The sequence below is a fragment of the Enoplosus armatus genome, chromosome 8, assembly GCF_043641665.1.
Source record: "Enoplosus armatus isolate fEnoArm2 chromosome 8, fEnoArm2.hap1, whole genome shotgun sequence".
Classification (NCBI taxonomy): Eukaryota; Metazoa; Chordata; class Actinopteri; order Centrarchiformes; family Enoplosidae; genus Enoplosus; species Enoplosus armatus.
In genome coordinates this window covers 8,738,924-8,853,642 of record NC_092187.1, presented here as the reverse complement: position 1 = coordinate 8,853,642, position 114,719 = coordinate 8,738,924, and the positions used below count along the sequence as shown (strand labels likewise).

The 114,719-nt window shown below is 41.1% G+C and overlaps 8 protein-coding genes and 1 pseudogene across 8 annotated transcripts; 4 read left to right on the top strand and 5 right to left on the bottom strand.

Moving 5' to 3' along the window:
* The first annotated feature begins 3,943 nt into the window (after positions 1 to 3,943).
* On the top strand, positions 3,944 to 4,658 carry LOC139289032 (transcription factor HES-5-like). Its single transcript, XM_070910530.1, is given in 4 exon segments — positions 3,944 to 3,970; positions 3,972 to 4,028; positions 4,031 to 4,108; positions 4,218 to 4,658. Coding segments are annotated over 4 exon segments (603 nt in total).
* A 4,616-nt stretch (positions 4,659 to 9,274) lies between these two features.
* On the top strand, positions 9,275 to 9,964 carry her12 (hairy-related 12). Its single transcript, XM_070910938.1, is given in 3 exon segments — positions 9,275 to 9,326; positions 9,329 to 9,441; positions 9,557 to 9,964. Coding segments are annotated over 3 exon segments (573 nt in total).
* Positions 9,965 to 12,046: 2,082 nt separating this feature from the next.
* LOC139288493 (transcription factor HES-7.1-A-like) lies at positions 12,047 to 12,654 on the bottom strand (annotated as a pseudogene).
* Positions 12,655 to 15,343: 2,689 nt separating this feature from the next.
* tas1r1 (taste receptor, type 1, member 1) lies at positions 15,344 to 19,268 on the bottom strand. The gene is made up of 6 exons (XM_070910118.1): positions 19,078 to 19,268; positions 18,631 to 18,949; positions 17,767 to 18,525; positions 17,462 to 17,680; positions 17,055 to 17,175; positions 15,344 to 16,269 (listed from the first exon to the last, which is right to left on the bottom strand). The coding sequence occupies exons 1-6, from the start codon at positions 19,266 to 19,268 to the stop codon at positions 15,344 to 15,346; spliced, it is 2,535 nt and encodes an 844-aa protein (XP_070766219.1).
* Positions 19,269 to 22,416: 3,148 nt separating this feature from the next.
* Positions 22,417 to 29,388, top strand: rprd1b (regulation of nuclear pre-mRNA domain containing 1B). The gene is made up of 7 exons (XM_070910119.1): positions 22,417 to 22,585; positions 23,263 to 23,392; positions 23,954 to 24,087; positions 24,745 to 24,863; positions 25,046 to 25,172; positions 25,793 to 25,968; positions 26,941 to 29,388. The coding sequence occupies exons 1-7, from the start codon at positions 22,435 to 22,437 to the stop codon at positions 27,088 to 27,090; spliced, it is 987 nt and encodes a 328-aa protein (XP_070766220.1). The 5' UTR covers positions 22,417 to 22,434; the 3' UTR covers positions 27,091 to 29,388.
* A 2,252-nt stretch (positions 29,389 to 31,640) lies between these two features.
* LOC139289175 (kelch-like protein 10) lies at positions 31,641 to 35,963 on the top strand. Its single transcript, XM_070910711.1, has 5 exons — positions 31,641 to 31,765; positions 32,630 to 33,116; positions 34,012 to 34,626; positions 34,998 to 35,147; positions 35,619 to 35,963. The coding sequence occupies exons 2-5, from the start codon at positions 32,697 to 32,699 to the stop codon at positions 35,961 to 35,963; spliced, it is 1,530 nt and encodes a 509-aa protein (XP_070766812.1). The 5' UTR covers positions 31,641 to 31,765; positions 32,630 to 32,696.
* A 1,258-nt stretch (positions 35,964 to 37,221) lies between these two features.
* Positions 37,222 to 45,632, bottom strand: LOC139288490 (protein-glutamine gamma-glutamyltransferase 2-like). The gene is made up of 15 exons (XM_070909793.1): positions 45,612 to 45,632; positions 44,088 to 44,316; positions 43,711 to 43,944; positions 43,347 to 43,465; positions 43,024 to 43,152; positions 42,170 to 42,338; positions 41,564 to 41,696; positions 41,343 to 41,446; positions 40,909 to 40,997; positions 40,415 to 40,568; positions 39,923 to 40,011; positions 39,080 to 39,263; positions 38,693 to 38,853; positions 37,761 to 37,897; positions 37,222 to 37,369 (listed from the first exon to the last, which is right to left on the bottom strand). Exons 1-15 carry the CDS (start codon positions 45,630 to 45,632, stop codon positions 37,222 to 37,224), a joined length of 2,100 nt encoding a protein of 699 aa, XP_070765894.1.
* Positions 45,633 to 48,360: 2,728 nt separating this feature from the next.
* LOC139288489 (pleckstrin homology domain-containing family G member 4B-like) lies at positions 48,361 to 83,551 on the bottom strand. The gene is made up of 27 exons (XM_070909792.1): positions 83,258 to 83,551; positions 63,841 to 64,038; positions 62,860 to 63,664; positions 62,021 to 62,307; positions 61,354 to 61,582; positions 60,996 to 61,202; positions 60,573 to 60,693; positions 60,322 to 60,415; positions 59,776 to 59,862; positions 58,656 to 58,772; positions 58,442 to 58,540; positions 57,994 to 58,145; positions 57,310 to 57,448; positions 56,407 to 56,529; positions 56,131 to 56,328; positions 54,837 to 55,558; positions 53,527 to 53,976; positions 52,702 to 52,951; positions 51,749 to 51,838; positions 51,191 to 51,298; positions 51,118 to 51,122; positions 50,972 to 51,083; positions 50,685 to 50,855; positions 50,330 to 50,507; positions 50,102 to 50,218; positions 49,062 to 49,310; positions 48,361 to 48,614 (listed from the first exon to the last, which is right to left on the bottom strand). The coding sequence occupies exons 1-27, from the start codon at positions 83,549 to 83,551 to the stop codon at positions 48,361 to 48,363; spliced, it is 5,856 nt and encodes a 1,951-aa protein (XP_070765893.1).
* Positions 83,552 to 89,136: 5,585 nt separating this feature from the next.
* Positions 89,137 to 106,430, bottom strand: kif5aa (kinesin family member 5A, a). The gene is made up of 28 exons (XM_070909645.1): positions 106,302 to 106,430; positions 102,836 to 102,923; positions 102,674 to 102,747; positions 102,134 to 102,238; positions 101,948 to 101,996; positions 101,752 to 101,807; positions 101,496 to 101,583; positions 97,958 to 98,082; positions 97,705 to 97,809; positions 96,709 to 96,857; positions 96,433 to 96,581; positions 96,090 to 96,268; positions 95,720 to 95,788; positions 95,327 to 95,533; positions 94,465 to 94,611; positions 94,133 to 94,321; positions 93,884 to 94,001; positions 93,428 to 93,489; positions 93,011 to 93,120; positions 92,658 to 92,759; positions 92,290 to 92,350; positions 92,086 to 92,157; positions 91,339 to 91,443; positions 90,674 to 90,890; positions 90,310 to 90,484; positions 89,870 to 89,949; positions 89,560 to 89,602; positions 89,137 to 89,215 (listed from the first exon to the last, which is right to left on the bottom strand). The coding sequence occupies exons 1-28, from the start codon at positions 106,428 to 106,430 to the stop codon at positions 89,137 to 89,139; spliced, it is 3,132 nt and encodes a 1,043-aa protein (XP_070765746.1).
* Positions 106,431 to 114,719: the final 8,289 nt, after the last annotated feature.

Below are 114,719 nucleotides of genomic sequence, written 5' to 3'. Positions count from 1 at the left end.
TAATATCCTTACACATCAATGTACTATTTGAGATACATTCAGGCAAATTAACACCTGAGATGATTCCTAAATCACCATATGGCCCTTGAGCAAGGCATTTAAAACTTCATAGGTTACTACTGCACACCTCGGTTGCCAACAGCAACTGATCATGTTGATCCACACGCTAAATCAGTGCCTCTTAACTCTCTGTTGTTTGAATTGTTGAATTTCACCTGTACTTCTGAGGTGTTGAGACTGGATATCTGAGGTACAGCTGTGTAGCGGCCACTAGAGGGTGATGTTGATTAAGGCGCTGATATGTGAGATATGAAAGTAACTCCCCATTTTCAGTGTTGACTGTAAATCAAATAGAAACTCTAAAATGAACAACCAAACTGGTACACGTCGGCTCGTCGAAGTAATCATTTAGAACTGGTGTTAGGAAATAATTCTCAACTCGGAACTGTAAATGATTGCAAAACATCAACATCAGTTTATTTTCAGCCTGCATATGAAAGCACACGTTGCACATTTCACTTATGGCTTTCAGCGAGACATTTTATACGTGACAACTAAAAATAACATCACTCACAATGTTGAAAAAACATTCACAAAACAAAGTATGCTTTGGCATACACATTTCCCCTTTATACAAAGGAATATGTTTTTTTTTTGTTTAACAAAACCTCGACAACATGGTCTGTAAGTGACCAGTTTCAAGGAGTTTTAAGGCTTTAGGCATAAATGCACATTTTAAGGCCCATTTTTGGACCAATGAGATCACAATATATGTGGTATAACTGTCCCATCTTCTCCACTCACTGTGGAGTGAAAACACCCAACAGACTGCAGCAAAAAAAAAAACTGTTAACATCTTGTTGATTTGCTGTCCTTTTTCCGTCAGAAAAATATTTTCCATTTGGAACTTCTTGACACAGTGCTCTCATGTTCAGTACTATGAAGCTTGTGGACACACTCATACACAGTCCCATCTCATTTCATATTGTCTTTGTGTGTGTCCACTTCTTACTGGCAGCACAGTGGTGCCACGTCCTCGGCAGGTGAGGGGAACAGCCGCATGGCCTCTCTGGAGGACTTGGTGTAGCCGTTGTGGAAAATCAAGGCCTTTTTTACCGTGAAGAAGGAGACTGTCTTGTCCCACACGTCCGAGCTGGACACCCCAGCGTTGAGTTGGCTCTCCAGTGCCGAGCGGAGCCTCGCTGCTCTGTCTGTGCACTTCCTCTCCAAAATCACCATCTTACACATGCTGAGGAGGGAAAAATAAGAAACATCAGATCTATGCTGGATACACAGAAAAGACAGTTTTAAATGTAGCTGTTTACAGGTGAATGGAGTTTCAATTGTGGTGCTCCCATCATTGCAAAATGACAAAACATTTGAATAGCAGCTGTTTTTTTTCCAGAATTAGTGTCCCTGTTAGTCTGGTTCCAGTTTTCTTTGGAAATACTTTCTACTGACTAACCCTCAGAAAAAAACTGTTACTGTGATCTGAGCCTTGTAAATTCACCATCAAATTAACTAAAGATGAATTTTCCCCATTGGAGCTTACGTTGTGTGCTGATCCCTCATGGTGAATACGCAGTCGGATGGTGTTCAGTCAGTCCAGGCCAGTGTCTGCTACAAGAGGCGTTCAGGGTTATGATTTTACCCACCAGGACCTTCCCTCCTTTATATACTTATACCAACTTTCCCATCGATTTAATGTGATGCCGGTTCTCACAGTGTTTGGCCAATCACAAAGCAGTGTTATGACAATAGGATGTGAATGAATTAGTTGAATTCACGGGGTACAATGGCCCCAATCCAAACAAACAGGTGGGAGGGGCCCGTCACCGGCCTCTTGTCGCTCAGCTGATGCGCCACAACGAGGAGATACCTTCGTTATTGTATCGACTGGGAGTGATATGTGGTGGGAACATGGAGGAGAGACGTCTGCCTGAGGACGTCACACATGGAGGAGAAGTGCGTCCATTGAACAAGAGGGTGGACAGAGATGTTAAATCTGAAGCTGAATGGCATTAGACCTTCCACTTTTTACTCTAAACATTGGAGTAAAAGTAGAAAAAGTTGCGCCTTTTAAAGGTCAGCAAAATGTAAAATCATCACAAGCTTATTATACAACAGACAATATTACAGTTTCTCATGTTGTTATTACTTGTTAGATTGGTGTCCTTAACGTGTATTTTTTTTCCCGGAATAAACTTTTTATCTCATGCAACTTATGATTTTTAGGCTCTTTCCTTGACAAACTTTGAAAACAAACTTTTTCAAACTATCCAGAAAGTTTCCCACCCTCCACACACACACCCTATTCTTCTTCTTATTTAACTTTCTGTCTCTATTTCAGGCTCTCCAATTCTCACGGTGAGCGTCTCCCATGCTTGATTGGCTGACAATGGTGTACGATCAGTCCAGATGGTGTGCCTGGAAGCCCACTTTGTTCCTGGGTGTGTGTGTGTGTGTGTGTGTGTGTGTGTGTGTGTGTGTGTGTGTGTGTGTGTGTGTGTGTGTTGGGAGGGGGGTTGGTCACTCAATCTTTGTTCGATGGGGCACACTTCCTTTGTGCAGCCGGCCTCAGTGTCATTAACACTGAAGTGTGGGAAGCCTGGGACCACAGCGGCTCCCACGTTCCACACAGGCAGGAAGGGAGCGTGTGACTGAGACGTGGCCAGAGGCAGGCAGGTCAGCCAGCTGTGAGTGTGTGTGTGTGTGTGTGTGTGTGTGTGTGTGTGGGAGGGAGGGAAAGTGACTGAGAGTGTGGCTGCCTGTATGAGTATGTGAGGATGTGCCTGATGTGTGAACATGTGCTGGGAGTGTGGAGGCTGTTAGGATGTTTACAGCTGAAGCAATTCCCTCCTCTAACAGCTCTGATCGTGTTCATCTACCATCAAATTAAAGTTGACAGATTGAACTTTAAAAGCATGGCCACTAGTACTTTTAACAGTAAAACATCCAGTGTTCATTTTTCAGTGACACTTATTTGGAGTTTGAAGAATGTTGTTTCAAAGAGCTGATATGGCTCAAAACTACCTAAAAGTGTTAAAATAACCAGTTTTAAGACTCAAATAAACAGACACTTTAGCCAGATTATTTTTGGTAAATCTGAAAGTGAGAACACCCGTAATGTCAGTAATAATGACTTTACCATACGATAGGTCAAAGTTGAACCTGGAAGCTGGTCTGTCATGTTCACATTTGCCAGTTTGAATACTTATGATCTGTAAAAACACCTGACGTCACCCGGCCCACTTCAAACCAGTGAGAAGCAAACAAAAACAATTCTGTTTTTTGTTTTGTAATTTTGACAGATCATTTTGTTTTTTTATAGAACTGACCGTCATTCATGTTGAATAAGAAAGCAGGTTTTCATGGCTTTTAATGAACAGAACATTTTGATGTGTTGGTGTGAGTCCACACATTCTCTTTTCTTCGTCAAGTAGATTTTATTTTCCCAAAACAGAGAAGCTCTTTTTCTATTCATCTCTGAGACGTCTCAACTGTTGCTCAGCTCCAGAAGGAAAGTCTGCCGTGTCAAACTGGTGGAAGTGGCTGCATGTTGGCCCTTTCTAATGGTTGGCCCTCTGTAACACCCACGTGTGCCTGGTGGCGGAGGCACTTTGTGCTCAATTACGAGGCGGTGGAGATGACATGAGACAGCGGCGTGCTTCCCTCTGGGGTCACCACTTTCCCATATCAACACAAGCACAGGGTCAGTCTCCCAGCTCCAACCCCCTCCTCGCTCCCCCACCACCCCACCCTGGGCTCTTTCTCTCGCAGTCTATTCCTCCACCTGCTCCCCGGAGACACACTCATTGTCCCCACGGCTATAAACACTTCATTGAGCATGTGGCAGCCCTGCGTTCCTCAAAGCCCTTCCCAGCGCTCTCATTGGCCCGGGGACTGTGAGAAACTCCAACAAGCCCAAGACCCACACATTCATATGGAGATTTGGGTGTATAAATACAGGGTGGAGGCAGAGGAGAAGGCAGTTCAGATTCAACTGGCTCCTCGAACCGAGCAGGAACGCTCTCACTCTACAGCTATGGCACCCACTGTTTTTGGACAAGCAAGCTTTTCTAAGGAACACCTGACTCCTGCTCATAAGGTAAACTTGAGCTCTATAAAGTCACATAACTCTCTTGCTTAATTGTGCTCATATGAAATGAAAAAGTTTGATTTGTTTTCTAAATAAGTTTTCTTTTTCTTTTCTTCAGCTGAGAAAGCCAATGGTGGAGAAACTGCGCAGAGACCGCATCAACACCAGCATTGAGCAGCTGAAGTCCCTGCTGGGTCCTGAGTTCCTCAGGCAGCAGCCCGACTCTAAGCAAGAGAAGGCGGACATCTTGGAGATGGCCGTGTCCTATCTGAGAGGCTGGCAGCAGCAGAAGCAGCAGCAGGCCAGCGGGACCTCCGGCCTGATGACAGCCAGTGACGGCTACTCCCGCTGCGTGCAGGAGGCCGTCAGCTTCCTGTCCCACTGCGAGGTCCAGACTCAGGCCCACAGACGGCTGCTCGGCCACTTCCAGGGCCTGCAAGCATCCAGTAAGACCAGCCACAGTCCCTGCACCCTCTCCCCTCCTGGCTCGCCGCTCCATCAAGTCAGCTCCAGCAAGGGTGTGAGCCCGGCCAGCTGTGGTCTGTGGAGGCCCTGGTAGGATGGAGGCAGCATCACCTCCACACAGAGAGAAAGAGAAATACGTCTGTGAACGTCATGGACAGAAAGTTTTAGACTCACTGAAGTCTGTTTCCTTTTGCTTTGGCAGGAGATTCAATATTGTTGAGTATTTTACTAGTGTGGCGAAATAGGCACAAAGTGCCAGTATTCTTTTGGAAATGTTTCAGGTTTTACTGAATATGTACACCATGTGTATACACGTCATACACTTTATATTTGAAGTGTTTACTCTGTGATTGTGTTAATTTTTCCTGTGGGAAAAAACAACTCCTGATTCTCTGTTTGCTTTGCAAACGTCACTGAATTATCTTGTTGAAACACCCACATTGGGTTGCAACTATTGAAGTGTCTGAGACACTGTTTGATTTATGTGTTAAAACTGTCTATCTTTGATACTGAGTATCACTGACGGATACATGTCGTCAGCATGGTGTTGATGAGTCAACAACATGGATCCCATGGATCCACTTTTACTGTAAATCGTATTATGATTATACTTAATTATGACTATATGTAACCATTATTTGGCCTATTAGTGAAGAAGTGTTACTGTTGGACTTGTACATGTAAACTGTTCAGTTGTGATGTTTATAACAGATGTTTTTCTTCTTCAAATGTTTACCTTTTATAAAGGCATTTTATGTTCTATATATCAGTCTTAAATAATCTGTTGAATTGCTTCCTTGGGAAGTTTCCGTTTGAACTTCACAAAAATAAATGGAAAGCTTCACATGAAGTTTTGCAAACATGAACAATAGTAGTGTGTTTTCTTTTTTTCAAATTGCAGTGCCAGTGTGAGAGAACAAAGTACATATGAAATCATAGATAAAAGCTGTAGTTTGTGTGTTGCTGCATTAAGTCTTGCATGATTGAATGAATGAAATCCTGTATGTAGGAGAGCAGGTAGGAGTTTTTGTTTTGGTTTGGAAATAGCTCAATTAATGACTATACACTTAAATCCAGTCACACCAGAGTTTATTAGCTCAGCATTCAACTAACAGTAGCTTCAATATTGTGCCTGGCTTAAGGGAACAGCAGATGTGCTTCTTTGTCAGGTAATCACAGGTCATTCACTTTGTGCACACATCTTTGAATTAACAGTGTAAACACTTTGCATTGTACGATGTGAAGAATCATTTCAAGAATGGGGGAAAGCCCAAATTAGACACAACAGAGACATTCAAATGGCTCCAGTCAAGTGCTTGCTGTCCATCATGTAAAGAGTAATACTGACTGAATTTAGGGTTAGGTTAGATTTTGTGTCATTCTCCAGCACACAACAAAATTTAATTTATTGTGGTACCAAAGCAAAGGCTAATAATAATATCTGCATGGGTCTTGAGAGGTTAATTATTAGTGGAACCAGTGAAGCTGAACAATGATGCTGCACATAAAAACTGCATTTCACATTATAGTCTTATTATAGTTATTGAATGTAAATGTATGTTTTGACATACACTGTTTGCAGTGTGATTAAAAACACCTGTATGTGAAAGAATAGAATTAATGCTATTCAGATCAATCGTTCTCTTAACTGCAGATGGTTGGGTATTTTTTTGCTGTTTTCTCCAGTATTTCCCAAAGGGATGACCTTGTTGGTGCAACAACTGGGGTCACCCCTGCTCGTCACTTGTCCCACTTCTGTTGTGATGGCCCTGGTCTGCTGTCTAGTGCTTGAATTATGTCTCAAGTGCCACAAAAGTCTTTCACAACTATTTATGTGTGCAGAAGTTGTGGAGAATGTGGCATGCCTGGGACTTTCTCAGGGTCTAGTTGGCCAGGCCAGATGGTCTGGCTGAAGCTGCCTCCCCTCCCCCCTTTCAACAGGAGATCAAACACCGTAGCTAATGTGATGTGTAACAAGACACACTTCTATTGTTCCCGTCTCGGGGCCAGTGAATAGGCACAGAGTGTGGGAAACGGGAGATACCACACTCACAGAGAGATGGCTGACGGGAAGCCGCTCTGCGCCGCCGCAGGTCTGAGCGATGGCCGAGACTTTATGGCAGGAATTCAGAGCTCTCAGGCTGCTGGTGGGAGGGGAACTCGTCTTCACACACACTTGTAGACAAAGACCCCCAGCAGCCGTGTAGTGCACACTAACTTTCAGAGGAGGCACAGATTCACACAAACACGTCGACAATGAAATGGAGAAGAGAGAGAATGAAGCCAAACATGGACGTGACTTGACAGATTGGCAGTTACTGTGCTTTCAAACGCCACAATGATGACAAGAGAGCTGCAGGCATGAATTAAGAGGGAGAGAGAAGAGAGATGTTTACATAGATATGCCTGAATATGCAAATGAAGAGCAAGAAAAATAGTACTGTTGTTTATATAGAAACGTAAAGGTGCTTCCTCTAACTTTTAATGGATGGGATGCAGGCGTCTTGATGGAAATTTGAAGCACAAAGTGTGACACCAAAAAATATCAACAGGTCAAAAACCTGCTCAGAGCTGTACAGGAGGGAAGTAACTGCATATGTACATTTACTCAAGTGCTGTTGCATTGTATGATTGCAGGTGCTGGTTCCTTATTTAAATATTTCCGTTTTGGAAGACTTTGAATTATTTGTTATTCTATCAGGATCGTTTGATTTCTTTCTCTTTGTCTTTTACACTGTTGAATCTTCCATTTAGTGGATTTTAATCATTTAATTATTTTCATTATTCATGCATTAACTTACCAAGTACCAAATAGCTATTTATGCATTAATAATTGAATGCTCATATTTCTCTCAATCAGTACTTTTTCGTGTTGATACTCTCTGCTTTCCTTAATTTTTTACACGAGTAACATATTTGAATGGAGGACTTGGAATGGGGTATTTCTGTTGCGTCATTTCTACTTTGACTTAATTAAAACTTTGAGCACTTCTTTCAGCATCGTAGTTGGGTGTCTGAAATGTTAAATTAAAAAAGTCAACTCAGACAGACAGGGCTCTGTGCCAGGCAGTGAAACCAGTTGACTTGATTTTTCCCAGATGGACCGGGACACAGAGTTTCTGTTTATCCTGCAACAAAAGATCAATTAACATTCCCAGTGGAGCATTGAGGAGTGGCATGGCTTTTGTAGCTCATTTACCCTGATGTTGGGAACTGGTGGGAAACTGGGGAGACGGGACTACTCACACTGCACCCACAAGGCCGGCTTCACATCTGGGGCCAGCCAGTGATGGAGGCCGTCAAAGGCACACTGCCAGCCCACTCATACTGCCATTAACTTGACACTAATTAGACACAGTTCATTTACAACAGGCTCTGCAGACCCTCGGGGGAAGAAGAGACAAGAGCTTATGATTAAAGGTTGCATACAGTTTTTCAGCAGCACTCAGTGACTATTATTATAAAAACAACAATAATCCAAATGGGATCTGTTTCACCACACATAATTGAACATGCAGTTCAGTGTCTGTATAACAAAATCCTCACAAAACATGGAAACTAAATAACCTGAGATTAAATATCCATAATTTGAAGTAAAAGCTGCTTTTATAAAATGTTAACAAAAAACAGTGACACCCCTGTTCAGGCCACGTGGGAGTACATTTTGTAATAGATATATATTAAGTATATAAAGTCTTATGAATAGACTTATTCCCATTTACCTTGTGCATATAATGTCTGTCAGTTCTCCTCATGTAGGGCTTCAATTATACAATGTATTATATAGAAATTAAATGTCACATGACCTTCTTTCTGGTGTGATGTAAAGTGTGATGTATTTGGTATGAAAAGGTGCTGCAGTTTACGCCGTGTATGTCTTTCTGCATGAACTTAGATGAAAACACGGTTAAACAACAAACTAAATCAAAAAGTCGTGCTATGCATCACGAGGTGCACACGAGGTCATTTGTTGCGCCTTTTTTTGTTTTTACTGCGCCTCTGCACCGCACGCGGTCAATTCGACTCGCGCCGCCAGGAACGTGCGCCACTTGCCTGCTTTCACACCTGGGACGCGAGTCAGCAGCAGCCTTTGATCAGCGTGTGTCTCCCTTCACGTCATGGCGGCCTCTCTTCACACATTTTCACACACGTTTTCGAGCCTGAAGAGAAAAAAAAAGTGAACTGTAACGTAGTTGGAAAAGCAACAGGTGGAAAATGAAATTTTGTTGACTTACATGCTCCTTTCTTTCTCTTTTAGTTTGTCCTCTTCATTTTAGCCTATATGTGATGAACCTGTGGACAAAAATATTCAACCATTCAACATTTTCATGTGTCCACATGGTGCTGTCTGTGTACCCAAATGTCTTTTGGAGGAAGGGAAGCTTTCTTTGAAGAGAAAATGAAAGCCTTCAGTTTATATTGTTTTATTACAGTGAAACATTTGGCTCTTAATTGCAGTCAGACCCCCTTTGAAGACGCACACTTCCCCTTATTTTACATCTAAAAAAAAATAATTCTGACATTCAGTCCATGATAAATTCTCAGATGACAGCTTGATAAAGTGTTAATTACCTGTTGCTTATCTTGGGAAACATGCCTCACACAGATACATGCTCTCTGAGTTATTGACATGTCTCCCATTGTTGTGCTGAGAGTCCCACTGGTCAGACTGTGGGAACCCCAGCCCTGCCTGAGCCACATGGCTTTGTTATGCTAATATCACAGTATAAAATGAGGGGCAGCTCCCCCAGAGACACCAGACCTAACACTGCCGTCCAGAAGACGCTCCTAACCTCACCTGCACAGACATGGCTCCCTGCTCCACCAGCTACTCCTCTATTCACCACATCAGGATCTCTGAGAAAGACAACATTAAAGTGAGTACTGAAGGTTTTTTTTAATGGCTTTGCATCAGATTTTACAGTACAAATGTCTGATTGTGTATTGGTGAATTTGAATCATGAGCTTACCTCTTGGTCTCCTCTTCCCCAGCTGAGAAAACCTGTTGTGGAGAAAATGCGCAGAGATCGCATCAACAGCTGCATCGAGCAACTCAAGATCATTCTGGAGAAGGAGTTCCACCAGCAGGAGCCCAACTCCAAGCTGGAGAAAGCCGACATCCTGGAGATGACTGTGAGCTTCCTGAGACAGCAGCTGCAGCAGGGCCTCCGTCAGAGCGACTACAACCAAGGCTACTCTCACTGCTGGAGGGACTCTGTGCACTTCCTCTCTGCTGGTTCCAACACAGAGGCGTCTGTCTCTCCTCTGCAGGGCCTCCAACAGCAGGAGCAGCAGCTCCACCAGGCCCAGAGAGCAAGCAGCTCCTCCCCAGGCTGCTCCACCCTACGGCCCACCACGCTGCAGGACTGCAGCAGAGGCCCCGTGTGGAGGCCTTGGTAACTCTGGAGACTCTGACACACAGACACTCTTGAGACCTGAGGGGACCTGCACTCTCCCTCACAATGTAGGAAATGTATTTCCAACCTGCTCATTCATGGTGGGTTTCCTTATTGCCTCATCACATTGATGGATAAGTAGTAAAAGCGAAGGCTCTCACTTTTTTTTCATTTGAAGGTTGTCCTGCTTTGACTTTGATTCACATCTGATTTTTGCTTTTCCTTTGTGTTTAAAGCTGGAAGTTGATTTTGAGTGATGACGGTTTTGTCAAATGACTGTTTACTCCAGTGGAGTTTATCTTTGGACTGCTTGACGTAACAGTATATATATATGTATATATGCCATACTGTGTTATACTGACAGCTGCTGTTGAGAATATTTCTCTTCTGTTTTTTAATTATCTATGCCAAATTTTATGTAAGAGGATGATGATGATCGTGTGTGTGTGTGTGTGTGTGTGTGTGTGTGTGTGTGTGCAAGTGAATGAATATCTAAATATTTTTTAATGGGATGTTGATATTGCTGTTTTACTATCACGTTTAGGCTCTTAAAACTCCTTTCTAACATTTGTATGACAATAAACAATAAAAATATACAATCATTAAAAAATTCTAGATTTTTTATTCCATTTAAAAAATGTGTCTTAAACATTTAAATATATTTTTAGATAAAGGAAATGTTCACACCACTGTCTTTTTGCCAGTTTTCATCATGAACCGTGGTTTTACTCAGAGCTTGTCTTTATTTTGGGGGAAGTCATGTGATGTTTGGTTCAGGAAGCAACAGATATCAGGATGTTTTTGCATGCACATAATACTCAAGTTAAAAGTTGTACATTGTAGAATTATTGTAGTATATTGTAGAAAGTTAGATTTTTTTTGAGTCTTTTTTGATTATAAAACAGGTCTAGGTGCTGTATAAATACTGTGAAAGTATCAAAACGCTCAATCGATGGAGAAATGCGCACAGCCCATATTCAGAAACTGTGCCTTTAAACGAGCCGCCAGGACTTCCGTAAGGTTGTGATGTCACAACTATACAGTCACTGCACTCAGCCACGCCCCCAGCAGGTCATCTGCTCCAGGCACAGCACACCCACCAAGTACAGGAACACGCTCATCCACCCGCTCAGTCTGTGTAAGTTATTCGACCGCTCTGCTCAGGACTACTCTTCAAAGTTTTGGAGGTTGTTCAGTTTGTCTAAACTGGCTTGTTTCAGACAGAGGGTGAACTGAGGGGCTGCATGAAGGGACCGTATAAGATAAATATGGACTTTTTAAAACTGTGAATAATGCAAACCTACTCTAGTGGAATCCCAGAATAAAAATATGGATCTGAAATTAGGGACCTTTAAAATACCAATACAGACATGTCCCTCTTTTGATTTAAACCTTACAGATTAGGAAACACGACAGCATTTATTTGAATTCTCTGAATCCAGAGCTCCTTCCACGAAAACATCAACATCAACATCAAACACACATTAAGACACAAGAAAAGTGTTGAATGGCCTTGTAAAAAAAGGAAACATTTATTTTATTATAATCCAAATTTAGGTAACAGCAAACACTTTCAAGCATGTCTTTCACCATTAAATTGTATTTCAAATACACAGTATTTACTTACATTATAATGCATTAAAATAGAATACACAGCGTACACAAATGACCCGCACTGTTAGCTGCTGTCTCTTGACATTTTGTCAAATACTTTCTTCCTTTATTAAAGGCAAATAGGTCACAAGAGACATGTTCAGTAAGCCAGTCTGTTTTCAAACACAATGTGACAAACCTTTCACACAATGAATATATTTCCATTTACATAAAGGAACAAAACACTTAATAAAAACCTCACTGTGAGGCATGAGGACACTGTGATATCACTTGACTGAAAGGAGCAGTGTTGCAGTCAGAGTTGTGTGGTGAATGATCTCCAGTGTGAACTTAAGACGATAGAATCCGTATTACATATACTCTCATCAATATGATGAAACACTAAATACACTCAGTAACAACATGAATGAGCAGGTTGGAAATACATTCCCTAAATTGTGAGGGAGAGAGCTGGTCTCAGGTCTCAGAGTCTCTACCAAGGCCTCCACACGGGGCCTCTGCTGCTGCAGTCCTGCAGCGTGGTAGTCCTCAGGGTGGAGCAGCCTTGGGAGGAGCTGCTGGCTCTCTGGGCCTGCTGCCGGAGGGGAGAGTGAGAGTAGCCTTGGTTGTAGTCGCTCTGACGGAGGCCCTGCTGCAGCTGCTGTCTCAGGAAGCTCACAGTCATCTCCAGGATGTCGGCTTTCTCCAGCTTGGAGTTGGGCTCCTGCTGGTGGAACTCCTTCTCCAGAATGATCTTGAGTTGCTCGATGCAGCTGTTGATGCGATCTCTGCGCATTTTCTCCACAACAGGTTTTCTCAGCTGGGGAAGAGGAGACCAAGAGGTAAGCTCATGATTCAAAGTCACCAATACACAATCAGGCATTTGTACTGTAAAATCTGATGCAAAACCATTAAACACCCCTTCAGTACTCACTTTAATGTTGTCTTTCTCAGAGATCCTGATGTGGTGAGTAGAGGAGTAGCTGGTGGAGCAGGGAGCCATGTCTGTGCAGGTGAAGTCAGCAGCTTCTTCAGGATGACACTGTAAACTCTGATCTCTCTGGAAGAGCCACTCTTCATTTTATAGTGGGTTATTAGCATAACAAAGCCATGTGACTCAGGCAGGGCTGGGGTTTGTGACAATGGGACACATCAATAACTGGTGAAGCAATCACAAGCTGACCAGTGGAGATAAAACCGTTCCCAAGATATATATCAGACTGAGAATGATATGCTGTCAGTCTCTTATCAGCGGCTGTCGCTTATCTCACACTCCAGTTACACAGAGGAACACAGGCAGCATCTCCTAACGTGTTCCCAGGGAATAATTAAACAGGATTTAATGAATTGGTAACATCCAGGGAAGAGGTAGTGAAAGTAAGCATGTTATTATAGATGTTAATCCTAGTGTGCAACTAAGACATTTTTTCCACTTTATATTTTAATCATTTGGATATTTCAGATTTCTGCACATTTTGTTCCATCAAATCCTCCCAAAAAACATCATGATACATCTTCTAATGTCTCTGTTACAAACTAAGTTTCATTCAAAATGAGACAATTTCACATAAATTCATAATGATGTGAGGACGTTTATGATAAATGCAATTTTACTCAAAATAAACAACAAATTACACTCTGCTGAATCTGCAGATTTAATGGCCTCTGGACTGTGATTTGTTGAATTTGGAGCAAGAAAGGAGAATCAGATGAGACTATTAGAAGCTGTTGACTTCTGCCGGTACCAAGCAGCAGGTAAATGGGTTAACATGTTTCTGCATTTATCTAAATTTCTGGTTTGCGTCATGGGACATCCTGGGTGTCCCATTGCAGTCTTTTGGATCAACTTTTGTCCTCTGTTCTGTACCTATCAGGCCAACTTTACTAATCAATGTAAGTGTGAAAAGGCTGGTTCAGGCTTTTGATCTCCAGATGATGAACATGCATGTCTTAAATATTGTGTGATGATGCATATTCATTTCCCAAAATGCAATGGATCAAAAAGCTTGTCAAATAAAACTCCTGGGATCTTCCCAACGGCACTTTGCTCTAGTCATTGGTGTGCTGACACACACCAATAAAACTCCTGCTTGTTCACCCATGGCACACTTCAATTGTTGACAGAGGGTATTAAGCCGTGAGTGGACGGAGAGACTGTGGGAAAACCGAGCTCGGACTCTACTCACACATCCACTGGTCAATAGCGCTGACCTCCCAGCCACAAAAGGCCTTTTCATCTCTTCTCTCAAACAACAGCCAACAGCAGCACTGTGTGTGTGTGTGTGTGTGTGTGTGTGTGTGTGTGTGTGGTTGCATACGCCCATAGACCCAAGACAGGCCAATTGTGCATTTATTTGATATGCAATGAGATGTTACGTCATGCTGCAATACTGAACCTTTTTTTTTCTGAGACCAGCTGCCACTTGCTGCCAGATCCCTGAACATATGATCTTATCACTTGTTTCGTCGACCCACACTGACATTTGTAAACCATAAAAGCTTTACAGGTCACTTAATCAAGTGTAAACATCTCTAGAAACAAGACAAGGCTGTCTTTTCTCCAACACATACACTTCTTTAATCAAGATTATTACCTTGATTTTATAAATACTAGTGAGGTTTTCTACAAATTATTTCCAGTGTCTAAATTTCTGGAAACCTCCTGAGAAACATGACTTGGTCTCACACTAGTGGCATTTTTTCTCCAGTTTATGTATCTGTCGTTTTCCCCCCCAGAAAATGTTAGCATCAGTATTAGTGTGACAGACCCTCATACAGCTGCCAGGGGACGCTGTTGATTTCCTCCAACAGCACACCCACACACATGCACATTTGTTTTGTGCCGTTACTTAGTAGTGGTGTCCAACTGCTGGTTACATTTTCTTCTGTGTCGACAGGATGTAAAATTTAGCTGTCAATCAGTGTTTGGTTTGTGAATTGATGCAAGGAAAGGACAATCTCAGTTTTAAATAATTAAATAATGATGATTTTGATGGGATGTAACTACACTTTGTACACTTTGTGGAAAAAGTTCCACAGGCCTTTTTCACAGCAGACATTTTGATATATCACAGAAGCACAGGTGAAAATGATGAAATGAACGATGGCAGTTTGCGTCTTTTATTTCTCACCGTCTCAGCCACTATGTTCTGTACCAACAAAGAATAATCAGAAACCTTCACCAGGTGTTTACATGCCACAGTATCACAGTTTCATATCCAGGTTTCTGAAACCATGGTGTTTACATGCGCAACTCATAACTCGACTGTAACCAGGATACTTGTGCACGTGTAAACACACACATTGTCACACTGTCATGGCTCACTGGGACACTTGAATAGAAGAGCCATTATTCATGTTGTTAATTACACCTGTGCTTTTTTCGCTATGACAAGTAAAATGTCTGCTGCTGTGGAAAAGGCCTATTGACCCTGCTTTTTAATTTGTCTGTTATATCACACAGTGCTGTATCAAGGGATATGGGAGCCATGGATGTCCAAAGATCAACTTCTGTGTTTGCCGTCACATTACGACTTTAATTAATAGCTCCAAGATTAGTTCCAATGGATTCTACAAATATATACAGACTGAAATATGAAGTTTATTTAGTTATTCTCTTTAAGGATGTTTAAATGCGGGATCTTCAAGTACTTAGTGTCCTTGAGCAAAGTTTCTTCTACTGAGACCAATCTCATACAACTTTATTTGTACACACACAATCAACATTTTAAACTCAGTTGCGAAACATTACACTTCAACTACTTTTCATCAACTGAAATAATTACAAGCTTCATTGTTTGCTCATTGTGTACATTTGAATACAGTTCTGGAAATGGGCAGTCGTGTTCATTTGCGGCCTCAGGACAATAATATAAATCTTAGGCAGGAAGTAGCCCCCGAGGAAGGCCAGGACGCTGAAGAGCGTGGCAAACACGTGTGCGGCCATGGTGAACGGGCCTCTGCTGATGAGGTAGACAGTGAAGAAGCTCATCCAGGACATCATGTACACCATGAGGCTGAAGGTGACACACTTGGCCTCGTTGTAATTGGCTGGCAGGTCTTTGCCCATGTAGCTGAAAGCGAAGCAGAGGACGCTGAGCGCTGACACATACGCGAGCTCGAGGCCTGCGCCAGGTGAGAGGGTGTTACTGCACTCCAACACGATGCTGTCCTTGTAGAAGTCGAGATCCTGGGATGGCTTGGGAGTGTTGGCGGCCACCCGGAGCACAGATATGAGCATTATGATGATGGACGCCAGGAAAATGGTAAACTCTGGCCCGTGTTTTTTGGCCCACCTGTCATAGGCCGGCGGCAGCTTGGATGAAAATTTAAAAATGCAGACGACCTGGAGGGAGCGCACCGTGATGCAGGCCAGGCACACAGTGAAGCTGAAGATGAATAGAGGCTGCTTGAGGATGCAGGCCAGAGGAGACGGCTGGCCAAAATGGCACAAAGAGCTCATGGCAGCGACAGTCAGGGCTGCCAGCATCAGGAGGCAGGTGCGGCCTCCGGCAGACTTGGCCACGGGCGTGTTCAGGTTGAGCAGGAGGATTATTGCAGAGATAGAGGTCATGAGAAGACACGTGGCCAGAAAGAATAACAGGGCGATGGAGAGGGGGGCGTCCCAGGCGAGCAGCAGGACGGTCCTGTTCAGACACTGCTCGCTGCTCGGGGGAGCCCACTGCTCCAGCAGGCACGGCTGGCATGTGGTGGATTCTGAGGAAGAGAAGCAGCATTGAAATGAAGAGAAAACTGGGATGTAAAAGCTGGGCTGGTGGAATGTGTTGCATTTTCCCACTACAGCTGGGTGTTGGTCCAAGCAGAATTTAACAGTGAGTCATCAAGATAACATGTTATGGTCTTGAAGAGAAACCACACAGCAGCATTTTTTAGGCATTTGTTACATGTTGTTAGGCACAGTGACCCATTTCAAAAAGGGGTTTTGCACCCATTTGGTAACTGCATCATGACATAGCATGGGTACTCAGCACCACCTGCTGGCCAGACTCACACACCACAGCTGCAAAATACTGCGGCGTTGCAGTGTTGATCATTTCATTCAACTAGATTCCAAGTAGAACTCAAAAGGGAAAAATAAAAAAGTATAAATTATAATTACATAGACTTTAAAATTGCTGGATGAACTGTCCTTCTGTTCTCTGTTTGTCAGTGTGATCTTTGTCCTGACTGTGGGAGTGGGACATCTGTCTATTTTGTTTGGATTTGCTTTCAGATAGCCTTCAGATTAATCTCCATCACATGCTTCACACATTCACACACCAGCACCGCTGATGATGCTGTGGTTGTATAAGCTGAACTTTGCATGGCCTGCTCAATCTCCCATCTTTGTCATGAGCTGAAAAGTGGGTATATGACATTTTTAATTTGTACAAATTAAAGTCCTGCATGGAGCAAATATCTCATCCAAGAAGCACCTTTCCATCTGTCTACTCTCTATTCTTTCTTTGTCTGAATATTTTTCTGGTGCTTTTTTCTGTTACCACTTATATTGAGGAATGTCGCAGCGGGACAGGCCTGGCAGTCGAAGCAGCAGGCGTGTTGCCCTGTCAGCAGCTTCTTGTGGCCTCTCGGGCAGGCTGGGGAGCAGATGGACAGCGGCACCTAGACACAACCAACAGAGTTTGTCAAAACTAATATATAAACTGTAGTTAATCAGGTCAAAATCTAGATAAGAAACACAACAAAACACAAAGTTGGTCACACAAAAGCACATACAGACAGCATTATTTATTTGTTTTATTATTCATTTATTTTTACAGATTACAGATTAACAATGTAGGACTGCATAGGAATTTGCACTGAATTTGATGTTAAAAAACTGAATAGTTTTTAAGCTTTACAAAAGATTTACACACTCTTTACTCAGAGATACACCATTATGTCTTACTGGTCTCGAATCTCCTGTGTCGTGCCACTCGATTTGATCAGCATCAACTGTGAGCATGATGGGATCTGGGCTGAAGGAGCCCACCTCTCTGAGAGACCAGTTTGTACCCCTCCAAACCCAGGAAACAATGTCATACCCTGTGGGCGGGTCACCATTCCTATCAAAGTACACTGAGGTGTTGCCCAGAGAGAATCGCACCAGCTTAAGCCACGAGAGAAGCTGAGTCAGAGAGGAAAAGAAACATCAGTGCCTGACTGGTTCTGAGAGGTTTTCTTCTTTGCAAAAACACGTTTAAATCTGCTCACCTCCCATGGATACACCCTCCTCCTTTGGCACGCTCCAGAATCACAGCCAAGTGCTTGGTGCAGAGCATGAGCCACAGCATACACCGCCTTATACACATTGAAGGAGGAGGTGATGTCATATTTCTCCAGAGGAAAACTCTGCCTGGCGAGGCTGTACAGGTCTGTGCTCTGTAGGCAGTCATTGCCAAGGCTCATGGGACCAATATCGTCACTGTGTTGATTTGAAGCCTCAACTACCTTTCTCTCAAACTCCTCAAAACCAGATATGGCTGCATATTTGATGGATACGCCAAGCACAGTGCCAATGGTGTGGATCCCAGTTATCCCTGATATAAGTGAAGACACTGACCAATCCTCCGTCCCAATCCACACCTTACCTGTCACGTTACGCTCAACGACAAACGGGAAGAAGCCTCTGAGTTTTGACTTGCTGGAGAAGACCACAACGGTGTTGACCTTGGTCGTCAGTATGCTTTCCACCATGTTCCTCATGGTCTGGACTGTGTCAGCTCTGTATGAGGGGATGATTCCTTGGTAGGCGATGCAGATGCCGTGGCGCGGCGCCTGCTGGGACAGGCTCTGCATTCCCTCCAGGCCATAGGCGTTGTCACTACCTAAGAGAGCGATCCAGGTCCAGTTGAAATGAACCAGAAGCTGGATCATAGCTGCCACCTGGTTCTTGTCACTGGGAATTGTGCGGAGAAAGGCGGGATAGAGGAACTTGTTGCTCAGCATTTCGTTTGATGCTTCATAAGAAATCTAAGATGAAGCAAGAGCATGTGAGGAATGATTCTGTACGTATGTCCTTTCATATATATGTGATGATTCAAGGGCTGTGATTAAACTTTCTAGGTAATAACTTACCTGTGGTACAAGATAGGCCCCCAGTAAAGCAGCAGGGGTGAAAGATTTGCTGCTGCTGTCTGGCCCAATCACAGCCACTGCCATTTGACTGTTGTTGTAGTTTGGGTCATCTGTCCCAGATGTAGAGGGGCTCTGATACTGCTGCTCCAGCAGGTCCAGTGTGGCCAGGATGCTGGCTGGTACCGAGCAGATGTCATACAACTGGTAGCCCAGCTTCACTCCTGGTAAAAGAGGCTGCGGTCCGGTGTTGTTGTTGATTTCCTCCACAGCAAATCTCATGGCTTGCATCAGGTGAAATCCGTGTTGGTTGGGTTTACCTCTAGTAAAAGGTAACATGTAAAAGGCAAAATGAATTCAGACATATCAAGTAAAACAGTAACAATAAAAAACACCAGCTAGATACATTTGACCAGTGGAGTTGGAAGTTTACTGTCCAGTAAAACTCACTTATCGCATGGACCCAAAGCAGGAAAACGAGCACTTGATCTGTCTGTGTAATGGAGAGGAAAGAGTCCAGCGATGGAGAAGTTGCCCTGCAGTCGCATCCCGTGCCCCTGAGAGATGTAGTCCAGTTCCCCATCAGCTAATTGCAGCATCAGCCAGCCTAAGGAAAGAAACACAGCAGCAGACATGCCCATACTTTACCTCCACCTCACACACGGCAGCTGTGAAAGCTCAGTGTGGTTTGCAAAACGGATCAGGGCCTGTTTTTGAAAGTGTGGATTGATGGAGGGAGGGATGAGAGGACCACTTTTGCATCTTTCCGGGGAGTGTTGGTTGAGTGAAGCATGTTTGCATGTCAGATTTGTTTGTGTGACTGTAGAGTTTCCCTCCCATTAAAATGAATTGCATAAATGTAATGAGCCATGAAAAGGGAGACCAGTGTTTTTTCCATTAATCTTTGACAAGTGACATACAACTGTAAAGCAGAGCGAACACGAACAGTTTGTGGCTCAGTGCAGATCTATTAGTCTTGAAGCAGTTTCAGTTTATTAAAGCTGTTTAAAAAAATCAACTTTGCCTTATTTGAGTCAGGATTTTCAAAATAACACTCAAAATTTGTGTTTAACAGAATGGTTACTTGAGAATTCAAATATGTTTATGTACACCTTAACTGGATAATAACATGATGCTGCTTTGATGCTATCTAGCTATTTTCTCTCAGTCTTCCCTTGTGAGGATTATATTTTTGTTTTATCATTAATATCTTGTGTTTAGCTTGGGACCTATTCAGATAATGATGTCCCTCCAAATTTGATACCCTTGCTGCAAGATATTCCAAGTCAATTATCTTGTCTCACACCTGCAGTCAATGAAGAAAAAGGTATAATAATTGCTGTCGGTTCAGAAAACTGTGGTTTTTATTCTTGCCAGTCATCTTTAAAAGAAAGCAAATAATTAATGATAATAACAATAATAATAATAATAATAATAATAAAGTCACTGTAATAATTAAACATCACACACACATACGTTTATAGCTTTCTAGGACATTTAATCAAGTATGAACCTTTTATTTTACAATTTCACAGAGGAAGCAGTGGTAAAATCTAATGTTACCCCAGATTTCGAAGCCAATTAGTCTCTTTCACTGCAGACATTTTCACTTGTCATAGCAGGACAAGTACAGGCATAATTAATGACAATAATGATGACTGCTTCACATGTAAGAAAATCAGTTGCAGGGTCCTAGTATAGACCTTTTTCACAGCAGACATCTTGTCATGTCATAGCACAAGAAAAGCACAGGTGTGATTGATAACATTAAAAATGACTGCATTCCATTTAGGTGAGCTAGTGTCATGGTCCTGGTATTGTCCATGCTGGCTCACTGGCAAGCCTTCATTAATTAATGTTATTAGTTGTACTTGTGTTTTTGCTGCTTGACTAAAATGTCTGTCATGAAAAAGGCCTGTGCAGGTGTGGCTGAATTTGCATTTTGGTTGATATTTGAGGCTCATTTTGTTAAACACACCTGTTGTACGGACATACAATTTGCCTGATACTCATCTGCATCCAGTACCCAAAGCCATTGTTTTGACAGGAATATTGTGCATTTTGTCAACCACAGTATTCTGGAGGCAAATGGGCATGTAAATCACCACGTCTGTACAAACATTACAAAGATTTGAGTGAAAATATTTGCATAGTGCAAGCTTTCCTGTTTTCAACAGAAAAAGGCAGCTGACTTAATTCATGCTTAAAACAATTGTGTCACATTAACTAAACAGCTGAAACTGTAAATTAGTAACATGTATCTGTGATTGGTTTAAGAGTACATTTAAAAATCCCAAAATAATAATATAATGATAATAAGTTAGAAAAATCATAGTTCACACCAATGAGATCTACATACAGAAGAGTTCAATATAAAACAGACTGATTAATACAAAAGAATAGCTTCAGCAATGGCTGTTATTTTGTCGTTCAGAATTGAATTCTTGGATTGTATTTCATGATTTCAGTTATCATTTTGATACTGTTCATAGTTAGACAGTTTATCTGTCCGTAAAGCCAACCGTGTCATTAGCAGGACCACAACAAATCCCAATAAAGAGAATTCTCACAATTTCCACAGATGACCTTTTTCTCAGAAGACGAACTGACTTTTCTGGAAGTGTAACCATTAACTCCTTCTCTATTTTGATTGAATTCTCTTGTTCTTCTTCTTCTTGTTCTTCTTGTTCTTCTTCTTCTCTTGTGTTGATACATTACAAACTACAACTCAGAAAGTACTATCATAAGATATAAGATATATACTTAAGATATAAGATAGCACTTTATGTACAGTATATATATAGGCTTCAATTATATATATTTTAAATTATATATAGGCTTAAATTGAATAAATAAATGGGTAACAATAAAGTAAGAATAAAAAATAAACAAAGTAAACAAATTGCCAATAATAGTAAAATATTCATCCAATAAACAAGTGAAAGGAAAATAAATAAAAGCTGCAGGGGACTCACCAAACAACCCTTCATATTACAGTAATGTACACAAATGTATCAATTCTAATGTTTTAGCTATATTAGGGGAAGACTTTTAATATTATGACATAATGTTACAACATTTTTGTTCTGTGTATGTGGACTTTGCACATTAAGAATTTACAATTTCTACAATTTTTTAACTATTTTTATTTACAATTTACGATTTACAGTGTTAATGTTATGTATATTTTTATCCCTTGATAAAGGGATGGCTGGCTCTGTTTACGTCACTACTGTGCGACCCACATGTCGAGGTGAAAGTGCAAGCTGCCATTTTTTCGAAGGAATCTTCCTGACTAGTTAGACAAGCAAAGACAAACGGTGAGTTTCACCGTCACTCTTTAGCGGCTTTGTTTTCTCTGTTGGCGTACTGAAGACAAATTCCACACGAATATTACACAAGCGTGGTTAATTTAAACTCGGGTTAAAGCGCAGGCTTAGCCCAGGGCGGCACTGGTCTGCAGATGGCTGCTTAGCTCGGCTAGCTAACGTTAGCTGTGGCTGTAAACAAACACTACAGACAGTGAAGACACAGCAGATGATAAACGAGCTCAGACCTTGCAGGTTTGTTCGGTAACGTTAGATTTGGTCAATAATTCAGTTAGCTAAAGAGCTAAATTAACATCAGAAACTTAACGTTTGGTGGAGCGGGCAGCAGGAGGCAGTTTAAGGCTGTGTGTCTGTAAGTTAGCGACACAACTTCAGTTTTGATGACCGTGCAGGTTTCTCCAAACTAGGTCGGAGCTCAGTCGCTTTAGAGCGGGTCGGGGTCTGTCGGGTCACAGGGGAAACACAGACTTACACCGGCATGTCGTCCTTCTCTGAGTCGGCCCTGGAGAAGAAGCTGACGGAGCTGAGCAGCTCACAGCAGAGCGTCCAGACTCTGTCTCTGTGGATCATCCACCACCGCAAACACTCGGCCCTCATCGTCAAAGTGTGGCACAGAGAGCTGAAAAAAGGTGAGAGCAGTCAGTTGCGGCAAAGTATGTTAATGCGTGTTGTTGTTGTTGATTTTGTGCAACAAAACACAATATTGGTAACGTGAAACTCCACATGTGAGGTTAAGGTGTCAGTGTGGCATATAGAAGAACTGTTAGCAGACGTATTCATTTGTAACAGGCTGAAATCTGCATAGAGAGGAAATGATTTTGAGATGCTGTTTTCAAACCTGAATGTGAAAGAAAAGCTTCTTCTTTTTCTTAAAATAGTAATTATTACTGAAACTGCTATTACTGAAAAGGAGAATGGCACCATAACACAGTGTTGACGTGCCTTGGTTTTATTGATGCTGTATTCTGTTTGAATGGCTGAACACATCTGAGATAGGCGGCGATTCAGAGGTCTTGAACCTAGCTAGATCTGGATGGAGTACACACCGAAAACCAGGCATTATTATTTATTTATGTCACTCCACTACACCTGTGGTTACAATGACAAAACATACTGGGGAATGTAGGAAATTAGTTACTGAAGCAGAATAGATGGGTATATTGAAGAAAAGTAGGTGCAATTACAAATTAAACTTAACAGCTGACTAATTCAGAGTGCATTGGCCATCACAGATTGATGATATAGTGTAAGAGTATTTTCTTTTTCTTTTTAAATCTTGAAATATGATAATTTACGTGTCCTCCAGCTAAAAGCAGCAGGAAGCTGACGTTCCTGTATCTGGCCAACGATGTCATCCAGAACAGCAAGAAGAAAGGACCAGAGTTCACCAAAGACTTTGAGACTGTCCTCGTCGATGCCTGCTCCCATGTTGCCAGGTAGATTTGATGTGACCACTGCATGCTCTCAGACAGCTACTACAAATGATCTGTGTAATAATTGTGTGTATTTGTGAGCGGGCCAACGTGTGTGTGTGTGAGTGTAGATATGTGGCGGGAAACCTGCTTCTACCGCTTAAGTTTGTTGTATTTCTTTCCTTTTCGTTTCCTGCTTTCTGCAAATAAATGTTCTAATGGGGATAATATTTAAAGGTGGATTTCACCCCAAAATAAAAATTTGATCGTGATCCCTCTGCCCCATCCAGCCCCATTAATGTTTGTTGGACCACCAAACCAAACTAATCATAGGTTTGTCTCAAGTGTCTCTCAAACTAAAATGATAGGCTAAAACATGTAGAGCCTTATAATAACAAGGTAAACATTAAATATTTGGTCCCATAGTGCAATCATGTGGCAACAAAACATTTTTTTTATGATGCACAAGTTGTTTGGGGGAATTTGCCAAACACAGTTTTTGCTATGTTTTGTGGTGTAAAAATGACATTTTAATGAATTCTCTCTTCTTCTACTGCACTCTACTGTTCCCCTGCCTCTCTGCAGAGAAGCAGATGAGAGCTGTAAAAAGCCCATGGAGAGACTGCTGAACATCTGGAAGGAGAGGAGCCTCTACAGAGCCGACTTCATTCAGCAGCTCAAACTGGCCATAGAAGACTCGAACAGCCCAAGGCCTTCAGGTTAGATGCTTGTTAGTTTGTTACGCCTGTACATGAATATATACCGCATTCGTTATTGGTGAGCGATGACCCAGAATTTGGCATTGATTCGATACCAAGTAAAACCAGGGCCAGGAGGATCAATGATATTGATACCAATACTATTTATTATTAGCTAATGCAATATGCAAGGGAGAGAAGTATGTCCTGGTCTATGAGGTAAATGCATCATTGATAAGCTGCTTCTGAATATATTTTAATTACCACTGTAAAGTATCAGTAGTACCGATACTTCAGGTATCGATCTGCTTTGTTTCTTAACACCTTTTCATACCGATCCATATTATCAGTGTAAAACATTATAGCAGAAGAATCCTGTAAACTGTAATGGTGTTAGTTTACAGATTTGAGAGTCCTAACTTTTTTTTTGTCAGAGGTGGAATTGAAAGATGATTACTTCATTTAAAAATAGATGAATGGTGACTTAACTGCCATTTTACTATAACTTTGTTCGGACAAAATGTCAGGATTTCTTCTCAGAATAACCTAAAGGAGGTTGGTTTTTTATGCTGTTACTCATCTGTAGTATAATATGTAGGATTAACTACATACTTGATGGTGATATTGATAATGTATGGGTGTTTTTCTGTTCTGTGGTCTCTAAACTTGACTCTGCAGAAGAGAAGAAGGCTGTGAAACGAAGCTATCAGAAGATCCAGGAAGAGGAAGATGACGAAGACGACGACTACAGAAGCCACATCTCCCCTCTCAACACCGACACCTCCGCAACTCAACTGGTAGGAGGCCAACGCTGCACCTGAATGGCACAAAATGCATTTCACTCTTTCACTACTTTCTACACTTTTCCACTGTTTTTTCTGTCACATGGTCTCCTCCCTGATCATTTCCCCCTCCTCCTTGACTCCTGTTAACTTTCGCCCTCTAATCCCTCTAAACACACTCTGACACACACTTTCAGACAGAGGAGCTGGTGAAGGCCCTGCAGGACTTAGAGAACGCTGCATCAGGCGACGCAGCAGTTCGTCAGAAGATCGCCTCGCTGCCACAGGAAGTCCAGGACGTTTCCCTGCTGGAGAAAATCACTGGTAAGACTTGAGAAATTACTTTTCTCTGACTATTTTATATAGTTATTTATTCAGCATGGATTTGTCGTAGTATTATTTTTCCTCATCAGTGAAACATGTTTCTGAATTGTATTCATTTGTTATATTTTAAAATCCATCCCATACAAAAGTAATATGATTCAGCTATGGGAAAAATTCCAAAGCAAGTGCACACACAAACAATAGACAGTCAAATAAGATGAGCAATAAATTAAACAATGCATACAGTGTTGAAAGTAAAGAATTCACAATTGTTAAACTCAGGTGTTACAGCTTCTTACAGTCAGTGAGTTTAGTCAGGTTATAGTAATATCCTGTACATGACATAAAATGTGCATTGTGTCCACATTATAGTAATATAGTATTTTATTTGTATAGAACCTTTATAAACACAACACATGTTGATTTAATATAGGACAAAAGACACAGTACTAAATAAAATAAGAAAAATAAAAAAAATGTTGGGGGAAAAAAATATGATAGTAAAAAGAAAGAGGTTTTTAAAAAAATATTTAAGGGTTTAAAGTTATGCCCTGTACACAAAGAAACTAAAAACACGTCATATTCTGGGACCTTAACAACCCACTTTGGCGCCAATCTAGACAAGGAGGCCGCAGACAAGCTGTCGAAAACGGTGGATGAAGCCTGTTTGCTGCTGGCGGAGTACAACGGCCGACTGGCTGCAGAGCTGGAGGACCGGAGGCAGCTGGCTCGCATGCTGACTGAATACATCAGCAGCCAAAGGGAGGCGCTCATGGAGAGAGAGAAGAAACTAGAGGCAAGTTTCTCCTTCGCTTATTAATGAGTGTTAAGTCACTTTTTAAAGGAATATAATAGAGCAAGTAATTCATTTCTATATTTTGGCAGTAAGCAAATTGATATTTACTTGTTTTGTATTTAAACTGGCAATAAAAGTCATGGGAGTCTTTAATGCTTTAATGTAAGCTGATTAATCAGACAGTAATTACCTGCAAAGATCTGAATGTAGTAATCTTTTTACCTTTCTGATATCTGGACATGAGATATAAAATGGATTGTGCAATCCACATGCAGTTTGTATTTGAACACATAACTCGTCAGCACTTGCCATGACAGGCTGTAAATCCCGCAGCCTATACCCTAGATCAGTCTGAATTTTGGCTGAGCCAGCATGAGCATAGAGGACAAGAAAAGAATGGAAAGACGGGTGAACAGTCAACCTGATCCATGGTCCATTTACTATTTTCATAGTTTTGACCATGATTCCTTTCGGTAATATCGTTGTTCTCAACATTAATCGCTGACATCGAAAGATGGCACTAAATCGAAGTCAAACAGGGCAAGAAACATGACCAGTGAGATGATCAAATGGTAAAAATCATAACCAAAAACTGTATTTTAAACATCCACCACCGTTTACAGACAGACTTCCTGTTTCACCGCTGACCTGCTGTACTAGTGTAGTTTGCACATAGTTTTCCTCTGAAATGAGGGATTATTTATGACATTTCTGGTGCATCCACTTTCAGTTTTACCTCCAAATCAAGTGGTTGAGTTTGTTTACAACTTGTTTCCAGATTTCTGAAATTACTTTGAGTACAGTGTACTAATAACTGATAGAAGTACTGGTCAAAACTACACAAATTATTATCTTTTAAAGCCACATACTGTGCCCAAAATTGCCACAAAGCTGTAGTTACAAGACATTTTGAAAGAATTTTGTAAATTTGGTAGTAATCAGTTCTGTGCTGTGTCATCTTGTCCTCTCCAGGAATACAAGCAGAAACTGGCAAGGGTGACCCAGGTTAGGAAAGAGCTGAAGTCCCACATCCAAAGTCTCCCTGACCTCTCCCTCCTGCCCAACGTGACCGGGGGTCTGGCCCCGCTCCCCTCGGCCGGAGACCTCTTCTCCACCGACTGAGAAGTCTTGGCCCAGACACACTTCCCCACGTGCCCCTCCCCGCCCAAACCCAGTGCTTGATTCACAAAATACTTTTAGCTGTGTCTCCAGCCAGAGGACACATGTGGTCAAACCTGCAGGACAAGAGGGAGGAAGGGACATTAGAAGGAAATCAAAACGCTCTGCAGAGGAGAACAGAGACTCTGTCAGCCTGGATTTTTCCAGCACTTGCTCGATCGACAAGGATTCCACTCCACCAGCTTGGAACGAGTTTGTTTCCCGTTTGTTTTTATGATTTTTTTTTAATGCTGGAAATGTCAGTGATCTACGAGGAGGGGTGGGGTAAAGACAAAAAGCTTAGACAGACAGAAATGTTGGTTGTCAGGATGTGTCAATCAAAGTCTTTCTGTGTGGTATATTTTGTATTCAGCGAGCAAAGGTGGGCCGTTTGCTCTCACAATGCTCAGAGGTTGCGACTACACTGTGAAGAGGATGTACCATTCATTAGTTTTATTTTTCAGTTGTGGGGGGCTTTTTATTGACACATAGTCAGATAGGTGGTTTTGATGTGTGTGTGTGTGTACAATTACAGAAGATGTCAGATTGGGTTCAGTGTACGTTGCTTTTTGGTTGCTTCATGAACTTCTTGAATGCTCACGGTCAACAGCTGTGACTCAGTAACACTTCATAGAGACAGTGTGCGGGACAGTATCATCTTTGTAGTTTAAAGTCAATAGAAACGTTTTTTTGTGTCCCTGTTTGCAAGCGTTTTTGTCATTTACAGACTAAACCTTTGCAATGCAAAGTGCCCGTTCGTTTTTCACGCTTTAATTTGGACAGATGCTTGAAATATGGAAAGGCTAATTATGTTCGTAAGTGTGTACTAGACGAGGTTCGAGTTTTATAAAACAAAATCCTGGAAGTTTGAGGAAACAATTCAAAAAAAAGTTTGCTTTCTAGTAGACTGCCTGGGCTTTAGTTATATGAAAATTGTATGAAGCCCCAAAACTCAAAAATACAATATTTTCTTAGAGGGCAAAAAAGCTAAGAAAAACTAAAGAAAAGTGTTAAAGATCATTACGTTTTAGTGTGTATGTAGAGCTGGGAAATATGGAAATAAAGAAATATCAAGATAAGTTGATAAGATGAACACCCTTTTCTGATATTGTTAACTATCACAACGTGTTTTGGTATAAAAAGAAATCAGTACATGTCGTTCAGTTACATTCATTACATTAGATGTAACGTGAAATGGACAGAACTGTCATTTTAAGCTACATTCTCAAGTATTTAAGAAAGTTGTGTTCAGTGATTTACAATATTCAATTCCCACAATGATAGTAAAATGATGAGTAATAATGTATTCATATTGCTCAGTCCTACCTGTGTGTAGATGTCCAGTGATGTAATATTTTACTAAAAAGTAGCAGCAACGGATTCACCTCTGTGGCCCTTTTCTCAGGTTTCTTTTTTAAAATGACCGTCATTACAAATTCCTTCATTGAGAAATTCAGGTCTGGAAGTGCGAGATATTCCCAAAATCACTCTTGGTACAAAATTCCGTCATGATTTTGTCAACAGTTCTCTGTCAAGGCCAAAATAATGTGTATAATTTCTTAAGATCATTTTTGATTTTCAGTTTGTCTGTATACAGAAAGAAAAATCCATTTGCTTTATGATAAAAAGGTCAGAGATATTTACCTGGATCACGGCTCCTGCTGCTGGAGATTTCTCTAAAGTTAAAGAAGATTGTTGCTGTAATTTACCTGCTGATGCAACAAACTCGGGCGAGAAATGCTGCTGCAAATCCTTTTCAGTAAACTCTCAGATTGACTGGTGTCTCCTGGCAGTCTGGAACCACAAAATGTTTCAAACAGCAGGTAAACATGTGAATCACAGCCGCTTTAGCAGTGTTTGTTAAACTGAAAGGTGTGGATGTAATCATTAGTCATTTTTTGCAGTCAAAACGGATATGTGGGCCTATTTTTGGTGCATTAAAATGGCTTTGGATGTTAGAAGTTTTAAGTTTAAAGAACAGAGAGTGGAGGGATTTTCACCCGTTATTTGGTTCAGTCTTGATTAGAAACAATCCAACAGTAAATTTAAGTACAACCACTGTATGACAGGAAGGATTTCAGCAACATTTTGACCCAGGTGTGCTTCACTGTAGACATTAGTTAGATCTTTTCTTACCTATTTGCCGTGCAGTATGTTTCTCTCTGCAGAATCATGCCGTACTGCCAGGACTCTACCAGTAGGGGTAGTGTTGTATTGAAAGTGATTCAGTGGATGCCAATAAACCTGAACCATTTGAACAAATGCTCTGTGTATTTTGCATGAAGTCAATATAAGGTAGATATATATATATATATAAAGAATTCACACACAACAAAACCCCACACCGTTAGATGTGTTGCTTGTAAATTTTTTGTCTGTGAAAAGAGAACTTTAGTTAAACACACAAAATAACATGTTGTACAGTATGACATAATACAGCTATATAATACCAGCTCTAGGAGTGAGTTTCTCAACCATGGGATCAGTCACCACATGGAGTCATTTGATATGCAGACAGGGTAACATATACTGTATGTAGATGGGGAAAAACACAAATAAAAACATTTCTCCACTCTAGATGACAGTCACATATATACTTCTATCTTCAACATGTCATCTATTTATAGTTGCATCATTACATTGTAAATAAATTCCAGATATCCTGTCCATCACTGTATACACATTTCATAATTTGGGACCAACGCAAGAATAATTAAAAAAAATAGTGAGAGGTTTTAAAAAGACAAGCTGGCGAACATTCATTTTAAATTATGTACCAACCAGTGGGTGCTGTAGGGTTGTAGTGGTTAAATAAATAGGTTTTAATCCAACAAAGTATACAAAGCATGCTGCACTGCTAATTTACTTCCTGACATAAAACAGGGTCAGAGCCCAGAAAACGTTGACAGGCTAAATTACTTTTCTGAAAGTAATCTTCTCACATGGTGGGCCTAAGCCTTTTTGGAGCTCTAAAAGTACCCTCCACCTGAGAGTCTATTTCTCCACCTTAACAAGACCACTGACATCCCAAATACACAAGGGACATGGTTTTAAAACAAAATCTCTTTTTGGCACCTATTATCTTGAAATTGGGCACAAGTTCAGTGGCAAGTAAAAGTGTGCGTTGGTACGACCATTTCATTTTAGAAATCATGTGTGAATGTGTGATGTGGTGAATGCATATAACTTACAACACATTATTAGATGGAGGAACACAGTATCAGCAGAGTTGGTCTGGATTCTTCAGAAGCAGTGTGGGTGGGAGGAGAGTCCAGACTGCAGAAAACTGGGGGTGAAGAGTGAAACACAAGAATATAACAATACAAATATAACGATACGCAGATGATGTTCCTCTTGGGGTCTAATTTATGTTCAGAACACAATGAAATTCCTGTCCGTATATTAACAACAAACTTAAAAGTTATTTATGAATAACTATATAAAATATAAAATAATCATCAGTGTTGTTTGGCAACAAGTACAGTAACATGTTTCCATTACTCTCATGTGTTAACTATACCTTTGTTACTAAAATGATTGAAAGTGTGTTATATACGTAATCATATTTTGGTAGGCTTACATCCATTTACATTGGTGCATAAACAGAGCGTTATCCACCATCCATTTTCTATAATCGCTTATTCTTAGAAGGGTCATGGTGGGCTGGAGCCAATCTCAGCTGACACTGGGGGAGAGGCAGGGTACACCCTGGACAGGTCGCCAGTTTATTGCAGGGCTGACATATAGAGACAGACAAACCAATCACGTTCACAGTCACACCTATGGGCAATTTTAGAGTGATCAGTGAACCTAACCTGCATGTCTTTGGATTGTGGGAGGAAGCAGGAGTACCTGGAGAGAACCCACACAGGAACGGGGAGAACATGCAAACTCCCAGTCGGCCAACGTGGTTCGAACCCAGAACCCTCTTGCTGTGAAGCGACAGTGCTAACCACCTCATAAACAGAGCATTATGAAAAGAAATAATGAAAAAACTGCTTGAGAATGTACTGTAAGTCATAATAAAATTAATATTAGCAAGCAATCTCTGCCTAATTTAATAAAGGTGTGACAAAAATCATGACGACTTATTCCAAAAACAGGAAAACTGCATACTGTAGCAAAGAGGAGCAATGGTCACACTGGACCCTCAACAGTACACCGTCAGTATCACTGACTGAAAGAGACCCAAGATGATATTTGCTTAACAACAGTGCAGTGCAATCACCACATCTGACAGCCTCAACAAAAACTAAAATTACAGAATAATCCCTCAATTCCTCATTTTCTTGGTGAAGGGCAGCAGCATCCTGGTCAAAAGGAGAACAGACATTGTCTTTGGAATGATGGGTGTTGTTTACATTTTGTGATGTCATAATGATCCATTCTAGAGTCCTGTTATTACTTGTCACACTCTCACACACAACTAGCGACCCTTGTTGAGAGTCAGGAGAGAAACCTGTACCCAAGAAGACAAAAAGTTCTCATATTGAAGCGCAAAGATGAGTGAAAACAAAAATAGCTCAGTGTATAATGAGCTCCGTCTGGAAAAACAGCTTTGTGATGCGGTCATAAGAGTGGACAACGTTGAATTTCACGGGCACAAGGTCATCCTCTGTAACTGCAGCCCGTATTTCAGGTGAGCTGGTTATCAGAACTTAACTGAATTTACCTTCATTGAATAAGCTGAAAATTAGCTGTGAAGGAAGTTAAGTCATCAGTGAGAGAGTTAATGTAATGCAACACAGTCCAATGTTAATGCTGACACTGACTCATGGACAAACAAGGTGGTAAAACAAAGTTGTTTGAACAAGGGGAAAGAAAAGACTGATGGACATGAGTTGGCACATTAGCACATTTTAAAAAGGATACTGAAGGTTTTTTTTTTATAAGTTTATACTAAAGGTGAAGTCCACTGTCTGCACAGATTCAGCAACTGTAGACATCAAAGCTCATTTTCCTTTCAGATGATGATTTTTACTGCCAGTCTTTTTGTGTACAGTTTACTGTAATATGATGATGATGTAATTTGATGTGACATTTATACACTGATTTACAAACTGTTTCAAATAACATCAGTATTGTCCTTGAGTAGTAGTAGTAGCACTTGTGATTACAAATACTGCATTTCCAATATCCATGTGAAAATAATTCTTGACTCTGGTAAACACAACAGACGCCATTAGCAGTGATTCATATGTGGAGGTCTGATTTGTGCACTACTCAAAAAAATTGAAACACAAAGTGCATTATATTGCTTATTGATTGCAGTTTAACATAATCTCTTGGGGGGACTGAAGTTTATTTAATTATCTGTGCAGTGGCTGGATGCAGCTTTAATGCAATTGCTGTTTTCTGTTCATTTTAACTTGGTCATATTTGTTCTGAAAAGTGCAATGTTGGTCTTATATTCACATCATTAATGTAAGAAGTGTAAGTATAAATGGAAAGTGTGGACCACTTTTTTTTCAATCCCTTGTTCTGCCTCCTTCCTGGCCCACAGGGCCCTCTTTACTCACTGGTCAGCCCCTGACAGTCGGGTCTTTGACATTCCCAATGTGTCACCTGACATGATGAAGCTCATCATTGAGTATGCCTACACTGGCTTTGTTCCTGTGACACAAGATAATATACAAGAGCTGTTTATAGCAGCAGACCGGTTCGATGTAAAGGGCATCATACAAGTCTGCAGTGACCACCTGGAGGAGCAGCTGGCCCCACAGAACTGCATCGGCATCGGGCAGTTCACAGACGTCTACTACCACCCTGAACTGAAACGCAAGGCCTTTCTCTTCACACTGAATCACTTTGAGGAGGTTGCAGCCACCTCAGAGGAGTTCCTGCTGCTCTCTGCAGAGGAACTGGTTAACATAATTGAGAACGACCAACTCAATGTGAAAAAGGAGAAGACGGTGTTTGAGGCTATCCTTCGCTGGATTGCCTACGCACCTGAGGAACGCAGAGAATACATCTCTCTGCTTTTGTCCAACGTAAGTGAGGGATGAACAATTACTTCATAGGTCTGAATCTGCGTTAGAAGTAATAGATGGTGACAAATACAAAACACACATGACTGAAGCCCTGACAATCATTAGGTTAAATTCATGAATTATATGAATTATATCATTATATTATTAATTATTTCCAAATAATCAACCTCATCAACAAATCTTTTCAGACGAGACCCGGACAGATTTATATAATGATATTTGACTGTTAAAAACATCCAATGACAATATATTGACCAACACAACATAAACAAATATTTTTTATAAAAGGATCCTTTAAATTTGGTATTTTTAAAATGAAATTAGAATTACTGCCCCGCGGCTGTATGCCTCTGCCAACCAGTCAAGTTGCAGTTTACATCCATTTCTGTCCAGACTCAGATTATATATGTAGTGAATACGACGAGATGGAGGAAAGCTCATACTGTGCTAGTTATTGTTTACGGTCGTCCCAGTCAATATGTGTGTGAAATCTGGAATCGCTCAATTCATTCTTAAATTATGGCTAAGAACCTATTTCGAGGTCACAATGACCTTTGGTGGACGGACAACCCTAAGACATAATGCCTCCAGCCTCGGCTATCGCCGGCGTGGAGGCGTAAAAATGACAGAGCAGAACATCTTTCTGTAAAAAAAAATTGTCAGTGCTCTCTAGTGGACAAACTGTGTATTTGCAACACTGTTTTTAAATGACGTTAAACATATGTTTGGCATTTCTGTACTGTAATTTCATGTTACTTAACAGCAGAAATATATGCTAATACAATACATCTGTGATAAGCTAAAATCGTCTGATAATATCAGCCATGCTGAAGTATCGGCTGGGCTGTTTTAGTCAATTTAATTCCAACTTCTGTCCTCATGTCTCTCCGTGTAGGTCAGGCTGGCTTTGATGAGTCCAGAATACGTCATAGACAGCATAACAGAAAATGAACTGGTGAAGGCATGTAAAGAGTGTGGACCAATTCTCCTCAAGACCTTGGATGCCATGCTTGCCCTTCGAACAAGGAGGTTCACTGACTCTATTTTCTATAACCCTTTGGCCCGCCCACGACTGCCCCCTGCCATCCTATTAGCTGTTGGAGGCTGGAGTGGTGGCAGTCCCACCAATGGCATCGAGGCATATGATGTCCGTGCTGACCGCTGGATCAATGTAGCTAACCAGGAGGTTCTCCGGGCCTACCATGGTGCTGCTTTCCTCAATGGATCACTTTACTGTGTTGGTGGCTTTGACAGCGTTGAACAGTTCAGCACTATGTACAGGTTTGACCTGGGCACACACACCTGGCAGGAGGTGGCACCAATGCATACAAGCCGCTGCTACGTCAGCATAACTGTGATGGACGGATACATATACGCCATGGGAGGTTATGATGGGCAAGATCGACTCGAAACTGCAGAGCGTTACCTGCCCAGTACCAACCAGTGGACTTTAATTGCGCCCATGCATGATCAGAGGAGTGACGCCAGTTGCACCACCCTCCATAGCAAGGTGGGTGTAGCTAAAGCGCAGCTCGCAATAACTAAGATAGCTCTGTGTAAGGGCAGGGAGAGCACCGAAGTTGCACATTTCTAGTTTGACTCTTTGAACATTTAAGCTTGACTGAAAAAAAAGTTAGTTGGCCAACAAACTTTGAAGGCTAAAACAATATTGTTCCGAAGCCCAAAAAACAAATGTCAAAAGCAGCATTATTCATCCAGTATTTAGCATCACATTATGCCATATTGCCTCTTTTTTCTATTGACTGTAACTATTTTGTTCCCAAAGGTGTGGATATAAGTCTAGAAAAGCCATAGGTTAATGTTTTTGAATACTTGCCTTTGGTGGAAGTCTTCAAAAGATTACTCTTTAATTCTCTCCAGGTGTACATTTGTGGTGGCTTTAATGGGGCTGAGTGCCTGTCAACGGCTGAATGTTACAACCCAGAGACCGACCAGTGGACAGTGATCTCCTCCATGGCCACCAGGCGCAGTGGAATTGGGGTCATCGCCTATGCAGACCATGTCTTTGCAGTGAGCACACATAATACAGAAACACTCTAAGACACAGAGGCATAAAAAGATGTTAGCAGAGGTTTCAAACAGGGCTAAGACTGATATATGAGTTTGACAATATTGATCTTTCAGTACAAATTCAGTCAAGTCAGCATTGCACACCTCTGATACACAGTTTCAGTGTCTTATTGTCTACAAGTTGCATATGAGACACATACACATCCTTGAATACAATTTTAACCCTGAAAGATTCTTATAATATTCTGTCAGGAAAGTTGTAAAATTTAAAAACCTATTGCCAGAAAATATCAACAGTTTTACTCCAAAATGTTTGTATCAGCTGCCTTCTACTTTTTACCTGAAATGCTACATAACTTCATTTAAAAAGGCACGCATTGAGCTCAGGTGCCCTTCCTGACAAGGGTGCTGAATGAGACAGAAAAATATTAGCAGCAGTCCTGGCTTCATACTTCACTTTTTCTCTTATAGGTTGGTGGTTTCAATGGAACCAGCCGTCTGCACACTGCTGAGGCCTACAACCCCTACACCGACACCTGGCACGCTGTGCCCTCCATGCTGAACCCCCGCAGTAACTTCGGCATCGCAGTGCTCGATCACCGCCTCTTTGTGGTCGGTGGCTTCAACGGATTCACCACCACCCATGACATCGAGTGTTATGATGTCGAAGCTGGTGAGTGGTCTGATGTCTGTGACATGGAGATCTCCCGCAGCGCTTTGAGCTGCTGCGTGGTGTACGGGCTCCCCAACCTGGCCGAGTACGCTGCCCCTCGTCACTCCCTGCAGTTCTCCGGTGAGGAGGATGAAGTGCAGTGATGAAGCTCCAACTGTTCCTTAAATAAATGTCTGTTATGCATAAAACTACAGTGGCGCTACTGTTACTCCAGTAATTACAAAGATTTTCAGTTTGTGTGACAAACCCTTGTGACCTTTGAGCTCCCCTTTAAACAGTGATAGAAAAAAAGCAGACTCAAGCAGACAAAGTGAGACTTGATATTACTGTACAACAGCATGAACCCTCATGGCTCCTACTGTTTATATATTTCATGTGTGTTACATGCAACACAAACACTGGGTGACTCCAGCCAGTGTGAAATGCCCTGATCTACAAAACTCAGTATTTGACAGAGTAAGTAAATATGTAAGTAAATATATATGTAAGCAATAAATTCATCAACTTGGGGCACGCTGGTGGCCGAGAGGTTTAAGATGCGATCATATAATAATGTTGCTGGTTCGATTCTGGCCAGGGACCTTTGTTGCATGTCAGCCACATCTCTCTCCCCTCATTTCCTGTCTGCTCTCAACCTCAAAGAGGTGTTTACAAAGGAAAATGAAGGGGAGACGGGGCTGCTGCTGTTCTTGGAGGAGAACTGCGGACCACGACCACCGGAAACTGTCGGGCAGTGAAATGAGCGCTTTGAGGAACTCCTGAAGCCAGCGGAGTCTTTGGACTCTGAGAACTTGTGGAAAGCCTTGCCCTCTGGAAGTCTGTCCACCCAGCTTATGTTTATGTTATGGACTTACGATCATGTCCCCTGGGGTGTGATACAGCTGGAATATGGGAAGTCGGGGGCCTGAGGGAGATGATCTATGTACCAACCCTCATCATAAGCTGTGACACACCATACTTTCTGTATTTCACTTTATCAGACACACCTAAGTAGAGCCCAATCGATACTGGATTTTTGAGGCAGATATAATATCTGACAAACTATGTAATGGTGACACAGTTTCTAAACTACCTCACACATATCTCTAGCATTTCTGTACACTCATCGGCCGACAAATACTCTGATACCAATATATCTACAATAATAGTATTGCAGCCTGCTACAGAGGCACTGTACATAATAGTTAGTGGATGTGGATATTTTATGTTTTATAATAAAATTACTCAAGAAAAAATATGATTGTGTATAATATAATAGTATAAATTATTTTAGTATAATATATGGATAAAAATGATAAGTGGATAAAAAAAAAAAAACGCTTAAGCCCCTAAGGGCAGCCCTGTATTCTCCAAGTAGTTAAACAACAAAATAAAAAAAGCAGCTACTTTTGTTAGACTGGCTCATCCCTTCACAACAACATTGATGAAGCTCTTGATGTTCCTCAGTTTGTCGCTATCAAAGTTCACCAGCAGCACGCTGGAGCCAGCACTGGTGGGAGTGAACTCAATGCTGGCCTTGGCTTCCTGTTTGGGGCCCACAGCTCCGATCCTGTAAGAATCAAACACAATATACAATATACAATATACAATAAGCATCATCAGCCAAAGAAAGCAGAGGTGAGGTTTCTGTTTTCTGCTCATCTCTATTCTGCATCTTATACTTAGAGCTGTGAGTAAAACATTTTTATTACAGAATTAGGAATAATTGTGTGACAGTTGCAGGGAAAAATTCACTGTGATTTTGGGTGCATTTGAATTTTGGTACATCACAATCTATTACAGTATAGACACCTTCTTGTACATTAAACTGTAAATACTGTAATGGGAATTGGGTGACACAAGTAAAACCATAAAGTAGAAACTAGTAGGAAAGCATGGAAATGCTAAAAGAAATAATTGACACATATCTGCTCATGACAGTTGGAATGGAGGTGACATACTTTGCTGTTATGGGTTTGCCGTCAGTGAGGCTGACCCCCTCTACGGTGAAGCTGCAGTCCTGCAGCTTCTCTGGTAAAGAGTTCAACAAGGTCAGCTCTGCCGTCACAACCTGGTTCACTGTGGCTTCTCCCGCCAGCTGCAGAGAGGTTTCATCATGTGAGAGGTGGTATAATGTTGTTAATGATTAAAACGACAGTAAAATTAAATAAACGACTACAATTACCAAATAATGCAAAAGACACTTTCAACATGTAAACAAGGGCTGGGCGTCAAACTACCATGCCTATAATTGCTGGCCGACCTGCCGTACCAGCGTACCACAGCCGCATGTTTGGCTCAGGTCAATAAACCAATCACCAAAATGAATCAACACAAAATAAACGTTAAACAATCACGACAAACTTCTCTGTTTACTTTTGCTTTTTTTGTGCCAGTAAAGTGAATACAAGTCTTTGGATTACTAAGCAGTAGGTTCAAAGGTTAAAAAGTCAATACAATTTACAGTTATTCCCGTTTCCTGAAGTACCTTGAAATTCATATAAAAACAGATTAAGTTGGTCCACCACAGAAGACGTATTTAGTGCATATCACAAAAAACTACTAAACAGTATGCTAAAATATAAAATCTCCACATAGGCTCTCTAACTGATTACTTTACAGTATAACTTTTATAGTTTATAGAGTGATCCAGATATGTTTGAGAAACATAAAACTGTTCTATATTATTATACAGGTTTATATTGGTAAGAAATATAAGTTTTACTAATGTAATTATTAAATGTTTGCTGTGCTTTGAGCTTATGATTTCTTGCTTCTCAAGTTCTGTTTTGGCCAGGATGTAAAAATTCGCTGTGGGTTTCTCTGACCTCTAAAGAGCATTTTTTTTTAATTGCTCATGAATATATTTCTTTCACCTATCCATCGGCCATACCTTGATCTCTATGTCTGGCTCGTCTAGCACGATGGTCTTCTCAGCCTTATGGTAATGTATGGTCTGCTTGTCGATGGTGATGGCTGACAGCTGAATCAACCTGTCAGAGGTGATCAGTGATCCGTAACGCTCATACTCCAGTCTGAGGGACTGACGCCTTTCTGAAAAACCACACATATTATATACATATTAATTAGGTTATTAAAACGATTTCTATATAAGCATGATAATAGATCATTTTTGACAGATGAAGGTGCTTTGTTTCATGGAGGTACCTTAAACACTATTTGCACTTGCTAACAATGGGAAGGATAGCTTTAGTGAGATCATTAAATTCGCAGCTCAGATACTGTGGCTTAAAGTGTTTGCACTAAGATCAGAGCTAACCTCCTCCAGTGGGCACCGTCACTTTGTCTGAAGCGAATCCGCAGCTCTCTCCTTGATTCCCGTTGTAGCCGACGGCCCTGGCGAAGAACAGGAAGGTGCAGGTCTTTGCCTCCATGCAGTTGTTGGTGATGACAGCTGTCACCTCAAAGTCCGAGCCGACGATCATGTTATCAGCCAGCTTGATCTTAAATGAGAATTATATGATGATTCGTTTAATTTGATGCATGGATTATACAATAATATAAATGCATTATTATATTTTATATTTCTAATAATAAGCAGGTAGTTCTTAAGTGTGTTGAGATGGATGATTCTGTGATCTTTGCAACAGTATCAGCATATTCTGAATTTCAAAGGATTAACTAGGTTTCTATTTAAGGACACTTTTATCTTTGATGTAAACATATCACCAGTGCAAACACAAATGGCTCATGTTACATGCCAGTTAGAAGCATTTGACAACCACTACTGTATGCTGTCATACCAGTCTTGGTTATTTTCAACTTGTGACCGTTGTTCCTCTTTTTTGCCACAGTTTGCCCGTTTTGAATATATTGGCAATATTTCTGATACAGTTCCTTTTGACATATCACATTTTATTTTCCTGTTCTTTTGACTAATGAACCTGTAATTCAGGCACAGATGATTTGGCCTCTAAGCTCTAATGTTGCCTCGTGCTGCTTTGAAACCTTTAATCGTGTCCATTGCCAGATCTTCTTTATAGCTTGAACTGACACACCTCTGCAGTAACTTTTTGATTGAGTTACTTCAGTTACTACTTTCTATGATGTGTTTTTACGGTATTTGCTCTACCCCCTGTATATGAATGAACAGTAAAAACACCTTGAGGTGGAGCCCCGGCTCTACTCCTCGCTGCTGCAGCTTGTTGTGATGTTGAGCCTTCTCATACACCTGCCTCTCCTCCTTTGAGCCTGAAAACCATCAGAATCACAAATAAGTACAAGTACATAAGTCAAATATTGACAGTTTACTTCAAAGCCACCATCATATAGATTTGATAGACACGGATCCATGCAACAAGACTACATCTTTAATTTGAGGTAGTTGAGGTCACCTGTGTCTATATTTATGCAGTGTTGTGAGAATGAATGTATGCATATAATGCGTGTCTCTGATTACAGTAGAAGACGTATTATTATACACACATCACATGTACTATAGGTGCTAGGCTATTAGACCATGCCTGCACACTGACTCCAAACCACTAATCTGTTTAAATGGACAATGTTTTAATCGAACAACTGGGAACCATTTAAACACAAGTTTGTGATTTGGAGTCACATGTGTGTCTGTGCACATGTGACTCTGCAGTACCTTCTGCATACTTGTACTGGTGCGTGATGTCGTGTCTGTCATCTGAGCCCACAGCTTTGGTGCTGATGAAGCGTCCAACAGACTTTGTTGATCCATCGAACTTGACAAACTCTCCATTTGACAGGCGCACCAAGTCCACAACATCTGCATTAACCTGACTCCATACACGACATGAGATGACACAAAATAATACTGATTATAAAAGACATTCAGTCAACAGTCATTGAAGCGTAAGAAAACAGGCACGACAGGCACCTGACACAACCAGTAACAGCAGGAAGAGATATTTTTATGTACACACGTCTGCACGTATGTGTAAGTATTTGCCAGAACACAAAATTAATCACTTTCTGTTTGGTGGGTTAGCTTGGACCAGGTCGTTACATGAAACATCATTATAACCATTGCAGTCAATAAAGTCCAGCTTAAATGCAAACTATGTACATTTTCTGTGGGTTTTCTTTCTACACTAAAAGGTTCAAGCAAGAACTCACCTCAGCAAAAATAAAGGGAGCATCATACTTCTTGGTCATCTCTCCTTCCTTGATGGCCCTCAGTGAGGCCGGTCCACAACAGAAGACACCTGAAGGCATCACACATCCAGAGGTAGGGTTCATTTCAGCAGGCCGGGCAAGTCATTCAAGTAATAAAATAGAATAAACTTACTGTTGTTTTGCAGCCATTGTCTTAATACAAATACGGGGAGCAACCAAAATGATGTAAACAACTTTATGTTGAAAGACTGAAACTAAATTTTTTTGTAATTTTTCATGAAGTTTACATTTTTTTTTCTGTAACTGGTCTGCCAAGGCAGCATCAAAATAGTCAGTTCACATTCTCACATGTAGGATTGCTCTTGGAAAACGAAACTTTTTGGATGGTTTTGGGAAAACAGGACAAACAACAGGACATTAAAATCAAAGTTTACCATCACTTGTCTCCTGTGGGGTCGGGTCACTGGTTTGCCACCCATCATACTCCGTCCCCAAATCAGAACGAGTCATCCAGCTGTCCACCCAAACATGGAAGTTCCTGGTAAAAATAATGCAGAAATGACAAAGGTTCATTCTATCGTGTAGGAAGAACAGAAGATAATAAGAAAAAGAATGTAAAAAATGGTGGATCAATAGTATGTGTAACAACACTCACCATATCGAGTCACCGTCAGAAATTCTATTTCCGTCTTCATCATACAGGTTTTCTATCACCAGGTTGGCGTCAGTATCGTGAGCCGATCCAAAGTTAGTAACCACTCGACATGGGATGCCCAGGGCACGGGACACTGGTTTTAGAGGGGAGAGCCACACATCACATCAGCCCACTAAAGCACATGCTTGAGAAAGCCACTGTCATCAAAGACTCACATCACATAAAAATGTCACATGGGGCAGACGACTACAAAGCCATGAGATTAGATTCTAAATTTAGGGTTTTGGTAAAAAGGTTGGATTGTGTGGCAGTGGAGGTGAACTGGGGGATGTAACTGGGAGGAAACAGAATCAGTGCTGTTGGTATTATATGTTACCGTGTCATCTCAAGAAACTGTTTCTATATTGCCTAAGATGAGTACCATATTCAGTTGATTTATTAAAATGTTTCAATGCATGCATGCAACTTTGTATTTTCCTTCTGTTAAAATGGCATTATGTAAACATGTGAACATCATCTATGTGAAACAGAATATCTCCAGTACCAAAGCAGCTAGGAAAAAAGGGGAATGGATCATTTCACAGTAAACTGAAGACCAAAACAAACCTGTGCACGCAACTGCAGCAAAGACCCAACACTGGCCGTAGCGGACGGGACCACTTTCTGCCCACTGGCACAAAATGTCCCCGCTGCCAATCCACAGTCCTGGGTGAACCCCGCCTGAAAACTCTCCCCACTCTCCCACCAGCACACCCCTGTCATTATTACTGTTGATCTGTGGGCACAGAGGAGAGACAAGAGAGAGAAAGAATAAACATAGAGCAGGATGGCCATAAGTGAATGAGAGAATGGGAATCAAAGGTATAATCCTAAACATTTTCACGACCCTTTTCACAACTTTTCAGGTTTTTCATTTGCTTTTCCGAACTCCATGTGTCCGCAGGTCTTTTCACGGGAAAAGTCTCCTAAATGATGCTTATTACTGGCCTATTTGGGACAAATACATCTTACAATTTAGGTATATATATATACCTAAATATAGTGCATGATCCTGTCATGGTTATAAACATTGTCTTGGAACAAGACCCAGCAGAAATAGCCCTGGATTTCTCACTGACTTGCAGCAGGAAAAACATGTTGACAGACTTTAATCTATTTATGCTCTTTGCCACCTGCTTAGAATCGGGGCTGCACATGTGAAAAACTCCTGTCTTTCTGTCACAAAAGTTGCCTGGAGAGAAGAGAACGTTTCACAAGAATGAGAGAGCTTGCCCTGCTGCAGTGCATTCACAGGCTGGTTAAATGGCATCCAAAAGGTCTACACTCTTACTAAAGTTGCCTGGAGAGAAGAGAACGTTTCACAAGAATGAGAGAGCTTGCCCTGCTGCAGTGCATTCACAGGCTGGTTAAATGGCATCCAAAAGGTCTACACTCTTACTAAATCCTGGACACAGACCTACCATTGCACTCAGCACCCTGGTCACGTAGATGGGATTTCTCCTGGCTGAGCAGTCCTTGTCAGCGTCAGACACAAATTTTGGGTTGTCATCGAGGATCTTCAGGCAGATATCCAGTATTCTTGGTTCAAACTGCAGACAGACAAACAAATAAAGGAGACGGAGGTAGATTAGTGGAGCAGCGTGTAAAGTCTTACTTGGTTAATGACTATGGTTAAACTATGATTGTCAAATATAACTTGATATTAAAATGTTTTTTTTCTCCGTGTACACTTTACTGAACTTTATTGAACGAGTAATGTTTGACATTTTGTCACACTTTGTACCTGTCCATAGTTCCAGGGTGTCCCTTTGATGCGTTTATATGTTCCTCTGAAGATCTGCCCATGTTGTGCTAAAACATACTCCTGCCTCTTCGTCTCACTGCGCATGTAAACAGCATCCTCTGTGAGTCAATACAGACAAAGCACCAACACATTTAGACTGGCAGCGTCCTGTATAACATCTCAACATTCAGATTCATTTTATGGCTGTTGTGCTAGGTGGAATATAACTTTATTTTTTTTGTGCAAATGATGTAAACACAAGGATCATTAAAAAGATATATAAGCTGCGTGTGGAGCACAACACAATATAAACAAATCATCATATATAATTTGGAGAAAAAAAACTTAAACTTAAAGTACTCACTGGGACACCAAGCATTAAAAAGTAGGATGAACTGTCCTAAACTGGTCTGCTGCCCCCCTTGCTCCAGAGTCAGAGAATAGACCCCTATGGGTGCGTTGGGTGAGGAACTAATAGATACAGACACTGATTCCCCAGAGGGATCATTAGCGGCAGATGCACTCCACTCAGTGTCAACTGTGGAGTCACGGAGACCAAAGCAAACCTTGGTGTCTGATTCTTTTCTGGGTAGTGGACCTGGAAAGACAGACATGGATATTAAATCTAAATCCAGATGAGATGCACTAATGCAGGCATGAATAAACAACCTCTCCAAATATTTCTTCCTCACGCACATATATAAACATGTAGACCTGATCACTGGAACGCAAGAAGCTTACCAGTTTCAACGATGAGTGTGAGGCTTGTTTCACCCGGTTTGAACTCTTTGCTGCCAGGTTTCAGATGTAAAATGATGTTGAAGGGCTGTCCCCTTCTCACAATCAAACGCTCCTCTCCACACAGCTCTGTATGATGGCTGCTGCTGTTTCTCTTAATGTCCAGATCACAGTGTTCAATGTCCAAGACTGAGCGAAGAGAACACAGATCACTAGTCACATCATTTAAAAACTGATATGTACAACAGATGTCAACAGACTAAAACTATGACAATTTGTCTTGATAACTTTGTCACACTTCATCAAACTTTGATCACTGTCTCAAAGTTTCTTCACAGATAAATCACCAGAAATCATCAGGCAGACATTCTTAAAGATAGTGTTACTCTATGTTCCAGAGCTGACATATCTAATGTCATCCACCATTCCTGCTCATCACATTTCACACTCGACTCTCAGTCACATAGTTATTCAAAGTACTTTGACTCTGTGAGGAAACACAGAGAGAAACTGCATCTTCAGTTGCTGATAATACAGTCCTACAATGAAACAATTTTTTTTACCTTGATTCATGTCTGCAGTGAAGTTCTTATCCCTCGACTTCTGTGTGGAAAGTGACACTTCAGCTGCACCCTGTGCTTATTGGTTAATGACCCTGCAGTGCAATGGCCCCTGAGGGATATTTGTAGCATTTGAAACCTGATCTTGACGCCCCCATCTGGCTGTTCGTCACATCCGTAATGCTGTTTTTAGTCAGGAAGGGCAAACAGATAGATAGAACACCCCTTCCTCTTCCTTGTTCAATTTGACCAGGGCCTTTAAAGCTTGTAAAAGAGTTCTGCAAGACCAAACCTTTCAACTCAAAGAGCATAAAATACTGTTACCAAAATTCATCTTTAGTCAGCAAATTACTGGTAATTCACAAGTTTTTTTTATCTATTTATTTTGTGTGTGTGTGTGTGTGTAACACAATACAACAATATAACATTCCAATTTATTTAAAAATAACACAAATAAATGTTTTTTCATTAATTATTTATGCCATTTTTTTGTAGCTGCAACATACTGTATATTAATATATGATTCAGTATTAACAAAATGTTATCATTCAAAATGAATCAAAAACGGATAAATTACATTTTATAATGCAAAACACACAGGAAATTACACATTATACAGTTAAATTTGTAATGCAACTTTTTTTCTTTTACAAGGCAGTAAAATACTTCACACATTTTTCTCAGGTCCGCATGATATGATGAAACTTTCACTTTGTTTTTTTAGGTTACTGGAGGAAGTTGTAAATAGGTCATGAAAAGGCTACTTGACTGAGCAGTTTTTATAATTTGGTGTATAGATCAAAGGAACAAAAGTGTCTTCTAGCCAGATGAATACCCCTGAAACATAAAATAAAGAACTGAAAAATAGATTTCAGGGCACACAATGAAAACTTTTGCAATATGTGTCAAGAGCTGTCCGTCTGAGGAATTATTGTGTCTGTGGAATAAGGAAGTGAAGCATCCTCACAGTCTGGTGCCATATCCTCATGTTGCGGCAATCTGTCTGGTCAGTCACTAAAGATAGCACAGAGTTCGGAGGGAAGAAATCATACAAAATGAAAACGTATCATTTCTTTAAAAAAAAACAGAAGAAAGAAGCAAACCAACAACCTCACTGACCACACATTTGAATAATAGAATGAATCAACACATTAATAAAAGAAAAAGCTTGGAAGAAAGCAAGTAAGCAATAAAAAAAGTGATAGAAAATAAAAGAGAAAAAAAACATGGATCTGCCAGGTCATAAAAAGTCAGTGGCTTTAAAATAAAATAAACATTATGACCTCAGTTTTTCAAGATCCTGTCATGATTTTTATACTGTGCATAATCACAGAACTTACAAAAGAAAACATTAACATAACATTAAAAAGCATTTAAATAATCTGAAAAATAAATCATTTGTAATGGTCGTTTTCATGAGAGTGAATCTGGAACATTGATTAGTATGGAACCATTAGTGGACCCTAAATAATAGTAAGTGGTAGTTCAGTCGCTTCCTTGCTGAATATTGATTATGTAGACAACCCAGTCTTTCAAGATATTTTCTCTCTGCATTAAATGCAGGAGTTACAGAGTCATTCAAATCCAGATGTGAAAAAACATGCTTAAGTGGTCTGTCCCTTCTGATAAACTATTAAATTCAGGACAACAGATAAAAACACATGTTTAGAAAGACATATAAAAATGTCACTAAAGAATTAAACAGGAAACCCTTAAAGCGTGGAAGAAACAGAAATACCTTTATATACGTATTAATATATATTAATCACCACACAATCAAATTATTTCACTTTTATCTGCATACGTATCCACGTTTCTCCATTTATGGTCATCAACTTTAAGTTCTGGGCTTACGGCCAGTGGATAGCTCTGGACTTCAACTGTATCCATTGAGTTTCCCTTGTCATCTTGTAACCAAAACAACGTAGTCCAGCTGTGACAATAATGATATACAAACGCTTCTCAAGCAATACTTTGCCTGGTAGCGAACGAAAAAGAAGCATGAAACGCAGAGAGATACACTTTTGTCACTGGTCTGAAATGATCTCCCACGTGTGGTTTGCTCTTACGTACATATGCTGGTTCCACACAAGCTGTTGACGATAACAAATATAACCATCTTATGTTTGATCCCTGCATATCAATGATTGTACAGGCTGTACAGCGCAGAAGATTCCACAGAATATATTTTCAATGTATCCCTTGACCACATATTATATCCTTCTGTGTTATTGTATATGGAACAAATACCTGCTACTCATTATGCAAAGAGGGTGCATTAACCCAATGAACAGTATAGTCGTTATGTATAGTTGTAGAAATGAGACATATAACATGCAGGTGAATCTGACAGGAGAGGAAGTTATAAATATAAAACACATGGTTAGTTTGCTGAGCACAATCAAGGAAAAAAATGGTTATTTTTTGTGAGGATGAACAGTTTTTTTCTTGAATTGTACATATACTAATACCCATTCCCATTTTGAACTGCTTAGGCTCAGGAAAGTAAAAGACGTTTTCCTAATGACGTTTTTTAATGCACTGTAGCTGTAGCAGCTGATGCTTCTACATTAAGATAAAAACATGGTTGGGGATGAAGATGGTTCTGAGGGTTAATATTGCATTTTATTGCAATATTGTGTTTTTGTTTTAAAAAAATGAGCTAGCTCAGATGAGGGTACATCTCTCACGATGATGAATCTGTCAATCCCATCACCCATGTAGCAGTCTCTTCCTGTTTGTTGTATGGGTGATATCAGTCTATATGTGATATAAGACGACCACATTTGAATGACTGACGTATGATACCAACACACCAAACCTCCCATTGCTTCAAGACCTTGTGACCAGACAAAGCTGACTGCCTGCTGACTGTGTAGCCACTCTAAAAACCGGCCGTCTGCAGGGTGACCAGAAGATCTCCAACAGGGCTAAACAGCTTCAGAGGACGGATGATCTGCAACAATAATCAAAAAACAAATTGTTCTTATTACAGAAGTCATTGATAATAACACCTCGCTCTGAACTCACAGTATTTTCTGTGAAAGATCAAAGCTTTGACTGCTGGCAGCAAAAAGACTAATCCTCATCAACCAGAGATGTTCTCAACCTTCCCTCAACACAAGGTTATCTGAGACGGCTGCTACTATACAAATAGAAAGGACTCCATTGTGAAATAGGAACTACATCATATAAAATACGGGCTTGGTTTCTTGATTTCTTAGCAGCAATAGCAATAATTATGAATAATGTCCCACAGACCTGACTACGATCATATCGTAATATAGAAATTAAGTGTTACTGTATGTCCTTTCCCAAGGAAAAACTTAAAATTAAGGTCAGAAAATAAGCCTTATATCTTCAGTTTAACTGTTATTTTAGGAAAAAGACATTCTTACCTTCTGCAGGAAATCCAGGGTTAAACTTCTGTTGATTTTCCAATTATAATGTCATCACCCTGCAATGAAAATAGATATTGAATATAATATTATACGTCAATGAAACAGTCAAAAAAACAGCCCCATAGCATAAGTTGTCTGGTCATAGCATAAATTCTGGTTAAGAATACTGATTCATCTGTTTTGGGAAATTGCTGTGCAAAAACTAAAGAAAAGCCTTCACAACTGCTATCATTCGAGAAATTGAGAACATTTTGAGTCCTGACCCATTGTCCTCAGCTCATATATACAATACATGCAATTCACCAGGTCACACTGTTAAACTTTCACCTGTACCTGAGCATTAGCCAGATGTGGAGGTTTGGGGGCGACGCCTGGTTTCTTTCTGGCAACCGCTGGCGAGTCGTTTCTCCTCAGGCTGGGGGTCCGGCAGAGTGGTGGGCACGGCTTTGAGCTCTGGGATACAAACGAGGAGGTGTCGTCCACTACGTCTCCGCCGATGGCAGACAGGCAGCTGCGGTCTGAGCTGCTGAAGAGGTTGATGCATTCTCCAGATGATTCAGTGCTGTCCACTAAAGCAGAAACACAACAGATACTTTGAGAAGCAGCGAGAGTGAGCAAGAGGTTTGTGCATCACTTAACACATTGAGAAAACTGATGCCATAGATAGATGGTGCCAAACTAAAGAATTTTCAAAACAGTGGCTTTAAAAATACCTTCTCACCTTCAAATGTCATACTACTTTAGGTTGATATATTTGTATATATACATATTTGTATATATACATATATATGTATATGTATATATACATATACATACATACATACACATACACACACATACATATATATACACACATATACATATATATATCTCATTATATTCATAACACGATTCTATTTCTTATTTTTATTTCGCTTACAGAAATCAGACCCTTCAGACAAACAATACATTATTTAACAAAGACCCAAAAACAAACTCACTCAGAGGATGATGAGTTTTCCATTGTTCACAGTTACGATGACGATGATGCTGACGAAGATGATGATTGTTAAGTTCATTTTCAGTCACGGCCTCAGGGGAGGAGCAGATGGCAGGACTGGTCTCCACTCCCTGTGACTGGTTCCCGGGATAACCAGCAGGGGGCAGCGAGCCTCGACCAGAGGACGATGATGATTGGCTGAGGGTAGTGGAGGCGGTGCTGCCAGAGCCAATGGAGTGTGGTCGTGGATATTCTAAGCCCCTGTGTGAACAACATGCCACAGGGACTGACGACACACATAGAAGTCGAGAAAATGATGGGCTGGGTCAGTGAGCAATGAGGACACAGGCATTGCAGTTAATTCAGGAAAACTTATTTAGTCGTTATAGCAGTGCTTTAAGCTGAATGCTAACATGCTCACAATGTTAACATGCGATGTTTAGGAGGTATAATGTTTACATTTTAGTTTAGCATGCTAACATTTGCTAATTGTACTGGACAAATAAAAACTTTAACCTGATATCCCGGTATCAAGTTATTACAATTCATGTCTGTGCCAAATTTCAGGGCAATCAACGCAATCGTTGTCAAGACATTTCAGTAAAAAACACAAATGTGAACCACAAGGTGGCGAAAAAAGGACTAAATCCACAATGTAAGCACTATCTATAGCACCTATTTGGAAATTAAAGATAAGTAACATACCTAAAATGTTAAAATTGTCCATTTTACTGCAAAATGCACAATTACTGTGCAGAACTACAGTAAGTTGAACCAGGAAGGGTTCAAGATACTAAACCTGGGACTTGTCTGTGCAGCTGTGTTTTCCTGCTCTATTGATAATGAACCCCTTTTTAAAGCTTGCCCATCTATCTACAATTCATTTGTTATATAAAATGCGACCATTAACTTAACATTAATCAACAGGATTGATGGCGCAATCATGGTCATGTGAGGTCCTTTATTCTATATTATGAATAAAGTGGTACTGAACTTGGTTGGAATATGCAGTATATTCCAAGCAAAATACACTGAAGCTCTGTCATAAAGACACATTTAGTGTGTGCAGCTCCTTACTTCTCCCAGGCAGGATACAGCTGACGGCTCGGTCACAGATGGCAGCATCACTGGGTTGAATGTCCATGAAAGGTTTGCGGCCCATTCCCATGAACACCCTCTCCTGCATACGCAGCTCTGGAACATGTAGTATATTCACAATATGTTCTTTAAACCTTAAAGCACGTCGTAAACTGGACTCTTAGGTAAATTCATATATAAAATATGTTGTTGTATTGTTGTTACAACCTCTACTGTGAGCGGCCTGATCCCAAAGAATCCTCTCAAGGTCGGTGGTCCAGGCTTTCTTCACCTCCATGCTGGAGGCCTTCAAGGTGTAGGTGTCCTCACTTTTCCTCCTGCGGAACCAAACCTCAAAACACAAACCGCTCACACTTGAGTTGTGGGTCATCCCGATGTCGCTCGTCTGGGAGAGAAAACACAGAGAGACACATGTGGATAGATGTTTCGGCTTCATGGGGAAGCTTTGCATACTGGAGGCTCCAAATGGCTGTGATCTACTGTAACTACGCCTGTGAGTAGAATATACTGCATATCAAGACAGTATTAAGGCTCCTTTTGAAAAACAAGGATGTGTGCAGACCTTGAATGACTGCTTGTAGACATAAACATCGTTGCCAATGTCTGTCCTCTTGGTCTTGCTGAAGAGGACAAGGTCTTCAAAGAGAAAGATGCGGCGGACACATTTCTTCTTCTTAAAGAAAACTGTGAACTCGTCCTGGCGAATCAGCTGGCCCTGCTCTTTTAAATTCACCTTGACAGAGGAGAGAAAAGTACAGCAAAGCAGAAAAGAAACCTTAATTAACCCTAACCTTAATTAATTAATTACTGTGTATCAGGTGCATCTTATCTATCATTTTAATATCTTACATCACACTCCTGGATGGCGTCCATGGTGAGCAAATCATTGCCATGACGCATCTGAAACCGAACCAGGTCTGCAGCGGCTTGGATCTCAGCCCTCTCTCGCTCCCTCTCGCTGCTCGTCAAATCAGGCACATACGCACCGGGACCACACACACTTTGCGCGCACACACTAGATGCTTGCAGCGTGTCCTGGATCATGTCTTTTGGCCTGTATGAGCTAGCCAGAGCCAGCATGTCCTGCAGCAGGAGGCTGTACTTGCTGATCCTCTGGATGGGCCTCAGCAGGTAGGATGAAAGGTCCATCATGTCCCCCAGCTCCTGCTGCTTCCTCTGTGAGGGGAAACAAAGTGGGACTGTAAAGCTGAAAAGGGAAGTCATGGCGCTAACACTCACAGGGTTAGGACTGTGATGACTTCTGCAGCAATGAGCTACTAAAATGAAAAATGAAGGAGAATAGTGGGAACATTACGGTTCAAGTAATTTATAACAGATCAAAAGGTTGAGTTTGTCTTACAAAATAAGAGATACTCTTCCCATGGAGACTGCACAAATCAGATTGTGTTTTTCTTGTGTTGTATGAGTTGCTTTCAAGGAGATGGTTTGATGACTAGACCTGCATTTTATTTTATTTTTAAATCACTGTATTTCAGGGAGGTGCACAGATGCAATATCCTAAAATGAACATTTCTAAGAAAGATAGAGATTCTGTACTGTAACCACAAAATGAAAGGGATGTAAAGAATCTAATTTAGAACACTTAAGACAGTAACATAAACTGACCTTGAAGATGTCGTGACGACGGTGTAGGATTAGGGCGTCTGACTGAGGTTTGTTCTTGCTGTACAGGGCGTACAGGCCAAAACTCTCGCTCTGCGGAAAGAGCCCAAGTTCAACCATATTTGGTATGTTATTAATAAACCAGCTTTAATTCTTAGTAGCCATATATATCTTCAATAATACAGAATAATATTATTCATCTGATCATGATCATATGGTGTATGGCAAGCCGTTTTAACATTTAATCATTAACATTTTAGATATCGATAATAGCATTTGTCCTTGTCAAAACTGTATTCTTACTAGTGAGAATGGTAATTAAAGATATCCACAATGACATTCTTACGAGTAGATATAATGAGATATAATGTATTGTGGATATCTGTGTCAACAGTCACGTTCATTCTTCAATTAATTAAATGACAATTTCAAATATCTAAAACTGCATTCTGGAAAGGAAGAACTACAATTATGGATATCTACAATATTTATACAGATGTCCACAATGGTATTTTTCCTTGTAGAACTGCAGTTGTACATGTCCAAAATGACAAAATCATTTTGGACATTCAAAATTACATTATGGATATCTGGAATGGTTTTTCATTTTGGATATGTGAAATTAAAATTATGACCACTAAGAACGATGTTGTGGATATCTGAAATGTTCATTTTGACTAGGAAGAATTGAACTACAGATATCTGCAATATATAGCCAGTCTAGCTACATATAGGGTGGGACTATTTAGAGATGTGAATACAATTTGATATTTTGTCATCAGTTTACTAACACAATTTTAACATTATTTTAGTTATACAATAATAACAAAACACAATCAGATAAAAACTATGCTACAAAAAGCTTAGAATTTTGCTTAATAAATATATCAATTTCAAAAATGATATACTATATGTACATTATAGTCATCACAGTTATACTGTTACTCTGTTCTCACATGTCTGAGAAAGCAGCGGGCCACCATGGCAGGCTCCCTCTGGCACGCCTCCAGTTCTGGCAGGAAGTAGTGGCTATGAAAGTCGTAAAGCTTCTCCAGGTTGCCGAAGATGACGCCTCGCTTGCCCCTCAGGTCCTGGGGGATGTCTGGTCTGTCCAGCAGGGGGAGGTAATGGGTCAGGATGTAGCCCAGCGAGCGGACGTACTCTCTCTCTGTAAACACCAGCTCCTCCAGGACACGCTGCAGCCTCCTGGTGACGCAAACAGAACAAATAGCTAACTAACTTCCTACATAGACTGTTACACTAAAGTACATAAACCCATTTCAGCAATATATTTAATTATATATTTATTAGCTAATAGTATTTTCAAATAACTCAATTAATCTCACCATCCTTTGGATACCTAATTGGTGGGTTTTTCCTGCATCTGTACAAACCAAATAGTATCAGGGAAGTTGTTTGGGGTGTCTTTAAGTCTAAGGTTGGTAGAACTGTCTCTTTGTATTTTGAAATGTGCTTCTGATGAAAGGGTGTTGACAGGATAATGAGATATTGAGATACTGTACATAGATCTCATTATAGCAGTCACTGTAAACAGAGGGTCTGTGTTTGGTAGACCTGTTCAGTAAGAAGTAGAAACAGAGAAGCAAAGAGAATCAGAAGAAACAATACCTGTAGTACTTCATTGTAAGCTTAGGGACAGAAAAGAGCGCATTAAATCTCATTAAGACTCACAAGATTAGTAAAATTAAAAGGCAGGTCATTGAATCATGTCTGATAATTCAGTAATGCAAGCAAATTTAACCCACATGTAGTAAACTTACAGGGCACTGCTGGCACTCTCCTGTGGATTTGCCAAACAAAACGCCCCCTCATATCTCCCGATGGGCAGACTGGAGTGTTTGCAGCTTAAAGTGCCATTACCCCCAGCAGCCCCCTGGTCGCTCATGCAGGAGTCTTCTGAGCAGAAGCTCCCGTGGCGGGAGATCTGGAACTTCTGAGCCTCCTGAAGGATCCGACAAGATGGCTGACCGTGGTGGGAGCAGGACGACGGAGGTCGAACTCGCTGCTCTGGAGGAGTGGATGACCCTGCCGTCGCCACTGCCGTGGTGCACGAGTCCTGGCTCACCGACCTCACTCCAAGACCTCGTCGTCCCCATGGAAACCACTGGCAGCCGACAGTGTGGGACTGAGACAGAGCAGCCGCATCCCTCTCACTCCTCGCTCTGCTCATCTGCCTCCTCCTCGTCTCTCTCTCTGCTCTCCTTGCTGACCTATGATGATACAAAGGCACTGATACTGAGTCAGACCCCAATGTGTATTCTTCCAGCAGGGCCCTTTAAGGGGTCCCAAGAACTATATTTAAGATAACGGAGATCTGACCTTTGCTATTAGGCACCTTGACCTCTCCAACCCCACAGATCCAAAAATGTCCACAGATATCAAATATGTCAGGTTGAATATCGGGAAAATTTGTATAAAATGATACACAAGATAGCTAGAGTATTTCCAATGGATGGGATGTTGTAGCCATAAAAACATGGAGTCTTGGGTTACACACAGAATAAAAATAGTGCTTCAATGACGAGCTGCAAATGTTGATACAGAGTAAATATGATAAGATACTGTCAGACAGTGTGGAATATGATTTTTCCAACCTCAAGAGGAAATAAAAGTGGAAAACTTGAGAGTCTTAGATTTCCCCCTCAGTATTGGTATTTTATTGGATAGTATGTCATTGATTTATAATACATATACATATTATAATGTATGTTATTTAGAGTATTATCATTTTATTGATCTTTGAATAATTTCAATTGTAACATTTGTTTTTATTTATTGTAAACCACTTTGTAATGTCATTTTGAAATGTCTACGCAAATTATGGTTGTTAATATCATTAATATTATTGGGTTTTCTCTGACTGGGAACAGAACCTCTACATTACACTGGGCCTGGCTATCAGCTCAAACAAAGTGGGTAACAACCAATATTAAATAAACAATTGCAATTGAAAACTACACAATCCATTTGCTCCTATCACAAATATCCGTATCTACTTTCTAACAGCAATGTTTCAGAAATGTTTGGAAATCATAGGGAACCAACTCCTCTATCTACTCAACTTACTTACCTGTGAGGTGACTGTGGAATGACCTTTGACCTCTGGCTGGTTCCAGCATCACTGTGATCCTCAGGTTTGACCGTGATGTCACAGCAGGCTACAGTTGCTGAATTAGTGCTGTTGCTGCTCAGCATCGGTCTTCTCTTCCCTAAATCCACTGCTCCTGACACGATGCCCTCCCACTGCGGGTGGCGAGGGCCGGGCGTTGATTGTACCACCAGACTCTGTCCCCCAGGGGACGGAGTCTGAACGTTGGTGCTCACCACATCAACATAATGACCTTCACACAAGCTGCTAGAATCTGGTTGTTGGTGGAAAACATCATCCACATCCTGCATCCTCTCCTGAAGCTGCTGCCTGGCCTCCTGGCATCTCAGCCAGGCTACGTTCCAGACCCGCATCCCCCTGGAGCCCCGCAGGGCGCTGGCCTGGGCCTTCACCTCCTGAAATCTCTCTGGGCTGAACTGGAGGAACCTGTCTTGGAAAGTCTGGAGGATGGAGCCATCATTGTCTGACAATAAAACACTGGCGGTGGTTGGGCCTGAGCCATGTGCTGCGTGAATGTCAGATGGGCAAAGGGACGCAGTGCTCGGTCCGGAGTCTTGGTTTTGCATTGGCTGAGTGTTTGTTTGATTGACTGGTGTTGTAGATTGCTCATGGTCTTGCATTGTGTGGATTCTGGATTGACTCTGGTCCAGGTACTCAATGCATTCGCTGGCCAGAGCTGTAGCCTGTTTGGAGATTAAAGAGATTTTTATACGTAAGACATTTTTTAATATCATGCTACTCAGGCAGAAGTGCTGTAACCTGACTCAAATGTTACTGTGATGTTAAGAAGCAGCATATATGTTCTGATGAAGGGTTCACATGTCAGCAGATTTGTCTGTAGTTATATAGTAAATAAAAATATGAACAAATCATTAAGACATGAGGAGACTTCTTCATTACCACTGGAGTGCTGTGTTCTTTCCTAAATGGTTTTTTTTGTGTAAAACAAAATCAGTTGATAGAAAAATGGCTCTTTTGAACATGACAGGCTGTTATTTAAATACATTTAGTCTCTGTGGAAAAGCAAAAAGCGAATTGCGATGGTGTCCATTTCTGTATGAATATACACTCGACACTACACAAGAGAGAGCATCAAAGCATCAAAATATTTTAAAAAGTTGCTCAGTTACATGACTGTGATTGGTTAGTTTGGGTCCTGCATCAAACTGGACTGAAAAAAAGTTTCTGCAGGGTAACAGCACTAGTTATAATGATCTTGAATACTTGAATTTTTAATACTGATCTTAAAACCAACCTGCTCACAAAAATCGCACACGTTAACCATGATCTGAAGCTCCCTGCCGCACGCCTCTGCCCTGCACAGAAAGTCCTCCAGGCCTGACTTGAAGGTACAGACGAGAGTCCAGAATGCCTCCGTCTCTGGGTAGGACGGTCCATTCTGCTGGAGTCGCTCTGCCTCTGACACCAACGTCATGGCGTGGTGCCTTCGGTCCTGGAGGAGGAGTGAGAGAGAGGGATTCAGACAGAGAAACACAGACAGAATGACGGCCACAAGGAAACGTGGACTCACATTAGCTTCAATAAGGAAACCAGTGAAGCTGTTGAGGATCTGCTCCATTCTGTCCCCAGAGTCCCTGACCGACTCAGCCTCCAGGAGGTGGCGCTCTCCCTCCATATTAAACCACTGCTGCATCTGCAGGGACGGAAGATGCAAAACAATATTGGGCTTGGTAGTATGAGCATGTACATATTCAAGGATATGCTATACATGTTCAGATTCATTTCTTTTTAAAGTCCTTGATCTAATGTTGCTGATTTTACTTCCTATTTTAAACACACTCTCCTATTTGTATAAAGTCACTACACTTGATATTTTTATCTTATTTTTTCTCTCACTTTTGATGTGTATGTGTGTTTTTGTGAGAACAGTGAGAGGCCAATATAAGAGCAAAAAGAAAAAGAAGTTTAAATGCGCCCTAATCTCTCAATAAAAATAGAATCGATAAAGACCTTTATCACTAACATGCCGAGAACAAATAGCCTACCCAGAGCTAACTACCTTAACCATCAGTCCCAGAAAGAAAAGATAATATAGTATGCAGTGACATAAAACACAGGCAAGCAAAATAAAGCCATCTTATCATACACATACTGCCACTATTTCTGAACTGTATCACATTGTTCTATGTGAGAAAAACAACAACAGATGAATCTAATATAATCTGTATTTCATTCAATTTCCATTCAAATGCAATACCCTGAAATTCAATGAATGATATCTAATCTACTCCTCACCATATCCACATGATAAATTATTATCATTAGATCACTAGGCCTTCATGAAGTCAGGGACTGTAATGTCCATTATGGTCCCTTAGGCCCATTACTGCAATTACCAAAACCAACATAGTTTGAAAGTTGCATTCGTCTGAACTTCACTAGGCAGATTTGATGGTAAGCTATTATAATGCACCTGCATGAAGTGTCCCTCCATCTCTCTGAGTTGCAGCAGATACTCCAGGTGTTCCAGTGACATGTTGGACCTCCGCACCAGGATGTGAGCCTGCTCCTCCACGTGGTTGTACAGGCTGGTCACTGAGTCCACTGCATCGCTGCATGTAGGAAAAACACAGATCAAAAGCTTACAGATAAAAGGAATAACGGGTGTTCTGTGAGAAGATTTGAATGGAGTAGAGGACAGCATAGGCATAACTCGTTTTGAACAACACAGTTAGGCACATACACTAACTCCTTTCACTTTTGCTTTTCCGGTTTTGCACAAAGATGTTGAGTGTTATGGCTACATTGTGAGCTCAAAATAAGTCCTCCTGACTAGGAGGAATAGTGAGGAGCTTTTGGAATATGTATTTCTGTCCGATGTATCTGAAATCACCTGCTATTCCTACTAATAATGAGCCTGAAAATGTGCTGCAACTGCACAATTTAATAGTATTTGCCAGTTTGTTTTGGTGTGGTGGTTGGCAGGGATAAGTTTAGTCTAGTGGTATATTTTCAAGCAGCATGAATATTCAGTCACAGGGTATCAAAGGTCATGTAAACAAGTTTACCCTCAAAAAGACTGTAGAGCCAAAACCTGTTATGTACATTCAATGTAAATATAAATACAGCAGGTGAGAGCAGGAGATTTTGTGTTTACCTGAGGTCCTCGCAGTGGGGGTATTTCAGATCACTCTCCTTCCTCAACCTGGCCAGGATGGCTCCGCCCTCCCTCTGCAGGCTGACCAATCGGCTGTCCTCCAGTACATCCCTCATCAGAGTCCTCTGGTCCATCATGCACTGTTGCACAGTCTGTTAGACCAAAAAACATTTTAAGATCAGCAAATGATACAACAACTCCTTCATATCAACAATGTTGTTGATATGACTTGCTACTATTTTGTGAGGATAAGCTTGAAAGGTTTTGTATTGTTTTCCATGAACACTCACCTACACGTTATATAACTACAGAAGCTATTATCCCTTATAAAACACACTGTATGCACTGTATTATTAGTGAAGACAGAGTTACATAAGTCAGGATAAACCCAGCTTTCAAGGCCCAAATAACAACATGAGAAAGGAGTCAAAGGACAGCATTAAGGTACCTGTACAGTGTCCGTCCTCTGGGGCTCCTCTAACTTACTGATGGCCCTCAGTAGTAGGCTGAACGCCTCATGCAGATCAGTCACAAATGGGAAGAGCTTCTAGAAAATGAAAGATGTGGACACGAGTAAATCATGAGCTGTGAAGAAACAACTAGTGCACCACCTGATTAGAGAGGAGACGGAGACAGGTAAGGTGTTGATGTCACCATCTCACCTGGTGCAGCTCTATCCAGTCACAGTGGCTGTGAGACAGTGTGCCGTCCAGGCGGGAGCTCAGCTGACTCGCCTCCGCCAGCTTGAACAAGGCTTTCATCGATGTCACCACTTCAGTCTGCGTTGAAGCAACAAGTGTAACATCAACATGTTTTCACAGCTACGCTGCTAAATGAACGACAGGACGACTGCAGTGCAGAAACACACCGGAACCTACAAAGATGCACTACGTAACTTTTTAAGCACCACAGCACATAGTGACCATGTGGGGTCTGACTGGGTTGCTCATCAATAACCATTTCTAAACGATTATTTTGCTCATTTTTGACATTTTTACCTTTGAAACCTCACTTCCCTCTTCATATTCTGTTTTGGAACGAGACAAATAATTGAAAGGACAGAAAGGCCAGTAACCTCTTGTTTTATGTCCCTGTAGCCTATTTTGTTTTGCTCATACTCGTACTGTTTCGTCTTTCTTTCCTCTTAATTAATTACAAAGTGTATATTCCACACCAGCGAACATCCAGGGAATGGATATTGAGATTACAAGTACCTGGGTGTTCACCTGAACAATAAATTGGACTGGACTGACAACACAACTACACTGTACAAGAAGGGCCAGTAGACCACGCACACACCGAAATGGACAATCCACATATTTTTGATTGTATAACAAATGTTGCAATATCATATACATCTCTCTATGTGCAATACAGTATAATCCCTTTACCTTTATTTCTTTTGTTCTCTGAAATTGTAAATTATAGTTGTTTTTTAGCTTTAGTAGCTTTTTTATAACTCTTTATTGCTTTATTGTTTTTATTTATCATATCTTGACTTTCTACTTATGTCTCTATTGCACTATCCTGTATGCTGTTGTAACAATGCAAATTTCCCCGCTGAGGGATTAATAAAGGATTATCTTATCTTATCAATGTACACTTATGGGCATACACAATATGGGCATAATTCTCCTGTTGTGGCTCCTAAAGATGACGGTCAGGTGGTGTTGAGATATTTCACTGGATTTCACTGGCCTACCTTTTATATGAAACCAAACAGAGCTGTTTCTCCATATGCTGTGTCTCATAATTAATATTGTACAAAGTGAAAAGGCTGACCTGGGTGCCAGGACACCGCTCTGGCCGAAGGCTGCTCTCCTTGTCCACCAGCAGCACGAAACTGTTTACTGCCTGTGGAGTCTGCTCCTGCAACAGTGTCACACTCAATAAATCCTACTTAACTACATTCACCTATCTGTGATTTTGAGTTACACCCTTTAACTGATCATTACAAATAAATTAGAATACATTTTAAAAGTCAAAAACATATGGGCATCAATGTAAATGAATTTCTTTTCCAATTTTATAAAGTAAATGGAACTGATGTCAAGGCTAGAAAACAGTATGACACCTGCAAATATGAACTGTATTATACAGTCATTCCATTAATAAAAAACACAAATAAGTGAAGGAAAAAATATTTTGTCGCATTACACATAACTATTTCATGAACCGGAGGATGTCTGGCATTGCTGTTTATGCTCAGGAGCTGATACATTATTCAGCTTTGACATTTCACTCAGAATTCATCGTCTGTAAACAGCAGCGCTCCAGTCAGGAATAAACACCCAAACAACAGTGAACTGAAGTTTCTGTGCTTCTTACCTGAAGCGCCATCAAGGCCTTATAGAGCTGCGGTTGAGGATTTGTCTTCCTTGCATCAAAAATGAGTGTCATCCCAGCTTCTCTGATTTCTCTCCTAGACAGAGATACAATTACTCAAAAAAATACAAAAAAACAGACATGACCTCAAAGACGGTAAAATTTCCTTACAGTAAGTACACTGCTTGTTTCAAGTCTGGTTAATTCTTTTATTCCTTGATTCACTCATTGATTCACTGGCATCTGGATGTTACCTGGTGATAGTGTGAAAGTAGAGCAGCATCTTGAAGAGCTCCTGGCTTGTTACAGCTGATCTCCATCCCTGGTGGTCTCCACTGAGCTCAACTATTGCCCTGCCTGTCCTGTCTCTGCCGCCTGAAGGGGTGAGTGAGAGGAAAGATCAGGGAACGTCTAAAAAGCAGAGAATTTCCAGTAACCTCCTAGATTACGTTTATTAATAACGTCCTCATATAGCAACTATTCAATGTCTCACATAGAGAGCATTCAGTTTATTTCACTTATTTCGTTTTCTTTTACCCTAAATCCCAATAGACATCCACCACTGCCTTGCTCATACTGATCCCTGAGGACGACTACAATGGAGAGAGACTTCTTTCTATTCAAATAGAAAAGGTAATGTTGTGCAGTATTATTCACTGTGTCTCAAACTAACTTGCCTGTGAGAGATGCTACTCCTAAATAGAGGGGGTGGGCTCTGGGGTCTGGGGATCCCAGGGGAAGGTGGTCAGGTCTGGGGCGAGCAGAGGCAGGCTGGGAGATCTTCTGCGTCTCTGCTGCTGGAGGTGGATCACCTGTCTGTGATGGGTTCTCCGTCTGATGGCCATTTCTACTGGTTACGGACATACTACCGGGCTGAGCACCATCTGTAGAAAGTGGACACATCTTGTTGTAGGGAAGCTGATAAAGACTGCTTATCATCTGGTAGTAAACAATAATGAAATCAACCTAACAAAACCTCCATGCTTAAGATCAAATTAAAGTAAAACATGTAACAAGAACCACGTTAGTCTGTACCTGGGATGGCCATCTCCCTCCTGTTGATCTTGGGGGAAACCAGTCGAAAGGCCGTGCTGTTTTTACATTTGACCACATGCAGCTGGGGAATCTCTGCACGGGAGTCTGCGTTTTCTCTTCTCCTGATATGTTGACCTTCAACAATGACCAGCTCACACTTCTCTGAGGTGTCCACCACAGCTGTGGAGAGGGACGAACATCTTCCATCTGACGAGGATTCCCGTCTGTTCTGTGGTGTTGAAAGAGACTTGGAAAAGTTTGGACTGGAACTGGTTCTGCTTTGTAGCCTTTCACGAGGCTTGAGAATGGTGTTCATTGCTGAAATCTCACTTGAACTAAATGGTAATCGCTGGTGTTTGGAAGAGGTCCCATCTGATTGTTTAGAATCATTTAAGCCCAACAAAGCTCTGTTAGTGTTTATCCTCGTTCCTGATGCTAAATTTGTCCCGTTCACATTGTGTAAATTGCTACAAGCTTTGGTAGGGTGTGCATCCCTTGGTTCCCTAAGTGACAGAGTGGTTCTTTCAGTTGTCTGTTCTGGTAGCCCGACAAATTTTAAAGCATTTGTTCCTCTGTAATCCATACAGGGGGCAGTGTTTGTATCTCCTAGTTTCCAATATGGAACAGTGGTCTTTTCTCCTGACTCCTTACAGATGGCTCCACCGACAGAGAAAGGAGGCTTGTGTTGCGTCCCAGGATCAAACCACATTCCTTGAACGTTACACCAGGGATCCCCCTTTTCAATGTCTGGTAGCCTCTCTCTGTCGTTACACTGTGAGAAATCCCCATCCTCCTCCACAACAGCTAGCATATTCCCCCTCTCTTTGTCCTGTCCAAAGGTGACAGGGTTCTGTATAGCAGCCTGGTAGGAGTCTCGGTACCGACACCTCAGCTCCTGAGCTCTGGAAACCTTTCCACCTTGTCTTCTCCTCATGCACGGGGTACAGGGTTTCTCTGAGAACCAAACCGTGCGGGCACACTGAGAAGTTTCAAGGGAGGCAGGTTGAGGATGGTGGGATTGGGAATAGTGGAGAGCAGGTGGAGGTCCCGTTTCTGCTGACATGTTGGGCCTTAATGATACAACAGCCTCTGATCTAGAATAACTTTGTGGTTTTGTAGGTAACTGCACATGTGCTTGCAACTGTGCCTGAGGTGGCATCTGTGTTTTTGGCTGTCTTTGTGTTGGCCTGTACGACTCCATTTGTGCATGTGGTTGTGCTTGTGCTTGTCTGTGTGGATATCTTTGCATTTGTGATTCGATTTTTGTGTGCGCCTGCATTTGTACTTCTAATTTCTGTTGTTGCTGAGCTTTACCAAAAAGCATAGTTGCCTGCAGAATATCAATATATTCCCCTTCTGCAACAGCGAGGTCTGCTGGCCCTCTCCTGCTTACATCTGCAGTGTTTGTATCTTTATCTTTATCTTGCTCTATATTTTTAGAAACAATTACACCCTTATCTTCACCTTTGCATGCGTTTGTTTTTCCAATTGCAGTGGTGCATGTACCTGAAACAGTGCTTGTTTTTGTAGCTGTATTTGGATCAGCCACAGTAAGGCGGCTCTCCCACGTATTAGAGGACACCCAGCCAATAGGCTTTGGCTCTGTTTCAGCCTCTTCCACTTTGACCAGCCTTAGTGAAGAAGCAGCCTTGGTATCGACCAGACAGAGTGACACAGCAATGCCGTGCTTTGCCGGACATATTCTGGTCTCCACAGAGAAGGCAGAGGGATGTGAAGATGATGTTACTATTGAATTTTGAATGGTTACAGGATACTGTTTTGGTGCAGATTCCTTTGAAGGAGAAAGAGGAAATGAACGATTTGATGAGGAATTCTCAGAAAAATGAGGAAGAGGTGGAGGATGAGGAAGCAGAGGCGGTAAAGTTGGATATGAAGGAGGAACAGAGGCCATGCTACTCCCAGCACACAGAGACAAGTCCACAAAATCAGGCACGGCCACCCGTTCCCATGGTAGCCTCACCACACCCTGCTCGGTGGCAAGCAGGCATTGGCTGAGAGGCGTTCCATGGCGGCCTTGGTTGATCTCCACTAACCAGTCACGGCTGAATATACAAGGATAGGAAGTTTCTGGGATTGGGGTCTCCTCAACTACCTCCACTCGAAGCCCCTCCTCTTCCAGGAGGCTGCAGACCACGATGCGAGCTGATTGGTCACAGAATGGTGCCACCTGGAGGTAAAAGTCCCCAGGCTGAAGTAGTAGGGGGTTGATGGGAGCAAGGTGGACGACAACTTGGTCGTGCAAACACAGAGGCCAGCCCTCATACAGGAAAAGTACATCAGAGAACTGAGCCTAAAAGGGGACGAGGACAGCATAGGGTTTCAGCAATTTGAAGTATATCAACATTTTTGTCTGTTTTTATTATATATACGCTACAGGAAGATCTTATAAAACCAATGTCGTGCATGAATGTCTCTTTAGACACACAGGCTTAGTACACCACTGTGGTGTAAAAGATGGTGACTTACACATGCAGCCTGCTGTACAGTGTCTAAGATGTGCTTGGCTGGGACCAGAAAGTCCAGCAGGCACCGCAGGGCATCTCCCTGATAACGGCTATCAATGATGTCGAAGAGCTGGCTGAGAAGAGTGGGGGCGGTGGCCTCGAAGGGCGGGTACAGCACCGACAGCAGGTTCTGGATGGAGCCCTCCAGAGAATTAAGGTTCTGAAGACACAAGACAAATAAAAGCTTTGTTCATCAGTTAACAAGGTAGGCAGGCCACGGTCTTTGAGTGATAGTATATGGACATGCACTACTTGGAAGTCAACTTAGTCCAAATGGAACCTCTCAAATTTAAACCTTTCAAGAATACCTTGCCATGAGATGCAATTTGTGACTTTCACATTCTTGATATAAACAAGCCACTGCAATCATATATTTTATTCTTAATTTAAGAAGCAAATGATGATGAAGCACAACTATGACTTCAGTAGTTTGCTTATAGGATGAAACGTCTATGCCTTTTGATTGAATTATTCATGTTGAATCTCTGCCAGGGCTGCAACTAACAACTATTTTTCTCATCATTTCATCTCATATTACTTTTTCGATTAATCAATCGGTAACTAAAATGTCTGAAAGAGGTGAAAAATGTCCATCAGAATTTTTTACATTGCTTGTTTTGTCAGACCAACAGTCCAAAACCATGAGATATTTCATTCGCAAGGATATCAAACAGAGAAAAGCCACAAATCCTCACATTTGAGAGGATGGAACCAACCTTTTTTTTTGCTTGAAAAATGATGACAAACCGATTAAAAGGATGTATTAATTTTCTGGCAATCAATGGATACATTTACCACGTCTCCTCTATTGAAATTTTAACTCTATCATTGATGTTAACTATAGAAGTGAGTAAAAGAATATATTACTTAAAGCTCCTGTAATGTACAGTAATGCAAGGAAAGGAAACCTGGAGTCAGTGGCTTTCATCTCACTGGCGTCTCACAGTAAATTACACAGGCCTTGCCCTCAATCTCGTGACCTGCTGAGAGATTAGCTACACAAACACAAACACCCTCACCTCATTAAACATATAGTCAGCCAGCCTGACAGAAAACATCCAAGTAAACACAGCGTGCGATGGCCGGCCTCAAGGCTAGCTAGCCTCCTGGTTTAGGGTTTCACATTCCCTTTGACCTGAACTCATGTCCCTGCTACCCACTTTTAGGCCCTGCTTTATTTAGCCCAGCAAAGGCCACTGCAACAGACCTCGGTGGTTATTGTATATACAAGCATGGCTGAGGCTCTGTGGGGAGATATATGGCATCAGGAAGGGTGATGTGTGAACATTGCTCCCTCCAGGCATGTGTTCAGTGTCATTTACTGTATTAGATTACATCAATGTCAATGTAGGAGCAAGAAACAGAACAAGACATGTGGAAATAATTCTTAGTTTTAAAAATCTTCCAGTCTTGAGTAGAATGAATCATTTAGGTTAAAGGAATAGTCTGACATTGACGGATCGATACCAGTCTCATACCTGTTCGTTAAAATCTTTCCACTGAACTCAAGCGTTCCCAGCTGTGGTGATGAAGAACAACAGACATGTCGATGTAGGCAGAGGGTGTGTTAGACAAGGGTGTGTTAGGGTGTGATGAATTATGTCCCCTCAGACTAACACTAGCTCACTGTCTCTGCAGCTCTGTTATCTGCTGTGCATCTCCTTCTCTGCACCTTTGAAAAGAAACAAATCAGCACTCTTGGCCTTCAAAAGGCCTCAAGTCTGGCAGGATCTGCACTCTATGCACTCTAAGTGGACTTTCTCACTGAATTGTCTTTCCTACGTTTGTTGTTTCTTATATATCTGCTTCTGCCTGTTCTCATTTTTTTCTCTCAAGCAACAATGGTCATCCACCCTCTCTGTCTTATCCCCTTAGATTGCGATCTAAAAATGCTTGACTCTCAGCCAGTCCGCAGCCCCCACAGCTCCAGAAACAACCCTGGTGACTCAGAGCTTTCTGGTCAGTCCTACCACGCCCCGCTGGGACAAAATGCAGTGATGGTCATTGTGATAACATGAAGGAGAAGGAGGAGGAGGATGATAACGGAAGCAATGGTGGCGGTTATCAAATGAGAGGAGAAGGAGGATGGTTGCAGGCTCATAATATGTACTGTAAGCAAATTCAGTTCACAGCTCATGGGATTTAAATGAAATGCTTTCCCATCCTAAAGACAATGAGCACCTGCTGCATCAACTCTTAAATAAAGTCAGTGAGCTTCAGTGTTTTCTCGCAGTTGTCAGTCTGGGATTATTGGCAAAGGGCAGGAAATAAGATGCAGAAAATAAAATGAATGTCACCTTAAGAAGAAAACTAAACAGTGATGTTGGGTTGGTTCCCCTGGCAACGGTGATAAATGAATAAACATGCATAGTGCTCACAAGATGAGAGTGAAATCTAACTTGGAGTGTATTAACACTGCTGGTAACATGAGTCAGCAGTGAGAAGCGAGACACATTACCAGTCACTGTGTGTCTGCTTACAAGAATATATGTAAAGGCTGACTGGCAAATGAAATGCTTTATGAAATGCATTATTTATGTGTTTATTTGTGTGTCTGTGGTGTATGACTGGGCTGTATGGACCTGTCTTTCTGCCCAGGCTCTATAAACACCCAGATCTGTCTCACCCAGCCACTGAAAGAAATGGCGATGCTTACATTACTGTGGATAAGATGTCCCAGTGCTGGAGCTGAGGACAGTTTGAATACCTCTGTCCAGTATCATTATGACACAGAAATAGTCTTTGCACATTCCCGATGTCAAGCAAGTTCCTGCCTGGACAAGAACAAAATATTTAACAATGAAAAAACAGAAAAGCATGCATGGTGAGATTAATAGTCTGATACAGTATGTCTTCAACTGTGATATGATGTTTTTTGGGCATTTTGCTTTTTTCATTTGATAGTATCTGGTAGAGAGTGACAGGAAATGTAGGGAGAGGGAGAGGTGATGACATTTCAGTCCTGGCGAAAAATGTGGACAAACTTCACATTGTATTTATAAGAGAGAAACTTGATCCTGAATTCACTGTTTTAAAAAGTTTAGCAACAGAAAAACGAATAAACTGGAAAAATATTGGCAGTTTTCATGATTTTTACATTAACTTCAATAGCGAATTCGTTTTGTCTTTACTTGTCATTCCAGTCCAATGAAGTATCCTTACAAATATTCAGTTTGTGTAATAATATGTATACAAAATGCCTGAGAAATATGTGAAGCACAATAAACACAACTGACGTGATTTGGCCAAACTTCAAAGCCTCTACAGACACTGATACTGCCTCTAAATAAGCACAAAAAGAATCCATTTCCTGTGTTTACGTCTGTGGCTTTTCATCGTAATAAAAAAAAAGGAGCTGATGTACACAGATTCTCCACTGGATTACACAAACTACTTAAAATGGTTTTCCTGCCGTCCACACATAGAAGATCTGAGGGACAGACATAGATTTATGTACCGGAAGTAGTTCTCTCATCCCAACTGGACATGAAAACCACCTTAACAAATGTATGAGCGTTCTGGGCACTTTCTACTTCATTAAAATAATGAAGCTACACCGGTTAAAACGATGTAAATCAGCAGGTGTGACCTGTGTATCCTGTCGTGGCAAATGCACCCTGTTTAATGTTTCACATCACTTCAGATGGATATAACAGCGATATATTCATGTAAGAGATCACACTGGCTGTGACACACAAAGCATTTTTGGCAGTATTTCTTTCACAGCCAGTGTTCTTTCTTTTGAACGTGAAGATTAATCAGCTTACAGGTATCCTTTTAATCACATTCAGGAGACTTAAGCCTCACAGCTCAGTTAATCATGCCTACAGTGACACAGTTATTTATTGTACAACTCAAACCTAGTAGCCAACACAGGGACATTTCTTATCCTGTAGCACTTAACACATGATTTAAATCCTGTTAGGCCTACTGTTTGGAGAAGACTTTCCTCCTGCTGTGCCTCATTAGAAGACAAATCAGAGGAAGTATGAAAGCTCCTTAATGTGACTTTTAACCACCTGGAACATTTAGTACTGGTGGGTCATTTTCAGATGCTGAGTCAGTGAGAAGTCATGGAGGATGCATTTTGGCCAAATGACAAGCAACAGCTATATTCCTACCGACTACTCTTCTGTATCCCACCTCTGAAATTCCTGTTGATTTGTATCTGACTCAAATGTCAGATACAAAACAATTTTAGCCAAGCCTGAACTGCTTGACTGCTATGACTTCCCACCAAGTAGGGAGTAGAGACTAGAGTAGAATTGTAGAATTGTAGATCCACCCACTGCAAAACAAAATGACAGGACCCAAAAAGTGCTCTGAAATAAACGAGATCTCTGCTACATTCAGGAGTTTGCTACTGGTCTGCATTTCCCAACTGACTAATACTTTATACTTAAAAAGCCATTGAACTCCATCTATGTCATCTATTTTTCTAGACAGTATGTGGCCGACTAACAAGAGAGGCAGGTTTTGATCAAAAGAGACTGATTACATTATGTGAGTGCAGATTATTTTCCCTATTATAAAGCATTTTTAAAGCTTTGTGTGAAAGTATTTTGGTAATTTTCCTCGTGGCATATTCCATTGTTTCAAATCTTTCTTGTTTTGCACTTTGTTGGATTTTAACACTCCATGTAAGACTTCAAAAACAACAACAAAAAAAACATCATACAGAGACTTTTTGCATCTCCAGCAGGAAGGACACCCGCACTAACATCTGCGTCACAGCACCCTGAAGAACTGCTGTTTCCAGCCTGCTGCTCTGTGGAGCCATTCACTGAAAATGACAACTTTCTGAATGACAGCAGCTCTCAGGACACGTGATCTGACCAGGAAACACCAACAGTGACAGACAATCTGAACAATTTTGTCATTTGGAAGAAAATTCAATTGTGCAGTAAACAGATTAGCGATGACGCAGAAGTTGAGCAATGACAAACCACAGAACAATTGATAGAGCACAGAATTACCTCACACCAGACAAAAACTACGGTGATGAAGAGTCTCCTTGTTAAAACAGATAGATGCCTATAAAAGTTGAGATTCTTTAATAGTTAAGGAGGAGGATGTCATGAATCCACAAATGTGTAAATCAAACCTCAAGCATTATTTTCAGCAACTACAAACTAATTTACATACGTGATTAGCACCATGAAGACAATATCTTTACTATGTATTTGATTATGTAAAATCTTTTGTGTCTAAGGGCCAATTTCAAAAGGAGATGGTTCATCTCAAGGAGTTTATCCTTCAGTGTTTTAAATATATATATTTTTTATTTCATTTAATTGTTATCCTCAAATTACCTTTATTCTACGTTTTTTGTTCAGTCACTATACAAAATATTATAATTTGACTTGATAAATAAGCATAAATCGGATTACATTAGAAGAGCATGTCTTTGCTTTGACAATAAATGTCATATATTGGAACCAAATCTTTGGATGCTTAATGCTAGTTTATTGTCTCCCTAGATTGTTGCTGCCTTGAGCAACGTCCCAAACAGAGATTTGAGATGAAAACACACACCATATCAGACCTTTTCAGGTTGCCAGAAAACATGTGGTGTCTCCTTTGAGCATTTTTTGTGTAAATTATTTACTCTTCCAGGCTATTTACAGCTTTGGAAATCTGCGACATGAAAAGAGATTACTCAGAGAAAAGGTAACAAATTCTGTCTTGTGTCATGGGGGCCTTACTATTTTGGAGTAAATGGATGTACCTAACAGATACAACGTTGTACCTTTTAGTTTAAAAGCTGCACCTTTAGACTAAAAGGTACAAAGAGAGTCTCAAGTTTTTTTTCTCTTTATCCATTTCTTTTTCTGAGGGCAACATCTTGTGGCTCTCTACCTCCACACTCCCGGTGACACCCAAGCACAAACCACATTATACCGAGGTCGGACATAAACACAGGCTGAGTAGAGTTACTGTACATGACCACTGAGGCACCAGACGGTATATTTAGTAGCTTCACAGGGATCAGCAAATCGGAGCTTGCGGAAGGCAAACACTAATCATGACAGCCTCGATCAGCAGGACGGTTTGAAGGTGGCTGTAAAGTAGCAGTCACGAGGCAGCGAGGCCTGTGTTTAAGTCATTAAATACACGTCAGGGGTTTATGAATGAGCCAAGACTTTGAGCATGTCTTTAAACTCATCATGAGCAAGTTGACGTGTCTGCGCTGTGTGTGTGTGTGTGTGTGTGTGTGTGTGTGTGTGTGTGTGTGCGTGTGCGCACGCGAGGCGTGTTATTATATCAAAGTGTGGCTTAGCTTTCACTGACACACTCATCTGTAATTAGCCCACAGCTGTGCTTAATGTAACTCACACCGGCAGATTTCATAACAAACAACCAGAAACGATCACTTAGATACAGGAAAAACAGGCGAAAACACAGATGAACTACACTCAGTCATGGAATCATCAGACCTAGATCAAAATGTATGACGCCAAATCTTTTAAATATATCATGTTGAACCCTAAAATTGTGCACATATACATCCATTTATTATTACACTAATTGGGACTTCATATGTCATATAAAGCTTTATCTGATGTTTGAGTGAATTCATATGATGTGTAGCTCCGCAAAAACCTTGGCTGAAAAAGACTATTAGAAAACCTTTGATGCACTGAATCTCAAAACTAGGCAGGAAAATGATCAGTGTGTGTTTTGCTCGGAGAGTAAAAATGAGCACTTTGCAGTTGTCCACACCCATCAGAGTTAAACACTTTAAACAGCTGCCTCAGAGCCAACGCGTCAACTCGAAGCTACTGTCACTGAAAAGTTCCCTGTATCATCGGACACGCGTACTCTGAACACAGACTCCTAGCCAAAGCGACATAAACGAGCGGGCTGAAGGTAAAGGCGAGGTGATGATTTGTAGGTTTGCAAACAGAGCTGTTGAGCTGACTGTTGTGTATTTCCATTGAATCACCGGGACGGGACAAGACGTCTTTCTGCTGAGAGAAAAAGGATGCTCTGTGTAACCTGGTCAACACAGGAACAAATACCCAAACATTGAGGTCACTCCCAAAACAGGAATAGTCAGGTTAATGGACTCAACGACATGGCAAATATGCAGGAAACAGGGCGGGAAAATCACAGCGGCACACACACACACACACACACACACACACACACACACACACACACACACAGTTTCCTGCCAAATCAAACCTACAGGAGAGCTGGGCGGGCATTTTAAAATTCAGCTCCCTACATAACATCCTCCCAGTCAGTGAGTGCCAAACTAAATCTACTTTATGTACAACTGGGCCCACCCTCTCTGTAGCTGAGGTAGGTGTAACAACACATAGAAAATCATCAGCACATGCAGGCTGAGATTCCAAACAGGCCATAATGAGGCTGTAGGATGGTTTCTTCACACCAGATCTATTCTAGCTCCTGCATGACTCGCATGCCAGTAAATGGGGATCCAGGAAGGAGGCAGATACAGTGGCTGGTTTGTGAAATCTGCCTTAAAGCTCTGTAACCTGAGACCTTCACCTTGAGTCAAAACACTCCAGGAGAGAGCAGCAGCCAGCGCAAGCTATTGGAGCTATTCTGTATGTTGCACCCGGTCAGAGTACATGCATGTTCAACATAAAGGGCTTCTTGTCAGGATATAATACATAATCACTGAAGTAATATTTAAAAAAGGAGACAGTCCTGTAACTGTCATGTCTTAATGTTAAAAGGAAATTCTACATGAACGAATCATTTAATGTGTTACAAGAGGTAAGGGGTGTATTATAAGATGTTCAGGGCTGTTTTCAATTAATTGATTTACCATTTAGTCTATAAAATGTCAGAAAATAGCGCAAAATACCCATTACAGTGCAATGTGATGTCCTCAAATTACTTGCTTTGCCTGACTCACAGTTCAAAACGCAAAGATATTCAATGTACAAAAGATATAAAACAGAGAACAGCAGTGAATCCTCACGTTTGAGCATCTTGAATCAGCTAATGTTCAGCCTTTTTGCTTTACAAATGAAAAATGATCATCTATCAAAATTGTTAATTCATTTTCTGTGGATAGACTAATCCATTAATCAGCTTTGTTGTTTCAACACTAAAGATGTTATTCAAGACTTTCAAGTCACCTTCTAAAGTCGGAGTAACATAAAGCACCTCACCCTCTGCTGTCATCTTACAGAGAGGCGTATGACAGGAAGATGATGGATTATGAGTTGAGCGCCAGGAAGCAGAAACTCCACAGGACATCCAACACCTTTAGACAGGTTGGTATAATACTGTCATATGAATACATGCTCAAGGATTTGACAGAAGTCCAGAACAGCCAGGGTGAGTAAAATACTTAAGATGCACTTCTGCAATGTTACTTTATAACTACACATTTTCAGTGAGTACATGTTAAACTCTGAGGTCAGTTTAAAGTTAAATCATGATTCAAGGGTGACAGTTATAGCAAATAACCCAAAAGAAAAAGACAAAATCCTGTGTTCACTCTGAACAAAAACAGAACAGCATGGAAGTAAACAGAGCAGATTGTTACATTACCATCTTCCTTTCTGCATGCTGTCAAATAATCCAAAAGGAGAGATAATAATCTACAGAGCTGCTGCTCCTGCTCGGTGGCTGCTGGACCAAAATGAAATCCATTCTTCTAAGACGCTCGTTCACAGCTGAGTGAGTGAGGATAACCTTAAGCCAGCCGGATGAGCATTCGTCAAGCCCTCAGCTGAGCCGCACTTAGTCTTTGATTTGTCTTGTTCCCTCTCCGGCCGGTGCGTCTCCGATTTACCGTGCTCTCTCTCTGCTTTCTGCCACTCTGTGTTTGCTCTCTCCCTCTCACAGCAGCACCTCGAGTGCCGGGTGCTGTGTTTGTCTGAGAGGGGCAGCGTGAGAGAGAGAGAGAGAGAGAGAGAGAGAGAGAGAGAGAGAGAGAGAGAGAGAGAGAGAGAGAGAGAGAGAGAGACTCGCAGTAAATCCAAGAACATGCATGGCAAATTCTTAGGTTTTTCTCTGTGGCATCTTCTTACACTATGCACACACACACAGAGGCTCAGTAACATGGTCATAATTAACCTATAATGCCAACAAGGAACATGATCCTTGATACCAAAAAGCCTTTGCCAGCCAACACAAAGTGATACACCAATTCACAGTGTGTGTGTGTGTGTGTGCTTTTATTACTTGTGGGGATATAAATCTGATCAAACTGTCACATTATGAATCCTAACCCGGAGACAAAAAGCTGGTCCCCAATACATTTTAGGGTTAGGGTTGAGGTTCAGCATGTAGTGCTTATGGTTACAATTAGGCACCAGGCGATTTGTGTAAGTTGTTATAATGTCCTGTGACAAAAGCAGCAAAAACAAGTTTGCATGTGTGTTGGTGTCAGATTGAAGGGAGATGAAGAGGAGGATAGAGGTGACTGTAATTAGGCAGCTAATCTAAGTTTTCCTTTCACTTGACTCTTAAAACTGACAACAACATATATTTGTGTATCTTAGTTGAAAACACAAACAATTGAACCACACATTATTAAAGCTTATCAAAAGAAATGCTGCCCATCTTCACTGGTGCCAAATAAATCCATTTACTTTTGATTTTCAAGAACAGTTGAAATTTCCACACTGGCTTGGTAGAGGTGAGAGTAAAAATAAACTGGAGGCATGAATTGAAAGTCAACAATTGTACACTGTTAACAATACAATATCCATTCATGTTAATGGAGTGGCAGATACAGACAAATACTGTAGAAAGAGAACTGATTAAGATCCAAAATGGGACAGTGAAGGAACTTTCTGTACAGCTTTTGGGAAATTACAATTGTTCAGAGGATTAATACAGACTGGTCATAAATGACATTATGTAAATATCAAATAGAGAAAATCATATACTCTGATATTCTATTGACGTCCTTAATTTTACTTTACTTGTGCTAAACCACTCTTAACACAATATATTGTTTAGTGGCAGGTATTAGGTCAAGACCAAGAATTAAAAACAAACACTTTTCATTTCACTAGTCTTTCAAATCAGGAGGGAATCAGTCAGCCTCCCAGAGGGACAACAAACCGGCTAAAAGGATCAAAGCTAAAGCGGCACAGTTACAAATTGTTTGATGCTCTCAATGCTGTTACTGTGGCAGCAAAACCACCAACCACCACTGCTCCATTCTTCCTGTCACAAGACCATCGTGAGGACAAACAGAGAAGGGATCTGACAATGGCAACAAGCAAAAAGTGAAAAGAGCAGGAGAAGATAAGAGAGGAGAATGATCTGTCCTGGAGGAAACAAAGATAGAGTATATAATAAAAAAATATATCAGGTGAAGGTACAACGCAAACATAATAAAAACATCTGAAGAAGCACTCACCGTACAGTGGAATGGCTACACTACTTTATCATATTTGTCATGAAGACCTGAAGACCTTTATCCTGAGTAAAGTTTGAAGTTATTGTTGTTTTGATGTTTTGAACCTCAATACTTTTTGAGTATCAACTGAAATGTATGGAGTATTAACAACTGTCATGTACAGAAAAATCTGCACTGAATGCTTCATCAGATTTTTAAACCTGCAACCCACCTGAATTTCTTGGCCACTGGGGGGCAGCAGAAACAAGCTGTAAACACAACACTGACAATTTATCACCTCATTAAGTTAATAAGTAACAATTTTTGCAGCTAGCATATCAGAAATCCATGTGCTTCAACTGTGGAAGCCACTCCAAAGAAACCACAAACAGACAATTCTCTCTCTAAAAATGTAACACTTTTTATATGTGTGTGTGTGTGTGTTTTCTCACCACCATCTGCAATTTGTTTTAATGTACTGCAGCTGTGAGTACTGTAACTCCTCTGTTTTATTTCTGCATTGCATTGTGGGAGAACAATGTCCATCAACAACACACTTAAAAATCAAGCAAACGTAGTATACAAACTGACGTCCTTCAAATAGGGTTAGAATTAGCATGTAGCATGGAATGGGGATATACTTACAATCAGTTGTGCTAATTTCAGGATAATACTGTGTAATATTTAGTTAAGTACGATAAAGTCATTTCATGGTTGCTTGTGTTCTCAGCATTTAACATTTGAGAATCTTGGCTTAATGCTGTTAAAATTTCTGTAAAAAAAAACCCCGAAATAAAGGCATTGAAACTAAGTAAGTATTGTTTCGGTATTGGTGCAGTAACTAACAATAATTGTCAATTAATCTGTCCATTATGTTTACAATTAATTAATGTGTTTTTTAGTTTATACAATGAAAATAGTGAAACATAGCCATCATAAGATCCCAGAGCCCAAGGTGTAGTCTTCAGTTAGTTTGTTTTGTGTGACCAACCGTACAAAACCCAAAGATATTCAATTTCTGGTTATATAAAACAGAGCTGCAAATCCTATTTTTGGTATTTTAGCTTGAAAAATGGCTTTGACAACATTTTGTCAGTGGACTAACTGATCAATTAACTAATTGTTTCAGCACTAATGAAACAATACTGAAACTAGGGTCTCATATCTTCATATTTAAACGATGCCTAGCCCTAATTGTGTACATGCAATTACTGGTGTGATGCACCAATAAGAATAGAAGGAGATATCAGCTGTTTCTTGCCCGGCAACACAACAACTTATTCATCATAATGCATCTGAGAGTAGCGTGCCCTCTGCCTCTACTTCTGCAGTTGAGTACAAGCCCGAGGACAAACATGTGTGTTGATGTTTTGGCCATACACTGGAGCGATCATTGTTTTCCTCATGTTCCTCCCCTCATCTCACTCCCTCTCTGGCTCTCTCTCTCTCTGGTCCTCCTCCAGGCTCTGTTAATGCACTGACTCTACTGGGTGATAAGGCAAATGTGCAAAAGTCACAAAGGGACACAGAAAGAGAGAGAGAGGGAGAACAGGAAGAAAAGGCGGCAGGGAGGGGGATGAGAGAGACAGCGTGTGTGTGTGTGTGTGTGTGTGTGGGACAGCATGTCTGTGGTATTAGGCTTGAGCAGAGCGAGCGTGTCCTAGCCAGAGGAGAGAAGCTGTTGATTCAACTGGTCGCAGCCAAGGCCTTGTCGCCCTTGTCCTCATCTCTCCGTCTCTCTCTCTCTCTCTCTCCATTTCACTCATACATATTATAAACAGGACATTTTACTTAATCCCAAATCTCTGCCCCTCCTCCTTTGCTTCTTTGTCAGGTCGTCATTGTGAATTACAATCAGCCAGAACCGGCTTGTCTGGTTAAAAATAAATGCTGAACAAAAATTAATCCACAAAGTTGTGTGTGTGTGTGTTTGTGTGTCCTTAGAAACTTAACAACTCACCCTTGCAGAGGATGACACACTGTGACACACACTCATACAGGGTGGACATAAGCTATGTGAGGTTCAGACGAGGATCACTGCTGACATAAAAATGAAATCACTATTGTATGTTGCTTTCTCATGTTGTTGTTGTATATTAATATCCACATATCCTCAATTTATCCTTAATTTAGCTTCTCTTATTGTGGTCTTGACTGGAGCTAAACAATTAGGATTAATGTACTAGGAAATTTAATCAGTTAAAAAAAAAAAACTCTCCACAGCCAGCTATCTAATAACCATAAAATATCATTCAAAATAATAATAATATATGCATGTATATATATATATACATATCTCTTTAGGTTTTTATATTTTTATATTTTATATTATAGGTATTGATTTGTCAAAGCATTTTAATTCACCTTGCACTTTAGGAAATTGTGATGCAGATTTTCACAATTTTGGACATTTCATAGGCCACAAAATATCAATTAATCAATAATGAAAATAATCATTAGAGGCTGCCCTCATCTGGACAGGCCAGAGAAGAATTAGCTTGAGACAGATGTACTTTCAGGCAGACTGACAATACATGACTGACAGTTCTCTCCTTCAGTCAGACATCAACATGAACTTTTCACACACCTGAACAGACAAACACATCCCTCGTCGGTCTTTCTTCAGACAGAAAACCAAACATCTCCTAAACTATCTATCAAAGTAGTTTCTAAATAAATTCAAAGTGATAAATAGATAATGCAATCGCTGAATCACACATAATCAATAATACTTACTCTTAATATATGTTAATATGATTAACGTTAAACTGGAGTTTCAAGAGGCGTCATGTGATCATCTTGACACTTGAGCATAGTCTCAGCAGATGTTCACCTGATTTAAATCGTTCACACTTATTTATTCACTTAGCAGACAGACTTAAACCGTATAGTTTATACAAAGCTTGGAAAAATGCAGCCTGGATTTTCAAGGTTCATTGTCTGACACCTCACATAAGATAAAACATACCATAAAAAGTATTTGCAGGTAGTATTTGCTTTGTATCTGCGGTCCTCCCTGTCAGATTTATCTTCACTGTGAATGTCAACATTAACAGCTCCAGACACATAAAAACAGCCAATAAAACACGCCTGCCGCTCTGAATGTAACACCGGCTTTACTGTGTTTGGAAGCAGCGTCAATGTTGGACAGTGTCAGAGCGCATTTAAAAAGGTGTGTGTGTGTGTGCGGGTTCATGAGTCGGTATACTTTGTTACAATAGCCTTAATGAAACTGAGTGTTTAGAAGCTGCTAATCCCGTCCAGTGATGGAAACAAACGCACCTCAAGCCTTGGCCTTCTATTTTTGCCTCCAGCATCCTCAGCACTTCAAGCATGCATCGTCCCAAACTCCGGCATCGGCAGCTAGCACCTCATTACCATTCTGTAGAGCAGTTAACATAGCTGGGGATAAATTTCCAGCCAGCGAGCGGGAATCAGAGCAGGAAGTTCATATAATTGACAGTTTCATGAGCAATTGGCGCGCTTCAGTGTTTCTTAAACTTTTTTTATGGAGTCTTTGGGATTCAGGCATGTTTCTGGTGGTGAACAAAATAACAGGCATGTTTTCATGAGCTTGAATCCCATACAAGCAGCTACTGAATTAAGTACATTTTTGAAAGTAGGTGATGCTGCATTGGATTTCTTCACACAACTGAAACAGCACTCCTCTATGTTACTACGTTTGGTAAATATCACTCAGATTGTGTGAAAAGGTTTACTGTACAAGTGAAGTTGGCATTCCGTAGATATTTTACTTACAACAAAGCACTAAAATACTAGACTGTAAATATACTCCAATACAAGTAAGAGAGATGCATTCAAAACTTTACTTAAGTAAAAGTATGGAAATATTATCAGCAAAATGTACTTACAGCATCAAAAGTAAAATCATTCATTAGAAAGTAACGCCCCTCTCAGGGTGTTACAGTATATTATAATAATATATAACCTAGAGAGAAAGCTGCAACAATTAGTTCATTGATAAATTTGTGAGTTATGCATTTTCCCTGAAAAATGGCCTTAGGATATTTTCGAATCTTAAAACAGCTGCGACCTAAACGCGGCTTTGTTTCTGCCCAGATGTATGGCATACAGTGTTGAGCAAAAGCTCTTGTTACGGTTCTGCTGGACAGCATAATTAGAAATGGGATTACTGCCTGGTATGGCGACATCTCAGTAAAGCTGAAAGCTCAAATCAGTAACCTGGTGCAGTGATTGTCAAACCATCTGCACAGGAGAAAAGACAAGATTTCAAAAGAATTTGGCTCTAACTCAAACTGAAAAATACTGTTTATGTGTCTCTTGATCTGTAATCAGTGGTCAGTGGACAAGGGACAAACTGGCAAACAAGCCTATGGTTTTTCTGCTCCAGAAGTGCACTTGTATCCACTAGCAGCAACCACAGCTGGTCCTTCCAAAGTCAATCCAATGTGCAAGTGCCTTAAGATGCAGTACCAGTAATAACCACTAGATGCTGGCTCCAAAAATGATCTATGTGTGGAGGTCAAAGTTTAAATTTCTTTCCACAGGGACTGTATATAAAGATGGACATGACAGCTCCCCAAAAGTGAAGCCAAAACATCTTGATCGCCCCCTGGTGGCTGGCTGCAGTACAGGTCATAAGCCACACCCCCTCCATGTTAGCGGATGGGACATGGGCCAAACTAAAAAATCAAAGTACACATCAAATACATTTTTTACGAAGATTGTTTCTGTCATTTTAAGTAGTTCTTATCACTCTGATGTTTGTTCAAGCGTTCGTTTTTCTGATAAGTTTGGTTTTAATTCGTTATTTGATGCTAGAAAAACAGGATGAAACGTCATGATTGACAGCTGAGATTGACTGTGGCGTGCTCGCGATTAGGTCAGGCGGGTGTATGGGCGGGACCTTGCACCGCGGCTCCAATCAACAATCACTACTACGCAGACTCTGGCTCACCAGTGCAAGATTGCAGCGTCCGTATCCGGGATATTTTGGCTTAATTTTTTTTACAGTGGGAGGAAGTGGAGACGCGTCGTCCATCTTTATATACAGTCTATGCTACAGGTCAATAAGCTGAGATCTCAATAGCTTGCTTCCTGTTTCTATTTTTGTGTCTTTGTTGTAATTCTAAACTTATATTTTGGGTTGTGTTTACCTTGACTGAGAGGTGTCTGAACTCTTCAACACACAGCTGTGATGGACACGACCTATTCGACCCACTCACCTCCATTAGGACTCCATGCTGTTGCATTAAGGTGAATTTTCTTGCTCCAAACAAATAAATCCAACTCCAGTTTGCTGCAGCAACACCATAAGCATGCTGGTGAAGAACCTATACACATATTGACCCACTTTGCAAAAGTGCAGACAGGAGTGGCAGGAATGCCATCATTATGGCCGTGACACCCATGTGACATACAAAACTGCTCAGTATTCCATTGGGTGCTAATATTATACCACACCAATGCTAAACCCAGTATGGGCACAACAGTGAGCAACAGAAAAACTCAAACAGTCTTTCAACAGACTAACCCAGGAGATCCAGGCTGCGAGACTCAACACTCTCTTTACACCGACAGCTCTGGGTCGAGAGACGAATCGACCCTGTGGGGGAGTAAAGGAGAGACATCTATTTTGGCCATCCAACTGACTGTGTGACCCCTCACAGCCTCCTCTGGAGCTGACCCTGTCTGTCATAAATCACCATGAGCTGTTTGGGTCATTCCGTGTGGCTGGCTGGTATTTTTTTAAACATATTGTTCTCACAAAGGGTGTGTGCGCCTGTGTGTGCGTGTCTGACTGAAATATGACACCTACAGTAGCCAGATTAACAAACATAATAGACAGGCAGGCATGATAGGAGTAGTATTAAGTACTGTACTTAGGCACAGTGGTGCTTTTATATACAAAGTACAGCTGGGGCTGATGGGAATGGCATTTGTTTTGCCAGTGAATTTTGGACAACTTAAAATTTGGACCTAATGAATTTTCTAGATGGAAAATCTGAGTATCTCCAAAGACATGAAAAGCCAAATTAGAAAACACCATCCAATAGTTGTTAGGAACCCACTCTGCCAGTGCTAGAGATAAAGTCGGAGGATTCATCCTCTGGAAACCATGAATGTCTAAAGATATTTTCATGGCAATCCATCCAGTAGATGTTAATTATATTTCGGTCTGGACCAGAGTGGTGGACGACCGACACTCTACCTGTCTGATTCCCAGTGGGAGGCAATAGCCTTTCTGAAACATTATGAAAGAAGCAGAATTATTTTTCAATTGAAAATCATCTGGCACTCTCCCTTTTGGGCACTTCTGTGGGATTGGACAGAATCAGAATTAGAAAAAATTGGTGTGACAACATGTACTGGAGGCATGTTTGATGAGTTTGGACTTATACTGGACATATACTGAACTGCACACGATAGAGTGGATATCAAGCTGTCAATATTTAGATCTATATGTGACTGTCACTGCTGGTGGTCTGCCCTGGAAAGTCAGGGCCACTTTCCCATGCTCCTCTCTGTCTAGACGGAGACGCACGCACGCACGCACATGTAAAGGCTATAGTCTATCTTAAAGGGGGCTGTGCAAAGATCAGAAATGGCATAAAAACTTCAAAAAATAAATATAGGTTCTTAAACTTTTTCTCCCCTGTAAGTATTCTCACTACATTTTCTAATGTCACTAACTCCCAAACTTTCAAATCAGATTTCTGGAGGTCATCTTAATGATTCTTGAGCCCTGGCGTCCCAGAAAAAAGGACAAACTACAACCCTATGACATCACTCATACCATATATCACCAATCAAAGTACATGAGTCATGTTTCCGCAATTAAACTGTGTTGCTAAAATAGGAGGGGGAAACAGACATTTTGTCATTCGACAGGAACACTTTGAGCAGATTTTGAACAAAACACTTGAAAAAAAGACGTAAACACACAGCTACAACACAGGAGACAGGTGATGGTGACTCAACACAAATAGACTTAAACCCTTGAGGTAAAAGCAGGGTGGTAAGCGCTGTCCGGGTGGGGGCAGACCTTTAAACCAGGCCCGAGAACAGCATCTAGAGGACAGCAAGTACACCTGCACTCAGAGTAGACAAACAAAACGTCCCCAGCAGCTGGTTAAACAACATGCACACGCAAAAACCTCCAGCCTCTTATTTATAACCTCGCCCACACAGCAGAGAAGACGCAGCCACGCAGACAGACAGTAACAGCTGGCTACAGGAGTGAAGCCAAAGGGTTCAGGTCACACAGGAGGAACATTGAACATTAGGTTTGGAATAACAGAGAACAGTTTAGGGCTGCAGCTGACATTTTTTTCCCCACAACTGATAACTCTATCAATTACTTTGTCTACTTATTGTTTAAGCCTATAATCAAAATCAAAAATAAGGAGCAACGTCCACCACAAGTCTCCAAAGCCCAAAGGGAAGTCTTAAAATTGCATACGGAGTGTTTACAACTGCCCAAAACTGCAACATATTCAATTTACAATTTAGATATTATGTCTTAAAAAGAATGAAATTAATTCTTTATATTTGTGAAGCTGAAATTCAGCTTATATGTGACTGAAACAATGAACAAATCTTCACTGATGGGCGTTAATTAATCTTCTGTCAGTTATTTCATTCATTCATCGACTAATTGTTCCATGACTAGTTATCTCCTGAATTTCAAAGGGATTTATTTATTATGATATTTATGTACAACAAAACGAAAATACAAATTAAATTGAAAATATTCCCACTGCTATTGGTTTAACTCCAATTTAAATAAGTAATTTCTAAGCTGAATGTTATATTGGTGTTTTTGCAAATCATCTTCTTTCATCTCGAACCAAAAGTATTGTATATTCACAACATAGTAACCACAGTGCGTTAGCATTACAAACTCATGTGTATCCAGCAGGAGAAAAAAGGTGGATAACAATCCAATTAATCATGCAGTTGAGTCTAAAATAATAACAGCTTGCAGAGTCATAGGCATAAGAGTGCAGGTCAATGGCTTTTTCAGAAATATCTAATTTAGTAAGGAAACTCTCCAACTGGAATAACACGAGATGCAACGATGAATATCACATATCAGCCCTTTGAAGAGTCAAATCTTCAATCTAATTTTGATTCAGACGAGTGACACTTGAGCGCACTGTCTTGCAAGTGTGAGTGTGTGTGTGTGTCATCACATCATCAGTTCTTAAAGTTTATATAACCGACTGCCAGCAGAGCAAATAGTTGGGAAGATTATCACCTCCTCGGCTTCAGATTAAAAGGATATCTGCATGGATTAATTAATCCTCTCGATATTGATTTTATTGGAATGAAACAAGATCCTCTGGGTGCCGACGTGTGTTTGAAAATGAGACATGAATTAGTCATTATTAAGATACCCTCTGGCATACAGACTTGATGATAACAGTGTTGTGTGGTGTACCAATATAACATTTGGCTGTATTTTTTAAATAATTACTAAAGTCAAATAATGTCAAAGATTATCCTGCAGCTCAGTTAGATGAACATCCTACTTGACATTCATAATCTGGGATCTACTGCAGTAGGTACATGCATTTATAATCATCTGTGTGTGTGTGTGAACTGAACCCTGGAAGCTCGTGGAGCCTCAGTGTCAGCACTGTTGTCAAAACAAACACTATAGTCCTCTTTTCTACAGTGATGTGTGCACATTTACGCACATCATTTGGCCCTTAGCAAGTAAAAGAGCCTGCAGACAACAAAGGACATTATGAATCCTCCAAACTGTGACTTGTTAATCCAAATCAATTTCGTTCTGCAGCAAGATCTTAATCTGTGCGACTGGACAGTGCTGTGTCAGTTTGACACCATCATGAGACAAGTCAAATTATCACCAAGTGCCAACTTTAAACACAAAGCCTTTCTTTGAAGCATTAGTTTAACAACTCCGTCTGTGGTTAAACATTTTAAGATGAAAAGAAAATACACAAAGGATAAATTGTGCCCTTTTACAGACTCACATCCATCATCATTAGCACGTGACACACTTAATGAATGTGGCTGCTCTCTACCTTGCGTGTCGCTCCTCGTGTCCAGCCTGTGCTGGAGTCACAGCAGGAGCAAGCTGGCTGCTACCGCTGGCTTCAAGCTCCGTCTGTCGGCGTCTGTGTGTCCACCTGGAGGCGTGGAGGGTCTCCTGTCGAGCCCCGTCGTTGCTCAGATCGGCGGTGCAGCGTCCGACTGGTGCAGAGTCTCCTGCGTCTGATCCACTGGGCCGCGGGAGCGCGCAGCGGAGACGAGCGCCGAGTGAGTGGAAATCAATGGGCAGCTTGAAAGGTGGGTGCCAAGTGAAAGAAACGACTGATCTCATTTCTAGGATACTGAGCCTGGGATCATGCTAGATCATTCTGTAAGAAGGCTCAATCACTCAATCAATCGATTGATATTAAACTTCTGATGCACACACAGAAAAAAATACAAAATCCATTTAAGAATTTAATCTGGACTCGGAGGGATATTTTTCTTTCCCCCTAGATGACTCTAATATGTGCTTTATCTGAATATTGATCATGCATTGACCTCCTTTTCTGCTGTGTCAAATTAAACTATATTTATATCATTAAAAAGTAGGGTGAAATATTAAAAGAAAGTGAACAAGGAGAGAAGATAATAATTGATCATTTAAACTTTAGAGGGAAAGGCTAAAAGGTTTTACATATACACATTAATTTAGATAAAAGTCAGACAGATTGACCTTGAATTTATTTAAATGTGGGTTCATGTGATTGTGTGAACATGAGAGAAGAATCAGTAATATCATGTTCGGAAGCTGTATGTCTGAGAAACCACAGCAATGTAAGTTTTTTTCTTCGCTCTCTATCACACTATTCAGAAATATTTCCCCAATAACATTGTAACAGTGTGATGAAATTTCCTGATCCATCCCAGATTATCTCTTTAATGTGTGTTACTGTAAAGGCATGCAGCATCTCTCTCTCACACACTCACACACACACACACACACACACACACACACACACACACACACACACGCACATTACAGTGTGATGATGCTCCACATGCCACTGCTGTTTACATCACTGCTTCCTTTCTCGTGGGAACGATGAAGAGCAGCTTAATATAAGAGGGCTCAAAGGAAGTTCTTTTGCAGAATGAGAATTTGAGAAATGTTAAACAAACTGTCAATTGATTTAAAAGATATAGTAAAACGCCAGTGCATAGTTTATTTTGTTCTTAATTTAATTTCTATGTTCCAGCATCACAGATCATCGACGGCTAACTTGCTTTTCATGGTATAATTTTTGGCCAAGGTCCCTTTCATAACATCGTTTGAAAATTCATTTCCTGTTTAGGTCAGAGGTTGTTACAACAACATACATGCAACTCACCAGCAGTAACTGATAGCTATCAAGTCATAGTTTTCACTGGAGTTACAATTAATATTATACTGAAGCATAGATATTTTAAAGTGAAGCATTTCTCTTTAACTCTAAATGGAGTTGAAAACTCTGTAAAGGAGTATTGGGGGACATTTTCTTTTGTATGGATGCAGTCCCTTTGTATACTTTTATTCCATCTGAAGGTTGAGTTGAAGGTACCTGTTTCCTCTCAGAGAAGATGTGCTGAGGAGAGACAGTCAGGCAATTAAGTGTCTCTTTACTTATTGAAATCTGTACTGCATCAATACTTTCTTTACCATCCACTAGATGGAGTCATTTTCAGCTGACAGCCTTTTTCTTGCACCCCACACTTCTCTTGTCTCTCTTTTTTTGTGAAACATCATCCATGATATTCAAACAATCCTTTACACCCAAATGATTCCCTTCAAAAAACTCCTTTCTACAAGTTTATTGAACTTTTTACTACAACACAATGGTTCACATACAATACAGCATAGTGATGAGTCTATATATACAGAAACTTTTGCACGGTGATTCTTCACATAATCATGTTGACGCTTCAGTATAGGCGTACAGAAATAAATAAAAACAAACATTTCTCTGAACAAAGTTAGCGTGTACCTTTCTTTTGCATTTTACTATGTCATGGCACGCTATTTTACTTACAAGATTAACAATATATAGCACATACTTTAGATATGTTGAAATCAGACAGTGGAACAGCAGGTGACAATATAGTACACATTTCCCCCTCCTCCAAATGTATTTATTATACTTAAAACATGATGTCAAATAGAGGGTCTGCTTGGACACATACAGTAGGGTCTGACCAGGTGCAGCTGAGGGATTTTTCCATTTTGGACATCATGATAGGATGGAGATGTTATATGCTATGTATAAAATGATGATATTTCTGTAATATTACATTTATCATCCCGCTCATCTGCTAAGCCTCGAAGAACACACACAGACCTGATTGTTCATCAGCAATCACGTGGTTTTAAGTCTATGAGGAAGACGGTGGTAGTGGTGGCCTATGGTGGCTGTGGTTGTGAATGTGAAGCCCTGAGATGTTGTTAATGCCAGTAAGAGCATGAGACAGAGCGGTGCTGTCATAAACGAGGCTGCTAAGGATCAGACGACTGGGGAGGGTCATTCCCTTTACATACTGGGATCCTACTGGGCTCATTTACACGAAGACGTCCAATCATGCGATGGAATATACAGAATTTTACATAGTGAAATATTTTTCAATATAAAAATTGAAGATTTTGTTATGCAAATATTAATAGATGCTCAATCAATCTCTGAAGAATCAGATCAGAGTCAACTGTGATGAAATAAGTCTGGTCAAAGTGTACATAAAATAATAAAATAAAAATAAAAATAGAAATCAAAATGAACTCTTTCTCTCATCTGACATATGTTTGGTTGTGATGCATGTTTCCTTTAAGAATCACACGCTTCTGGTCTAATCTGTCCTTTAATGTAGTGACTCAGCTCAGTCCAGACACATCCATCTCTTCGTCACCCACCCAAGACGTGCTGCTTTCTTTTATCCTGATTGGCTGGTCAGGATTTGTCACAGAAGAATAACAGCACAACCTGGCAACAAGCTACATAACGACAAGCTTCTGTCAAACGGTCCGTCCATCCCAGACTGGTGACTGCTCAGCCGGGCACTCGTTTGCAGACACTCCCTAATCGTTGGACTTTTGACGGTTCTGATTAAAAAGCACTGAATCACTGAATAACTTCCATAGAGTCTTAAAGGGGTTTGAGATGTTACTTCACTTCTGTTGTAAAATAAAAATTTAGATAAGACAGGGGAAGTATGTCAATAGTGTAACTTTACATTAGCAGGTCTCAGCCTTACTAGGTGCCAAATAGGAAAATGCATCGAACACCAGAAAGTGTAGGTCAATGAACCTGACAATGACCTGCCCAGATGTGGTGAAACCAAACTTTCTGGTCCTCTGCTGCAGTAGAACATTTTTCAGCCCAGCCCTGATCCTGTTATATGATGAACATACACAAATTCCCTCTGTGTATGTATGAACTTCAGGAGAACATCACTACTGCTCTGATATGAGCATTCAAATCTACTTATACAGCTATGGGTGTACTTAAGTTGCAACTTTCTCTAAAAACTCTAAGAGCAGCTCTTATACAGCGTTTGAAAGGATGATATCTCGTAGTATACTGTGTTAAGTGTATAATGAGTAGCTCTAGAGGTAGTAATTACAAATGTCTGCACATGACAGCGTGTTAGTTTGATCATGAGAAATCAGCTCTTGTTAAGGCCCGGTATGAAGACTTGTGTGGGTGCAATGCAGGGAGGGAGCCACATTAAATGGACGCAGGTAGCGTTACCTGAAATGTACAATGGCGTCATACAGCTGCAACATCACAGTATCAAAGCAATTACAAAAGGTTTCCTCCATACAGACCGCAAGTCTGGGCTAGGTTTCCCTGACACATGTTGCATCTTATGTCCTCTCCTATTCAATTAAAACTAGACCCAGAAGTGTAAGCCACGTTAACACAACGGCCCAGGTTTTCCTTTAAAATAGAACATCTAACGCACTGGGACCAGAATCAGGATTAAGGGAAACCAGCTCTCTCTTTCTCTGTGTGACATCTGTCGAAGTCGATCAGGCGGTTCAGCATACCAGCTCCTGACATGAATCAGGACACATGCAAAGATTTGAAAGCTAACCCGCTAGGCGACATGCATGCAGAGTGTGGGTCTTCTGTTACAAGCTGGCGTTACACACTATACTCGTATTTACGTCAGAGAAAAAGGTCACGTCTGCCTACAGTTTGTCATCCACATGATGCCCTTAAGAAGATGTGTGCAGGGGACGGTGGAGGCTGTGCATTCACACAAACAGTTGCTGGTCAAAAAACCTCTACTGGAGTATACAGCACTATTATTTACAACATGTGTGTGTACTAAGTAATCAGGGATGGAGTCAGCCCCGTTTCAGTCCAACCACCTCAGGAGGTAATCAGCATCAGTAATATCTGGTGATAAATTGATTGGCTGATGGATCGATGAGTTGATTAAGCGGAAAAAAAGGAAAAATCTGATTGAATTTACTTCCTGCACTGACTGAACTGGAAGGGACTGGATCCCAAACCTGAGGGTGAGAGTGATCACCATAGGAGCAGGAGAGGCTTCATCTAGTTCGAAGACTTCAGGGGCTACAGATCTTCATCATCATCTTCATCAGTGATGCAATGGAGGGACGGGGAGACAGGCTGCATGCAGATGGGAGGGGAGGGTCCTTGGACGGGTACAGTGTTTGGTCATCTTCTGCAGAGAGACAATAAAAGGAAGTCTGTTTTAACAAATTAAATCCAATATGCTATTTTCCAAAGCATACCATAAGTTTGTGACTGAATTTCTAACCAGGCAGCCACTGGTTTCCAGTTCATGGCGGTGTGTTAGGAGAGTTCTCTTTTTCTTGCTTGACATGGGTAACCCCCAACCCCATCATGGCGAGCAATTTTTTTCATCTTATGCATTTATTTAAACATTTCATTTCATATTTGTGTTCAGAACAAAACATACTTCAGAACAAAACATACATTTTGATAACAATAAGCTAACATGGACACTGTAAAAAGGATCATGTGATTATTTTTTCATTTATGTATAATGTGGATAATGTTGCTCAGGTGCAAAATGTCCATGAACGCATCAAGAGAAAGAGTTACAACAATAATTGAACTCTGACATAAAAAACATACAATAAACATAACTGTATACTGTATGTTTACTGTATGTTTTCTATGCACACAGTAAACATAACTGTTTAGTGATGGAAACCTATCCATCCCCGCCCACATACAATTACAAAAAGTGGGGAAAAGTAGCCTGTTTCTTTTGAAATATCTTTATGTATATTTCATTATATTCAGTGTATAAAAAACAATAACAGCACAGAACAATTAACTGTAGAATTAACCTAAATAGTGAACGTAATACCTGCAGGAAGTTTGTAAAATGAGCAAATTCTGAATAGATATTGTAATATATCAGATGATTTTTCTTATATTTGTAGGAACACAATTCTACGTCCGTATTATGATTTTCTACATACATACGTTTTAATAGTCCAAGCAGCCTGGCTTTATGATAAATAAATAACAATATAAACTTCTAAAGTAAGCCTTAAAGTTAGTTGTCTTCTCCACAGAAATTAATTAAATGCATGAATATTATATTTTATAGACAGCACCATAATGCAAACACTCGAGTCCCACTTTTTTTAAGAGCCCACTTTAGAACACTGGACACAGATTATGGAGTTAATTGTACTGAGTACATTTTAAACTGTTGGAGCTATAAAGTGTCACAACCACTGTCAAGCTGCTGATCCTGCGACGGCCATGATTGCGGGAGCTGTCCAGGGTATTTAACTCCCCCTCATTACTCATCAAACCCACCTGCCCACTCAGATTGTCGGTGGCACAAAGAATATTTTAAAGGGTGTGTGACTCAGTGTACTTGTTAATTACCATGGCATTAACTTGCAGCGGTCTCCTGCTGAATGATGTAGTGCCTGTTTGAATCATCCACCTCGCTGCCACAGTGAGCATCACTCCTGTTAATGCAGATACACAAACACACGAACACTCAGTACACAACCAGCTATATCACAATTATTCACCGTACATCACTCCCGCTGGACACTGCAGGCCCATGAAGTGTAGTAGCCAAAATGACGAGTGAATTGATAACAACATGAATTTTCATTTAATCTCAATTCAAAGGCTCCAACATAAATTCATTAATTCATTCTTATTTTAGCTTAGAGAACTAAAAATACAGTTTAATGTTTAGTGCAGGTTTATTCTAATCTAGTCTTAAGTTAGTTAAAGTGACCAGAAACAACTAACAGCTCAGGCTTTCTGTTTACTGATGTCTTACTGTAACTGACATCCTCACCTGTTGTCATTGATGTCTCTCGTTTCACTGATGCTGCTGTTACCTGTTGGAAAGAAAACAATAGCTTGATTTCATTGATTGATAAGCACGATCAATACTAAAACTACTTTAATACTACCTCATTAACTTAGCTTATGCATCAATATAAAAACAAGGAACACTGAGCACCTGACAATAAATATCTCATATGCTTAACATATCTATAAAAGATCTCATGATAAAAACTGATTTGATGCCAAAGTATGTGCACATATGCACACACGTATACATATGTGAACACTGGGTTGGATACTGGTACGTTTGTTCTTACCGTTGTCAATGTTGAGTGGGTAGGACTCCAGTGTGTCTCCATTATATCTGCCTGCTCTGTAGCCCAGTGCTGTGGAAACTCTGCGTAAAACACCACCGAGAAAACAGGAAACAAACACAGTCAAATACGAGCACGATATGTGACATTACAAGAGCAGGGGGTCTGTCTCATCCCGCAATTTGAAAAAGCAAAAGGTAGACAGAGTAAAAAAGGTACAGAGTGTTAAAGGAATACTTAGTATTGAAGAGAGAAGCCTGCCAGCTGTAGGTTATAATCAAAAGGGCTGTGCTTGGATGAGTGACCTCTCTGTCTACAAACACCATGGGCTTTATTTTTTGAAGACTCTTACTGACCTCAAAAGTCAGTCATTATGGACAGACTTGACTTTAAACTATGCAATGTCAGGGCTGGAACAGGGGGAAGGGAGGATTTAAACTCACGTGTTGTTCTGGACAGAGTTGGGGTTGCAGTTGGCGCTGACAGAGCTCGGCTGTGGCATGTTGTTCTGGAAGAGGACGTTGCTGTAGGTGTTGGCTTGCTCAGTAGCACGGATGTAAGTGTAGAACGGGTTGGTGGGAGAGCAGACGGGCAGCTGCTTCGGTCTCACTGGCTTGGCTGTGGGGATGATAAAGCAATGTAAGGTATGGTTCAACTATAATAAAACTGGATCACTGTTACTGAAGACCAAATCAGTTGAAAAAAGAAAGTCAGTTCAAAATTGCATGCATTTCAAAGAAAATTCCGACATCCAGGCAACGACACAAACAAAAGCATAAATCAAATGATCAAGCTTCAGTGTAGTACCGATCTGTGCTGCATGGGGGCGCCTCAAGGCATTCTTTGACTTCATGGCGTCCTTGATGCGGTCAACCTCTTGTTGGTAGCGCCGGCGGTCCATCATTGCGCCCTCCTTGGCATCCCTCAATGCAGTCTCCAGGGCCTTAACTCTCTCAGCAGTAGACCGAAGACGTTTCTCCAACTTTGGAAGCTCACAACGCAGATCTGCATTGTCACGAACCAGCTGGAGGGGAGAGACACAGAGAGGGGTGAGAGATGACACAGATGACAATTGGAATATAAATGAAAGAGAATCATTGTCAGGAAAGAGGGAAAAATATGTAGCAAAGTACAACAATTACAGTTAGTCACTTGCTCTTCACCTCCATCAGTCAGTAAGAAAAAAGACATGTAGGCCAAGAACTGTACAACTTACTTATGTCTTTGACTATTTCTGGGTCCTGTAATTACTTTACTTAAAGTGCGTTCAATATGGCGACAGACATTTTTCTGGTGGGTAGGGATGAGTAGTTTGTGCAAGTAACAATCAAGTTATCCCTCAAAAATGACTGCATGTCTTGGAATGAAACTATCAGAATGACATCGTCTCCTGGTCTAATAAAATCCAAACTGCAGAGTGTGCTTACACCACTAAAAGTTACAGTTCCTCTCATTCTTTGTGTGTCTCTCACCTGTTTGTGAACCTTTGTAAGTTGGTCCAGGTTATTCTCAAGAAAGGAAATCTTCTGCTTCTGGGTGCAAGACCCCCCGCTATCATCAGGTTCCATTTCGGAACTCTGCAGAGAGGATGATGAAGCAGGAAGATGAGAAAAAACATTAGAAAACTAGGTAGAGGAAGATGTTTCCTATTGTCCCATGACAGAACCTTCCACCTTCCACCTGTCAGTTATCAATACACAGTAAAATATGCCAAACAAGCCCCATTTAGGCCCAAAACAAGAAGAGTATTCATCCAGTATTTTGCATGGTGACATATTACCTCCTTGCAAGACCTTTCTGTTGGATCTTTATCAGAAATACTTTATTTATTGATGCCCGGGGGGAAATTTGACACGTTACAGGTGCTCCCATTCAAGAATAGAAGAAGTAGCATAGAGCTAGAAATGAGATGTATGTAAAAATATAAGATATAAAAAAATAAAATATATAAAAAATTAGTCCAGAATCAGTCTGTTTATTCTGAGTGTCTGACACTCAGAGGGTGGAATTGAACAGTTTGATGGCCACAGGCAGGAATGATTTCCTGTGTCTACACAAAAAGTGAATTTCTTGTGTCAAAGTCAAGGGGATTAGAGGGATAGAGGATGAGTTTTATCGGGGGGGGTTCAGGTCACAGATTCCCTAAAACCCCCTTAACATGACTAAAAAACAAAATTTCCCGAGTCACGGCCTTCTCTTATCATCTTTGAGCTGCTTACTTTTTTAACCCGCGACGTGAGGTCTTGAACGAACAGCTTGCGCAGGTTGTGGAGGGTCTGGAGTTCGCGGGCCTGGAGGACAGACAGACACAGAGGTTAGGAAGACAACTCTGGACATTGTGATGGAAGGGAAAGGAGAGCAGACTCTAAGGTATAAGGAAAGAGGAACAGAGGTAGATGGATAGTGGTGTGTATTTTACTCACGACAGTCTCCTCCAGACCCTTCAAGTCTTGTTTAGTCTGCTCATGGCGCTCATGCAGGAATCTAACAGGACAGCAAAACCATCATTGTAAAAAAGGCAATATTTCCATGTATTCAGGACAATGTAATATCTATGTGTTGTTTTTAGCGCCCTCTGCTGGAATTTAAGAGAAGGGACTGGACTATAGCAATCCTTCCCTCAAATGTTTTTATATCTTCCATTAAAATAATCACGACTACGCCACCAGAAATCATCAACTGTACACTGACTCTTGTAGTTGGGATGTAATTTTCCTCCCACACATAAAGTACTCTATAATCAGACCTTTGTTTCAACCATACTGAGAAAATAGACCTCCCCAACACTTACGAGAGCTCCTCCAGGCGCTCACTCTTGGTGTTGTCCTGACTCTTCAGGCGTTCAAAGTCAGCGCGCACCTGAGCCAGCTCGAGCTCCAGCTTGGAGTTACGACTGGACGTGTGAAATAACAGCATACATGTTCAGGAAGGAAAAGAGGAAGGAAGAGTTTAGATTAAAATGAATATACAGCAAAACTGTTTATTTCACAGATAATAGTTAGTAAACTTTTGTGTGTGCAGTATGAAGAGATGCATGTAATATTGTCAATGAGAATAACTGCATATAATGATTAATAAGAAGAAACTATCACATCTATAGTGTGTTTGTGTAAGTAGAAATAACTAATTAAGATGGTCACGCACTCAGTGAGCTCATCGATGATCCTCTGCTTCTCATTGATTTCATCCCGCAGGCGGGCCAGCTGCTTGTGATGGAGGCCACGGTGAGACTCTCCCTGCTGACGGGGAACCTTCTGGAAATGAAAAGAGCAGTGAAAACTTGAAAATAAATAAAATAAAAAGCCACATAACCTGAGATTCTACTTTGGAGTAAGAGAGTTTGAAGAGCACACTGAGGGATCAGATGAATAAATGCAGTTCATCACGCAACACCATTCAGGGGAGATTGAACAGAAATAGAAGGCAGATCTGAACAAGAAGTCATTTGCTTGTATCCTATTCTGGGGTGATATGGTGCCCGTGTCAGAATTTCAATTGATTTTAAACAATATACTCAGGTTTCGGGTTGGGCGCTAAAAAAAGGCTTATAGCATTTCCTACCTTCACATTTCCCTCCTCAGTCTCACCCTTCTCTCCATCCTTCTCCTCAAGCAGGGAGTTATCTGGTAGAAGAAAAAGAAAAAGTGAGCATTCAGCACAGAGCTACAACCTAATAACATGCAAATTCCTGTGAAGTTTTTGATAAACTGGGTGTACGCTGTGCTGAAAATAAGCAAAGAGAAAACTACCCCCTATTTCCTTTTGTTTGTACATTCATTATGTAACGTTGCTAATATTTTTGCCAGTACTGAAAGCCTGATGCCTCAGAGCATATGTCAGAGACGTCTCTAACACCTTCAGTGAAATGTCTAGATTTGTGTGTGTATGTGCGAGTGAATGCGTAATAACCAATGTTGCATTTCTTTTACTTGTGTGTGCGTACGGATGCCCTTAATACAACAAACCCAACTGCATGCAGAAACACTGATAATGGAGTAAATTGACTGTGCGTGTTACCCTGGTCTTGCAGCTTGGCCAGCTCTTCGCTCAGGGAGTCGTGGCTCTCCTCCAGCAGCCTCTTCTTCTGCTCCACGCTCTGCATGTACTCCGTCAGAGAGCGGATCTTAGCTTCATGCTGTGCGAAAGCAAACACACACAAGAAATTATTAAAAACCCATCCATGACAAACTATAATAAATGATTACTTAACGCAGCATTTCATCAATTCCATCCCTCTCATCCTGTGCCTCTCTCTCCATCCCTCACCTGAGAGATGAGGAGCTGGCAGGAGGAGAGCTCCCTCCCAGTCTCCTCCATCTTGCGGTGGCACTCCAGCTGCATGTTCTCCAGCTGGCGGCAACGCTTCACCATGCTCTTCACCTCCGATTTGATCTTGCTGATGTAGAGGCGAGCCACAGTGAACTCCTCCTCGATCGCACCACTAATCTCCACCGGCTGAGGGTTGGAAAAAGAAATGAAGACCATTTTCTCTTCCATTGTTTTTAAGAATACACACTCTTAAGTGTTGTATAATGTTCCTACAGTATATGTACATTTTACTGCAATTTAAAGCTCTTTTACACTGTGATCCAACTCACCAGCTTGATCTCCCCATTGCCCACGATGGTGCTGAACTCGCTGAGATCCCTCATCAGACCATTGAGGACGTCAGCGATGCGTTTCCTCTGCTGACCGCTCACTTCCTGCATACGAGACAGCTCTGCCTCCAGCTCCATCAGACTGGCCTATTACAGAGAAAAAGAGAGATTACTGAAGCTCTACCTTTTTCTAACAGAAATCACCCACAGACCACATACCTCCACCAGAGAATGTTTAATGTGCATGCATACACATAGTGATAAATATTACACAAGGTGGATGATGGAGGACATCATTTTTGGAGAATATCTAAAACCTAGCCAGGAACATTAGGGCTTTATACAAGGATGCATTGTGTCAGACTCATGGCCACTGAGTTATGGCCATTGAAAATGATCAGAATGCTAGCACCACCTATAGGTGAAATGCCATCACATTTTTCAGGATTGCTCAGATTAGATGTGTGCACCTGTCATTAGAATGATTGCACAATGCTAAAGTGCCACACAGAGAGAAGAAACTGACACCCAACTACAAGAAAATAGTATTGCGTCCCAAAAATAAAGGTTTTTTATCGTTTGTTATCCAATGTTTATGTACCTCAATAAAGATACAAACCAGACATACAGCGAGCTAAAAAACAAAATTAGCAGAGGCAATAAGCTAAGCCTACTGTAAAAACACTTTCCATCCGCTACTTGATCCACACATAATGCCTGCAGTATTTTCCACTCAATGAAGCTGCACTGCTCCAGCAGGTGCTGGTCTCTGTAGTGCAGCAAGTGAGAGTGTCCTTCTGATCTCTGGTTTAAGATGTTCTTCTGTCAATCTCACATTCACGCGGCTCCTCTTAAAACTTACCATTTTCTGGGACAGTTGGTCAGCCAGCAGCTGGTTCTGCAGTCCCTTCTCCTCCACCTCCTGGCTCTTCTGGTCGTAGTTGATGGCCAGCTCCTCCAGAGCCTGCAGCACCTCCTTCACCTCAGCCTTGGCGCAGTCGCTCTCCACCTGCAGCCTGCCGAGTTCAGCCTGGACCTTGTCGCCATCGCCCTTGGATGAGGCGAGGAGCTGGAGAGAGGGAGGGAGAGGATGACATTTTTTTGTGTCAACGTTTTGTCCAGTCCTCAACTTTTTAAGGGGCTGTTTGAAAGTTTGGTTTTAAACTTAAGTTCCGAATTAGTACGTATTCTCTCAAACACAGTCTGTGTGTGTATACAGTGTGTATTTTGTTTGTGTGAATTTGTGTGTACTGACCTCATCCTGGTCCAGCATCTGCTGCTTCAGTTTTTCCACCAACTGGCACTGCAGGTTGATCTCATCATCCTACATGATATGATATGATATTATCACTACCATCCAGACTAAATCTCTTGCATGTGTGGATGAATATATGTGACACAGAACATTTTATAGGCTTTCATCTCCTTTGTTCATGATTGTTTTCCATTTTTTAATCCATAAATATCTTTGATTGCAAAAATAACATCAACATTTACACCATGCTATAGATATGGAATTAAAGTAGAGCAAAAGTAGAAAACTGAGATTTGCCCCAAGCAAGTTTACTAATGTGCAAGCAAAAAGTATCTGTTGTAATTAATATATTAGTTTTTTGCATTTGGACCTTGTCATCAAGCTGCTTGTACAGCTTGCGGATCTCCTCCTCGTACTTCTGCCGCTCCTCCTCAGAGATGCGGACCACAATGGAGGAGGTGTCATTGTCCAAAATGGGGCGTTCCTCCACAGTCTCGATACGGGTCACCATGTCCGACGTGGTCCGCTCGGTCTCAGGCACGTCCTCTCCTGAGGGGAAGGATGAAGGGACAAAGAGGAGAGAGAGAAACAAATGTACCAGAGTAATGCAGTTTGTTTATAATGTCATCACAGAAGAGTTGAAGTTATGCAACCAAAACAAAGCTTCTGCTGGAAGTCAGTCAGTCAGTCAGAAAACACTTCATGTGTCTCACCGTTCCTCCAGCGGTTGAGCTCAGACTCCAGCTTCTGGATGGTGTCCTTCAGAGTCTTATTCTTCTCCTTCTCCTTCTCAAACTTCCTCTTCCACTGCTCCGCCGTCAGCTCAAGGTTGACGGAGGCGGTGTTCCTGATGGTCTTGGCGCTGTGACAGAAGACAAAGACAGAAACAGCATGGCAGCGTGTGAAAAAAGGGTTCAGTTCTCATATGCATACTGTATATGATATTTTATTTCCAAAGATGCATTGACTGTGTCCACAGATGTATCTACCGTTGTCCAAACATCAGAGTCGACTTGGTCTCTGCATCGTTGAAGCTGGAGGGAGAGCAGCAGATGAACATGGTGGTGCGACAGTTCCCGCCGAGGGAATCCTGCAGGATGCGGGTCATTTTGCTGTCACGGTACGGCACATGACTTTTCTGCAGGAGAGAGGGGAGGTGAGGATGGAGGAGGGAGGGAGGGAAGATGATGAAAGAATATGCAGAGAGAAAAAGAAGAAAAGGAGGATAATTAAAGAGGAAGAAATAAGGAAAGGAAAATAGAAACGAGAGAGAGAAAAAAAGATCAAGAGACAATTTTGAACTAAAATGATGACATTGGTGCCTGAGGCATGTTTCATTTGCTTCTTGATTTTGTGCTTCTGCAGTGATTCATCAGCAGATTATAATCAGCAAAAATGTACACTTGATTTCTCTATTTTGGATTCTAACAAACCCCAAAAACTGCCATCAAAAGAGACAGATTGATTGTGCCGCATCCAACTAATCCAATTGGCAGGGATAGTTTTGGCATTTGACGACCAAACCTGTTGAGTTGGCAGAAAGGAAAGCAGGGTGTGGGTACTGGGCAGGACGCATTTTATTAACAAGTCGACAGGAGGGGCAGCTACTGTACATTAGTGTTAGAAATGAGAGAGGGAATGGAAATTAAGCATATTCTACAATAAACGTAAACTTCAGCTGTTTCTCTCTACTTCAATGTGGAGAAATCAATCAACTACTTTACATCAGCTCCTTAAATATTACTTAATATTTAGTGGCTTAACACTGACATGACAGTATTCGCCAGAATACCAAACCAAGACCAAAACATACATTAAATACTATCCCTTTTTGCCAGTTTACCACTATTTTGCTGATATCTTCTACTTTAATCCAAAATCTATATTTCTGCTGTTCTATTTTACTGTAAATCTTAAGGCACACAGTGTCAATTGTTGCTCTACTGGCTTTACAAATGGAGGGAAGTAGGGTGAAAATGGCTCACCGTGCCCTCAGCCAAGGCAGAGATGACATTTCCCAGAGCAGAAAGAGACTTGTTGATGTTTTTGGCCTCATCCAGGACGGCTCCTGCAGCTCCAGTCTTACTGACCTGGAATAAAGAAAGAGACAGAGCGAGCGATGAACAGCTGAAGAAAAACACAGAAACAATCATTATGAAGTCATTCATTTTGAAGCAGCTGAATTGCACATTGGGAGTTGTTGATTTCTAAACTTTTTTCCCTCAGATTGTCGTCTACCTTCTCACTGCCAGCCAGATCCACCAGGTACAGTTTCCCACACAGTTTCTGCTCAGTCTCCACATGCTCCTGCTTGATGTTGATCAGGAAGATGCTGTGGCTGCGAGAGCTGTGCTCGTTCATGTCTGCACAAGGACAAAAGCAACACAACAGTTGGGTGGGACAAAAGGCAAAGAGGTCTGCAGTCTTAGAACTTTAGATACAAATTTCTTCTTAAATTGATGTTTAAACCCTTTTTCAGAGGGATAAAGAATTCACAAACTTTTAAGGAACAATGCCATGTGTGGATTTTTTTTTCCTTTTAAAAGTTGTCTGTGTACCAGGATGAAATGAAAGAGAGACTGCGAATAACCATGTGTACTCATGGAGATTTAACAAAAAAATGAATAAATTAACCATTTAACATGGTGTACTGACAGGCAAGACTTATCTTACAAAACATACAAACTATCATTGACATGCCTCTCTCCTGTCTAATAGCAGCAGTTCTTCAGATCATGTCACCATAATGTAGTGATACTACTAACAGAAGTAAATTATCTGTGCATATGAAATCCTCCATGTCTTTTTTTCTGAACAAGAACAAGTCATTGCATGCAGCAGAATGATATCACTATTTCCCAGAGTGCAGACAACAAACTGATCTAAATGGCTCTCTTCACTGGCCCTCCTCACAGACAGTGAGTTCAGGTTTCTCTGCAGACGATATCTGAGGGCATCAGCTCAGTGTCTGCAGAGTGTCGCCCCATTAAGTCTGCTATCAGCACTGCGCGCTGCAGCACCGTGAGTCAGCAGGCACCAACCAGGAAACAGAGAGAAAGACTGTGCTGCTGTGGAGCGCAGCCTTAACAAATCTGATCCACTGCTGCTTACGTTCAGTCCATTTTCAAAGCTGGAGTGTTGCAGGATTTGATTGTTATCACATTATTACCATTAAAACGTTTTGTATTGTTTCTGCTCTACTGAGCAGACTTTATTTTATCATGGGTTATTTCTACATTTCTTTTTTAAAAAGAGATAAGATCTATTTCATTTGTCACCATGAAGTAATTTGTCTTGGCATCCAATCGACATGCAACGCCTCCATCATATCCCTCACAAGTACATAAAATCCAAAGCCAACTCAATCCTCTAGTTCATACTATCTGGGCAAGTCTGTTATACAACCCCATTAGAGTGACACTGTCACAAACACATAGGCAGAAATGAATATTTATAGCGATTTTGCATGCACCGAGGGACTTTGTATCTTCTGCCAGAGCTCTAGCACTCAGTGTGAAGAGTAGGAGTTGGGTCAGACAGTATTGTATTGGCCTGTCTTGCATAGATCAGCTCAACGGATGGATGACTCATAACACCCATGTTCAATCTGATCTTTCATCTTTACAGATAAGTTGCCACATTATGCATAATTTTCACAGCCAGTAACACTCTGTAGCTGAGTAAGAGACTATGTCTGCATAGAAAACACACACATGAACACAAATATTTGTTATTATTAGTTATACGCATTTCAGCTTTGTTTTGACCCTCTATAATTAAGTCTTGGACTGGACACAGATGATGCAAACTTTCTTTGTGTCAACAAGTATTACTGATGTAAACTCATTTTGAACAGCTTGGGAAAACAATGACAACTGAGATTAAGTTGTGGTCTGTTGCTGGTCTTTAATTTGAAAGACCTGTTAATTTATATATGATAAAAGTGTTTTTACATTTCTTTTTTCATCACAGTTGGTGTATTCAATTTATTTCATTTGGAATGGGAGTATCGCTCTGACCTGTGATTCATCTCTCTGGCTCATTACGAGCATGCTGAGACATCAGATTAACATTGTCGGGACGCTAGACTGCAGTGATTCAGTTTAAGGTGATGAAGGGTAAGTAGGAATGTTAATGTGCGAGCCACTGAATATCTGGAGCTGAAGCTCAAAATGTAAATTACAAAATGTCCTGATGATGGTGAATGAAATTTACCAGATAAACAGTATTTGATTACTCTACGGTTGAATTAACTCCATGATATGCTGTGTTAATTTCTGTGGTGTTTGTGGTTAATGATAATATGAAATGAACTAATGTGATACTGGTTTATGTTTTTCAGGGGGATTTTTACTTGCTTAACCACTTTTTTGTTCAGGAATTTTATATAAATTAACTCTTCTTTGTTTAAATTACCTAGTACTTAATTGAAACGAGATAACCATGTCCTTAATAACTGATAACAGCTTTTATCTGTAATACATTAGAATTTATAGCACTATCACATATTGTAGGGCATTCATTTTATCTTTAACTGGGGCATCACCTTGGCAGTGTCAGTCAAACCGATCCTCTCGGATAAGTATGCACACAGGTCTAGTCCTGTCAATCAGTTTGCAGGAAAGGGCAAAAATCAAATCACTGAAAGTCTGCTGTAAGGACGGACGAACACACTGAGCACTGAGGCACAAAATGCATTAACTCTGAACAAAGCAGAACTGCACAGGTTGTGATTTATTACGGTGACGCAGTCCTCAGTGTTTTTGTTGAGCTCTGAATCCCAAAGCTCATCTGATCTTTTCACTTCAGTCTACTTCAGCCCTGTGAGTCAGCACAAGACGCCACCACAGAGAAAAATAAATGAATATGCTTCTGTACTGGCTTGTTGCTTGGTGAGTTCTCAAAGGAGTCTCTTTATTGTATTCTTTACCTTTTAAAATACCCTCCACTGCAATACAAAGTCTGTCTTAACCGTAGTAAAGGAAACATATTCAGTTCAAAAATCTTGTTCTTCTTGCTTAAAAAAATAATACTTTTTGAAGCTTTTCCTTTTTTATCAGTATAACTGCCACATAATTATGACATGAAATCAAATTAGAGCAAGCCTTCTGACACAGACACTGTAAGACAAATGATTACACGACTGAAACAATCTGGTAATTAGGTCACATGTTATTTTTAGCTGCTGTGTTGTTGTTTTTTTACACTGTAATGAAATGTTGTACAATGAAGCCATAGCATCACTCTGACCTGTAAACCCACAGTATTGGAGCCATTTGTCAGACATTATTACTGGATAATAGAGGAGTGAGTCAGCAGCACGGAGGCCGAAACAAGGTGCATGACTCACAGATGTGAGAGCTTTTGTCTCTGGTGCTTTGAAGGTTTTGTAAAGATAAACATACTCTTGCCAGTGTACATTACAGTGACCTCCATCTGACAGGGTCTTATTTCTTGTCATGCGAATGAATGAAGCTTGAAGGTTATAGCAGGCTGTAACACAAAGATTACATAACAAGACACAATAACGGGTTACATGAACTCAGCTTTCACTTCAAGCATCAGTAACGAGTTGTGAGTGCTACTGCTGCCACTGAAGAGAAACTAGATCTTGTGCTCTGATATGGAGGTAGAGAATCAAGGGAATTTAACTTTAAAATATAAAATATATATCTAAATAATATAATATTATATGAATTCTGTCCTGAATTGCAAGAATCATGTGCCCACTGAATATCCTGTGTTGCAATAGCAATAATCTAAGATAAAAACTCACTGGTCACAGCAACATGGCGGTTAGCTTTGCCCTCATCGATCACATCCATAACCTCATCGGGGCTGGAGACAAAACGCTCAGTGCACCCCTGAAAGGAGGAGAGGACAAGGGAGGGGACAACAGGAGATTATATGATGGGGAATAGGAGGAGAGGAGCGGAGAAAACAAAAGAAAGACAGAATATTAGACAGACTTACTATCATGGATCTGACAGATTTTCACCTAAAATGATGACATACAGAGCACTTTCACAAACCTTGACAAACGGCACCCTATTCTTATCTTCATGGACAGACAGGTTGGTCTTTGTCACTAAAAAATAGAGAACATTTTCAATGAAACAGGTTTTTAAGTATTGGTATGACAAAGCCACGCAGTAATGATATTTCACAATATACTGGCAAATCAAAATACTGTAGCAAGTGATGCATGAAAAGCTCATTAGCACTAACCATCCAGAAGGTCACGGATTTTGTCCATGTAGATTTCAAAGTATGAAACCTGTTGGAGAAGGAAGAAAAGTAGGGTAGTGTTCACAGACAGAAATGGCAGATTGAAATCGCAGTGAGAACAAACCAACACAGTGTCACATAAGAAGCATACCACAACACAAGACATTAACTCATCAAAGACAGCACCTTGATGTGGAACTCGAGGTTCTCGTCCATGGCAAAGATGTGGTTGAAAATGTCCTCAGCGATGCGAGGAATGATACCCATCTGGTGAGGGTCGTGCAGCTTGCCCTGAAACAGGAAGTCACAGGTAAAGGTTTAACTAGGAGTGAGATGGTGATAGCTATCCAGGGGCAAAGGATAATGGAGAATTCATGCTATAATGCCTTTAAATTCTCATAAGATGTTAAATCAAAGCTAAGAACAATAAAAGGCTTGGCAGAACATTTCTACTAGTTGGACTGACACTAAAATGAATCTTAGTAACATAAATTGTGTGCAGTGTAAATGCATTAATTCGTTGTTCTATGAAATTATTACAAAGACCCAAAACTCCCCAAAATGTTTGATAGATGGGACAAAAAATAAAAACAGAAACACAAGAAAAACTTAATGTTTGGACACTTACTGCAATTTGAGGTATACAGCTTTCCATATCTGACTGGTTGGATGATATTAATGTTCATTAGAAGAAACTGCTTTACTTAATTGCTCTGAATACTGTACCTCCATGGTGTGAGTCTTCCCGGAGGCGGTCTGTCCATATGCGAAGATAGTACCATTGTATCCATACAGAACATCTATGAGAAAAATAATAAAAACAAATGAGACTACAGCACATACATTTAAAAATGTCTGACATATTGTGACGTTGCTGATCATCCATACCCTTGACAATCTGCTTGGCACAGGTGTTGTACACCTGCTCCTGGGTGGTGTTGGTCGGAAACACTCGATCAAACGAGTAGGACTTCCCCTGTGAAGACCATCGACAGCAAACAGTTAACAAAAGATGTAAGGTTGTTGATCTCCAAACTGTGATCAGATTTTTAAGTTTAATCTCAGGACAAATAACTCAAAGGTGCATATTTAATGTTTGATGTTTTATTCTTCTACAGAACAACTTTGATGCTGTATTAAGATGAATGAATTTATCCAAGAAATTACAAAAATAAACACTTTGGGAAATGATGTCAGCCCTGTGAGGCGGTCAGTGCCTGACTGAGAAATCTGAAATTGACTGACTCCTCTGTATGCACGTGCCTGACCATGAAAGAACAAGATATACACTCATATACAATGGGTATGTCAGTTTTAAACCTTTAAATGTCATCTCTCACAGGGCAATGAATGTCACGGCCTTACACAACATATTGCTGTTGTCGTGTGAAAAACAATGTCTCTTGATAGCACGGTTTTAAAATGTTTTGGGAAAAACTCAAGAACACATTCAAGCTGAAAACATTACTGGGAAGTAACTCAACTCAATATCAACATGAGTTGTTTTCTCATTACGTGGCAATGAAAGCACTATCATCCCAATCTGGATATGCGGGTGTGCTGAAAATGCTTTAGTGTTGCTGCCATGTTAGAGGATGGTTTGTACAACGCTGCTTTTATCTTCCCAACAGTAAGTACACCACAAAAGAAGATGATATCAGCAGAGAGAGAGAGAGAGCCAGCTCTGCAGTGCTTCTTTCTCCCAGCGAGTCAGAGCCATATCTCATCCAGGACCTGGCATCTTCAGATAACGGACCAAGGTCGGTTAAAAAAATGCTCTTTTTCCATTTCTAGCTTCACATCTAACATGGGAACAGTCATATGAAAGACAACGCAAACCCTTCATTAATAGCTGTGTATACAGTAAGATACTTCTGTTCACTCTAGCATATGTAACTCATTAGGTTTTCTCATGGTGGGTTTCTTTCATCAGGCTTTCTGAAAATTGAAAATATGTTTTCTGTACATTTTCTAAAATAAAGGAGTACCTACTGCTGTACTAAAATTTGAACAATTGTTGTGAAGTATTTAAGAGCTTGAGGCTTTTACAGTGCATCAAGACTCATGGGTTTTTGTTGTTTTTGCTGAACGCTAATAAAATAATCATCCTTTTATCTTTGTTACAGGAATAGTTTCATGTTCTTGACAAGAGTTGTATTTCCCAAAATGATAAACGGTCAAATGTTCCTGTCCAGTGAAGCTGTAGAAACCTGTTTGTTTAGAATATGAACAGAAAGTTTCAGCAACATGTTTCTGCTTTTCAGGAAAAAATGGATTAAATGAACGCTCAATAAGAAAATACACTAAGTTACAGATGATAGTTGAACAGATACGTAGAAGAGGGGCAGGACTTTAGTGTCTCTAATTTCTAATTGCAACACTTAATATACTATTATATAGTGTATGAAAATTACCACTTGTGCACACTACAAGGAAGAAGGTCAACAAATACAGAAAGATGAAGCTCCTACACACTGTTAACAGAATTTGAAATTAGTGCAAAACTCAAGTGCACGACAACTACAACATTCCCTGATGATTTACATTGATGTCTGCCGCAAAATAAATAAGCTCCCCCTAAAATTACAAACAACCTTTGTGTGACACACACAGACGAGTGAGTCAGCCCGGACAAGCCTCGCTGCAAAAAACAGGCTATTAAACCCCTGAATGTCACTGTCCCATCTGATACAGAGGCCACAATGCAACACAATAACGTGAGCTGCCAGGACGTATTAAATGCCATTAACAAATTGACTCATCTGCAGACCGCCCCCATGACAGAGTCATTTACCAGAGAGACATTCAGTCTCAGGATGAGGGAGGGAGGGGAGAGGGAGGAGGCACAGAAAGAGACATAAAAATGGAGACGGATAAGCAAAGGAGAGACAAAAATCAAAGAGGGAGATTGAAATAGTGGGATGAGCAAAACAAAATGAGAAGAATTCAAGACAGAAAGAGAGACAGAGAAACAGAAAGACAGATAGACAGATGGAGCCGGGGACAAGAGAAAGCAGGTCAGTCAGAGATGCATGAGCTCACTGGATGATTATTGATCCTCTCTGTAGGCAATTAGAGAGATCAGTTTCTGACTCTACTGTACAGCGTCAGGCTGAGAGGAGAGAGGAAGGTCAGGCCGAGATGTTTCCATTATCGCTGGAGAAGGTTTCAACATGATTCCTCCCCCTGCACACTGGCCATTTGTTGGCCAGAGGAGAACCAAAGCTCCTCTCCTTTTAGCTACATAGTCCTCATGGACACTTATTATGTTTCTTTTAATCCTCCTCAGACATGAGATACTTGGCCAAACATAAAACATCTAAACTGGGACAACCAACAACATACATGAGCAAAAATGCAACCAAAATAGACAAAATTCAGTTCATATGAATAGTTATTCTCTTTTTTTTTTTTTTTTTTTTTACAGGTTAATGTACAGACAACAATTTAATGAAAGTGATCTGCAAGCCTATGGCATTTTATTTGGCCCTTACACTGGAGGTGTTAGGAATGATTTTGGCTTGCAGGGATCACATGAGAATCATTTTTCTTTTTCAGTTTTGACAAACATCTAATTCAAGTGTCCTGACTGATATACAGTGTTCTCCACGTACGCTCCACCTATTAAACTATCTAGAGGCTGAATTATGTATTCTTTGCATAGACTTGGTGTATCCACCATTACAAACATAAACTAATCTTCAGAGTAAACCAGACATGCAGCATCATCAGATTTTTGTCCACGAGCTCACCAGCCCTCTTGTCTCCAAACTTCATTATGTACTACAAAGATCACTGGACTTCCCCTCTGCACCACTATTTTTGTCTTTATGTGCTGCTAGCAGGCTAATTTAACCCAATTAGCTTAAACATCCAGAATGAATGAATGGACCCATCAATATCAGTGTGGAAAATACTTTACATTCATTTACAATTAGCTTTGAGGGTTGTATTAGACGTGTGTTATGACTCATATAGGGCCATGACTGATTGATATGAGCCTACAGAAAAACAGCAACTTACAGTTTAAAATGTGTTATGTTGGGATCTCTATCTCTTTGGAAAAGTATGTTTAATGATAACACGGTATTAGGGTGGCTATGTTTCATTCATAGGCTACACAGTGCAGACCCCAGTCAGCTGATGCAAGAGGCCAGTTTGCGCACTTCAACAACATTACATGTATTTGGGCTCGTGTTCAGGGAAAGACAGATTTTGGGGGACAGGTGTGGTATTTCCCTGCACTGCACCCATCAATGTTTTCTTGCCGATCCACAACCCAAACAGATGGGTCGAGATGATGATTTATTGATGAAGGGCCTGCATGCAAAACAAAGCGCCTCCCTTCACTTACCCCGACGACGACAGTGTCGTCTCCCTGGAATTTGGGGATGAACTGGTCCCCGCGTAAAATCTCAGACTGGTTGAGAGGGCGAAAGCGACACAGCACTTTTATGTTGCACTCCGCTGGAACATCGGCCATGGCGCAGATTCAAGGAGGAGGGAGGATGCTGCCTTCTGCTGAGAGGAGAGAGGATGCTGAGGCTGGAGGCGACCAGTCGCTGATCGGGGCCTGATCTGACCGTCAAAATAAACGACGAGGGACGCGCGGTGACTTCGTCCTTCTTCGTCGAGAGGATTCTGGGGGTCGGTGGGGAGGTCGGGCGGTTTTATCCCAAACAGCTGAGGCAGGCTGCAGTTTATTTGTGCGCAGCTGGACGGTGTTTTCTTGTCGCAGTGAGGCGGGCAGGCTAAATTAGATGTCAAACCGCGAATCGATCTACATCATTAAAACAACAGACTCTGATGTTGCTCGGGATCTCTTGTTGGTTTATTTGACGCCGTCTTTCTCTCTCGTGTGTCTTTTTTTCTTTTCCTTGTCGGGTGCGGCGGTGGATGTGCGTCTGGCCGGTTGAAGGTGAGATGCTGCTGGAAGGGCAGTGAGGTAAAGCTGCTGATGATCGGCCAGCTTCGGTCGCCACAGCGCCCTCTATCGGCGAGCAAAGGAAGGGCGTGGTCTGCATCCGCCTCTTTAAAGTGGTACCCACAGCTTCGGCATCATCAGCTCAGCATCCTCACAGGCAGGCGGAAACCAGAGCCACACGCAGCGGCGTCACATCCGAACAGAGCAATGAAGGATAACATCATTACTTTCTGTAAAGCAGCTGCCAGGCGCGCTGAGGCAGTGACTCGTCATCACAGCCATACTTTGGCCCCTGTCCGATGCCTGACTGTAAGTCTTGGAAGGCACAAGAAACCATTATGGGAAGGCAGGGGAGGTTATTGATTAAAAGATGAGTTTAAGCCTCACCTTGATGGAGCATTACAGTGATGAGACTGAGATGATGCAGCACAATGTCAAAACTGGAAAAACATTAACACACCCATTAAAAAAATATATTCTCATACTTTTTTATAGTGAACATTACAAATACAGTTCAGAAAGCACTCAAAGCACTTTTTTTGTTGAAAATCATCATTCTTAAAATGGTGAGATCATGAAAAGCCTAGATCAGAATTAGATTATGATCAATGGTTATTATTACTATATTATTAATCAATGGTTTAATTTTAATCCAGTTTTCAATTAAATATGTTAACAATTTATAAGATATCCTGATAAAAGACAAATAAACAAGGAAAAAACAAACAGAACTGAAGATGACTTCCTTCACTGAAGTAATAAACTGGGGTTTGTGGGTTCTTGAAGGTTAATAACTCTGCACTAATACCTTTAACCCTGTGTTCAGAAGTTGCCCCTGGATTTTACTGTTGGCAGGGTAACTGTTAATAGGATGGACACTTCTGTAACCACCGTAAACTGTTGTTACTGTAACTCATCATTGTTTTTAAAAGGTTCTCCTTGGGACTTATTTGGAGTACATTTTAAAATGTGTAAATATACAGTAATTTAACAGAGGGTGCAGGTAGGAGACTTCACACAAGCTATCACACACATTTCTTGATATCTTTTGCTGTGACAGCCTACAATGTTATGCCCATGTTCAATATAATCCACATCCTTTTCAGAACACAAATCAACACAAGGTACATTTTCTGTAAATAGTTTAATATTAAATAAAAAAAGACTCCCATATAAAAAAAGAAAGCTACAGTCCACAATTTAATCGTCTTTTTAAACATAAGTATTGAAAGCAAGGGGTAGAATGAGAAAAATACTTAATTACAATTCCCAGAAAAATTCACAATTCATTGTTTTCTCTCTTGTCTCTTTCTCTAACAATATAAAATCAAAATAAAACACATTAACTGTACATATGTACAAATCTCCAAGTGTAGAAATTGCATAATCTGCTTTCTTTTTCACTTTTCTTTATTCTTTTTTTATTTTTATTTTTAAATACAGCTAGAGATGCCAGTACTCTTGGGGCAGGGCAGTGTGTGGAGGAGAACTCAAACAGTGATATGAGGAGACAGAGGGAGGATATTACTCCAAATCCATAGTAACACACGGACTCAACAGATCCACGTAGGACATCGTGGCTCTCTGCGTTTAGGTTTTACAGCCATTCAACCAATCAAAGGACACACTGTACTGTGCTTCGTATAAACTCGGGATTCCTGCAAATGTTCCATTTCAAAATTCAACACTTTTTCCAGACACTTGTCTCATGGCTGGGTGGGTGTTCGGTCAACAGATATTAAATAGTCTCCATCGCACCAAAGCTACATGTAACTCTTCACAGCAACAAATGACACAGCACGTGAAATGTAAGAGGGTTGTCAAAATGTGACAAATGATGCTCAAAGGTTTTCTGAATTGTTCCAGATTTGTTGTGGACCGTGCAAACGTCAAAAACTGTATGTTGTCAGATTCACTTAAATTTCCTGATCTGTCTGGGTAACCTGACATGTTATGACATAATTCAGAGTTGTACAAAGTAACTTTTTAAATGAAGGTTTTCTCAGTTCATACAATTATTAGTGAAGTACAAACCATTAAAGAACATCTCACAGGACATGTGGAATTATGATAAAAAGTTAATTTCTGTGAGAGTGAAGAAACCTGTTTAGGGGACCCACATTATTTCCTGGGCTTGTCCCATATAAAAGTTTATTTTATACTGTGAAAACAAAACACAACAACTTAAGCCTGTTCCTTCTCTTCCAGCACCTTTCTTTGAAATACAACCGCTGTGTGTCTCTGGAAAGAGCGCTTTATCTTACAGACAGGGTCTTGTTTATTTTAATGAAAATAAATTCAACCAACGGTCGGATAGTGAGGGGCTCAGCAATAGCACTGTTGTCCAACACACACTTAAGACGCATAAAAAGACACACACATCCACACACATACGGACACACTTTCAACAGAGAGCATCGTTCAAGTAGATGGGCTTTATCCTGACTCACAGTTACACACTGATGAGAAGAAAACAGTACTCTTTTTTTTGTTTTCTCATTGATATAATTCTAACACCAACCATAATTAACAGATCTCTGATCACAATGTCAAGCAACCATTATTTTGTGAACTAGACCTAAGAGAAGACCTAAGTGAAAAAGTATTCACAAAATGCATCTTCAAATGTTTTTCACTTTTTATAAATTAACTTTTCAGACTAGATCTCTCTCCCATGTGTTTTTTTCATAGTGGTTGCCACAACAATGGTTGACAAGACAACGGCATAATATTAGTGCAGTTGAATTAAAAAAAACGATAGGTCTAAACAGTGGTGATGAGGGTGGAGAGATGGGAGGGGGAAAGAGAGGCGTCTGGCCGCCTTTGATTGGTGAACTGCTCTGACTTACAGCTCCCTCCACCAATCACTGCCTCTGAGACCTGGCGCCTCGTCGCCTCCTGCCGCGGACTGACCTCTCAGGCTTCAGCAGTGCTGTCTGGAACAAGAATGAGAGACAAATTACAGTCACATCAGCCTTATCTCTTAGTGGTGGAATTATTTTGCCACCGCAGTCAGAACTGCACAATCATTCTCAGCATGCAACAAAAACCTTTCTCTTCAGCAAAACCTTCACATCTAACATTTGCTTGCCACCCTTCACAGGGTATTAAGAGTACAGCGAAAGACAGAATACTGCCCATCAAGCTTGTACAGATTCAGTGTCTTGCTCTTGCCGTTTTTAGTAGTCTGAGCAAAAATGTGGAGCACACCACTTTTGAGGATAACAGCAGTTTAGAAAACAATCTCACCACAATGCCCATTTTGTTTTCTCCAATGCTGCTTAGAAGATCAAGAATTAACTTTGACCTCATATTTTTAGCTAACATGGATGTGAAATCAGATTTTGGCATGTCAGCATTCTAACATTTGTTAATTAGTACAAAAAACAAAATAAAGCTAAGGCTGTCTGGGGTATGAGGACTGTGATTATCCCCAAGACGAGAAGAGATAGTGAGGGCTGGTGGCTGTTTTGCAGGTATTAAGTGAAAAACCAAAGTATTGGACAAACGCAAATTTTGACCTGATGATGGCACTAGATGAAAAGTTAAGGGATCACCAAAGTGATTACAATTCATTTTGAAGGGGAAAATACCAAATTTCATGATAATCCATCCAATAGTTGTCGAGACATTTCACTCAAGACCACAAATGTGAACCTCATGGTGGGGCTAGAGGAAAAGTCAGGGGATCAGCCACTAGCATGGCTTTAAAAATTTCAAGCTGTTGGAAAGTAACATCAGCATATTCTTTAACAACATCTGGGGAAAAAAACAGGCCGTGCTATTAAGTAAGACGGGTGGCTTGGAACTAGTCTCGAAACAGTTCAATGAGCCCAGCGAGAGGCTGCTGATAATTAAACCAATAGATCTGTGAGTCACTGAGGGGGAGCTGGGTCTTACCGTAGCCTTGGTTTCCTCTAGTGCTGTAGCATCCATGTCTCTGAAGTCTTCTAACACATTCTGTAGCCTGATACACAAAGTAAGAAACACATTAGTATTAAAACAGCATGATCTAGCAAAATAAGCCTGATAGGACAGTTGTTATGAAACATCAGAAAAAGCATGTCTAATGCACCGATACATTATAGTGCAAGATCTTGTGAGTATGTCTGAGAAATTAACTGTTAAAAAGACAACTTACGTTTGTTTCCTTTTCCTTCCTCTTCTGGCTCCACCTGCTGCTCCCGCTTGATCCTTGAGGAAGGAGAATCAGAAATCACATTACTAAAACATCATGATGAAATCCTCTACAAGTATCAGTGGCATAAAAATGCAGCCATTTAAGTCAATCACAATACTACATTTCTCTTTTTTACAGTCTTTGGTCCATAAGTATGAAGGAAACAAGAGGCTCAGGCACTCACCCTTCCCTGTTCGGTGTGCAGCAATGTCCCAGCTGTCTCCTCACTGGGCCTCCCACTGCATCCATCCCTGGGACTGAGGTACCCCGCATGGGGAAGATGCCCCTGCCTATCCACTCCTGCCTCCACATAGGGGCACACAGCCGCAGCAGGCCCAGTACAGTCTGTCTTAGTCTCCTCCAAGTATATGGGTGGCAGAGGAGGCTCTGGGTGGGTATGTCCCTCTACCATGACCGGTTTCCTTTGTAATGGTGATGTAGACCCGTCCTCAGTGTGTTTTGGTGTCCCCTGGGCTGGGGAATGGGCTGCTGCTTCCAGGCTGAGTCGGGATAAGTCTGGGTTGCGGAGGGAACAGGCCCGACGTGGGCTGAGGGAGACTGGGGCACTTGCCTGGGGCAGAGTTGGGACAGGGGTATGGTGCTCCACAGGGAAAGAAACCGGCGGTAAGGCACAGAAGGGTGAAGTGGGGTCGGATGGCCCCAAATGGGCCCTGTCTTCCTCTTCTTTAGCACTGACTTGAAGGAAGGAGGTATAAATCGTGTCCATGAAAGATGTGTAAGGATCAATAACAGACCTGCCCTCAGATAGTCGCTGTGGGGCTGGGGTGGGTTCTTGGGCAGGGGCTGGAGCTGGAACAGGACTGGGAACCACTTCGGGAGTGATCTGACTGGCTGGAATGTCTTCCTGCGGGGCAGGGCTTTGTGTTTCCTGCAATGAGACTGGCTTCTCTCCTTCTGAGGGTGGTGCAAGATTTAGCTGAAGGAAAAAAGTAAAATGGTGGAGGCAATTAATAACAACTCTTAACAGCCAGAAAAAAAAACGTTTTTAAGCTTAAATCACATATACAATATAAATAAAGGTTTAACCGGGATAATGCGACTCCTAAAACAGAGGTGACACAATTCGCTAGAGAGATGTCTCACTCTGTTGGACCTAAAAAAACACTCAGTCTACTCAGGAGTGCAGTGGTGTTACAGAGTGGGGCTTCTTCCCTCACAAAAGACCTCTGGCTGAGCAAAGACAACGGCCTGCAGAGAGCACTTTAACCTGACAACAGCCCAGTTTAATATCTGCCTGTCATCAAGTTACACATGGAATTAGTGTTAAACATACGATCTGCTGCCATTTATCATTTTAACCAGCAAAAGCAGTGGTCAGCTCCGGCTAAAAATGAGAAGCTGCTACCTATGTTTTGTATACTGGTCTTTGGTAATGAGAAAAGTTAGAGTCAGAGTGTAGTGAATCCATGTTAACGTTATTTTGTAAATCCCTAACACCACACAAATACATTTACATACTCTTTAATTTTCACTCAAATATGCAGTGAAATGCTTGCAATGTAGAGGTTGGCTGTCATAAAGGAGAGCAGAACTGGCAACACTAGCAGCCTGAGGTGGACAAAGCACAGTAAAGTACAGTAAAGAAAGGATCAGATTTTGATTGGCTATATTTTAGCAAATACCAGTCCTTTAAAGCACGCCCAGATTGGCCCCGATAACGATCTTTAGGATCTGCCCAGGACATCTCAAGTAAAAGTTCAAAGCATCATAGAACAATCGAAGAGCATACATTTAAAAGTATGTAAAACAGCCCCATTTAGGCGGTAACCTCTTCACACACTTTGTCCACATGCCAGTTACCCACCTGTATGTTGTTGAGCAAGTTGATGGCTCCATCAGGACCCTGCAGCAGAGGCATGCCCAATGCAGAGGTTTGGACTGGGGGTAGGAGGATGGAACCTGCTCCTATCCCTACCATGTTATGGAGGCCTGTGATGCCAGAAAGATCTCCTACAAAGACACATTTCATAGATGCACTGATATAATGGCTTACTGCTACAGAATGCCTGCAGTGTTTCAAGTTTTAATTCTGAGAGCAGGTGGTGATTTTTGCTGGTATCATTTCATTTATTCTTAACCTACTAAATGTAATCTTGAGAAAGAAGTGTTACAGAGAGTGGGCACTAACTCACCTAATACAGCAGAGTTAAGCAAAGTGGGCAGTAACTGCTGGAGGATGTGGTTGTCCTTGCCTTGGAGAGATGAGAGGGGGATGAGGGTGTCAACACCAGCATCAGTAGGTACCTGGAGCAAAGAGTAGAGGAAAGGATAGGAAAGGGAGTTTCAGGCAAACAAATTATAAAATAGTACAGTAAATCAAACGAAAAAAGAAGTAGAGGAGAAATGCAGAGAGGCAAGACTCAGACTATTCTGTTTTTAAGCAAAATGTTTCCAAAAACATGTGCATTCACACCTGAAGTAAATTAAGATAGACAGACTGTAACCAACCCAAACAAACCATGTAGTTTGAGGAGGATTTTATTTGAAAATAGTTGAAAGAAAATCATTTTAGCAGCCAAGGAAAATGGTTTATGAGGAAAATACACAACTGACGTAGAGGAAGACAAAGGAACAATAAAGGAAATGAGCTCATGGGTTTTTCTAGGGAAACTAGGATGAGCTAAAAGGAAACAGCTATAGGAGAAAGGGGAGCCTACCTGAGGTTGGGTATGTTGGGCTTGCTGTGCAGGAGCTAATTGGGTGTGGGGAGGCGGGTGGAGCTCAGCAGAGCTCAGGGCAGCAGTGAGTAAGGCAGGGCTGAGGGGCAGGAAGGCTGCAGAGGGAGGAGTAAGAGTGGCAGGAAGTAGCAGAGACTGCAGGGCTTGGATAGAGCCCTCAGCTCCTGGAGGAATGGGGAGAAGACCCTGGGCAACCTCTAAGAGCCCCGGGCCTGCTAGAGTTGATGGATCCAGGAGGCCAGAGGTCTTATCCAGGGTGAGGCCCTCTAATGTGGTGGAGATCTGCTGTGCCTGCTGGAGAGGAACTTCCAAGCTGACCTGGCTCAACTGACCCAGCCCAGCTAGAGGTAACAAAGACGCCTGCTGTTGCCCAAGCAACAAAGACGCCATAAGCAGAGCCTGAACGCTAGGTTTTTCTGTTAGCCCTAAATCAGCCTCTTGTCCTGGGGTAGGGGTTGGGAGCGGGTTCAGCAGGCCCAAAAGGTTCAGAGGTAGCTCCCCTTGGGCACCACTCAACAAGGGCAACAAAGGAAACAGAGGATTGTTGTTTATCTGTTGTTGCTTCTGTTGTTGATCCTGGTTTTGCTGCTGTGTCTCTTGTTGTATCAGTAACTGCTGCTGCTGCTCTGCAAGATTCTGTGGTGGTTGTGGTGTAGCATTGGCAGGGGGTATCTGTGCTTGTTGCCCTCCCAACCACAGCCCCCCAAGAGGCAATGAAGCCAGGACTGTAGGGTCCAGGAGAGATGGTAGACCTCCTGTGGATGACAGCAGCTGAAGCAGCTGCTCTTGGTTCATGAAGGGGAAGGCCTCTGCCAGAGGTAAGGGAGCAGTTGAATCGCCCACCGCTGAATGGGTATGAGGACTGTGATTATCCCCAAGACGAGAAGAGATAGTGAGCTCGGGGCTGGTGGCTGCTGGAGGTTTGGTCACTATGGAGACCTTTGGATCCACACATCTAGGCTCCTCTGG

Excerpts from the sequence above, each read along its gene's own strand:
- kif5aa (XM_070909645.1), bottom strand. The coding sequence starts at position 106,430 with ATGGCCGATGTTCCAGCGGAGTGCAACATAAAAGTGCTGTGTCGCTTT. Across the intron at positions 102,748-102,835 it reads TGCCAAGCAGATTGTCAAGG|ATGTTCTGTATGGATACAAT; the intron begins GTATGGATGATC and ends TTTTTCTCATAG. Across the intron at positions 89,950-90,309 it reads AACTCTGTCCAGAACAACAC|AGTTTCCACAGCACTGGGCT; the intron begins GTGAGTTTAAAT and ends TGTTTTACGCAG.
- rprd1b (XM_070910119.1), top strand. The coding sequence starts at position 22,435 with ATGTCGTCCTTCTCTGAGTCGGCCCTGGAGAAGAAGCTGACGGAGCTG. Across the intron at positions 23,393-23,953 it reads GCCTGCTCCCATGTTGCCAG|AGAAGCAGATGAGAGCTGTA; the intron begins GTAGATTTGATG and ends GCCTCTCTGCAG. Across the intron at positions 24,864-25,045 it reads ACACCTCCGCAACTCAACTG|ACAGAGGAGCTGGTGAAGGC; the intron begins GTAGGAGGCCAA and ends ACACACTTTCAG.
- tas1r1 (XM_070910118.1), bottom strand. The coding sequence starts at position 19,268 with ATGGGCATGTCTGCTGCTGTGTTTCTTTCCTTAGGCTGGCTGATGCTG. Across the intron at positions 18,526-18,630 it reads GGGCCTATCTTGTACCACAG|ATTTCTTATGAAGCATCAAA; the intron begins GTAAGTTATTAC and ends GCTTCATCTTAG. Across the intron at positions 17,176-17,461 it reads ACACAGGAGATTCGAGACCA|GTGCCGCTGTCCATCTGCTC; the intron begins GTAAGACATAAT and ends GGTTGTGTCTAG.
- LOC139289175 (XM_070910711.1), top strand. The coding sequence starts at position 32,697 with ATGATGAAGCTCATCATTGAGTATGCCTACACTGGCTTTGTTCCTGTG. Across the intron at positions 33,117-34,011 it reads TCTCTCTGCTTTTGTCCAAC|GTCAGGCTGGCTTTGATGAG; the intron begins GTAAGTGAGGGA and ends CTCTCCGTGTAG. Across the intron at positions 35,148-35,618 it reads ATGCAGACCATGTCTTTGCA|GTTGGTGGTTTCAATGGAAC; the intron begins GTGAGCACACAT and ends TTTCTCTTATAG.
- LOC139288489 (XM_070909792.1), bottom strand. The coding sequence starts at position 83,551 with ATGAGATCAGTCGTTTCTTTCACTTGGCACCCACCTTTCAAGCTGCCC. Across the intron at positions 58,541-58,655 it reads ACTGGATAGAGCTGCACCAG|AAGCTCTTCCCATTTGTGAC; the intron begins GTGAGATGGTGA and ends TTCATTTTCTAG. Across the intron at positions 52,952-53,526 it reads GAGAGTGCCAGCAGTGCCCT|GAGGCTGCAGCGTGTCCTGG; the intron begins GTAAGTTTACTA and ends TTGCGTCACCAG.
- LOC139288490 (XM_070909793.1), bottom strand. The coding sequence starts at position 45,632 with ATGAGGATATGGCACCAGACT. Across the intron at positions 43,466-43,710 it reads TTTTAATGCTTGGTGTCCCA|AGGATGCTGTTTACATGCGC; the intron begins GTGAGTACTTTA and ends ATTGACTCACAG. Across the intron at positions 40,012-40,414 it reads CCAGTACAAGTATGCAGAAG|GCTCAAAGGAGGAGAGGCAG; the intron begins GTACTGCAGAGT and ends GATGGTTTTCAG.